Below are 144,179 nucleotides of genomic sequence, written 5' to 3'. Positions count from 1 at the left end.
AAAGACGAGAGTCGGAGAAGGCTCTGGTACAAGCTCATTGTGCCGCCCAATCTCCTCTATCACTTTGGCCTTATGATTAAGCCTGTCTTATGGTACTCAGGAGCAAATAAGGCTGCTGCATGGAGACCCTGGCAAGAACCACAGGGGAAAACCACAGTGCGTATTTCTAAGATACTGGAATATCTATATCTTCATCTATATACTTCTATACATCTATATATACTTATAGCTATATCTAATAGAGATGACTACTCTTTTCTTCAAAAACAGATTCTTGTTCTGATTTTCTACTGAGCCTTGGTAGAGACTAAACACCTCAGAGTGGGACATCAGGTGACTGTGTGGGTGGAGTATACCTTCATGAACTAGGTTGTTTGAGCCACACAGCCCTAAGGTGGGAAACCAGCAGCCACGACAATCTATCATCAAATGGAGATGGTATAAAAATTGTGCATAAGAGACTATGCTTGGGCAGGCCTAGAAGGTATGGGTAAGTTGCAGGAGGCGGTGGCATGGACTCCTTCAACATCAAGTAATGTTGCGTTGCCTCTCAAATTCATACCTGTGGCCTCCTGGGATATTTCCTATGACCGGTTGTCTGAAGGGGGGAAAAAAAAACACCTCAAGTCTGGTTTCCAAATGGGTCTTTACAAGATGATAGTTCTAATTTAAAGGGGATAAATACAACATTTGAATCCCACAGGACATCCCACTAGAATCCCTGAACGACATTAGTGACATTAGTGAAAGAAATCTTTGCAATGGGCAGGACCTTGAGCAGTTCATCTGGTGTTCACTCTGTCTGGAGTGAGAGGGCCAGAAGTACAAATCTATGTGATTCCTGAGAAGCTGCTAATGATTTGGCTGAAGGGTCAGGAACTTGGAAAGAATATAATTAGAACATTAATGACAAGTATTCTGGGGAAGAAGTTATGGATGGGGAGCAAGGGCTGTTGCAAGAAAGGCATGACATCCTACCCAGGTCCTTCTCTCCCCATCTCCCCTACTGAACCAAAGTGTTAAATGAGGCTGGATGGGGATAAGTCAATGTGGACAGCCTTAGAACACTAGACAGAAACTTTCGTATCTGGGGAAGGAAATGAAAGTTACCTTTCCTCTTGGCAGTTGGGCAGTGCTGGGCCCAGAATTACACCTTAAAGGAAGACAGGTGCCCTGGGAAGGCCACCCTCATGCCACCCAAGGACAGTGTCTGCCTAACTGAGACACTGAGACTGAGGCATAACAAGAGCCATTCCTGCAGGCATTTTTTTTTCTTCATATCTATCAATAAACTAGTTCTAAAATTTAAACACAAAGCCAAAGGAGCTAGAGTAGCTGAAACAATTCTGGAAGGGCAGGCAGGGATTGGAGGCATTTTGTTGGCTTTTTTCTTTAGCCTACTTTTAAGATTTTTCTCTATATCACTGGCTTTTCAGCAGTTTAACTAGGATGTGCCTGGATGTGGTTTTCTTTGTATTTATCCTGAATATGGGAGTTGTTATTTTCTTTTTAAATCAAATCTGGTCATTTTTACCCTATATTTGTTCAAATATTCTTTTCCCTTTCATTCTTTCTCTTGTTTTTTTCTCCTATTCCAATTACATGAATATTAACCTGCTTGATATTAGCCTATTGGGGTTCTGTTCTCACGGTTTTAATTTTTTTCTCTTTGCTTCCATTGGATGATTTCTGTTGGCCTGTTTTCAGTTTCAATGGTCCTTATTTCTGTTTAGTCTGGTGTTAGCCCCCCTGCCCACCCCACCCCAGTAGATATTGTTATTCCAAATATATATTCATCAGTTCTCGGTTCTCCATTTGGTCTTTTTATAGGGCTTCAAATTATATCCTGAAATTCTCTGTCTCTTCATTCACTGTATCTATGCTTTTCTAAGGATTTTTTAACATTTATTACAGCTATTTGAAAGTTTTGTTTGATCATTTCTATATCTTAATTATCTATATGTCTGTATTTTATGACCAATTTTTCTCATTAACTGAGTTTTCCTGCTTTTTTGCATGTCTTTTTTATTCTTTTTTATTGTATGTTGGGCAGTCCACCTAAAGACTGTGTGTGTATATTATTTGTTCCTTTTTTTGTATTAAAAAAGACCACTTTTTTTTTCTGTGAATGTTACATACCTAGGGTGATATAGGGTAAAAAGCTGTTCAACTTGATTTGGTCAAAGGCTGAGTTGGTTTGGAATGAGGTGGCTTTAATTCCTTTAGCAGAGCTTTGGAATTAGAACACCAGGAATTTAATAGATCTATCTCTCTCTGCTTGTCAGCCCCATTTCAAACAGCACTGATATATTTGATCTCATCATAATTTGACTTGGGTAGTAGTTGGTTATGACTTTGATTAGACTGCCTTCATCTCCGGCTTCAACTGGCTTGACACTGAGTTAGTTACAGTAGGATCCAAAACGCACAATGCTGGAAGACCTAAAGACTTCGTATCTGTGAAACCATGAGATTATGAGACCAGGAGGCTTCAAGACTATAGGAATGTGGATCATAAAGCTGCAGAGATTTTCCTCTTTTCAGCCCCACTCCCAGCTTCCCCTGACTCATCAGAATTCCTATGTAATAGCAATACTTGGTAGAAAGAATTGTCTCTGCTTTTGAAGCTCTGGCAGTTTCAAATCCAGCATGCTAGTACATGGGCATGTTAAAAGGTAGCTGGTTTCTTCTTTTTCCAAGCAAACACTGTGCAGGCTTGATCGTCTCCCCGTCCTACTGCCTCCCTCAGCAACTGTCCTAACTACAAACACATGAGCTGTCTCTTTCTCACGTAGAAAGGGCTTGCTTCTCTGGAGTTTAGTTCTTTTAGGTTTATTGGTATCCAAAGATCTTTACTAGCTTTAAAGAAATATATGATCTTAAAAAAAAAGGGGGGGGTGGTGGGGGAAAGGGAGTGCCGGGGTGGCTCAGTTGGTTAAGTGTCCGACTTCGGCTCAGCTCATGATCTCACGGTTTGTGGGTTCGAGCCCTGCATTGGGCTTTGTGCTGCCGGCTCAGGGCCTGGAGCCTGCTTTGGATTCTGTGTCTCCCTCTCTCTCTGCCCCTCCCTCGCTCATGCTCTGTCTCTCTCTTCCTCTCAAAAAATAAATAAACATTGAAAAAAAATTTGTTGCTGTTGTTGCCTAGCGATTTCTTATTGTTTCAGTGAGAGTAAGGATTATCAAAAAAGACTATAGATATAGAGTGGCCATGCCTAAGCACAGAAAAATACCTTTATTAAGGTAAAGGTCAGATACTGAAACTAATAAAAGTTAATTTTTAAAAACAAAAAGCTATAAATCCCCCTACTTCCTTTTTAAGTATTTATGCTGAGAAGTAAAATTATCACTGATTTCAGACCCCAAAGGTAATCATTATTAACATTTTGGTGAACATAAGTTAAAATATTTCCCCCTGGAATTTTTTGCTACTTCTTATATGGATATAGCCGTATGTTCATATAATCATATCTATATATTTATTAAAAAAATAGAATAATACAACACATATTGCTTTTTAACTTGCTTTGCTCGCTATTACCTTCCAAATCAAAACATACAGATTTTTTTTTCTTAATTGCTATGGAGAGAGCCATTGCACTGGTAAGCCATAATTTATAACAGTCCTCTACTGAGAACCTTTTATGTTGCCTCCATTTTTCACTGCCTTTAATATTCTTATAATTATATATTTAAACATTCCTAAAAGAAGGATTTCTAAGACATAAAATGTGGGTTTTAATAGATAAAAGGGCAGTTTTTTTTGTTTTTTTTTTTTTTAAATTTTTAATGTTTATTTATTTTTGAGACAGAGAGAGACAGATCATGAATGGGGGAGGGTCAGAGAGAGAGGGAGACACAGAATCTGAAACAGGCTCCAGGCTCTGAGCAGTCAGCACAGAGCCCGACGCGGGGCTCGAACTCACGGACCGTGAGATCATGACCTGAGCCGAAGTCGGACCCTCAACCGACTGAGCCACCCAGGTGCCCCAAAAGGGCAGTTTTGTAAGTTCAAGGAATAAGGTGAAGCTATTGCATCTGATTTAATGTTCAAGCTATTTTTTTTTAAATTTTCTTAACATTTTTTTAATGTTTATTTTTAAGAGAGACAGAGACAGAGACAGAGCATGAGTGCGGGAGGGGCAGAGAGAAAGAGGGAGACACAGAATCTAAAGCAGGCTCCAGGCTCTGAGCTGTCAGCACAGAGCCCGCCGTGGGACTCAAACTCAAGGACTGTGAGATCATGACCTGAGCGGAAGTCTGATGCCCAACTGACTGAGCCACCGAGGCACCCCTTAATGTTCTAGCTTTCATGTCTTCTACCTAGTGGTTATTCATATAAATGCCTTAATCATTGTTTACAATAGCCTGTGGTTAAGCTTTCTTTTGGGCCAATTTTTTTGGTTTCTAAAATATTTAATACATAATCATAAATGCTTGAAATATTACAGTCAAGTGCAGTAGAAAGAACAGGGGCTTTATGAGGCATATGTAGCCATGAATCCCCAGTGGGTGATGCACCTGCTGTGTGTAAAGTGAACATAGTGACAACTCTGTGTTTCACAGTTGTTGCGAGGAATAAAGGAGTATATTTGCAAGGCACTTAGACACTGCATAGGCATATACTCAGTAATTTGTAGCAACCATCACTATCTTTCTGGAACTGTTGATCCCAATGGAAAGAGGGTAAGGGCCAGAAAAAATTAAATTGAAAAAATTAATTATTAACAACTAACATATGGCTAGAGATAAAAATCAGTGCAATAATACATAAGAATGATAAATCAGGGTAATGAAATGCCAATTTTGCTTTTACATTTCTGAAGTGGTTAAAATCAATACCAAGGAAATTGGATTGAAATAATGGGTAATCAATTCCTTTCTTGAAAGGTAAGACCATCTTGAAAGGACTTGGATACAGAAAAGAAGTTTTAGGAAAAATATACTTTCAAAAGCGCAGAGTAAAGCTTTTGATCTCAGAGATAGAAAAAGCTGATGGCTGGGAAAATAGTAGACAATTTAAAAACAAATGATGTCCTTATATACGGGGTAGATTTGTTTACTAAATATGCAAATAAACAAACAAACAACCCCCGTTTCATACTGTACTGCTCAACTACAGAAAGCCAAACCAAACAAACAAGTTGCATTCTTTTCCCTTTTTATGACATGGAATCAATCCAAATTTAAGTCCAATTTATAGGCGTTTTCTGCCAAAATTACCAGGGCTCAGTGACTGCACTACACCCGTCTTCCTGTAGAGAGTGGAGTCACAATGGCTAGAGAAATGGATCCTCCTAAAATGAGGCCATGAGGGGAACACTCCCCTGGGACACCATATGACATGGTGAGATGAGAAGGAGCCTGACCTACCGGCCATCCCCTCTTAAGTAACAAAAACACCTGAGATACTCAATTCTCTGCTTCTGCCCATCGGAGCCTTTGCTCAGCTGTTCCTGCCAAGCCCAAGAGAGAGAGGCCTTCTAAGCAAGGACTGACAGTCCCTGTCCACTGTCCTCTCTGACGCATTCAGAATGTCAGCTATGATTTCCATTTCACCAACAGAGTAATTAATTGCAAATGGAGGGAACAAACTGAACTATGGGGAGAGATATGGGTAGCAACTCCACCCAGATCCCTTTAGTGGGAACAGGAGAAGGGTATCAGAATCTAGCTGTCTACTTTCACCAAATTTCCCCTTGCAAGTCCAGATACAGTGAAGTAGAGAATGGCGAGTGTTGCAAGGATCCACTCATGAGCCGGCAGTGCAGACAAGGCCTCTGCAAGCAAATGTTGTGCTCCCTCCCACTCAACCTCATTCTGTGCATGGAAAACACAGCAACCACCACTCAGTGACCGTGCTGTTACTGAATTTCTCTGTACATGAAGAATAAATAATAAATTAGCTGTAACCATGGAAATATGGCCTGATACTTAAAAAAAAAAAAAAAAAGGTATTTTCTCTGCAAGGGTTAGCATGCACACTCTCTGTATTGCAAACTCTCCCCTCACTCAGTTTTTGATAACTCAGGAACAGGAGCTTTTAACCGAGCTAGATTTTATTCAGATTTCCTTGGGAGCCCTGTCTTACAGTGTTTGGGAAAGTTCTTCTTCTTTTTTTTTAATGTTTATTTTTGAGAGAGAGAGAGCGTGCACACGAGCAGGGGAGGGGCAGAGAGAGGGAGACACAGAATCTGAAGCAAGCTCGAGGCTCTGAACTGTCAGCATAGAACCCGACATGGGGCTCGAACTCATGAATCGTGAGATCATGACCTGAGCTGAAGTTGGACACTTATTTGACTGAGCCACTCAGGCGCCCGTGTTTGGGAAAGTTTTAACACAAAGCAGGGAGCATCATATTATCTCAATAAGTATTGTTTTTAGGTCTCACCAGTAGGCTAGAGAAGAAACCCCATAATGAGAAAAATTGCACGGAAAACAGATCCACATATAGTCCACTGTTATTTGTTATTCAGGGATATACTTACACAGTGTATGTGCTGTGCTTTTCTTCTTCACCTTACACTATCCATTAGCTGTCCTACCAGAGAATATACCAAAATTAAAAAGAAATGGATAGAGTTATATTTCATTAGGTGTCAAAGGTGTGGTTAGCACAAAGTTACCATCTTGAAACAAAGTTACTGCATACCATTGTGCTAGGCAGGGAGGAAAGGTCAGGAACCTGAAAAGCCTCTACTTTTGTTCAAAACAAATCGGTGTATTGTTCTCATTAAGATTTTCTTTTTAATTATAAAATACTAATAGTTGTAGAACATCCTTAATTCATTTATTTGTTCATTCAACCAATCAACCACCATTCACTGTGTGTGTGTGTGTGTGTGTGTGTGTGTGTGTGTGTGTGTATACCCTGGATTATGCTAAGAGCTGAGAACTAGGACTAGGACACTCCCTGCCCTTCATGGTTCACAGCCTGGGAAAGGAACTGAGACTGACACCCCTAGTGAGTTTCAAGCCCTGGACAATATTCAGGGATTGTGTCTTGCAGCAAACATGCAGGAGGTTTCTGAACTGTATTTTATAAATGAGGACACCAAGGCTCCGAGACGTGAAGCCATTTACTTGGGGACGTTTGGCTACTAAATAGAAAGGGTGAGATGCAACCCAGTCCTTGTGACTCACGCTCTTTCCACTGTGCCACACTGCCTCTAAAGGGAGACATGAAGGCGGGCAGAGGACAGCCCAGGGGGAGATGGACAGCTTGGCAACACAATGCACTGTGTCTTCTGCCCTCTAAAACGGTACATGCAGGTTAATCAGAAGGAAAGTCAGTATTAGGCCTGCGTGTTTTTATATTTCTGCCTGACATTCCAGATAAAAGTCTTTAATTCTGAGCATCTTTGAGAACACAAAGCCTTGGAGCTCTGAAGCATTGATTCACTAAGTGCTTCTAATTAAACGGTTTAATAGGCAGTCCTTACCTAGTAACAGTCATGAAAAATTTACATATGCTGTCAATGCCCCACCCCCTCACTCTCCGCAGATTCTGTCTTTTCCAAGAGCGAGTGGACTGTGCTCTCCCCTGCCCCCCAGACTTCTGTATTTGTGCTCTCCTAGCTTCTTTTCTTCTAATCGAAATCCCTCTAAAGGCCAACATTAACAACCCACTTCTACTCCACTTTTCCCAGTTCTTTGTTCCTCTAGTATCTCCTCACTTCCCTCTATCTTCAACATCTGCCTCCCACCAACAACCCCCCCACCCCCCTCCCCCTCCCCGGAGGAAATTCAGTTCAATAAACATGTGAAAGTCTCTTCCATTTAAAAATAAAAAAGAAAGCAAAACAGAAACAGAACCAAAAACCCTCTTAACTTTCCATGAGCCCTTTTCTATTGTTGTCTTCCTTTTTTTTCTCAGTTCTGGGAAGTTTTGTCCATATATATGCTGTGTTCAATTTCTCACATTTAACTCACTCCTCACCACTGGTGTTGTTGCCTCTGGCCATTCAAAACAACCCAAACAAATAACAAACAAACAAAAAACACCTCTGAATTGTTGTAGAACTGTTTGTGTGTGTGTGTGTGTGTGTGTGTGTGTGTGTGTGTATAAAATGTATCACAAAATGCTTTGGAAAATCTCATCCCCATGATTCCAAATGTTCTGGACATCTTTAGATCCTGACTTCTACTGGTGCTTTTAGCTGCGTATGATACTGCTGATAACTTGCCTTCTATGACATGTCTTTTTGCTCCTTTTTTACTCAAACCATCACTTCTTAGTCATATTTTGGAGTGCTTATGCATCCTGTCCCATTTGTGTAGGGGTTCCCCGAGTTCGGTCCTCAGACCGTCAGTTTCTTCTCTCTACACGCTATCCAAGAACATTCTCATTGATTCTAATGTTATGAATAATTATAAGTTGATGACACTCTAATATTTAGGTTTTACAAAGCTTCAGAATCATTTGTTCATTTGCATACTACAATTACAGTTTTCATGTCTCACGAGCACATCAAAGACAATATGTATCAAGTTGAATTTTACACCATCTCCCTACATGGGTTCTCCCCCTTTGTTTGATAACCCAGCTCTTGATGCTATTCTACGGTCAACGCTGAAAGCCAAGGGTTCCTGTGGTCTCATCCTTCCCTGTCCTTTATCCACCCCTTTTCCATAACACTCATCCTCTAAAGGGGTTCCCAAATCTGACTTAGTCTAGTTCTCAAATCTCCCCAATCCATCTCTTATTAATTCTGCTACCATCTCTTTCCTGAACTACCGCAAGGTTCTCTATGAGCACCTCGTCCTTACTCTCCTTGTTCTCTGCAGTGACAAGAGAGTAGTTTATCCAAAACATAAAACCAACCATGTCTCAGCATTGCTGAAAATCCCTCACCAGCTTACACCCACCTCTGGGATAAAGCCCAAACTCCTAAGTGAGGCACAGGAGGCCCTCCGGTCCCCGCCTCCCGTATCCCTCTCCAGCCTCCACCCCATCACCAACCTTACTTGTACTTTATGCTCCAGCAACAATAAATTGCTTAAAATTTCCTGTCTATGCCATACTCTCATCTATCTTTATACTCTTCCTTTGCTTGGAATATTTATCTCCATTTTCTTTGCCTGGATAAGCTCTACTCAATATTCAAGTTTCAGATTCAGTATTGCTTCTCCAAAAGCGATTTTCACCCCCAAATCTAACCTAAGTGATAATTTTCTGTGCTCCAATTGCTACCCCTCTATCATAGTATGTATCACATTATTTTGAAATTTCTGTTTCAATGCCATCTCCCCATCTAAACTAAAACATCTTGAGTACACTGACCATTTGTAATTAGTTGCTTATTTTTGTAGCCTACCCCAAGAGCTTGCCTATAATAGGAACTTTATGCTGAAATATCCATTAAAGCTTTGCTGAAATGTCCATGGCAGCTCTGCTCCTGAGGAATTTGTTCTTCTATGTTTTAGTTATTAAAAAATGAGTCTAGTTCTGTGGTCTAACTGAACCAGATGGAAGATTCACAACATTCCCAAAACAGCATACTGTTTCTTTGATTACTTTTAGAATAATCAAAAACATCGTGGCTCGTTTGCTATGAGTTTCCTTTTTGGAACCTCTATTATTTCTTCTCAGGATTATTTTGAGATGTCCCCAAAGATACCTAAGGCATAGTTCTCCAAGGGAGAAAACAACCACCACCACAGAACTTTATCCATTATTAATTCTTTGAGGGAAAACAAAAAACTTTACAATGAGTAATAGGCTAAAACATTATTGAGATAGCTCTCTAATATTTGCTACTATCCTTTTACTGCATAATTAAAGTATCCAATTTAATAATATCTAGAAATCTAGATGTTAGCTACTTCTTGGCTGAAAGTTTTCCATTCAGTGCCCCAAACACATGTAATATATATTCTTGAATTATAGGATTAGTATTATTTTATGTGACAGTGATTAGTGATTATTTTTAGAGTCTCAAATAATAAAACCTCATTTTTGTGATGATTAGAATTTTGCAAATGGTTTGCAGAGACATTATCCCATCTTTAAGAGAACGCTTTAATAGATATTGATATACCTATTTTATAGCTGTAAAGCTGAGAGGCCACTGAGAATATTAAGCCAATGTATTTTATTCCCTCCATTGAGTCATATTTCTATGTGGTGTTCTGCCACTATAATTTCTAAAAAAGAAAAGGGATGAATGACCCACTGGGAAGAAAGAGGCCATCCTGTAGGGTAAAGCCACAGCAAAATGACTGAACAAGAGAAGAGTCCAGACTTCTTGGACCTGGGCAATTCCTGGGATGAAGAAGGATATACAGTGTTACAGCTGATGAAGACACAAGATTCTCATGGCCTCCCTCCTTTTGAGATAAAAGTCCACAAACAAAATTGTTAGAAATGTTGGGGGGAAAGTCAGGGACAGAGGGGTTTTGGCCAATTGACGAAGATTCTGAGAAAGACTTGTCTCCCAGATGAGCCTCTGCCTTGACTGGAGTTACGGGAAGGATGGTCAGATGCATCCCTAAAGAGGCTGTGCAGGTCTGAAGTTTCATCAAGGTTAACGTGGGGCTGGGTCAGCAGAGAGGACTACCAAAGGTCATGGACCCACCAGCCACAGACCTCAGCTGCCGACATTTGTTAACCAGGTATGCAAGTGACACCTCTGGGAAAACATGATAAGAAACAGAGCACAACAAAAAGACATATATAAGGACTCCATTATATCTCTCTACTATAGAATCACATATACCCCTTCTCCCAGATGCCCAGAAGCTATCTTAGAAACGAGCAGGGGAAGAAGAAAGGAATTCTTTGGTTTGCAGATGGGTTTTCATGCACAATATTGAAGTATGATTCATAGAAGACGAAAAAGTTGGATTTATGAAAAATTCCTACTCCGCAAAAGACATTATAGGATAATTAAAACACAAGCCATGGTTTTGGAGAAAATATTTCTGAACACAATTTGACAATGTACATGTATTGACACTATATAAACAACTCTTAAACCTCAACAATAAACAAATAACTCAGTCAAAAAATGGACAAAAAAATCTGAACAGAGGAATTACCAAAGACCATATGGAGATGGCAAATAACCATATGAAAATACAAACATCAAATGCCATTAGGGCATTGTGAATTAAAACCACAAAATGCCATTATACATGTATTAGAATGGTTAAACTTCAAACCTGACAACACTAAACACTGGTGAGAATGCAGGGCAACAGCAATTCTCATTCATTACTGGTGGGAATGCAAAATGGTACTAGATTTTGGAAGATAGTTTGGCAAATTCTCATAAAGTTAAATGTAGCTTGACTATGTAATCTACCAATTATGCTCTTATTTACCCAACTGATATTTAAAATTTAGGTTCACACAAAAACCTGCATGCAAATGTTTAGAGCAGCTTTATTCATAATCATCCAAACTGGAAGCAATGAAGATGTTATTTAATAGATGAATGGATAAACTATGGTACATCCATTCAATGCAATATTATTTGGTGATAAAAGGAGATGAGCTATCAAGCCAAGATGCCTTTCAATTATATGACATCCTAGAAAATATATAACTATAGAGGCAGTACAAACATCAGTGGTTGCTAGGGGTTTGAGAGAGGAGAAAAAAGGTGAATAGGTGAAGTACAGGGTATATTTAGAGGAGTATAATTATTCTGTATTATACCATAATGATGGATATATAACATGCATTTATCAAAATGCATAGAACAAAGAGTGACACTAATGTAAGCAAACTACAAAATAATAATTTATGAGGCCAGGGGATTTCAGGATAGTGTAATGTATGAAATAGGATATATATATATATATATATATATATATATATATATATATATATATATATAATGTATATATGTAATATATGCAGGATATTACAAATGTGTAAAACAACTTCACTAATAAGGGTTGTAGGAAAAGGTGCTGACCTAAGTGACTTTGGAAATGAATGGTTTGTTAGACTAAAGGTAAGATGAACTTGCCTTGTACTCTAGTTGATAAAATTGCTTCCTATTTTGGTACAGGAATTCACTTCTGATACTGCTATACGTGTATACTGGAGCTGGCTATTAAATAAATGGATGGCAGATGGAGGGAGCCAGCTTTCTCACTGTAGAGTGAGAATTTAGAGATAAGCAAGGAGAAGAGACTAGGATGATCCATGGAATAATGGATTCGAATTGGAGATACTACAACGAAGTTACATTTAACTTAATATAGAAATGGATACTTACCCATAAAAAATATTTTATATAGGTGCACATAAGTTAGAATACCCCCTTTTTTACATGCTCTAGAAGCAATGACAACCCAACAGCAATGAGCACACCTACTGACTAGATCTTGGTTTCCAATACTATTCTCCAATAAAAGGAATAAAGGTTCCTTGGAGAAATGGCTGATTCTAGGACTGGAGCAAAAAATATACAAGATGAGCCTTCAGCAGCTTTTAGTACCAAAAAGTAAGCAAATGCCCCCCATCCTCCCTGCCAAAAAAAACAAAAACAAAATTCTACATTAATGTAAATATTCCAAAGGAATACAAGAGACAGCTAAAGGAGCTCTGCAAGGCCAAAGCTGAAACAATTTGTGTAATAAAATACATACAGTAGTACTGGATTATAATTTAAAATATAAAAATAAGTATCAATGAGTCCATACTGATATAAATAAATGATTGAATAAATACATAAATGGAGAGAAGAGACAAATCTCTCTTGAAATAATTTATATAGATACTCCAACTTCAAGAAGGATATAGTGAATTGACTTCACAGATGACATGACACTTTACATGGAAAACTCAAAAGACTCCACCAAAAAGCTGCTAAAACTGATACATGAATTCAGCAAAGTCACAGGATACTAAATCAATGTTGCATTCCTATACACCAATAATGAAGCAACAGAAAGAGAAATCAAGAAATCAGTCCCATTTACAATTGCACCAAGAACCGTAAAATACCTAGCAATAAACTTAACCAAAGATGGAAAAGATCTGTATGCTGAAAACTATAGAAAACTTATGAAAGAAATTGAAGAAAACACAAAGAAATGGAAAACTTTCCATGCTCACTGATTGGAAGAACAAATATTGTTAAAATGTCAATACTACCCAAAACAATGTAAACAGTCAATGCAATCCCAATCAAAATTGCACCGACATTCTTCTCAAAGCTAGGATAAAGAATCCTAAAATTTGTATGGGACCACAAAAGATCCCAAATAGCCAAAGTAATGTTGAAAAAGAAAACCAAAGCGGGAGGCATCACAATCCCAGACTTTAGCCTCTACTACAAAGCTGTAATCATCAAGACAGTATGGTACTGGCACAAAAACAGACACATAGACCGATGGAATAGAACAGAAACCCCAGAATTGGACCCACAAATGTATGGCCAACTAATCTCTGACAAAGCAGGAAAGAGTATCCAGTGGAAAGAAGAGTCTCTTTAGCAAATGGTGCTGGGAGAACTGGACAGCAACATGCAGAAGAATGAAACTGGACACTTTCTTATACCATACACAAAAATAACCTCAAAATGGATGAAAGACCTAAATGTGAGACAGGAAACCACCAAAACTCTAGAAAACAGGCAACAACCTCTTTGACCTCAGCCACAGCAATTTCTTGCTTGACACGTCTCTGAAGGCAAGGGAAATAAAAGCTAAAATGAACTATTGGGACCTCATCAAGATAAAAACAAAACAAAACAAAACAAAAACAACAACAACAACAACAAAAACTTATGCATTGCAAAGGAAACAATAAAAAAAACTAAAAGGCAACTGACAGAATGGGAGAAGATATTTGCAAATGACATATCAGATAATAGGGTTAGTATCCAAAAATCTATAAAGAACTTAACAAACTTAATACCCAAAAAACAAACAATCCAATGAAGAAATGGGAAGAAGACATGAATAGGCACGTTTCCAAAGAAGACTTCCAGATAGCCAACAGACTCATGAAAAGATGCTCAACATCACTCATCATCAAGGAGCTACAAATCAAAATCACATTGAGATACCACCTCACACCAGTCAGAGTGGCTAAAATTAACAACTCAGGAAACAACATATGCTAGTGAGGATGTGGAGAAACAGGAACCCTCTTGCACTGTTGGTGGGGATGCAAACTGGTGCAGCCTCTCTGGAAAAGAGAGTGGAGTTTCCTCAAAAAATTTAAAAAATAGAACTACACTATGACCCAGCAATAGCACTACTAGGAACTTATCCAAAGGATACAGGAGTGCCGAATCATAGGGGCACATGCACCCCAATGTATAGCAGTGCTTTCAACAATAGCCAAATTATGGAAAGAGCCCAAGTGTCCATCAACTGATGAATGGATAAAGAAGACGTAGTTTATATACACAATGGAATACTACTTGTCAATGAGAAAGAATGAAACCCTGCCATTTGCAGCAACGTGGATGAAACTGGAGGGTATTACGTTAAGTGAAATAAGTCAGTCAGAGAAAGACAGGTATCATATGCTTTCACTCATATGTGGAGCTTGAGAAACTTAACAGAAGACCATGGGGGAAGAGAAAGGGAAAAACAGTTTCAGACAGGGAGGCAAACCATAAGAGACTCTTAAATACAGAGAAAAAACTGAGAGGTGATGGGGGTGGGGGGACAGGGAAAAATGGGTGATGGGCATTGAAGAGGGCACTTGATGGGATGAGCACTGGGTGTTGTATGTAAGCAACGAATCACAGGAATCTACCCCCAGGACCAAGAGCACACTGTATATACACTATATGTTAACCAACTTGACAATACATTACATTAAAAAAAAAAGAAGAAGAAAAAAAGAAGAAGGATGTAGTGAATTGAATGCTGGCTTGACAAAAGACATATCTGCCTGGAATTTGTTAGTGTGATCTTATTTTGAAAAAAGGTCTTTGCAGATGTAATTATGTTAAGGATCTTAAGATGAAATCATCCTAGATTATCCAGGTGGGCCCTAAATCCAATAATAAATGTCTTTATAAGAAGAGGAGAAGACAGAAGACAGAGGAGAGGGCTCTGTGAGGATCACAGCAGAGATTGGCATTATGCTATTACAAGCCAAAGAATGCCTGGAGCTTGAAGATGCAGAAAAGGATTCTCCCCTAGAACCTTCTGAGGGACCCTGCTAACACCTTGATATCAGACTTCTGGCCTCTAACACTGTGAGAAAATAAATTTCTATTGTTTTAAGCCACCAACCTTGTCATAATTTGTTATGGAAAGAAACTAGCATTGGAAACTAACACAGATGGAGGCTCCTTTAGTGTTGTATTTGCAAAGTGACCACTTTTCAAAGAGTATAGTATAGAAAGGAAAAAAAAATTGACTAACTTTGTAGTAAAGAAACCCAACAAACACTACCTCAGCCACATGATCAAGGTCAGCATCAACAGTGATAAATCATGTTGATAGTGTTAACTCTTAATATTGTGTCATGAGAATGGCATTTTACCCCTGTTCTTTCTCCTCAAAACCCATATCACCAGTCTAATCATGAAAAAGACATAAGACAAATTATTGCAGTGGGGATTTCTATAGAATACCTTACCAATTCTCTTCAATACTCTTACAGTCATCAAAAATTAGGAAAGTTCCAGGGAACTGTCACAGCCAACAGGAGCCTAAGAAGACATGATGACTAAGTGTAATGTGATATCCTAGATGGGATCCTGGAACAGAAAAAGACATTAGGTAAAATTAAAGAAATACTAGGAACTTTAGTTAATACTAATGCATATAGTTTCATTATAATGAATATACCATATAAAATAAGATGTTAATAATAGGGTAAAACTGAACACAAGGTATATGCAAATTCTATTGTCTACTTAATGTTTATATAAATCTAAAACTGTTCTAAAAAATAAAATCAATTACTGGGACGCCTGGCTGGCTCAGTCAGTAGAGTGTGCAACTCTTGATCTCAGGGTCATGAGTTTGAGCCCTATACTGGGTATAGTGATCACTTAAAAATAAATAAATAAACAATTATTTTTAAAAAATAAAATCCATTCCAAAAAAAAAAAAAAAACCCTTCAAATAATTAGATCAGACTAAGATACCATGTTTGACTAAATTTAATTTCTGAACTTCCCTCAGCTACAACATAAAGACAATACATTTTAACCAAAAATAACACACTCTTCTTTCAAGCAAGCTACATTATGCTTATAGAAAATCCTGTTGAATATGTGAGGTAGTAAATTTCAGATAATCTGAGAAAGGCAGGCTGTATATTTCAGGAGGACAGTGCAGAGAGAAACAGTGTGGACACAGAACATGCAAGATATATAGTGAAGACAATGAGTCAATTTCATTTCTGTAATGGTTCAAAGAACCATACTCAGGAATGAAATGAGAACAAAGTGAACTCAATTATTCACATCAAGAGAGTCTTTATTGCTGTGACTTTTATGAGCTTTGCCCAGTGTCTTCTGGTCATTGTGGATCAAAAGCTTAAAGGTCTCACCTGTAATTTAAATTGTTATGGTTTGTTACTGTTTTATAATCTAAAGGCTAAGAAAAGTGTAATTAGTTCACTTTACCACAGTAAATTTTTAACATTGCAGTAAGTATCCAATATCTGAAATATCCTCTTGCTTTCAAATTCTAACCATCAGTACTTATTTCAAAGCATGAATAGTAAAAGTAGAGAAGACAAAACTTAAAATTGTTTAAATTGCCTATTAGTAGTTACAAAGGCAAATGTTATACAATTAGCCAAAATCATGTTTAGTGATTAGCTGTGCAAATTCAAAAGTTAGTTGGAGGATATTATGACTATAATAATATTAACCCTATGAATGAAGTGCAATAAAATTAACTCCATATTAAATGTATAGTATATGATTTCACACATATGTAAACAAAAATGGTACAAGATATTTAGAATAATACATATTTATTAAATGATGGCAATTTCCTTTCACTAAATATACACTTTTAGTTTTTACAAAAATAAACAATTACTTAACTCTAGTTGATTTAGCATAAGAGCTGATTACAAGCTAGAAAATAAATGAAAGCTAATAAACTTCACTTTTATTTTTTTTTTTAATTTTTTTTTCAACGTTTATTTATTTTTGGGACAGAGAGAGACAGAGCATGAACGGGGGAGGGGCAGAGAGAGAGGGAGACACAGAATCAGAAACAGGCTCCAGGCTCTGAGCCATCAGCCCAGAGCCTGACGCGGGGCTCAAACTCACGGACCGCGAGATCGTGACCTGGCTGAAGTCGGACGCTTAACCGACTGCGCCACCCAGGCGCCCCAATAAACTTCACTTTTAACCAGTAGAACACATTTGCTTTTCAAGTAAGATGCTCTTCAGTTAAAAGGCTAATAGAAAATAATATTAACTACATGAAAACTCATTCAGTGGATTTAATTTGTCAAAAACTTACCTTTATCCCTTGACTCAAATAGCCTATGGGGTGAACAGTCAGATAAATTATAAAGGCAAAATGAAAACACAGAAACCCAGGATCTGAAACTAAATTTAAAAAGCAAGGAAAAGGAAAAATATCATTTGTCAATGTGTGCCACTGTGAAATGAACTCATTTCATATATTTGGAAATTCCCAGCCCATATGCTTTTCCCACAAGTTCAACAAATTATCCTCCTCAATGTAAGCTTACCTGTCAGAGGTATCCATATTATGGCTTTCACTGTCCATTTTTTCCAGGAATTATTAACTTCTAAAAGAGATTATTAGAGTTACACTACCAGCCAGAATATAGTAAAAGCAGATGACAATCACATACTTCAAATTTCTAGACTATGTATATCAGAATCACCTGGGTTGCCCGTTGCATATATGGATTCTTGAGTTCCATTCCTGATATACCAATTATGATGGCAGAGACCCAGAATCTACCTTATCAATGAGCATCCAAGTTGATTCTTGGCACACTAATACTTAAGACCTTTGCTTCATGCTAATATAATTGATTATAATGTAAGATAGTTGAATCACTGTATTATACACCTGAAACTAATGTTACACTATATGTTAACTAACTGGAATTTAAATAAAAACTTTTTTAAAAGGACATAAAACTAGTGAATAGGAACTAAAAGTGATAACAAATAAAATATAAAGGTTTAATCAACTAACACCTGTATTTGTTCACAAAGTTAAGTGAGAATATGTCTAAGAACAGCACAATACAAATTAAGTAATAGTGATAGGGATCAAATCTCAAATATTTTCAGACTGGTTGAAGACAGTTTGTATTTAAAAATATGCTTCTTTCCTTCTTTTTTTCATTCTTAAGAAAAAGCAAAACAGTCTCATATTTGAACTGATTTTGAGATCAGAAAAATAAACAGTGCCATATTTATGGTATATAACTGATTGCTTTGTTTTTATTGTTATCCCAAACCATTCTTTAAGCTTTGTCTTTGGTAATGATGGTTATTCAGAGGAAAATAAAGCATGGTGAGGAGAAGAGAAGGAGGTGAGTGGGGAAGCCTATTTTATACAGGTGGTCAGCAAGCATTTAACCTTATAAACACATAGAAACAAAAATTTTAATTGGTCTTAACACATTTCCTGTGATTTTTACTCAGTGTTAGTAGTTTCATCAGTGATATAAATAAATGTATATCAACCGTTACACTAATAAATTTTTACACTAAAAAAAGTCTTACACTAATAACTTTTGATTAATTGTTTTTCAAACAGCTCAGAAATGTAATTTAAACAAATATGTGCTAAGTTATTTTACATGTTCTTAATTTAAAAACATAAATCGCCTCTGTTTCTAAAGTGGTCAATAGAAGTCAATCAAAAGTTTACCTCTTTTCAGTATGAAAGGAGTTAATTCTCCAAGAAGAAAGAAGGAAAAAAAAGATCTCAATATATCTTTGCAGTTACAGTCTTTCAAAATCAATATCTGACAGCAACAAGCCAAACAAAAAGGGTGTCATCAAGACAAGAGTCCTAGGATATACACATACAAATTAAGTGAAAATCATGCATATCCCTCTAAACTTAAATGACAGCTTTGTTCAGAAAATATCTTTACAGGAATAAAAGATTCCGAGACCCAAATCTCTACAACTGACCAATCCTTGCCCTACTCTCCAAATCCTCCAAAGTCCACTTCCCTGCTTCAGAATGAATAGCCCGTAGGCACCAGTTATCTGTAGGATTTTCACAATTCCTGAAGGGTTTTCCATTTTGTCCTGTTCGGAGCAACCGTTGTAGGTCACCGTGGCTCAATCAGAATTTGAAATATGCCATTTTTCCCTATGAGTACTTTTTTTTATTCATTTCCCTTTAGTTCCTAAATTACTTTTTGACATTGCCCTTTCAAAAACTTGATTTAATATTGGCTTCAACTGTGTGAGTTACTTTTCAATCAAAAGATATTTCCATTTTATATTTGTTTGACCTGGTTCTACTGGGGCTCCAAATTGCCTTGCTTTGTGTTGAGGCATCTCAACCTCTATCCTTTCCTGCATTCATGTCTTCTTTGGGAAAAACAACCCTGTTACAGCCCTGAAGACAATTCAAGTTTGCTTTACCCTCCTACCCAAATACAAGAAGGAGCCACCAGACCAGTTCTTATTGTATTTTCCTTCATTTTACAATAAATATTTTATAAGCTCTTCCAAAAAAAATTATTGTTATGTCTATTCACTCTAACAATTAAAAAAATAGAGAGGGAAGAAAGATCATTTTCCTTTCTTATTCCAGCCACATCATGTATCCAGTGATAATATTTTGATGTGTATCTCTCCATTCTTACCTCAAGGTTTTGGCAAACCTCTGCAAATACTGATTTATATATTTGACCTTTACTCGTATTTGGTTTTCTAGTTGTGGCTTGATTTCTAAAATTTATTTGCACCGGGATTGGGACTGTTCCGATATTGTTTTTTCTTTTTTTTTTTTTTTTTTTTTTTCATTAGCTGACCTGCCAGTACCTTTTTGTCTAGCTATGCCCTATTGAACTGCAGCTGTCTGCCTTCTGGGGATGTCCAAATGTAATTTGGCCTCATCCTTAGCTTTTCTTTTCTCTGAGGGTTAAAAGTGACTGGATCCAACTCAGTGTACAGGTGTTAACGATTGCCACTGTGTGGCAACTGTCTCTTGCATAGGACTCCTGAAACATTAGCTTTAAGAGGCACTCTTATATAGCAAGAAAGAGGTTCCAGAATTTGTGGAACAAACCGGGTATATGGGGAAATTACTCATGTGGACCCAAAATATCTTAGTGACGATCTATTGAAACTTTTTTCTATTATTTGATATAGTTTAGCTGGTCATTTTTAGAGCTAAATAATCACTCTTTCTTCAAGATAGGCTGATTTTTGCCCACGAATGTGTTCCTCAAGAGCAACTTTTGCTGCTCAATTAGCTAGGTGAATGATATATGTAAAACAGATTGGGTAGCCACTGGGTGGCAGCAGAAATTTGAAAAATACACAGCATGAATGTATTTTCTTATTGTTTTATTCTATCTCTTACTGTTGTGCATACTAAAAGACAACATTAGCTTCCACAAAATGTCTTGTGATACATAAAATTCACTCACTTATTTCTCTAATGTAAACTAGCATATTCAACTATGAGAAAAAATATAAAACATTAAACCTTATGACCCAATATTCTGACTATAATATACATTTTTAATATTACTCAGGATGACTTTAGATGGACATGTTATTTTCCAAATAACTAAAAATTGGCATTACTTCTAAGAGCTTTATAAAACTGCTAACAGAACTCTTACATACTCAAAGAAGAAAACTTGAAGAATTTACAAAAGACAAAGAAAAAAATTACTAAAAACTCCCAAATCTAAATTAATCATTGACAGTCACTATATATATATATAATATATAATATAGTATAATATATATAACATAACATAATATAATATAACATAAAATAATATATATAATATAACATAATATAATATAATATATATAATATATACATGTATATATTATATATGTATATGTTATATATAGTATATACATATATATCATATATACATATATATACACACATATAGTACTTTTTGACGTGTACTTTTTTTTTCAACAATAAAGTCTTTCTTTTTACATAATACTTTAAACTGCTGGGTGTTTTCATTTCATACAGTGTGAATTATTTCCCCATGTCATTAAATATCTTTTACAATGTTGTATGTAGCAAATTAATAATATTCCCTCATATGGTTAGACTAGTTTATAAGCAATTTCTTCTGGTTAAGCATTTACCAATTATTTACCAATTTTTCTAACATTTACTCTTACAGACAACTGTCGCTAATTGAAAAGTCAAGATAGCTGATGTTTTTCAGGTTTCCGATGTTAAGTGGTAAATTAATATTTTATATAGGGAGAGGTCCTGAACTGAGAGCGAATCAGAACCTTCTGATCAGCATTACTTGGACTGATCCTAAGTCAGAATGTCAAGTTTGAAGCCCAGACTTCTGGGATATTTATGTGAGCTATTTAAAAGCATACTAAAGTTTAGAACCACTGGCACTCTGAATCAAACTATATAGTCAGAGGATCTCAAGAATAACATTAATAAGGAAGTGCACAAACTTGGGAGAAACATTTAAATTTCACTCGTCTCCATTTCTTCCCTTATTAAGGGGAAACAATGACATGTCCTAAGGTTAGAGTGATGTCAAGGGAATACTGGTGTTTACTGAGCCCATTTTCAATTTTAAAATGCAGGCTTTGGAGACACTATGGGCAAGAAAACACTTCTTTAAATACTAGAGATCATTTATTGTGACTGTTACAAGCAACAAACATTATGCTAAGCAGTTTACACGTATTGCTATCCCTCATAGCAATATGGCCAGGTCGCTTTAATATGGTGCAATTCTTAACTACAGGTCCTAAAGTGGTATATGTGTTGCTTAGAGGTTTTGGAAGAAAATGTAATAAAATGCTCCACCAGACAAAAACATCCCTGCTGACAGTGTCTTTAAAATGTATAGCTACTCACAACTAGAAGGGGGCTGTGGCAGAGAAGCTCATTCTGATGTAGTTCACCCAAACTGACGTGGAGCTAGAACTGTGTGGTGTAAAAAGAGGGTGGGTTTGGGAGACAGGGAACCCTTTCCAGGTGACTTAATCTATCTGACTTTACTTTCCTTCTCTGAAAATGGGCATCACACTACTTTCTTAGCTCTCAGAGGTGGCTTTCGTCCTGGCAAGGCACCAGATGATACAACACATGAGGCCCTTTTAATATCTTGCTTGGTGGACAAGTAATCCAACGTTTTATGAGAAGCCTAATGACATGGGCAAAAGGAAAAATAACTTATTTTAATCATTTACTAGGAAACTTACACTTTCTTCTCACGGCGGGCCTTTGGAAACAGCTGATCCCATCAGTCATGCAAAAATCTTGGTAAGCGCAAGGCGTAGGAAGTTGACTATTTGCCTTTAGTAAGAACCTCTCCTACTTAGAGGGCCATTTTGAGAATGAGAGAGACGTTAGTGTGAATTATCTACCAGAGCACAGTGAGACCTAGTGCCTTACATTTGCTCTTACCGATAACCCAAAGGCCTCTCCATCAGATATCCACTTGGCATGCTCCTCTACCCTCATACCTTCTTCAATTCTATACTTAAAAATAACCTTCTATATTAGTCACCTTGCGTGGCCACAACAAAAGATCATGGACTGGGTGGCCTAAACACAGAAGTTAATTTTCTTATGGTTTTGGAGGCTTAGAAGTTCAAGATGAAGGTTCTGGATGATTTGGTCACTGGTGAGATTTCTTTTCCTGGATCGTACATGTCACTTCCTGCTATGTCTTTACATGGTGGGGAGTGGGATGGAGAGAAAAAAACACTGATACCTTTTCTTGTATGAACACTAAACCTATGGTATCAGGCCCCACCTTTATGACCTCATTTAATTGTAATTACCTCTTTATAATTCCTATCTCTATGACAGTTACATACGGGGTCAGGCCTTCAACATACGAATTTTGAGGGGAGACACAGTCCATACCATTTTCTCAGTGAGGAAATCTTCCCTGGGAACCCCGTATACATTTACAACTTCCACACCACAATACTCCATGCCCTTACCATGATATACTGTCCTTTGTAACACATGCCATTTTCAAACCTACTATATATGTCATATATTTATCTCATTGCTACCTGTCTCCCGACACAAGAATAAAAACTTAGGAATTTTGACTGTTCATTTCAGGATTATAGCACCCATGATACAGCCTGGTACAGAGGAAGTCAACAATATAAATACTGCTGTGCACATGAATGGACTATCCTCCGTTATGCATGATGGAACCAGATAGACCAAAATAGATGAGATACTATACCTGCTGTTCAGTAGGTCTCAGTTGTGTTACATAGACAAGGCTCACTATGAGTGAATGGTAGCTCTCTATAAACTATAACTCAGGCAATGATTGCAAAAGAATGCAGAAATCTGTATTGTGCACAGTCAAGGGAGATATTTGTTTCTCATGCAGGAGCGAGCCTCTTCAGATTTGCATAAATCTATTTGCTGAACCATGGGTCAGGAAATCACATTTCCCATTATTAAAGTTATCATTCTTTCTTGGTCATATTTATATGAGCCAACTGCAAACCTTAAGAATAAGTCCAATCTATGTGCTGAAGTATGTTTTGAATATCCATCCTCACAGGCAAATTAGACAAAGAAATATCCCATGACAATAGTTTAATAAATGACCATGTGTAAGAATAGCCAATTGTAAAGCCCAGGTTTTCCTTTCTGATAAATTAGTTTGATATTCACTTAAAAAAAAAAAAGACATGATTTACTAGGTCTCGGCCAGAGAGCTTTCTAAGTCATCCAAAATTTTATTAAGCTTGCAAAGGTTTTTTTAAGCATCCCCTCATTAATTTGGATGTAAAATTATAGGAAAAATAACCTCAAGTTTAACTAGAAGATAACGTTCATTTTCCTGCTAAGGTCTAGTGACAAAACACTGTTAATGTACATTGCAACCTATTTCTGCGACAGTGGAATCCAAAATGAAATGAGGAGATGCTGACTTACCTTGTCTGGTGAATCAAGCAGGGCACGAAACCACAATCCTGAAGCAAACCATACCATCTGTGTTGTTTTCTCCAGATGAGCCAAATTTGGTGACAGACCATTCTCCATACAAAGGAGATTTCCCTCTTTTTAGTTTTCTATTTTGTAAGAAAGCATAATTCCCCCAGTAAAAGATGCAGAAGAGTACTTTGCTTCCTGTATTGCCTAAATATCTTGACTCTGAACCTAAAGTAGTTAAGTTAAATTATGACTTCAGAGGAGATTTTTCTCTCCAAAACTTCCATTTGCTCAATTATTCTCCCATTCCACACCCAAGCTGTTCTGGAAAATAGGATGTTTCCTGGAAAAAATATATTTAAATGGCATTTTGTACTGGAATTAAAGTTACGTTTTTTTAAATGGCATTTTCTGAGAAAATTCCTTTTATTTTATGACAGTGTTTTTTGATGCAACTCTGAAGCACTCAAGTAATGCTTGGTAACTATTTTTCTTGAAGAATCAAGTCACCAGTAAAATCTTTTGTCCCTTATAATGCAGCACCTAGATGGGGTGATCAAACAAAACAAGTTTGCTCATTGTAGGTTGGGTAAATCTTGGCACCAAAAATGACCCAGTTGTTGGAATCCTCTTACAAGTACTGAGGGTCAAGGAGTACACTCTGCTTGTATTCAGTGAACCGACATACTCTCCGTAGGTAGAAAAGAAAGTTAAAGCATCTCTTTGGGGAAATAACAAATTTCTCATACAATATACACTTATTAATGTATTACTTTGATATTTCATCAAATAATCACTTATTAACATACTTAAAATATTCGCTTGCCAGGTGGCTTTCAGAAAAATAGTATAAGAGTTGATCAAAGATGATTTTGTCCTCTGGGGAAGATGGGGAGTCAGACACTGAATAGGAATGTGAACAGCCCAAAGTCATGCTCCTACCCTAGTGGTGTGAAAACACGCAGAGGGCAGAGGCCACTGGGAACTACTGAACAGGCTTCTCTGTATGGTAACAGCTACCACTATTTTCCCAGTTACAGGCTAGAAAGAAATGAAGCAGTAGGATTCACTTATCCAGTCAATGTTTGCTTGGAAAAATATTGATATAGGTGAAGTTGATCTGCGGCACCATATATCCTCGTGTTATCTGTCGGCCGTCTCATCTATGCTCTTTCATTTTCCCCCGTAACCAAAACATTTCCCTCTTGTGATCACCAGCAATGTGGGAAGCTTTGATTTCTTACAAGTAGTAGATGAGGCACTGTGAATTTCCTGACTTCAATCCAAACCTGCAACTTACATGTGCAAAACCCGCTCTTTGTTTTCTTATCTGAACTCCATTGAATAACATAAGTAGTCAAAAGCAATGTCTTCTCCCTTAAAAAAAGAATAGCCCACATTGCATCTCATATCAGGACACGGCAATTTTTTGCTGTAGTCCCTGTAATACAATTTGATTCTTTAATGTAGAAATGTGTGTCACATTGATCTAATAAAAGTATTAAAATGTCAATGACCACCAAGGACATCTGGTGCCACAAACTTGTTTCCATATGTCGTTAACTTTTACAAATCAACATTACCAACATCTAAACAAAATCCTAGATCCATGTAAGAAGGGCCTGGGGACAGAGCTCTAAAATGTGTAAAAGACTATACACGTTGCAGAAATCATTATCAGGCAGGAATGTATCTTTAGTGATGAGCCCCATTCAGCAGAAATGATGGGGAAGCTGACAGGGAGGAGCATCCCCCACGCCCCATACTATGTCAGGTGTGGGCAAGGGATGTTCCTCTGGAGGTTTTGTTCTCATCCAGCGGCAGCCCTGATTGGTTTCACCCACTTGGTTCTCTCTTCCCCACTGCACCTTGTACATGTCTTGATTATACTCTTGTCATATTAAAATTATTTTATCATCCTTCCCACCAGCCAGTACTTTTTTTAAGTTTGGGACCCTCTTATTTCTCTCAGAATCCCCAGTATATAGAAGTCTGCACAGTGGCCATCGCATCTTGTAGCAAATAAGAGGATAGGCTTTGATCTCTGAGCAATGCTGTTATACTTCAGATTTTTGCTGTGTATTCTTTTCTTTAAACTCTTTAAGCCTCGGGTTTATTTGTTATATGGTTATAATAACAGTGCCTACCTTAAAAGAATTTTTCTAAGGATAAAGGTGATAATGTGCTGTGCAGCACTCCGTACTAGCATTTCACAAGTATTATCTACTATGTTTTTAAGTACAATCTGCCTTTCGGGAACAACTCTGGGAAATTGCTGTATTTGCTTAGTATACTGTTAAAACTCTAAAAGTTTATTTATATGAAGATAATTTGTGATATCTCTTTCATATTCAGACAATGAAGGCTAAAGACTTGGGAATGATTTATTGAAACATTAAGTCTAGGCAACCTATAATTAAAGTCTTCGAATACATTTTCTAGGATGTCTGTTCAATTGCCTTCTGCACGAGAAAAAAAAAAAAGCCCAAATTGTTGTATCAACTTCTCTTCTGGCTAAGTTCTTTCAAAATAAAATACTTATCTTTGATGACAATGAAGCGTCTATGTGAAACTTGATGAATCACTGGGTAAATTACTTGTTCTCAGATAAGGCCTATGATGGATACAAATAAGTACTTCAGATGCTAAGAGCAATTTTTACTCAAACCAGGCCACACTAATATATTAGGAATAATAGAATATTTATATAAAAACTGTATAACCGTACCAATTTTATGAGAATAAATGAGTCAAAACTAAGCATTCAGATCAGTTTCAATAAACATCGGCTTAAAGAATTCTGGACTGTTCAACTTTCTCTAATGAATTTTGAAGTAAAGGATGCCTGCGGAGTAATGCAATGAAAATAAAAAACTTCCACGTTAAATAAAATTAAGAAGGCACTTTGTAAATATTTTAAGGGAAAAAATAGGACAAAAAAAGGACTGCCATCTTTGTAGGGAAAATATCAGTTAGAATTATCCATTTTCCATTGATTTACTTGGATAAATTGGACTTTCATTTTTATAAATGGAGGAAGCAGCCTATTTTGTTCTTTTCTTCCCCCCTCCAAAAGTAAACATACTCTTTCGCCATCTGGTGGCCAAAGACAGCATTTTCCATGTAGATGAAAACAGCTGAACTCAAATTTAGCCAATCATGTTTAAAGCTTTCTGATTCATCTTACTGTAAAGATATGCGTATTTTTTTTAACCAGTATAACTGACGCAATTTTGTTTGAATGATTCACAGCATTTTCTGCAAATAACTGTAGCTGTTAATATTCAATGCAAGATGAAAAAAATTAACCCAACTGTTTTAAAAAACAATTTGGAAAGTTAATTCATTTGGAAAGTTAAAATTAAATACAGTAGTTAACAATTTGACCTGAATGTCTTTCAGTATAAAGAATTAGCAAGATCTTTAATGAAAACAAAGATATATTTTTAAATGATAAGCACAACAGATACTGTGAATTTCAAATAGGTTTCAGTTTTTGACAGTTTTAACAGTAGTTGGAACTGTATGTTGACAATTCACCAAACCAGAAAGGGTAGATAACTTAACACTATGTGTTTTTCTTCCTCCCTATAATCTTAAGTGAAATTTCCAATGTATTTAACACATTTTATGTAACTACATTTCGTTAAAAAATTAAAAATGACAATGATTTACTGTTGAATTTCTTTATTTTCTCCAGAATATTTTAATATTGAAACCCAAATTGTTACTTTGAGAAAGGGATAAACAGAGAAACATGGAAGAGACAAACATTTCATTTAACTTATGGTATTGTGAGCAGTCACTTTTGTAGGCAACACTTTTTTCTTTGTAGAAAAGAAATAAAAAACCAAACAGCACCATTAAAGAATGCATGATCCCTGAATTCTAAACAAAACACTGTCTAAAAATTGTTTAAATGCTCGTTGCACTCAGTCACATTTAGTCAGGTATCAAAGCAAGCATAACAGTATTAAATTGTAGCAGTCTTACTGAACCAACTGCTCTCCCTTCTGAGGGTTTTACACACCTTTTCTGAGTTTTTCCTGTGGGAACAATATATTCTTTGGTAGAGGATTGAAGGAGGGTTTCTCTTTTCTGTATGCTGATAGAAAATGTCTGTATGTTCAGGGCCTTCGCCCCCAATCTGTGTTTGTCATGCATGTTATGTTTGGGTTGATTTCACATTCTGCTGTTACACTGTAGGAGTAATACCGCCTTTTTTTAATTTTTTTTTTTAAAAAGGCATTAAATGGCTAATGTCAAACAGATGTAAACATTCAGAATACTGACCAAAAAAAAAAAAAAACAAACAAAAAACAAAAAACAAAAAAAAAAAAAACCCCACACACACAAACACACATTTAAAAAAAAACAAAAAATTGTACTGTACTGAAAATATGAATCAGATTAGGTTTCCAGGAAGCAGGGGGGAAAATACAGCAGTACAAGAAAATTATGGCAACCAAGTAAAGCACTTTTCTTTGAAACATTCATGAACAGTACAAATACAACAAAGTTTTTCTACAGTCTAAATTATTCTGCAACTATCAAATATAGTACAAAGCGAAATAGTATGTGCTATAAAAAAGCAGCTCCTTTAAATTATAGTAAAAATGCTTTTTGTTCGCTTTACAGTGACAAAGCATGAGGACTGAAGATTTTTATATTCAGTGACATTTTGGCTACATAGGCCCCTGACAGTCTGATGAGTTCCTTTTCTAGGACTCTTCACATTGTTCTCTAGAAACACAGAAAGACAGTGACTCTGGGCTCTGCACGCTCAGCGGGCGTTGGCGTCCACACTGGAGAGACGACGCAACCCTAAGCCTGGCTTCGGCTTCTCTACCCTGGCACCTCAACAGACCGAGAAGGAACTGGGAAACCAAGACCACAGTAACTTCCTCTTTTGACATTGGGCGAGGGTTTAAAAATGGGGCTGCGGCGTCACGTATTCGGACTCTTGACTGCGTTACGAGCACCATATGCACGAGCTTCTTGGGCTTTGAATGCTTATTTTGAGCGACTAAGAACATCTGAGGTCTAGAAGTCATCTAAACCTGCTATAATAGCTCATCCCAGAAACACATACCACCATAAAGTCTTTGTAGCAACCAGGCTCAACCTCAGAGGTTTGTTTTCAAGTTTTTCTCCTTCAAACTAGACCTTAGCAGAGAAATATTATATATAACTGTGGTGCTCTGGGTTCACCAACATTTCTGCTATTCTCACTTTGGAAAAGGAAAAATATTTTCATTTTGAAAATGAATTTGCATCAGAACGTTCTTATTAACATGCCCATTATCTACCTAAATGTTTTTATACACTTCAGGCATATGCATATCATAGAAGAGGGGGATTAGGGAATAGCCATTTTCTTCCTTCCCCTGCTCCAAAAGTGCTACTTAGGGAAATACATCCTTTGTGATAAAAAAAAAAAAAAATTACATGTTACATGTGCAAGTTCTATTCCTGATAGGGATATCATAGTGTCCAATAATCAGGATAATGCACACACTAACATTTGCACATTACATAATAACCATGTAGTAAATAACATACTACCTTTGCACATAGGCAGACACCTGTGGAAATCAGGAAACTAGTAACCTATTTACCTAATCCAAATATACTGGCTTGTGTGTGTGTGTGTGTGTGTGTGTGTGTGTGTGTGTGTGTATATATATATATATATATATATATGTAAAGTGGACACTTGTAAAATATCTGACCCACATTTTACTTCTGAATTTTTCTTTCCATCATTATTTTAGCCCAAAGATATCAACTTTTCAGTTATATAAACCGTATGTGAACAGAGCAAAGATAAACTGGGGCAAAAAAGAGAAAGGGCACAGAAAAAATACCCTCTTTGGACCTGGGTGACTGAATCCATGCCCGATCAATGATCAATTCTCCCAAACTATGTGAAAAATCACCTACTGTGTGGAAAATCAAAACATACAGAAGGACACTTTATTCCCAGTAACTTGCAGGCAGTATTCCACAAAGATGGAACTGATAATGAGCTCAGCATCACTTCAGGCTCAACTGTATGTCATATACAGAGTGCAAAGCTTTATAGAATGAAGTGTCTTTCAACACCGTGCCAGTTACTGATGTAGTGATTTTTAATCTGCTGGTGTGGACAGTACCTGACCAAAAGAGCGGCAACTGGATCTGGAAGGAGTTGGCATACAAGTGTCTCCGTTTTAGGGGGGCCCTTCTGTGAGACTAGAGCACGCTTTTCTGAACCAAGATACTACTGCAGGCCAAGCAGCCCACAGAGAGGACGCCACCCAAACACAACCTGGTGCAGAGTGGACTAAGTAAGGATCCACTGGAACTTACCCTGCCTTCCCTGGACCGGCTGGTTAAGTGCACCTGCTAATTTCTCAGTCATAAAACTTTGTTCCTTTCAGTGTGGAAAAACAGAAGCACAAGTACTGAAGCACCAAATCTCAGCCACGGAGGCAGACCCTTCTTTGCTTTTCTTTCTTTTTAAGTATCTTTCACTATTAGCAATTTCTTAATAAATGTGACGTCTGCATCACCTAACAAAATTTGGCAACATCACAATAAATATGGAGGAAAAAAATACATGTACCATAGTGGAATACTATTAAAAAAAATCACAAGTGTTCTTTCTTCCCCCACCCCCCACCCCCCCAGGAATGTAATCTCTGCTCATTCCAGGTAATTTTTAAGACACGTTTTTAAGGGAATGTCAGAAGTTTACATTGATGCGAAAATGTCTGTCGTTCTTACCCTGGATACAGATGATCCCTCCCACCCCCATGTTTTGTTTCTTTTTTTTTAATTCTACGGCCACAGTCAATCAGTGGGTTAATGGCACTCCGCCTTTTGTGCTCTGTAATCTGAAGTTAAACGGGCGTGGTTTTTGCTGCCTTTCATCTTTCCACAATGTGCATGTGCTTTTGAACTTGCTTTAAGGAACAGAGCCTGCTGACCTACAGCTGTTCTCTGGCATGAGGGTGGCCAAAGCATGTGGAATGTAGCTCCCATCCTCAACATTCAGACTTCACTGGATAAACACGGACCATAATTGTAAGATGCAGTATCCCGTTTTCAAAAGCAGTTCCACTCCCCCAAATATGAAGAATGTACTGAATTCACCTGAGGGGGTTAAAAACCCCAAAACATGCGATACCTAGAACGGGTTTTTAAAATAAGGGCTATTTTCGAGTCAAATATATAGATTGTGAATCATGAGAAAAACATTATTCAGAAATCTATCAACACTTCACCCTTCGGTAGTTCCTTTTTGTCATCAATGACACTTTAAAAGAGAGGTGGCCAACCTCTGCAGAGTCGGAAGCCAGAATGTACTGGTGTCATCCATAAAGGGCTACAATTATTTCTGCCCCCCTCCCTTTTAGTGTTTAGTAATTGTCTTTAGAGTGAACAGAATGGACCAGTATTAACATTACAACCCATTTGTATGTGTTTGCATACACAGCGTTTTATTTGCTTACTTTTAATTTTAGGGCATTTTTTTTTTTCCATACTTGCTCTTTAAAGCTACACATGACGCTCTGAAATTCTACGGGCCTATGGCCCTCTGCTGGTCAACTCATCTGACGGTATCAGGTGTCAAAGGGCTCGAACCAGATTACTGGGCATGAGGCCCACACTGCAACTTCAGGTAGAAGACACATTTCACTACAATGTGTGCACAAGGTCCAAGGCAGAGCCAGACGTTCTGCCAGGCTCTGAAAAGAGTGACAAGGGAGGGAAGAGAATAAGGACAGTGGAGTTCATGAATGGCATACCTCCTTTAATGTATCTTTTGAGATAGGAGCAAATACAAGGAATCGTACATTTAAATAAGATTCCCCTTTCCAAATACGGTTGCATCACTGTGGTAAAGGTAGGTCCAGAAGAGTCAACTGTGAAAGCCTTTGTTGCAATGGTTAATCTACAAGAGAATGAATCACCAACCACCTTATATCACTTTTCCCGTTCTCTTTCTACATCTGCATTTCTGGTTAGCAGTAAGTAATTAAAAATGTCCTTTTCCTATCTACACCTGGATTAAAAAATAATAATAATAATAATAATAATAACGAATGGGGTAGTGACCTGTATACACGTGGACAGAAATTTTCCAAAGCTGGGAATGGCAACTTAATCTGTAAAAGACATGCTGATGAGCCACTCTGCTGGGACGTGACCTCCCCTTTCTGGGAAATGCAAGTAAATAATCCCAGAGAGAAAAGATAATCTGTTCCAAAGTAAAATAAATTATCACGATATAAACCACTGAGTTACTCAATTTGTTGCTGCTGACGCCGTTTGGCTTTTCCGTGTTGAAAAGGGATACTGCATCTTTCACCAGCTCTTACCGCACAACCAGGCAAGCCACACAGAGTTTGGAGGGACCTATGCAGTCGTCGTGGCAGAAGGCCCCACAGCCTTTGCACACGATCATGGCTTTCAGCCGGCAAGAGCATTTCAGTTCCAACTCATCCGCGTTGCTGCTGTCGGCAAAGTTCTGCACGGGCATCTGAGCGTTCTGACCAGGCAGGCCCGTGGCAGGACTGGAGCCGCTTCCCAAAATCCCAATGGACTTTTCAATTGCAGATGCCGCCCTTTTGAAGCTCGTGCTACCAAAGTGTATTGTTGGATAATTTCCACAGAGCTGCTGTTGTTGCTGCACCTGCATTTTCTGAGCAGCTAATTGGGTAAAAGGCTTTTGTGGCTCAGAAAGCAAATAGGAAGAGAAATCTGCATTTTTTAGCGCAAATGCTTTTAACTGTTCTTTCATTTCATTCTGGTCATAGGAAACTTGTTTCATGCCCAGTTCACAGCTGCTGCTTAAACCTTCCTCAAAAGAAAGAGGTTCCGATTTTATATTGCTACATATGCCCGTGGACTGTGGCCAACTAAGTCGCTTAGTGGTTTCCATGGCAACCGGCGGTTGCTTCGGATCGGAGGGGACTTCTGCATTCGGAAGAGGTGGAGGTAGCGGAGGTGGCGGTGGGGGAGGCGGGGGCAAAGCCAAGGGTGGGGGGGGCGGCGGGGGCGGGGGATGCACCAGTGCTTTGTTCGGCATGGAGTGTGCGGCCCCTCCCACGTCATCGCCTTCTTTAATGGGCACGTTGGGGGATATCATGTTGGCTAACCTCAGCTGATGAGGTGCTGAAGAAAGGCCAACCTCTCCCAACCCCTTTTGTTCGAGATGCCTATTGAAGGCGAACGCGTTACAGCCCACTGGGGTCTTGGCAGAGGCCTGTAATAGCGCGGCGCTGGGGACGGGGCCCCGGGCAGCCATGGGCATTTGGTAAAACTGCTGCCGGTGTGCGATGCCAGCCTCGGGGTGGAAGCTGCCATTCTTATCGATGTGAAATAGGTTCTGCTGGAAGCTACACGAGGGGAGCAGCCGCTTTTGCTGTTTGACCTCAGGGCTGTGAACAATTCTGTTCTGCATGGAGTGTTTGTTCAGCCACTCTTGCTTAAAAGGCTGGCCGTGTCCTAGCTGGTTCATGCCTGAATTGATGACACAAGGCACCCCTTTAACATCTGGCTCCACCAACAACTTCCCTGGCTCACATTTAACTTGCGTATGTTCCCCCACAGTCCTGGCGACTCTCTTTTTGGGGTGATTTTCTCGCTTTCTCATTTGCAGCGGTGCAAGGGTCCCTGCCAGGTAGCCCTTCCCGTCTGGATTTGGAGAGCTGGACGGCATTTCTACAATGTTCCTCTCTGGTGCCGTTTTACCCGCTGAGGTAGTTTGAAGAGGCAGAGGAAGTCTGTTGATTTCGAGCTTGGCTCCCAATCGGGGCTGAGGCAACACTTTTTCCAAAGGCAGGTTGCCCTGGAGCAACTGTGTCACCAGTGGATTGTTAGCCTCCACGGATGAGAGACGGCAGCCGGAGCTCCCTGCGCTGGGGACTCTTTTCAGGGGGTCCACAGCCAAGGAGATCACCTCTTCCATGGGGCCGGAAGTGGAGGCCTTCACGTTTTGTGCCTGCGGCACACCAGGGGCGACCTCTGCGGCCGGAGGAGGCAGCTCGGGGCCGGGGAAGTCTTCGGTGTCCATTCTAAAGCCCTTGTCCACTTCATGAGGTTCAGACTTCACTGGGAGAGGGACATTTGTCATGAGATTCCTGGGGTGAAGTTCTGACATGTGTGAGTAGCCAGCGTGTTCGCTTTTGATAGGCTTTGGACAGCTCTGCTCCAGGTAGTCTTTCTGTTTACTTGAACCAGAGTGACTAACCAGAGGCTGCCCTGGGCCCCTCATCCCCTCCTCAGTCCAGCAAATCCGGTTGCCTGGGTTGTACTGATTGCTACAGGTGGTGTCTGTTTCACTCTGGAAAGTGGCTGGGCCCCGTGCCTGCTCAGCAAAGCTATTACTAGGAGCAGTCGCCTCATTTAACTTATCTGGAACGACAAGGGGTCCTTCTCGGAGACCTGAACAGGCTGCCTGCATCGGTTTACAGTCTTGCTTTGCCGCGGGAGCAGCAAGGAAACTGGAAGTGTGATCTACGCCTTCGTTTGCAACTGGCTCAGGCCTGCTGATGACAGATACCTGAGGACACGCCACGGGCTGGACGGAGGCTTCTGTCCTCACTGACCTGCCCTGGAGGTCCAAGCTGGCTTCCGCGCTGTCGACGGAGACGGTCAGAGACAACGTGGAGGTCAGCGTGGTGCTGTGGTCAACGATGACTTTACATGGAATCGATCTGTTTATGGCTGCTGGTGCAAAGCCCCCCGGAGGCTGCTGAGGTTTCCCAGAACTGTCTGCCCTGTTTCGAAGCCCTGAATTTTTGTCCAAGCTTTCGGCGCTCAACTTGGGAGGACTCTCGTAAGAGTTTATTGTTAGCATGCTTCCAGTAAACATTGCGACATGTGGCCGTGCAGCCAGAGCGTCTGTGACTGCTACCGACTCCCTGCAGCCGAGGGTGGCTCTCACAGTGGTACCCAAGGGTCCGGGGGCCTGTTCTTCACTCCCAGGCATGGCTATCTTCTCAGAAGGGTATCTGCTATTAACTCCCGCTGGGGGAATCAAGACAGAGCTAGTGGAGAGATGGCTGGGCAAGTTATTCCCGATGGAGGGAGTTGGCACAGAGGTGTACTGACTGGAGACTAAGTTACTAGCACTGCTGCTGGACAGTGGCGCCGGCTTGTCATCCATGGGGCTCGATCCACGGCAGCCCTCTGTCGTGAGGGGGATAGGAGTGCTTTCGATGCATTTTGGTATGATGGCTATGCACGGAGTGTCGGTTCCCTGGATGGTTTTTAACATGCTTCTATTACAAGCAGAAATCGTAGTGTTTGCACTGTCCACAGACATTAGAACGGAGGATTTATCAACAGAACTCACAAAGGGATGTTCTTTAACTGCTCCCGACATAGCAGTGCTGCAAACAGACACGGGGACAGAATTTTTATTAAAAAGCATGGGCATACTGCTATTTTCAGAAGAGGTAGATGAAACAATTTTCTCAGATAAATGCGACAAAGGTACATTTTCGTCAGAGCTATGCACAGATAAGTCAGTGGCAGTTTCTGGAAGTTTAGCTGGGTTAAGAGACTGCTGCAATACAGTGCTGGTCTCCCGGAGGTGCGCGGACTTGTTGCTAGGAGATCTGCAGTTTGGATTGACAATAATCACGCCAGTAGACCCTTCGATTTTTGTTTCAGGGGCAGAAGAGACTTCTAAGCTGGGAGGCCCATCCTTTGAGCCGAGCACAGGCAACCGGGACTCTTTAGTGTTCTGGAAGAGGTGGGCTCGGGCTTGATGCTTTGCAAAGAGCTTCGCCTTTGTCTGCTCTTTGATGTGTGCCAGGGTTCTCGCCTTTCCACCCTCTCCTGGGCTCCCCATGGCTCCGGAGACGATGCTGGCCGCGGCGGCCACAGCAGCGGCTGCCGCGGCCTCTCGCTGGGCCCTTGCCTGCTGGGCCCGGGCCTTGATATCTGCAAGGGTCCTGGCTCCTGTGTTCCTCCCACCGCCGACCGACGTGCTAGGGGATGCGCGAGACTCTGGTTTGGAGACTGGCTGGCTCTTGATAATAAAAGGTGGCCCAATTTTGGAAAGCTGGATCTACGGGAAGGGGAGAATGGAAAGATAAAGCGCTTGGTACAGGATCACAGAGGAGGCATGAGGAATGTGATAACGCAAGAGGAAAGAGGAGCTGCATTCTCTCTTAATGTGGCACCAACTACACCTAAATCCCCGAATGGGCCTTCAGGGTATAAAGCAACAATAAATGTAGCATGAACGTGAAATTAAAATTTCTAATCTCTGTTTTTCATCTACAGAAACATCAACCGGTGACTTCATTTGGTATGGAAATGAAACATCTTCTTAATGCCTCATATAAATGGAAACAAAATCCATGCTTCTTAAAATGAGGTTAGCTAAAAAAGACAGAGATATTTAGCTTTTAAATTATCTTCCTTGCTGCCATAGCAAACTGGGACCTTAACTCTACATGAGTTGTCCTCTTAATGTGACACAGAGAAAAAAGCCCTTAGCCAAGAGGTCAGCAGACTAGAATTTTCATCCTGGCTTCACTCAAAGGAAATCCGTGATCTTAGGCAACTCACCGTGTACCTCAGTTTCTCCAAGGACCTCCCTGAACCAGAGACCCTGTGGTTTTTAGGTACTCCCACTCCACCTAGCATGCCGCCTCATACATGTGTAATAAGCACACAATAAGAGTTTGCAAACTCACTTGTAAAATGAGACTAGTTATTTCTGGTCTATTTCCTTCACAGGGCTCTTAGAAAGATGGAATGAGACTATCTGTGTGAGTGCTCTGCTTTCCAGAGGGATTTGAAAGCATTATGTTTTCATGAAAGCAAGGGTGACTCTGGTTTTCTGCCTCTAAAAGGAACTATGGGTTGGGCAGTTTCTTCTGATACTGGTAATCCTCAATTTGCTGAATTCCATAAATATCCCAACCCACAGTGACCACCTCCTCATGCTAATGAAAGAGACTCAGTCATCACCAAATTCACGAGGCACAAGGCCCAACACCCAACATCCCATAGTAATGGCTGGGATGCCCCAGTCACTAAAAACATCCTTAGAGTCACAGATTTGTAGAGCTAGAAGGGTTCTGGTTAAGGCACCTCATTGTACAGTTGAAAAAACTGAGCCCGTGGAGGCTGCCCTGGGGTCATATAACTAGTGAGTGACAGTGAGAGTCTTCGGGCTCCCCATTCAGGGCTGTTGACAGTACTGTGCTTCCCTTGGTTTTGTCTCTCTGGACAAAGCTTTTCCTAGAACACTTATCTCTCTTCTTAACACATGTGTATTTACACTATAAACCCCTGACACTTACTAGAGGATCCTTTCAGTCTCCAATTATGCTTTGGAACTTTGGTAGAAGAAATTATCTTACTGAGCTACTTATTTCTCATTTTCCAGCTCGCGAGGTCTCTCTTCTAATCCAAAGGCTCCAAAGGTGGGGGGGGGGGGGGGGGGGGAGAATGAATTTAGACAGTAGATTTTGTTTTTTACTTTTAAATATTTCCTTCATTTAAACAAAACAAAACAAAACAAAAGAAACCTAAAAACATTAAAAAACAATTAAGCCTGGATATACTGAAGAGCTCAAGGTTGAACAAACATCAAATACGGTATCTATCTTTACATAAAGTGTATATTACATTGAAAACAAGCTTTTCACAAGAAAAATTAGCCTGCTATGTTTAAAAATATTTCCTATGAAAAGTTTGCTTATATTTTTTCCCACTGCTTCAGAAATTAAAATGCACAGTAGAGTTTTAATTGCAGCTTAATGTTCATCTTTCACATCTCTAGAACCTTATTTAATAGGTGTTACTTTATTAAATAGAATAACTACAGCTACTCTCTTCGAAGTCAGCCTTATGGATATCATGAGTCACATACAAAAAATAGATGTCAGGTTAGAGCAAAATAAAGACAAAGAGATTAAAAGAAACAAAGCTAGAATAGGTTTATAATTCTAGACCAAACCTATGGTGCAATAATCCATTTTATTGTAAGACAATATAAATGGGCTGAGATGAAAGCACCAAATAAATATAGATTATATTGGGTAAGATTTTTTTTTATTATTATTAAACAGAGTGTTTCTTTTGAATTAACCTCAATTTTCAGTTTACTTAGGCAGAGTCAATTTATATAAAAGGCTTGTTTTCTCACCTTTAATTCCTACCTGGGATCAAAAGAAAATATATAAATAGGAATGCCTGATTACAGGCTTTATTATTTGTAAAGTTAAATACTTCTTTACTCTCTTGAAAATATAAATAAATAAATAAATAAATAAATAAATAAATAAATAGGATCTGTATACCTCTACATCTACAGCATTTTCTCTCAGGGTGTGTTAAGCAATTTCACTGAGTTATTGAAGAAATATTTAATGAGGTTCTTCCATATGTCAGGTCCTTTCTGCTAGGCAATGGTGGTGGTCAATGTTTGCTGGAAAATAAACCGATTACCTATACCTTCACCTCCTTAGTGCACGCCTCTGACTTTTGACTACTTTCCCTAGTCCTACTGGACTTTTCTAGGACACTGAAGTATCTTTCAACTTGCCCCAACTGTATGTAGGTCTCTGTCCTATGCCTTGGAGTCTCCGAAAGACCCTGTATCTCATGGCCTATAGGTTCCTCCAGGCCCTGTTCTCCCTCCTCATTTCTTTTTCCTTAAATGCTGAGGTCTAAGTACATATATGTGTGTATCTAAAATTATCATATGAGCTCAGCGCACAGCCTTAAAAAAGATCATTTAATATTAGACTGGTGTTGGAGTATTAGACTGTAAACTGCTACAGAAAACCTGGAGGGAAGAAAACCTTATTTAAAATTAGAAAACTAAGCATCTAAATAGGAAAAGCCTATCTATGGAATTGTCTTCATTGTTATTATTATTATTCCATACCTTGAGAGGTGGAACCCTGGGCTCCTCTCTGGGGGGCTGCTCTTTCTCAGGGGGGCTGCTGGACGATATGTTCCGCACTGACTGATCATCTTCTATCCTAGCCCTCTTTTCCTTACAGATTCCAAAACTGTGCTGCTCTGCTGTTTTCCTCTTTGATATCTCGGATTCTCTACTTTCATTTCTTATCCCATCGGGTGACTTGGAAGGCTCGGACAACTTGGAAGAATGCAAGGTCTCCAATCGGTTCTGTGAGCTTCCTTGCTTATGGGTTTTATTTCTAGAGCCTTCTGAAAAGGAAGCCTTATCCACTGATGAGACATACTGTTTGTCCTGTAATTTAGCTGATGGAAGCTCGTTTCCCTTACTCTCTGTCTCTTCAGAAAAGACCGGTAACTCCAATGGTGAAGATGCCCCTTTCTTCTCTGTTCTTTGCAGGACATTATGATTTTTAACTTTTATCATTTCTATAGAAGGAAGTTCTGGAATCGAAGCAGGATAGGGCTTCTCAGTTTCAACGTGTGATTTACAAGGCTGCTGACTCAGAGTCTTACTGTGCAATTCTTCAGATGGAAATGCTTCAGGAGAAACGGAAGAACCCATATTGACGGGTTCAGGAGTATTTGATAGAGTCCTCTGTTGAGAGAGAAGGCTCTCGCCCAGGGGCTTGGCAGGGGCAGAGCCTTCATCTTTTTGTGGGGAGAGTGGTTCTTCAGAGATGGAAGGGGACTTTCTTTGCTGATGCAGCATTCTGTCATTCATGGAAGAATTAGAAATTGGAGATGTTTCTGAAGGAAGAGGCAAACTGGATATAAAAGTGGTCTCAGATGTGAGAAGCATGGAAGACACTGAAGACGTTTCTGAGGTCAAAGGTAAATCCGACATGGGTGACGTTTCTGATGTTAAAGGTAAATTTGATACCGGGGATGTTTCGGATGTTAACGGTAAATTGGACATGAGAGATGCCTCTGATATCTCAGGTGAAGTGGATACTGGAGATATTTCTGACATCAAAGATGCATGAAGGTTTTCATCAGGGGGGTTTCTCTGGTTATATTTGTCTGCATTTTCAGTGCTGGACACCTCAGAACAAAATGTTGTCTCAAGGGAGGCTGGAGTACATGATTCTTCTGAAGTGGATTGGGTTTCCCCTCCTGGGGATGTCAGGCTGGTACAGGCTCCCTCTGGGCTCTCGGAAGAGAAGGAAGTTTCAGAGATGCAAGCATTTTCAGAAAGCTGTTCATCGGGCTCACTCTGTAACTCCATATCTATGGCAATTCCTTCACTGGGAAATTGGCCTTCTAAAGAAGACGACCCTGTCTTTATTTTTGGAGTATTGGTCTCTACTGCAGCTTCTGGCTCCTTATGTTCTGTGTCACTGACATGAGTCACAGATGAAGTGGAAGGAACGAGAGAATCACAGACCTCTAGTTGATCAATAACAACCGACATTTCTTCCTGGGGAGATTCTGATTTCTCTTCCACTTTAACTTCAATATGAGGCAAAGTTTCTAAAACATCATTCATCATAACACAGGATTCCAAGTTATCTTCAGGAGGTGCTACCTGGGGCTCTTCGTGAGAGTTGGCTGGACTTTCAGACCCCTCAGAAAATTCAGGTATCGTCTTATGATTTTCATCCTGACATTCGCAGATACTAGTCTCTACCTCTTCAGCAATTTCCTCCTGAATCACAGATTCTTCAGGGATTAAGATATCTTCTGATTCCGATTCTGCCATTATGTCTTTACCTACATCTACCATAGCACAGAATTCCGGCTCTGGTGAAGTTGGACTTTTCATGCTTTTTGGCTGTTGCTCTTCCAAGGGAGTCTGTGCAGAAAGACCTGGGAGGCCAGTGGGTCCACATGAAGAACTACTTTCAGCACCATCATTGTTTGGTCCAGAAGTAAGCTTTATTGAGTCCTCTCTTGACATGCCCAACCTGAACAGAAATTAGAAATATTAAATTACTGCCCAACCACAAAACACGAAAGGGACAACTTGGAGATATGTATAGAGTATTCAATGGAAGTAAATGAATCAAATTGATTTTATAATCACTAAATGATACGCTTCATTTATGTAAACTGGTTTATGATGACTTAGTTTTTCTACTGCTTTTATAATCGTAACTAAAATAAACTCTCCTTCTGGTTAAGAAATGTATTATGCATTTTTATATTTATTTACCTATTTATCTACCAACTTATTTATTTTTGGTATAGATTTTTATTCTGTAAGTAAGGAGATATGAACTTTGCCAAGTGTTGGTAAAAGGAATAAAAAAAAAATAATGTACTACAAAAGATTAGAAAATATTGGACAGAAAAGCAAAAAAATGTATAAGATCTAAAATTTAAAAAAAAATTTTAACATTTATTTATTATTGAGAAACAGAGAGAGACAGAACATGAGCATGGGAGGGGCAGAGAGAAGGGGAGAAAGAATCCAAAGCAGGCTCCAGGCTCTGAGCTGTCTGCACAGAGCCCGATGAAGGGCTCAAACTCACAAACTGTGAGATCATGACCTGAGCCGAAGTTGGACACTTGACCAATGAGCCACCCAGGCACTCCAGATCTAATTTTTTCTTATCAGAAAGTAGCAATTCTAATCGAAAGCAGCACAGTCTTCAAAGGATGCAACATAAGCAAATAAGATCAATGGAAGATGGGTATGGTGTAAAATCTTGAAATTGAAATGATTTCCAAAGATTAACTTCTCTTAAACCAATGTAAGAGGTGTTACCTTATTTTAGCCTCTAAGTGTCTAACTTAAAAATAATATGGGGGGGGGGGTACACCTGGGTGGCTCAGTCGGTTGAGTGTCCGACTTCGGCTCAGGTCATGATCTCACAATCTGTGAGTTCGAGCCCCACGTCAGGCTCTGTGCTAACAGCTCAGAGCCTGGAGCCTGATTTGGATTCTGTGTCTCCCTCTCTCTCTGCCCCTCCCAGGCTCGTGCCCTGTCTCTCTCTCTCTGTCAAAAATAAACAAACATTAAAAAAAAATATGGAGGGGCGCCTGGGTGGCGCAGTCGGTTAAGCGTCCGACTTCAGCCAGGTCACGATCTCGCGGTCCGTGAGTTCGAGCCCCGCGTCAGGCTCTGGGCTGATGGCTCAGAGCCTGGAGCTTGTTTCCGATTCTGTGTCTCCCTCTCTCTCTGCCCCTCCCCGTTCATGCTCTGTCTCTCTCTGTCCCAAAAAAAAATAAATAAAAAAAAAAGTTGAAAAAAAAATTAAAAAAAAAATTGTTTAAAAAAAAATATGGAAATTTCACTAAAATATAACAAACATATCTGGGGCCGACAAAGTTGATTCTACTAGGTTACATTTGTATGAGGCAATTTTGTATGATGCAAAATTCTTTCATGTGATCACTTTCTGTAAAGATATTCCAGAGAAGATAGCAAAGAGTATCAAGAAAAAATCCAATCTGATACTCATGTCATAAGGAAAGTTCATCAGAGTTACAAAGATATTGTAAATCACTATTTCCTGTCATACTAAGTCATACTAAGTATACCATACTCAGTTATACTAAGTTAATGCACTAAGTTACGATGTCAGCCTCACATGGTAGAGAAATATGCTGTTCTAAATGAAGTTAAATTAGAGTACAGAAAATTATAAAGATAAGCAGAAGACAGAACACTTCTCTCTTCTGGGGAAAACATATTTGAGCGAAGAAATACAGCTATAATGGTATCGAGACAGGAATATACCTCAGTGAAATCTTCTTCAACTGCTTACCAAAATCCTCAAAATGAAAGGGAAATAAAGTTGAATACATTTTTTGGGGTGTCACTGCCTTCTTTACTAAAATTCAGAAGGTCTTAAAAGAAGACAGAAGATAGTACCCTCAAAGTTAGTCTCTTTTCTTTCAACTTTCCCTGAGATGGGTTCAAAGTAAGCTATAATTTATAACTATCCTACACTGAGAGGAACAGAACAACTACATTACAGATAAATGTAAAGCAGAATAATCAACTAGAAATAAGGTCCCTTGGGGCTAGGCCAAGCATCGATAGTAGGTTAGGTGTAGAATATACAGTATCCATCCACTGGCAGCCAAATTTCTGCTAGTTGGTTGATAAGGATATAATACATGTATTAACTTGTATTAAATATAGTTAATATTAGTAAATATCATATATGTATATAATATATGCATACGTATATATGGAAAACAGCACCGTACAAAATATGCCTATGTCAACATTTTATTATTTTCTCGAAAAAAATAGATTTAAGATGGTACAAGGCATAGCAGGTTGATCTTCACAGTACAGCACATAACACCACAAAGGAAAACACTGAAGTCCAGAAATATAGACTGCAAATCAACAGACCGATGCCCGTAATTCTGACTTAGCATATATATGGCTGATCTCTAACTAAAGAAATTACAGAACAGTACTCTGTTATAAGGAGAGTAAGTCAGTAAGAAACAAAATAAACAGCTCAAAGAGCTGAAAACCAAAGTAGACAAATCTTAACCAGAGGGGAGTTTGGACGGCAACGTTCCTGGGAACACTTAAAGCAGGGAAAAGGCACAGGTCAACCGAAAATTATCTGACACTAGGAGAAATAATCCCTCACATACTGGGGGAGTGTAGGTAATCTAGAAGTGACCAAATTACAAGGGCAGTCAATGAAATGTCCAAAATACACCTGTTAATCCAATGCATAATCAAAGATAGAAAAAGACAAGGAAGAAGTTCAGTGACGTAAGCGGACAGAAACTCTATGGATGAACGACAGCAAGAAAAGGGTCAAATAAAAGAGCTGTTTGCATTCAGAACTCCGGGATGATGACAGGGACCCACGCTTACTTACAGTATTGTAGCTGTCACTCCCCAGGGCACATGCATGAGAGTCTGAAAGCCCCCCAAATTTTATGAAAAAAATATATATGTGTGTGAATTTTTCTGAGAAGGAATTGCAGCATTAAGACACTGAGCAAATTACTGAACCACACTGTGTAAACCTGGGAAAATTAGTTTCATTGCATCTCAATTTCCTAAACCCATTTTTAACGTAAGAATAATAATGGTATCCACCTTATAGGACTGTTGGGCGGGTTAAGCGACATATTCCCTGAAGAGCTGTTAGAAATGTATCAGAGCCCAGCATGCTCAATGACGACCCGGATGAAGGAGAGCTCTCTGTAACACATGGTGCCTCGGGTACAGGCTGCCTGAGGGCAGAGCCTAGGCAGCCCTACAAACGTCCGCACCTCAGTGTCTGGCACAGATGAGATGTTGGAACAATTTTTGCTGCTTTCAAAAAAAGAAAAAAAAAAGAGGGCCCGACACTCAGCAACAACTAAGGACCAGTGCTTTGGAGGTAACTGGCTCGGTTATCTTTTGCCAGCACTGGAAAGGGTGCTTTCAACATTTCCTTTGTCGACAAAAGGTGAGGAAGCCTCCTGAGTGGTCTTCAGAGTCATCCTCCAGGGTGCTTAATCCCGCTCGGCACCAGCATGACCCGGAGAGCGCCTAAAGATGCATATTCCTGGGCTCAACTCCTGGAGACTCCCAATCGTTATGTCTGGCATGGGTCCTGGAAAACTGTATCTATTTTTAAAAGCCCCAACGAGAGGGTGCCTGGGTGGTTCAGTCAGTTACGCGTCCAACTCTTGATTCTGGCTCAGGTCACGATCTCACGGTGTGAGATCCAAACCCACTCCACGCTGACGGCAGGGAGCCTGCTTGAGATGCTCCCCTTCTCGCCCCTCCTATGTGCTCTCTCTGTCCCCCTCTCAAAATAAACATAACATGACACAACACGGCACAGCACAGGACAACACAACACAACACAACGTAACATCTCCAATGAGGACTTTGATGCAGCCAAGCTTGAGCAACATGCTGGTGACAAAATATGAAGGCATAGAAGTAGTCTGCTGCATTTTTAATTTTTGAGAAAACACATGAATTATCTCCTGTTAGTTCTGTTTAAATATGTATATGCGTCCATGGTTCTAGGAGAGCAAGTGAACACAAGCCTTCCTCCTTGAGGGTACTGCTAGTTAGGACACTCCACCAATGCTAGCCTCCTCTGAGTAAGCAGGCTGTTAATCATGGGATTCCTTTTCTTTTTTTTTTAGATGTTTTTTTTTTTTTTTAACGTTTATTTATTTTTGAGACAGAGAGAGAGACAGAGCATGAACGGGGGAGGAGCCTAGAGAGGGGGAGACACAGAATCGGAAGCAGGCTCCAGGCTCTGAGGCATCAGCCCAGAGCCCAACGCGGGGCTCGAACTCACGGACCGCGAGATCGCGAGATCGCGAGATCGCGAGATCGCGACCTGAGCTGAAGTTCGACGCTTAACCGACTGAACCACCCAGGCGCCCCATGGGATTCCTTTTCAAGAAGAGCACTCAGACGAGCCTCTTGACATCGTTCTCCCTGTTTACAGGGGGAAGTTTATGAAATTAGATCAAATGGTATGGATTTTGTTACTTGCCACCACCTCAGTATCATTTACACAAAACGACAACTCTTAAGCATTAATTGTGCATATGGGAGTTCAAGCACAAATTCCTTTCTAAGGAGGATTTAAGGTCACTGTCCACTGTCAGCTCCTAAATCCTTCCTCCTCCCTTAGGGACCCTCTGGTCTCGGAGGCTCTAATTCTGCTCCAGTAAGGTATGTCCCTTCTAAATGTGAGGCAGAGGTGAAGCTACTTTCAGTTTAATTCAGTCACTACCACACTTCCATGTGGCTTATTTTAAAAAGAAATGCACACACAGAAAAATAATAAACTAAAAGCTGATTACACTGAAAAAGGAAGATGGACAGAGTGAAGAGTAATACCTCAGGCTGTCCCCCAGAACAAGGACTAAACACGTGCATATGCACAGTCAACATTTTAGGAAAAAATGTGAGAATCGAATGTGTCTAAAACTATTTATGTCTGAAGTATCTGTTAATGAATATGCTTGGATTAAAAACAGGAGATTTTTACTAAAATCTAGTTAAGAAAGCCATAACGGACTTCTATCAGATTTCATGTGCAATTTTCAGTCCGAAATGAATTTTCATGGACAGGTTATAAACCCTTGAAAATGCATTTTTTAAAACTTTAAGTGCTGATACGCTGCTATAATTTTACCTGCGATTTCTTACACTGAGGGACTATTGCCTTTTATGGCAGCCTTATTAAGCTTTACAGCTTTTCGTGTGCCATGTGAAGCAGAGAATTACACTTTCATTTCCTTCAGAGAGAAATGAGAAAAAAATGCTCTCGTACTTACTTTTCTCCATAAAACCTTTCAAAGAATTTTTCTTTCCAAGGTTCTGTTTTCTTTTCCTTCTCAATTTCTTGCCTTATCCGCAACTGCATTTCTGGAGTAAACTCTCCTAGAAAGAAAATGTTTATGTATGGAGTAAGAGTGGCCATAGCTTCTGCCAATTAATAAAGAAAACACGTAATTAATTTGAGTAAACTTTTATGGATGTTGAAAAGTAAAAGGCTGAGTACTGATAATATTTCTACAGCTTCTCTTTTTATGAACATCGCTCAAATAGTCATTTAGCCCTAGATGAACTTTAAAACCCTCAGCAAATATACTGTATGGTAGGGGCTGCGGATGAAATAGCGTATATTCAGTGCCCTTAATGAAATCAGTCTGGTGGGAGAAAAGGCACACAAATTGACTGTAATATAATGTCGAAAGCCCTGTATGGGCCATAAGGATAAAGGTAGAAGAAAAGGCACTTAATTCTGCCTGAATCGATTAGGGAAGACCACATACAGGAAATGGCTCTTGAGTTAGCTTCTGAAGGATGACCAAGCTTTTATAAAGTAATTAACTCGCAAGGCACAGAGATATGAACATGTGTATTTACGTTCTTTTGAGTGGCCAATTGTAAGCAGAATGTAGGAGTAGGAGGAAATGAAATGGGAAAGGTAGGCTGAGGCCAATTAGCAAATACATGGTTTAAAGAGAGTTCCAGGGGTGCCTGGGTGGCTCAGACAGTCGAGCATCTGACTTGGCTCAGGTCATGATCTCACAGCTTGTGAGTTTGAGCCCCGCATTAGGCTCTGTGCTGACAGCTCAGAGCCTGGAGCCTGCTTCAGATTCTGTGTCTCCCTCTCTGCCCTTCCCCTGCTCATACTCTGTGTCTCTCTAAACATCAAAAAAGTTGAAAATAAATAAATCGAGTTCTACATTTTCCCTACAAGTGACAGAGGGAGGCCCTGATGGCATTCACTCGGGGAGAAATATGGCCAAATAAGTGGCTTAGAGACAAGATGAAGACACAAGAGAACTCCAGCCAGGAGGCTGTCGAACAGCACAGAGGAGAGGCAGAGAGGACAGTCAGGCCAGCGGCTGTGGGAATGCTCAAGGGGATTCAGATTCACAACACAATTAACAGTTCATGACCAAGTCAGCCTGGGGAGAAGAAGAGGACCAAAGAGATCATCAAGTTTCAAAGTGAGGAGCTCTGAGGACAGTGGTGACATTAGTAGAGATGGGGAACAAAAGGGACAGCAGATGGTAAAGGGAGGATGGTGAGGTTAATGTTGGCATTTTGGTTTTAAGGTGCATGCTATCCGCTAGGGTGATCCAGCAGGCATGTGGAATAGAAGGCAGGATTAGGAAAGAGGAGCCAAAGCCAGAAGGTTTTTGGCATATATGGGCCATACACCATGGTGGGGAAGGAGGCTGGTTAGCAGATGTGCACAGCCCCAAGAGAAAACACCAGAGAAGAAAATGGCAGAGACATCAACATGCACCATCAGACGGAAGAGCACAGCTCCCGTAGGAGGCTGAGGGATGGCTTTCGGCCATGTGGCCGCAGGAAACAATTTAAAATATATTATGAACATCTCAGGTACATGGTTTCAACTTGGATGAGGTTTAAAAAAAAGAGAGAGAGAGATTGCAGAAGGAACGTGAAATGTCAAGACTGAGAAGAGGACACTGCCTTTGCCATTATAAAGCCCTTAGTATTCTCCAGGAGGGATTATTTCGGTTGCCACACCCACCTAGAACAATGTGAGCAGTTTAGGGAGTAGAAATGTGGAAGCACTGGTTATTTTGAGTCTTTCAAGAAGCTTAATGACTAACAGAAGAATAAGGTGAAGCGGTGGTTTTAGGGGAAGAGAGTATTAAACGAAGATTCTTTAGGTTCTAGGACATTAAGAGAATACATAATGCCTCAAACAAGCGATTAAAATTCCCATTCCAAAGAGAGTCGAGCTACATCAAAAATTGTTGTTCTGTTCCAGATAACCTCACGTTTCCTTCAAAAACATCAGACATCAAAAATGCCAAGTATAACAAAGAATTGGTGAAGCCATTTGGAACAGATCAGGAGTTTTTACTAAATTCAAGTTTACTTCAGGGGGAGAAAAAGGCTCGGAAATCAGAGAAAGGCGTGAAGCTCGGTACAGTGTGTGTACTCAAACATGTCAAATAATAATGGAAAAGAGAAATTTACCTTCTGCCAGTCGCTGTTTCCATCCTTGTGCTGCATATGCAAAGAATTCATTATTCAGAGCTGAAGAACTGAGGCGTAAAATTCCATCACTTCCCATCTAGGAAATAAGCCGAAGAAAACAAGACGCCATCAAGAATAAGTCAAAACAAAAGTACACAGGAAAGAAGAGAAAACTGAGGGTGGGGCATGAGAGAAATAGCGCGGAGTAGAAGGGAGGACAGGAACCTTGCAGAAGGTGAATCTCCTGGTAGGAGAGGTGCACTCTACATCGACTATTATATTGACAAAAATACATGAAGTTAAAGGAACTCTTTATAAGGCATTTCCATCACAGGTGGTGAGTATAACCACCGATCCCGATGTGTGGGATTTCATCAAAAACAGTTTTATGCCTTTTATCATTTCAATATGCCTTAAATGGTACCACATTAAAAATCAACATGTTTATACCTTTAGACTGTGTTTATAAATTAAGTTTTCTAAAATCTGTGGAGGCTAAAGAAATCCAATCTGGTCACTTGGACTCTTTGGCCGGCTGAGGTTTAGACAACAAAAAGTTCTAAAACATTAAAACAAATACACCCACACTGTCAGATATACCCCGCACCTCTCTTCTCTCCAACTGGGAAGCACACAAAAAAAAACAGGTAAATAGTAAAGTGTAAAACAGGGGCGACTTTATGCTACTAACCTTTTTCCTCAAACATACTCCTTCTTTTAAAATTCACATGTAGAAGGGATTCAGATAAGCATCATCAAACTGGATGCTTTTACCTTTCCAATTATTTACTGCACCTTCCGTGTGCATGTAGTCTGCTTGCTGACACAGAGAATGAAAGAATCGGCCATTGCCCTTGGCTGGCCGCCCAAGTGGTTGAGGAGTAAAGATGGAACAGTGTTAACCATTAGGTGGGTGGGAATTAAGAAGGGCAGACAATAAAAGCTGAGGGATGACATCTAGGTGGACAAGAATGGTTAGGAAGAATGTGATGCCAGAGGCAAAACCGGTGCAGAGTCTTGCAAGATAGGATCTGAACAGAATGGTTTCAGAAACAAAGCACGTAGTGTTACTGTCACCTTGACCAACAGCTAGCTCTACTGCAGAGGCAGGACATCACGGACAACCGTAACGGGACCACGTAAGAAGGTGCGAGGTGCTTCAGCCTGCTGGTCAAAGGCCTGGCAAACTGTAGCTCCAATTCGATTTTCAAAGATTTCCTCTTATGGCCATAGACACACTTCACGTGTAGTAAGCCCCAATTGTCACTGCCACCTGAAAGCGTGCCCAGAGATTTCTCATCCCCATGTTTGTTTGTTCGTGGCCTTTTCCACACTCCATGTTCACCCCTGAAATACCACCCCTTTTTAAAAATTTCACTCAAATGACACCTTCATGAATGTGTCAGCTGAAGCATCATTCAGGAGCAAAGCAGAACACTGAATCTCAAAGTAAATATTATATAACTACTCTAAATTGGATAACAGTAGATCGAATTCAGAAGAGAGACACTGTGAATAAACATGAGGGATGTTGAATGCTGCCATCACGACATCCACAGGGAACTGCAGAGCTGACATTCTGAGTTTCTTCATCTAAGAAGATACTGATAACCATGCTAAAATATTCAATACACTTCACAAATCTCAGGGAAGACTCCATTCATTCATTGAACTATTGTTTACTCACTCACAGCTCCTTCAGCCTTTGTCAACAGACGCTTATTAAGCCACTCACGTGAACCCATGTACCTGGCTCTTGTATACAGTGGCAGCAGAGAAAAAGCCCCCGCCCGTGTGTCGAATATGTTCTACATATAGCAGATACTTCGGGTCCCCGTGTATCTCTTCCACCTGCCTGAGTTCAGCGTGGCTGTAATACAGTTATATCACCAAGCCAGCATCCCACCTCAGTGTCCTCCCACAGCCCCAAGATCCGAATGGGTAAGTTACCCAGCCTCCCCATCTTCTGACTGGACAATTCTAGGACTCCGGCTTCTGGAATGCTGTATATATGCACTGAACTGATGGATACCGTTTGGTCATGTGCTCTCAGCAGCTGGACTACATGGGCCTGGGAACCAGGCACAAGACTGTGCCAAACCCTGTAAAATTAAAAGTCCGTGCCCCCGGGGGAGAATCATTTCTACTATGTCAGGGTTTCTCAGCCTTAGGCACTACCATCACTTAGGTCTGGAGCCTCCTTTATTGTGGTAGCTGCCCTGCATGTTATAGGCTGGTGAACAGCATCCCTGGCCTCTACCCACCAGATACCAGTAGCAATTGTGACAAGTTTAAGTGTCTTCCAACATTACCAAACGTCCCTCAGAGGCAAACTCATCCCCAGGTAAGAATCATCGCACTATTGGACACGGGCTCCACTTGAGCCAAAACTCTGCCTGGTTACTTTGTGTCTCTCAGGTGTCAGCGGTCAAGGGGAGGACTTACTGGACAGGTGGGATAATCAGCCCTAACCATCACGAGGGAGGGGGACTGCTGCCATAGTGTGGGGGCAGAGAGAAGGATGTGGGGGGGAATGCTGGAGATTCCCTGGGACATATGTTGGCACTTCTGTGTCTGGTGGTAACAGTGAATGTGGATTATAGCAAGGACAGTCAGAATAGGAAAGGCAGCCAAGGGCTCAGACTCCTCAAGGATGGCAGTTGGGGCCACTGAGCCAGGCAAACTAGCAGAATTACTGGCTGAGTGTAAGGAAATTCAGAAATGGGTGTCAGAGAAGGGAAATGATAAGCTTCAATTACAGCCTTAAGACCAGCTTGAGACCAGTGGAGCCTGCAGCCGGTCCACTAACCCCCTGGTCAAAAGTCTTGGTCTGCCCCCGCTCCCCGCCCCCACGCCAAAGTATGAGCAGCCACTAATTAAAGTGACAGAGTGAACTTAACATGAACCACAACAAGGTCTGAGTGGTGCAGAGGTAAACCAGACGGGACATTTGTGATTCCACATCTAGCCTACAGGAATACAGAATATCTGGGGCAACAAAGTGCACTTGCCCGGCTCATGCCTACAAAACTCTAGGACTTTCTCGGATGCAGATACAACCTGGAAATGCAAATCCTGGTCCTTGGGGCAACTCCCAATCTATGAGAGACGAGGGTTTGTCATGGTGAAAGGTCCTGCTTTCCTGCAGTGCTGGGACAGTTTTGGGACTCGTTCTACACATTTTCCTAGAAAGTCCTCCATAGAACCGAGACCTGGTTATCTGGAGGGTTTTTCCTCTCCTTGTCTTCGCATCATCTAATCCCTGGCTTCTGCTTCCAAACTGACTATACTTAAGTTCTTATTCCAGGCTCCACTTTTGGAGGGAAGGGGCAGGGGAGGATCCTAAGTAAGACTGAATCCGAGGGGTTTGGGCTTTATCCTCTATGTGGAAATGGTCCAGTGAATGTACCATATAAGGTAAGCCTGAGCCTTGAGGCAGGGGTTGAATCAGCATGGTGCCTCAGGCTAGTGGCCTCCAGATCCAAGTTAGCCCCTTGACATACCCCTGTATATTAATTGCCTTTTTGGTGTGTGCCACAACGGGAGAAAGGTCTAAAGCACTGTTCTAGGTAACGAGAACTACCATTAAAAAGGTCTAAGCCTAGGAAAAGCCCCCAAAGATTTGTGCTTAAAATGATAATTCTGTTACCTTTAAAAAGGATGAAATGGAGAGGAATGTAGAGATGCAAAGGCATCGCTAGAAGGTAATGGAATCCTTGCATAAAAGATAATAAAAGAAAGGCAAATGTGAGATATTCAGGACTGGTTGTAGGGCTTCAGGACTGAGCAGGTAAAGGCAGCAGATGCCAAACGGGGTCAGTATGCTTCCTGGAAATGGGGTGGATGAAACGGCAGCTAAGCTTCAGAACAAGTCTTCAGGCAGCGCTATGAAAGAGGTCTGGCAAAGCCCAAAGGATGAAGAGAAAGTCCATCAGAATGATACCTCTAAGAATCCTGAAATGTTCTGTGAATATTGACTCTGAATGTCTGTGCATGGTTTGGGAGCCTTGAGAAAAAACTTCACTTAGGAAGACTAAAAGGGAAGAGGTTTTCTTATTGTGCAGATTTTAAATAGGACTAGTAGGTGGAAGGCAAGTCCCCTGAAGAGGTAAAGAAATTTACTTGCTATGAAGTGCATTTATAGAAGGTACAATGAATAGGTTCGAATTTTTCTAAATTTGAAGACATGCATGGTGCCTCATCACCTTCTATAGTCCATGCAATGCCTAGGTTGCCTAGATGGAAGGTAATCAAATAAATGTTTATTGCTCCCCTTGCTTTGTGTAATGAAAGATTTAAAATTTAACTCTGGTAGCTGATATGCAGGATTTTAGTTGTGTGTATTTCCCAGGCCAAGGGCATGATTAGTTATTAATTGAAATTTCGGCATAATTTTAAGACACAAAGAAATACCAGATCCAGATTAGCTCTGACAGAGTCTCAAGATTTCAGCGCATGACGATGTGAGGCAGTGTGAAATAAACACATTCAAAAATATGGAAGCCAGCCCTGAAGGAAAATGTTTTTCTTTTAAAACAGAAAAATAATATTAACTGCCAGACTTCCAGCCTGTATGAGACAGCGCAATTAAACACTAGGGCTAAATTGGACCCAGGAAATACAAGCCAATAAAACTTTTAAAATACACTATTAATTTTATGGCCTTTAAGAAATACTGTCCAAAAGACATAACATTTTAATGAGCTGGAACAATAAACATTTCTGAAAGGTTTACTTATTTATTTATTGCTGAGCTATAAATTCTTGTTTTTCGGAATACCCACACTAGAAATGCTCATTCTAAAATCTCCCTCAACCCTCTCATAATGAAGTGTCTAACTAAGCTGTTGATAAATTATGCTTCCTTTTTAATTAGGAGGGGACAAAAAAACTTTGAACATTTTAGTTGTTACAGAGGAAAATAAATATTAGTAAAGGGAAATGCATTCATGCAGAGATCGTTTCACAAAGGTTTAAACTTCTTATTGGTGAGTGTATCATTTGCCTTTGATATTGATTTTAACAACACCCATTTTATGGGGTGGATGTCAGTGGAATTCAGAGGGTTAAAATGCCAATGCTACTTGCACACTATCCAGTTTTTGAAGTTTGACAAATTTTAATTCTGTACATGGATACATCTATGTTTAATGATAATCCTTTAAATGTCTAATACATTCTTCATCACTTTTTTCTTATTTTAGGTTTCTTGTAAGTGATTCAGAATGCATGATATGTGGGCTGCAAAGTGGAACAGTGAGAGATGTGTCGGGAGAGTTAGAAAATAGCCAGACAATAATGGGACACCGAGATATACTAAGCAATGTGGATTTCATTCTACAGACAATGGGTGGCCATTCAAAGTGAAGCCACATCATGCTGAGTGCACCCAGGTAAGCAGGCTGCTGATTGAGATGGGGTGTTCAGGATGGGCCTCTCAAATGCTCACGATTGGTACGGGATGTTCACAGAGGCACCTGGAAGCAGCAAGGAAGCAGTCACGCAGCCAGGTGGGGAAAAGTGTGCTAAGTGAACGGGCCCAGAGACCTGGAAACATGCTGGGAAGTAGAGGGACAGGAGCTGCGTGGACAGAAACACGCTGGGCATCAGACCCAGCGTACTGACTGGCGTTTCCCCAACGTGAGCTGGAAAGCCTTGGAGGGATTTTGGTCTGAGGAATGGGAAGTTCTGGCATTTCAAAAGGATAGCTCTACTGCTCTGTTTAAAAAAGACTTTAGAGTAGTGCCATCCAACAGCAATAAAAATGTCAGCCACATGTGTGATTTCAATTTTCTAGTAACCACACTGAAACAATAAAAAGAAACGTGAAATTAATTCTCATACCACCTTTTATTCAACCCAAATTATCCAAAATGTTACTGTTTCAATTTATAATCAGTATGAATTCTGATATTTTCCATTGTTTTTGTATAATAATTCTTCAATATCAAGTGTATATTTTAAAACACCTCAGTCCAGGGGCGCCTGGGTGGCTCAGTCGGTTAAGCGGCCGACTTCGGCTCAGGTCATGATCTCGCGGTCCGTGAGTTCGAGCCCCACGTTGGGCTCTGTGCTGACAGCTCAGAGCCTGGAGCCTGTTTCAGATTCTGTGTCTCCCTCTCTCTGACCCTCCCCCGTTCATGCTCTGCCTCTCTCTGTCTCAAAAATAAATAAATGTTAAAAAAAAATAAAAAATAATAAAATAAAACACCTCAGTCCAGATCGGCCATATTTCTGTTGCTCATCAGCCACTGGTGGCTGCTGGCAGCTACTGTATGGGACAACACAGTTTTAGACGATAGAGGCTTCTCAAGACACACGTATGTAGTTACTGTGATAATCCAGAAAAAGATGACAGTAGCTTGCACTAGGGGCAACAGGAGAAATGATGAGAAATGCTTGAGTATGATTATATCCTGACTCAGGATCAACTCAGTTTCAACTCAGGTTGAACCCACAGAAGTTGATGATGGATTGGATGTGTGGTAGGAGGGAAAGAGAACAGGCAAGGATGCCAACAAAGACTTTTTCTTTGACTTTGTCAACTACGATTATGCAATTTTCTATTCACTGAAAGGAAGAAGACAGGGGAGCCTGGGTTGCTCAGTCGGTTGAGCTTCCGACTTCGGCTCAGGTCACGACCTCACGGTCTGTGAGTTCAAGCCCCGCGTTGGGCTCCGTGCTGACACCTCAGAGCATGGAGCCTGCTCCGGATTCTGTGTGTCCCTCCCTCACTCACATTGTCTCTTTCTCAAAAATAAATATTAAAAAAAGAGAGAGAGAGAAGAAAATGGGAGGAAGTTTGGTTTTAAACCAATTAAGGCTGAGATGCTGATTACAATTCCAAGCAGATACCTCCGATCTATCATTCTGCATACAGTGTAGGGGATGCCCTGAACATAGGCAAGTTTAGGGACAGGGACTCCTCTGTCAAGAATCATCAAGAGAATGCCAAGGTATAAATGATGAACTCTTAAGACTGTCAGGGAATGGGGGTGCCTGGGTGGCTCAGTCGGTTGAGCTTCCGACTTCGGCTCAGGTCATGACCTCACGGTCTGTGAGTTCAAGCCCCGTGTCGGGCTCTGTGCTGACAGCTCAGAGCCTGGAGCCTGCTTCAGACTCTGTGTCTCCCTCTCTCTCTGACCCTCCCCCATCCATGTTCTGTATCTCTCTGTCTCAAAAATAAAATAAAACATTTTAAAAAAATTAAAAAAAAAAAAAGACTGTCAGGGAATGGAAGTAAAGAGAAGGGACCTGTTCAAGAAAAAGGTATAGGGACCAGACTAATGGAGCTGAGTGCATATGCAGTGGGTGGTAAATGAGACAAAGGTGTAAATGAGGATACATAAGGCCTGGATAATCTCGTGGATGGTGGTAGCAGAAATCAGGACAGGAAAAGGCACATGGAAGAGCAGTATTCTGGACAAAGAAATGACGGTTTTTGCTCTGGATATGCTGATATAAGGATATCTTGAAGGCATCCGAGTAAAGGTATCTAATCAATAACCAAGACTTAGAGAAAGAAGCTCAATGGCAAGGGATGAATCAAACAAAGAAAACTAAGAATTCTTAGCAAAGAACGTGCATTTGAAAACATGGATATGGATGAGACCATGCAAGAAGAATTTACCAAAAGAAAGAAAAAAAAGAAAAAAAAGATGACTTTAAAGCAGAGACCTAGGAACACTAATCTAGAAGAAATGGGCAGAAAACATAGATCTTGCTACGAAAGCTGAGCAAAAGCTGTCGGGGGAGGAGGAAAATCAGAACAAGGGGCAGAGAGGCAAGGGAAGAAAGTGATCTGTACTGTGCGTGTGCTAGTATTTACCAAGCCGTGTAGAATTATTTAGGTCAACAGTATGTGCAGCAGACTATAGAAGTTGCTGTGTCCAATAAAAAATTCCACAGAGTCTTTAGAGCAAAGACAAGCCAGGTAGAGGGAGACCAAACAGAAGACAAACGCCAACAGCCAAAGAATGATGAGCAGACGAAGTATATAAGTTGTCATCACTGATCCTCTTATACCTGAGTAAGCACCCAGGGCTCTTGTACTATGTATCCAGTAAGAATTAAAGTCAGTGTATTCATGGTCTCTAAAGGGTAATTTTTCATTTTTTACCTTATCATCTAATAGGATTCAGGTGGCTCAGGAGACTCCAAATGCTCAAGGTTTATCCATAAGGGAAGATGTAATTCTTATGCATGAAGTTAGACATAAAAATGAAAGAAGGTTGCCGAGAGAGAGTGTAAGTAAGGGGAAGAGGACCAACGACAGACTAAGGACAATTTGGCCAGTAACTTTGGAATGCTATTTCCAAAACTGCATTAAGATAATATTCCCCAAACTGTATTTTGCAAAATAGGAATTTTAATAGGTAATTTTAATTCTAATGGGTAATCCATCTAAAAGGAAATGGATTCTGCCATCCAACAAATATGGCTTGTATTTACTAAATGTGATTAGTTTTCTTTACCAAAAGTATTTTCTAATATACTATAATTTATTTTAAACACCCAAGAATATATCTATCATGCAGTCTTTCCCCAGTTTTTTAACCCTGTAATCCTCTGACAGAACGATGATCAATATCTCATGGAACAAGTATTCTCCAGAACATAATTTGGGAAATGATGCATTAAGAGTTGTAAGTCAGTCAGGAGCAATCAAATGAAATAAACCTAAGCACAATGAATTTACACAGAATAGATACTAAATCCCTGTTGAATAAACGAACAAAAATTTCTCTCAGATTTGGACACAGGATAATTTTTGTTACATTGCAGAAATCAAATGTCCAAAGTAAATAAATAAAATAGTGAAGATAAAACTGGAGAATATTATGCTAAGTGAAATAAGTCAGGCAAAGACAAATATCTGATTTCACTTACATGTGGAATTAAAAACAAAACAAAAGAATAACAACAACAACAAACAAAACCCAGGCTCTTAAATCCAAACTGGTGGTTGCCAGAAGAGAGGTGGGTGGGGGATGGGTGAAATAGGTAAAGGGGAGTAAGAGGTACAAACTTGCAGTTATAAAAGAAATAAATCACCCCGATGAAATGCAAAGCATAGGGAACATAGTTAATATTGTAACAATGCTGTATGGTAACAGAGAGTGACTATACACATTGTGGTGACACTGAGTAATGTATAGAATTGTTGAATCACTATGTTGTAGACCTGAAACAAATATAGCACTGTATGTCAACTGTACTTCAATCATAAAACAGAGGAGCAGCTAAGCAATGTTTTTTAAAGTAGTGAACACTTACAAAGAATGTAACGGATGATGTAATAAGCTTTAGACTATAGGCCTAAACAACTTCAAGTTCAAAGCCCACTTCAGGAAAACAACCATTTGGCATTTCGTTATAAAAAACACATCAGAATTTAAGTAAATACAACAACTTTTCTTTAAAAAAATAGAGATTGTGATTTTAAAGTTGTAACCAAGACGTTTGGAATTACATGGAGGTTAAAGAAGAAAGAATATCATACCAGGTCCATCCTCTTTCCACCTAATTCAATTTCCACATAGAATTAAGCTTAAACAAAAAGGAAATCTAGAGAGAATAGATTACCTCAAAAAAATCAACATTTAGACAGAAAAGTAGGAGGCTTTTGTGTCATCACTGTTATGACAGGGCTTTAAAGGTGATTTTATCATAAAAGCCTCTCTTCTAAACTAAACTGATGCCTTTTCTATTACTTGCTACTCAGGGGATCACTGCTGAGCACTAGGGCAAAAAGGACAAGGGAAGAAGTTCAGCATGGAAGGGCTTGGGGGATGGAAGCTCCCCCCTACTCTGAACGAGGCCAGGAGTAAGGCTTAACTAGAATGAAGTTCTTCAAGCAGAGGAATACAAAGGGAGTACATAGCACCAGTTAATTATTCAATGAGATTTTTGTGTACATAAATTGCAAAGGGCTTTGAAACTAAAGAAGATTATAGGATGGGGTAATGGTAACTAATCCTGTGGGAACTGCTTACTGCCTTCTCATTAACAAATGCACAGAAACATATATGCATATGAATCTGTGTATCTCTACGGGTATATATGTGTATCCATGCATATACATATATGCATATAAGTGTGTGTTTGTTGGGTGTATACCATACACACCCAACAAACACAAAATTTTCTCCTTCCTCTGGAAACACAATTTGTAAGCATTCCAACCACTTGGCTAAGATAATGGTCCTCCTTTAAATTCTAAGAGAAAGGTTGTCTCTCCCAGCAGATGACCTCCCAAGCCTCTAAGTCCACGGAGGAAATGTTCAATCAGAGGTTGTAAGGCCATCCCCTAGAGTACGACATGTTTGCAAGCAGTTTCTCGAGACCCAAGCAATGGGAAAAAGGAATTCCAAAATAAAAATTTTCTCATAATTACTGCATATACAACCAGGAAAACCACATTTTTTGAGGGGAAATATATGAAAAAAGAAAGAATCTTTATATTGATTCTTAAAAGTTTTCCATCATTGAGTTTTAATTACTATACTTACATGGGAAATGTCTTAATCTTCCATACAATATTATTAACAACAATAATCATTTTCTAATGACTTTATTCTACGTTTTTACATACTGCCACCTTTTCTAAGAATCATCCCATTTTCAGATTTTAAAGGGAGGAACCTCTTTTCAAAATGCTATACTGTCTTTAATGTTTTAGCAGTTTGCTCAGAAGAAACAGAGCCTGTGATGAAACAGGTGAGAATAAATGAAATAAAGATGTCTGATGGCAAAAATAAAGTCACTGACAGATTAAGCTTTGTTCAACTTCTCAAAACTAGAGAAGTATGTTTTCATGTTTATATGGTTCATCTCTTTTATTTAACTTTGTGGATAATTGGGACAATTTGACAGGGCTTGATGAGAAATTATTTCTTTATACAGATGCAGATAAATAAAATTGGAACAAGTTTTAGCATACGTGAGAATGTGTACATGTCTTAAAGGAGGATCTCTCTTACAACTGTATTTTCATCAACGTTCCTTCTGTGGGCAGGAAATAAAGAAAACTTCCAAGGTATCCAACCATGAAACAGAATACTAATGCTTTATTTAGTGAAAATCAAGCTCATGTTCTTGTATAGATAAAATAAGCTTATGTCATAATGTAGTGGGAAGCAATGACTCACTGTTTCTACTTGTAATACACTGAACAGCTGTGTTTAAGTGACTATCTATTAGTCACTCATTTCTTTAACAAACATTTCATAAGCATCTACTACGTGCCAGGAACCATGAAGTGGACAGCTTCTGCTGCCACAAAAGCCTAGCTCCTAGAGTGAGACAAGAAAGGCTAAAGTCCCTTTCAATAGTATAGGACCCAGAGAAGAAAAAAACGCTATGAGAACCCCTAGGCCTGGGTATCTGGGATGTTTTTAATTCCCCCTTTGTAATCTGTTAATATTCATGCCTGAAGGTACCTCTTTCCTCCTCTGTATAGTTTAACAATGGCTCTCAATCCACTTTTGGTCAATAATAATAACTAAAATCAATAATTACAATAACTGTCACTAATTTCATACCTACAACAAATCCTGAGGGTAGGTAAGTGGTGAAGCAGGACTTAACCCCCCAAAATGATACCTCTTTATATCATATGGCTTCCTTTAATTAACATGCAGGCATTCATTCTTCCACTCAAAATCTTCATATGCTAGGTGCTAGAAATACACCAATAAAAAATATATGGCCCCTGTCCTATAAAGTTATAACAACAAACTGTGTTAAGATTCCTGAAGGAAAAATAATAAATACTCTAAAAGAATGTTCTAGGTGCAATTGTATGCACGTAGGATTCTTTGAAGTATTGATATCTAAGCAGAGATGTTTAAATGAAGGATGGAGAGGCATGAGCTCTGAGGTGAGTAAAGTATAAGTCCAACAAAATATTAGCAAACTGAATTTAAAAATACACTAAAAGGATCATAAACCGCAATCAAGCGGGCTTTATTCCTGGGATGCAATGATGGTTCAATATCTGCAAAGCAATCAATGTGAGAGACCACATTAACAAACAAAGAACGAAAACTATAGGATCATTTTATTTTTTTTTAAGTTTATTCATTCATTTTTGAGAAACACAGAGATAGTGTGAATGGGGAAAGGGCAGAGAAAGAGGGAGAGAGAGAAAATCCCAAGCAGTTCCTCGCTGTCAGCGCAGCGCCCAAAGTGGGGCTCGAATTCACGAAACTATGAGATCATGACCTGAGCTGAAACCAAGAGTCAGGTGCTTAACCAACTGAGCCATCCAGGTGCCCCTGATCATTTTAATAAACGCATAAAAATCATATGACAAAATTCAACATCCATTTATGACGAAAACTCTCAACAAAGTGGGTGTAAAGGGAAAGTACTTCAATGTAATAAATACCATATATGACAAACCCACAGCTGACATACTCAATGGTGAAAAGGTAAAAGCCTTTCCTCTAAGATCAAGACAAGAATGCCCACACTCATCATTTTTATTTAACACAGTACTGGAAATCCTAGTCACAACAATTAGGCAAAATTAAAAAAAAAAAAAAAAAAGGTAAGAAAAGTCATCCACATTGGAAAGAAAGAAAAACTGTCATTATTTGTAGATGACATGATTCCACAGATAGAAAACCAAAAACTCCACCAAAAAAGACGAGAAGAGGTACTAAATGAATTAAATAAAGTAGCAGGATACAAAATCTATATACAGAAATCTGTGACATTTTAATACACTAATAATGAATTATCAGAAAGAAAAATTAAGGAAACAATCTCATTTACACCTGAATCGAAAAGAATAAAATACCTGGGAATAAATTTAACCCAGGAGGTAAAAGACCTGTACACTGTAAACTGTAACACTGATAAAGGAAACTGAAGGAGACACAAATAAATGGAGAGATATTCCATGCTCATAGATTGGAAGAATTAATACTATTTAAATGTCCGTACTACCCAAAGCAATATAGATTTAATGTAGTCCCTATCAACATTGCAGTGGCATTTTTAATAGGACTGGGACAAATAATTTTAACATTTGTATGAAACCAAAAAAGATCCCAAATAACCAAAGCAATCTTGAGAAAGAAGAATTAAGCAGGATGTACTCATGCTCCCAGATTTCAAAACACACTACAGAGCTACAGTAATCAAAACAGTATGGTATTAGTATAAACAGACATACAGATCAATGGAATACAATTGAGAGCCCAAAATTAAACCAACACATATATGGACAATTAATTTACAATAAAGGAACCAAGAACATACAACGGCAAAAGGACAATCTATTCAATAAATGGTGTTGGGAAAACTAGACAGCCATGTGTAAAAGAATGAAACTAGACCACTATATTATACCATACACAAAAAATTAACTTAAAATGAATTAAAGGTATGAATGTAAGATCCCAAACCATAAAATTCCTAGAAAAAAACATAGGAGGTAAGCTGCTTGACACCAGCCTTATCAATAGTTTTGTGGATCTGACTCCAATGGCAAGGAAAAGAAAAGTAAAAAAAAACAAAACAAAATACGACAAAAACAAATAAAACCCTTACAAACAATGGTTTGTGTTAACATCAAACAAAAGTTTCCGCATGGTGAAAAAAAACATCATCACAACAAAAAGGCAACCTACTAAATGGGAGATTTTGCAAGTGATATCTCTCACAGGGCTTTAATATCCAACATATATGACGAATTCATACAAGTCAACAATAACAAAATAACAACAACCTGATGAAAAAATCGGCAAAGGACCTGAATAGACATTTTTCTAAGAAAGACGTACAAACGGCCAACAGGCACATGAATAGGTACTCAACATCACTCATCATAAGGGAAATACAAATCAAAACCATGATGAGATATCATCTCACACCTGTTACAATGGCTATTATTAAAAAGAGAAGAAATAACAAATGTCCACAAGGATGTAGAGAAAAGAAAACCCGCATGCACTGTTGGTGGGAATGTAAGTTGTTACAGCCACTAGGGAAAACAATATGAAGGTTCCTCAAAAACTTAAGAATAGAACTACACTATGATCCAGATGTTCCACTTCTGAATGTCTATCAGAGGAATACAAAAACACTATTTGAAAAGAGATATAGACCCCTATTGTTTACTGAAGCATTGTTTACAATAGCCAAGACATGGAAACAACAGAAGTGTTCATCAATGCATGATAAAGATATGGTGTGTGTGTGTGTGTGTGTGTGTGTGTGTGTGTGTGTGTGTGTATACAGACATTAAAATATTACTCAGCCATTAAAAAAAGGTTAAATCTTGTCATTTGCAACAATACGGATGGACCTTAAAGGTATTATGCAAAGAGAAAGAAGTCAGACGGTAAAAGAAATACCAAATGATTTCACTCATGTGGAATCTAACAAAACAAAACAAATGAACAAACAAAACAAAAACAAACTCATAGACACAGAGAACAAATTGGTAGTTACCATAGGCAAATGAGGTGGAGGTGGGTGAAATGCATGAAGGGGGTCAACTGTGTGATGATGGCTGGTAACTGGACTTTGTGACCATCATTTTGTAGTACACATGAAAATATCAAGTTATAATGCTGTATGCCTGAAACTTATATAAAGTACCAATTTTATGTCAAGAGAGAGAGAGTGAGAGAGAGAAGCCACCAAACTCTGAAAAGGGAGGTAAAGAACCATGTTATAAAGGAAAATGGAGTGAATGGTGGTAGCCGAAGGAGTATGTGACACCAAGATTTGTCGCTATTGTTTTTGCCCGTTTACCTCCCCCCCCCCTTTTTTTGATGGATAGTCTTAGCTGACAAGGTCTACCTCTCTACAGTTTAGTTTCATCACATGTAAACTAAGAATTACCAACTCTTTACTGCAAAGAGCTTTTGTGATTATTAGCTCAATAAATATATGCATAACGCTTTGAACAGTCCTGGTTTAGGGAAAGAGGTCAAGAAGTGGAGCTCTAATACTAATCATTATTATTTAGTAGAAGGTATGGCAGACACACCCTAGGGTACCCTAGTGAGTCACACCTTTGTATAATCCCCTTCCCTTGAGTATGGTAAGAACCTGCAATTTGCTTCTCGCCAATTGAAAACAGAAAAGATGATGGGCTGTCACCCTCTTGATTATGTTACATACAACTCCATCTTAACCAACAGAGGCAGAAACACTCTCCTGCTGGCCTCGAAGAAGCAAACAACCATGTTGTGAATTGCCTATGGAGAGAGGTGACCTCAAGAGCTGGGGGCTTCAACCCTACAGCTGTAAGGAAGTGAATTCTGCCAGCAACCTAAATGAGCGGGGAAGAGGATTTCAAGCTGCAAATGGGAATGCAGCTAGCCAAGACCCTGGTTTCAGGCTGAACAGGGAAATCAGCTAAGCTGTGCACAGACTCCTGACCCATGGAAACTGCTGGGTAATAAATATGCACTATTTCAAGCTGCTGAATTTGTGGTATTCTGTTACACAGCACAGAGAACTAATACAGGGGAGGTGAGGAAAATTGTTTTGATTGCTTCTTCTTTATCAGTTGAGAGAAAATTATCTATTGGTGTGTGTGTGCGCGTGTGTGTGTGTCTGTGTCTTGGGGATAGGAGGAGAGAACACAGGAATAAAAGGATTATCAAAGATAATGGAATATAAGAGCAGACTGATCTCCATGAGGGCAGTGATTTGCATGCCATGACGGAGTACGTGCCTAGTAAATATTATTGAATGAACTACTTTGTTGCAGTTTAATTCTATTTATTACTTGATGCATCTATGTGAAACCCTATCCAGGCTTTGGATGAGGCAGTGCCCACAAGACACTTTTGTTAGGATGTATAGACAACTGATTTTGTAAGGAACATACAGGTAGCAGAAGATACTTTGTTACTCTTTAATATAAAGTAACAAGGAGGAAAAAAGGCGGACAAAGGATTTCAGTTTTTGCCTAGGGATCATCAACACTACCATTATGTTAATGTAACATAACATTCCAAAGTGTGAACAATTTATCTCTTCAAATTAAATCAATCTGTTGTATGCAAACCAGAAAATGGAAGCCAAGTAGGCTTTAAACTGTGTGTATAACCTGGCTCCTCTCATATCGCCCTAGAAATTAAAAAAAAAAAAAAATCTGATATATGGAGACCTTTTTGCTGGTATTCTCCTTAGGTAAGTAACCCAGCATGCCACAGTGGAAAGAGGGCAGGCTGGGTTTAAAGTTAGAAAATTGAGCTGCTGATCCCAGCTCTGCTTTTTTATAGCCACCTGAAGATGCTCCAGTTTTGTAATAGCTTTGAGTCTCTGTTTGCCTCATTATTCAAATGGGAAAATCAAACACACTTGCAAAGCTGTTATATGAATTCCAAGTAATAATTTTAAAGAACCCAATATACTACCTAGTGAGTGGTGAAAGTGTAAGACACTACATATGAAACATGAGAATTTAAAAGATTTTGTAATTTATAATAATGCCAACCATGGTTTATACGGTGCTTAGTTTGTGATCTTTCAAATCGTGGAATTCTCAAGTATGTCCTCTTAAGTTTACATCACCTGAACACAGATACCGTGATATCTAAGAAACAACATTTGGAGGGGACTATCTACTCTGAAACTAGGCATCACAGCTGGAGAGGCACAGGCTTTGCTGCCTTACTGCTAGTTGGTCACATGACTTCTACTACCTCCCTGAAAACTCAGCAACTTAGCCAGGAGCAAAATCAGTTCTACTACCCACGCCATAGCTGATTGGCCATGAGACCAGTACACGGCCAGACAAAGTTGTCACAGAGGAACACAGTATGACTTCAGATAATCACCTTCTCCTTGTTTAAGGGAAAGAGATAAGGTCGGAAATACCAGAAGATATCCTTAAGAAGAATAAAGATACCGCAAAATGATAGAGCAAAAGAGATGAGAGGTTTAACTCCCTCTTCCTCCCCTGCAATTAAAGTTCCCCTTGCCCCCCATGGATCTCTATTTCTTGCAACCTGAGAAAGGCCAAACTAACATAACTAGAAAGTATTACACTGAGTAATCTATTAAACATTTTCCACTTTGAAGAGAGTGTGCAGTTCATTGGAGAAGGAAATTCCATTTGCAAAAACAGCCAAAGACCATGAAAAAAGTTGGACTGCAATGCAAATTAATAATGAGCCAGCAGCTCAACTTAAAGCACACTGTAAGAGTACAGTTTCATACAGATAAGGCTCTAATTCTACTTTTAAATTTTCCTAACAACCAAACATGCCACCTAAATCACATGGACACCAAGCACCTAGATGAAAATCCTAAGACACACAACTCTCCTGTTGTTAGTAATAGAGAATGTCTGCCCGTCACCTAAAATCTGACATACTTATGTCACGGATTAGTGACATACATGCTAAATCTTCATTCCTTTATTTCTTCACTTCCCAAAAGACATTCTATGATAGTAATCCATGAGATGTTCCTAGGGAAATAAGAGATTTTATCACCAATTAAGTTTGAGAAGCATTGTTTAACACCAAGTTCAACAATTTTATCCACTACCGAGCTTTGGAGCCTTTACTATGCAAATGAGTAAAGCATTTCTCAGACTCCTGTAAAGCCAGAGCTACAGCTCTCTACTGGATAATTCTGTGGAACTGAAGTTCTACTGATTGTGTTCACTACAGGAAATGTTGCCTTACAGTAACAAGGCAACCACTGTGGCAACTACAGCAAGTTAGAGCACTGGAGAATCACAAAGCTAGACTCTACTTTATTACTCTATTCCTGAACTGACACATCTTTATAAATTCCAATTTAACGAACTCTCAATCTGTGTCAAAGGCCAGAATACGAAATGACCGTTGTGAACTACGTCCTCGCCATTTTTACAAAATTGCCATTGAAACATTATTCAAATGCTGTTTGGCACTTGCTCCATGTAAACCAATGACTCCTTTTTCAAACAAAGAGGTCTGTCTATATGACTTTCTGTGCTTGTCTTTTGCCTTTGATCTCAGAAATCTTTAAAATAAGCTGTGTGCTCAAATTCACGGACTTCACTCAAGACATGCTCAGTAATGACCACACTGTATTCCCTTTATGCTCAATAACGACCCTACCGTACCCCCTCTCATTATTAGCTGCCATGCATCTCTTTGCCTGTATCTTAAACATTTCACTTTTTAATCCTATGTATCCCGATACTTTTTAAATGTAAAGAGATCATAAAAAGTGAAACCAGTTTTAACATTCTTTATTTTCCTGTAAACATTTCATAAATACCAAGAAATATATTAACCTTCCTAAAACTACACATGAAAACAGAAACGTCATTGCTAATGACAACAATATTACTCACACAAAGATAATGTTTCAGGAATTAATCACATGTATTTTTGATAACTGTTAAGTCCACAGTGGGTCTACTCCCCGCAGAAAAATCATCTTTCCTCCAATTACTACGGCTTGAGAGATAATAGAAAGCAGAGCTGAATGCGATCAAATGTCTACATGATATGTATGTAAAAGGTTGATGTGACAAGCAGAGAGATAATATTCCAGCTGATGCACAGGCCTCCTGTGAGGTTTTTTAATACATTAATGCACAAGGCAGACCCGTATGTGCCAGATTGGTCTCACAATGTCAGGAATGAATTTGCAGGGTTTTTAGAGAATTTTCTGGTTCAAAAGTGGGAAACAGGACAAAAATCTGGACAGAAGAGACAGCTTAAGAAGTCCTGGTAAGTTCATGCAAATTTAATTTTTTAAATGTACACATGTGCACAAGCTAGTTAGCTCCGTGAACTCACACAGGTCTGTAACATGGTACTTAGCACCAGCATATGGACACCATGAAGAGCTTCACTGGGAAGCAGGAATAAGTAAAAAAGTGTTGTACTCAACTTCTTCCCGGTTAAGTAACTTTGCCAATTATAAATCTTAACTAGACCAGTCATCAAAATGGACAAGGATCTTGAAAAGGTCCCTACCAAGAAATGGATTCAACACTAATGAGAAAATTAAAGCAAACCAAAATACAGTAGAGCTAACACAGGTCCTTCTGGTATCTACCTACTAACTCAGGAAACAAGTTGTGGTCTAAAGCCAAGTTGGGTAAAACCTGGAAAGAATAAAAAGGATGCCTGCTTCTCAAGGGAAATATGTAAGCAATAAGAAATACCCTTGACCCACTTTAGAGTCAGAACTAACCATATGTCCTTGGGCAAGTTGCTGTAACCATTTGGAACTCATATAAAAGGTCTGTAAAATGAAGTGATTAAAATAAAAGATCGCTAATGTTTTTTCCAGACCCAATGCTCTACGGCACAGGTAGAGCAAAGGGGGAAAAAAATGACAGTAATCCCAAAGATCAAGCCCAAAGAAGCAACAGTTAAAACAGGGTAAAATGGGGTTGGAAGAAAGTAGGTGCCTACAAGTGCAATGAGTGTTGTGATGCTCTGAGCTGGTGGCCACATGTACCGAAGGTAATCTGAACCCTTGAAGGTGGCTGTACTAAAACATGTGAACCGACCCTGCTGAGATGCAAAAGATTACAGTGCGCATGTGTGTCAAGGACTGAAAGAGCAAAAGGCAGGATGAGTTTCTGGGGGAGAAACCTTATAAAAACAAGACATGCCACTTGAAGCGTATGTGTTGTGGGGGGAGGAGTATTTTTAACAATTATGGGGGGCGTTGCTGGTCTTTAGCGGTCAGAGAGGAAAGATACAGAGGCCGCGTTGTGCGCGCACGGTCACACACACAATGGGGAATTTCCCTGTGCTCCACAGGCCTTACAAATGACTTAAGAGAGCATGTAAGTGTGGAAAACTTCCTATACAACTGCTAGGATGATCCAAGATTAGACTATCATTGCATCTTGCTGCATGGATTTTAATATATACTGTATTTTCTTTCTAGGAATGTACCTAACATGTATGTTGAGGGAATACAGAAATCGTTGTGTTCAAAGCTTTTATAGAAGTTGTTCATGGAAAAATGCGCTGCTAGAGTTAACTCCGATTTTCTAGACGACCTATCAGTCTCCACCCACAGCTACAGCCACCACAGCCATCCCACATGTGTGTGTAGTAATCCTACTCCCCACCATGGCTGCACGGACCCTTGTGTCTGACCCCTGATGTACTGGAACATAGAAGGTTTAGTAATCATAATGTCTTTTTTTTTATTTCTCTCATCTATATGTTACTGTATGTTATTTACATGTTTAAAATGCGTGTGTAGGAAAATTACATATTCTGTGACTTTAAAGGCTGTCAATGGACTTTACAAAATATGTATTTTAGAATAGGGTCACTACCTTCAGAGCTTTCATTCTAAAATTTTTTTTTCTTTTTTTTTCAATTTTTTTTTTTTTTTTTTTTTTGGGACAGAGAGAGACAGAGCATGAACGGGGGAGGGGCAGAGAGAGAGGGAGACACAGAATCGGAAACAGGCTCCAGGCTCCGAGCCATCAGCCCAGAGCCTGACGCGGGGCTCGAACTCCCGGACCGCGAGATCGTGACCTGGCTGAAGTCGGACGCTTAACCGACTGCGCCACCCAGGCGCCCCTCATTCTAAAATTTTTTTAAATGTTTGTTTATCTTTGAGAGAGAGACAGAGACAGAGTGTGAGCAGGGGAGGGGCAGAGTGAGAGGGAGACACAGAAGCAGAAGCAGGCTCCAGGCTCTGAGCTGTCAGCACAAAGCCCGACGCGGGGCTCAAGCTCAGGAATGGTGAGATCGTGATCTAGGCTGAAGTCAGGTCACTTAACCAACTGAGCCACGCAGGCACCCCCAGAGCTTTCATTCTTTAATCACAGGTTTTACACGTTTTGGGTCTATAGTGGCTTTTCTGTATTTGGTAAAAACTACAGATGAAAACGGTAGTTTGTGTGTGACACGCTACTGTCTCCTAAGTATCCGTTCTGTGCTTCATTCTCGTTTGTAACAAACACCTCCCACAAGTTTGAGCAGCATTAGCCAAAATATTTTGAGATTCTTCTACAGTTCACTGTGACCACAGGATAGAGTTCTCATGCAAAGATGTAAGCAAACGTGATGTGTGCATCTTGTGGGTCACTTCTGTAAGCTCACCTTCCACAATCCTCGAGCTGGAACACACATGTGTGAGCTTCAACTACGGAATGAGCCACTGTGAGGGCAGAACTGTTTAATCACCAGAGGCTAACGAACTGTCTACTCGTACACTGTTATGTAAGGGGAGAACTGTTACCCTGTTTAAGCTGCCCTTTTTTGGGACTCTTTGTTACAGCAACATAGCTTCTACCTTGACTGATGCATCCCAAAAACAAACAACAGAAAGACAAATTCACATGCACGTGCATGCACGTGCGCACACACACACACACACATACTCACAGGGTAAAATGCGACACAAAACTTCAGAATTTCATAGAACTTAAAGCCTTTCTTGATGCTCTGAGCTAAAAACATGGCAGTGGTTGGGCACAGCTAAAGAGTCTCTTAGGAAAACTAGCTTAAAAAATATCAGAGGAGTTTTTGTTTTGGAGCAGACATAGAGAAACTCATTTCATCAGCCAGTATCACAATCTATAGGTGAAACATGAGAGCATTCTGAAATATAAAAGTATGATTCAATGATTGGCTCCTTCCCCAATAACCTAAATTCTTTCAAATCTCTTACCTCTATTTTCAGGCCTGCAAGCAAGAAATCTTAATGAATGCCACAGTGCATTTAGCTGTGTTAATGCAAATACCAAGTAATAATCATCTCGACTCTAAAACTGTAATATAATTCTTCTTTAAATGAAGGAAATTACTCAAATGCCATCATCCATATTCTTTTTCAGTCATTTATAAAGGGTGAGTTTCAAAAGCAAACATCTTACAGCAGACATATGAACTAGAAAACAAAGAGCCAAAGACAAACTTTATGATTAACCACTACAAACGGGCTTTAAAAAGAATACGACAAGAATTTTATCAAAATAATAGCAACTGTAAGATCAACATTAGTTCTCAAATTTTTGCCAAAACAATACTATGTTTTCTCTTTCTATATCTTTCTTCTATTATCTCATCATAGCAAGTCATAATACCTACAAAATAGTCTATTGTCCATAAACTAGAAATTGCAACAGTATGTGGAACTAATGAATTAATTTCATATAGTATGAAAATGGATTGCATATTCTATGACTGTATCACCAGTTTTTCCAGCAACTGCAGGAACGGATAGAATTTTAATCTTTTTGACAGAAGTTTTGCATTGCTGAATGATACTCAAGTGACTAGACCACAAACGCGAGAACGTGGGAGCCCTGAAAAGAATTCTTAGGGAAGCAACACTGTAAAAATGCAGCACTATCTCTGCAAGAGATTCCTACCCCCCTGCCCCCAACACAGAGTGATCCAATCATACCATATGCTCTCACCCACAGGACACATATGACCTATGTGCAAACAATCAAGTCAACCACCAAATTTTATTCAAATGATAAAGGGGAGAAATTGCTTTTAAAATTCCGAGCTGTTTAAAAATCAGTGACACAATTCATTATCATAATAACTGAAAAGTGTTTCCATCTAATTAAATAATAACTGTACACTGACAAGGTAGCAATTAGTCATTTGGGAATTCAGAGAGTCCATGGTATGGCTTCTACTTCATAAACAGGAATACAATGGAGTTATGAAAATACTGCATACAATTCAGGAAAGGGAGCCAAACTAAACTTTAGAAGAAAATCATGTATATTTTGAAAGCCTGTTTAAGGCATATGGCACAATATCAAATTAAAAATTAGATGGGAAGAATAGTCACCCAATTATAAAGACAAAAAAAGCAAATGCGAATGCTGAGATTAGAAATTAAAAAATGATGTATTTCGCCAAAAGGAATACAGAAATTATGGCAATAAAATAAATGCTAACATCTGTTTACAAAATAAGACGTAATTTAGTTAATTTAGAAATCAATTCAAGAAAACCATGATATCAACACATTCATCTCAAATGACAAAATTGCTCTGTTGGGCTAAAATACAGGAAACTAAATTGAAAATCTAAATGAAATAATAAATCTGAAAAAATGAAAAACATAACATTTTAAAACAACATTGTGGAAAACAACACAACGATACACATGAAATTTAACTGTGTTTTATATATAAATTTATTTTACCATAACATTTTAAAAATTTTTATAAAAGAAAGGGTTGGTAAAATATTTTTTTCAAAAAAAAAATCAAACAAAATTTCCCAAGTATTCAGTAAAAGAAATAGAATCAAAAGTTCAATGTGGTCAGAACAAAGTGAAATTTCATTTATTTCATTATATAGTTAAAGGCAATAACTTGAGGTACAAACCTCTTATGGCTGAAAGAAAAAAAAGGATAAAATGAACTTTGTTAATCTTCACCAAGAGACCCATATTTAAATGAGCAGGGAATTTTAAATTAGATAAATCAAGGACAAAAATTCAAGGAAATTTTACATTGGTTGGAATCAATACTATTTAAAAAGCCAACTGTAGAGATATATACCTTTAAAGGGACTAAGAGGGAGAATCTACTTTTTGTGTCTTTGAACATATATTCCAAAGCTCATAGGCATCTCTTTCAAAGTGAACTATGATCAGATGAAAGAGAAAAGACTCATTAAACAAAAAATGCTAATTTTGAGAAACATTTTTTTGGTCAAGACATTCCAATGGCAGACACAATTTTTTAAACTGAAACTATTGCTAATTACACTTTCCTGGCTGGCCTTAATGAAGTACCCATGAAACAAGGTACAGCAAGGAGAAAAATAACACATTTCAACCAGAACAAAAGCCATGACTCAGCTTTTGAGTCAGGCCGACCAACCTCAGGACATGGCAGGTGAGGGGCAGTGGTGGGTGTGGAGGTGACTGGGAAGTAATGGAGGGAAGGACAAGCAAGGTGACTTTAGCTGCATGTGTGACAGAACGGATAGGCTTACTGCACAGCCAAATTACGGGAAGAACAGTGGTTTTGTTTGAATTTTTGCAACTTTTTATTGAAGTGTAACATAAATAGAAAGTGAACAAATCACAACTACATAGATTGATTCATTTTCACAAACTCAACACTGTCATGCCACCAGCACCCAGACTGAGAAGCAGAACAGAACACCACTCAGAAGTGCCACCTCCCAGGTCCTCATCCCCAAGGATAATATAACACCATAGATGTGCTCTGCTTGCCTTTGACCTGTGTAGTGATGGAATTAAACAGCACATGCACTTTTCTACGTCAAGGACTCTTGTTCTACGTGTTTCTGCGATTCCTTCATACTCCTACGTGTAGCATTAGACTGTTCATTCTCACTGTGGTAAATTCAAACACTGAAGTACTCTACAGAAATGTACCCATTCTGCTGATCGTGGGTATTTCCGTCATTTCCAGGTTTTGACTCTTGTGAACAGTATGGCTGCAATAAACATTTTTGCTCGTGTCTTTTGGTAAATTGTGTGTATACACACACACACACACACACACACACACACACAGACACACAATTCCACTGGCTATAAATGTGGGAATTTAAATGTTCAACCAACTTTAATAAATACTGTTAAATCATTTTTCAAAGTGGTTGCGTACTCCCACCCAAGTGACAGTGCTGTGTGCTTCACTTCTTCATCGATATTTGTCATGACCCAGGAAGGGTGCTTTGTCTGTAATATTAGCCATCTTCCTGGGTGTGTCTTTGTACTGTGTCATGGCTCATTTGTGTTCGCTTGATGACTAATGAAGCTGAGCCCCCTTTTTAAATGCTTATGGGCCTTTCTCATAACATACTTTCTGAAGTGCCAACTCATGTTTTTTGCCCAAAGTGATAAAAATTATGAGGACTAACAAGAAAATGTAATGAAATTTTTAGATCACAATCCACCAAATTCAATGTCACCAATGGATGGCAGCCCCAAAGACAAAACAGAAATTTATCAAGATACTAGTATACACAATAGCATGAAAAATATTTTGGGATAAATAAATCCAAATGAAAGATGTATGAGACCTCTCTGCCAGTGGTTCTCAACCTCTCAGCCTTGGGAAACTTGCCCCTAACAAGACATTGGCAATATCTAGAGAAAACTTTTGATTATTAGCACAGGAAGTGGGGGACCTGACTGACATCTGGTAAAGGCCAGGTAGGCTGACAAACATCTTACAATGCAGAAGCCAGTCCTCTCCAAGCCTTGCCCTCATCCCCTCCCAACAAAAGATGATCCAGCGCAAAGTATCCTTAGTGCTGAGGTTTTAAAACCCTGCAGTATACTGAAAGCTACAAAAAATTTTCAAAAATTAACAATCTAAGTAAGTGGGGGCAAGAAAGTATACAATGCTTACAGACTGGAAAACTTAACTATTATTCAAATGTCAGAAGGGTATGAGGAAATTCTTGGGAGGTAGTGAATATGTTCATTATCATCACTGTAGTAATTGTTTCATGGATATATACGTTTGCCAAATTTATCGCCTTGGACACTTTCCATGTGTGCAGGTTATGTTATGTTAATTATACTTCAAGGAACTTAAATTTTTAATTCTCACCAAGTCATAATTTACAAAAAGTGACTGAATTTAAGAGAAGCTGTATATCTGCTAAAGAAATTGAATCTGTAATTTCAAGTTTTCCACAAAGAGATACCCAGACCTACATAGCTTACAAATTAATTATTCCAAACATTTAAAAAAAGTAACAATAACCTTATACAAACTGTGAATCAAACAGAATACTTATTAAGTGATTTTAAGAGGTCGGCATTACTTTTACCAGCAAAACCTGACAAGGACATTAGCAGAAAGGACTATGGAAGACCAAATGCTCCCTTGATCATAAATGTAAATATCCTCTACAAAATATCAGCCAATTGCGTTTATACATGTGTATTGTTTATTCTAGGAATACAAAGTTTGTTTGATATCTGAAAAGAAATCGGTCATTTACTACATTAACATGATAAAGGAGAAAACAATCATCATCTCAATGCAAAAATATATCCTTTGTGATTAAAACTCAGAAAACTAGGAAAAGAATGAAACCTCCTTAGTATGATAAAAAGCTTCTTTTAAAAACCATTAAGCATTTAAACCCATTAGGCTTCCGGCATAAAGCTGAAACAGTAAAATCTTTGTCCCTGAAGCTGAAAACAAGAAACAGACAGCAGCCAGCACCACTTCTCCTCAAAACCCGTACTTAAGATATTATTCAGTGCAACAGTGTAATAAGGACAAGTATTTTAAAAGAATAAATAAATCATGATTATTATAGACAATTGTATACTCAGAATCCGAAAGAAACTACACTTTACAGTTAATGACTTAGCACATTCATTGGGAAAAATCAATATACAAAAGTTTAGGCCCATATTATCGACAAGAAGTAGAATCAATTTAGAACAGTAGCAAAAAATCAGCAGGCATGTAGGAACAAATCTATGGAAAGGTGCACAGGACCTTTCCTAAGGAAACTATCAATGATAATTGAGAGAAATTAGAGAAAACCTAAATAATTAGGACAAAGTACATACATGGGTGAGAGGACAGCATGTGGTAAAAGTTTCACTTCTTCCCTAAATCGTTCTCTGCATTCCCTGATCAAAATCCATGCACTTTTATGGAAACTTACACTATTATTCCAAAACTTCTGTGAAAATACAAAGGGCCACTGAGAGCCAATGGAAAAAAAAAAGCTGGTCAACTGCCTCTACCCGATATTAACCTACCAATAATCAAAATAAGATGATTTGGTGCAAGAAAGGACAAAAGACCAATGTAAAAGAAGTGTCCATAATAGATGCACAGGTATCCGGTCATTGACTTTTTTTTTTTTTTTTTTAACGTTTATTCATTTTTGAGAGATGGAGAGAAACAGAGGATGACTGGGGGAGGGGCAGAGAGAGAGGGAGACACAGAATCCCAAGCAGGCTCCAGGTTCTGAGCTGTCAGCACAGAGCCCGACACAGGGCTTGAACTCCCAAACCCTGAGGTCATGACCTGAGCTGAAGTCTGATGCTTAACTGACTGGGCCACCCAGGTGCCCCTGGTCACTTATTTCTTTTAAATACAGGTGACATTCCATTGCAGTGGCAGAAAGGATTTTTTTTTTCATGATAAAACATGTTTGGCAAATTGAATATCATAGAAAATAAATCAAACAATCTGTACATCATCTTCACAGTTATATTCAACTGCAGGCGATCTGTAGATCTAAATCTAAAGGTATCATAAGGACATTTTTCATCATGACACAAAAAGGCTTATTAACAAAAATCAAAAAATTAGGGTACATTAAAATTAAGAACTTCTCTTCATTAAAGGACATCATCTGGAGAATCAAAAGACAAACCAAAATGTGAGATACTGCCAAGAACAGCCAGAAATCCGTAAGAAAAAGGTGACCCAACAAAAAAGGTGGACTAAAGACTTGAACTGGTAGTTCATGAAAAGGGATACCCAAATACCCAAAACCATTAGTAATCAGAGAAATGGAAATTAAAACCACAAACAAAATTATAAAGACTGACAATATCCCATCATGGTAAAGATGTGAAAGAGCCTGAATGCTTACCTACTCCTGATGGAATTAAGGTAAGCACTTTGAGAAGTTGTTGATTACTATTTTAAAAAGTTGAATACATTTAAACTCTGTAATCCAGTAGTTAGACCTACAGGCATCTACCCCAAAGACTTTTGTACTTCGGTAAACCAAAAACATAGATAAAAAAGTGTGCAGAGCAGTACTACTCAAAGCCTCAAACTAAAAATATCCAAATGTCCACCAAGAGAATCAATAAGGAAATTATAATTACCCAGTGACATACTATACAGCAATAAGAATAAATTAATTACTGCTATACATTACAAAAGGTATGAACCTTGCTAACATACTATTGAGCTGAATAAAACAGACGACATACTGAATGACTTCATACAGACACAGTTCAAAATTAGGGGCGCCTGGGTGGCTCAGTCGGTTGGGCATCTGATTTTGGCTCAGGTCACGATCTCACGGTTTTTGAGTTCGAGCTCCTTGTCAGGCTCTATGCTGACAGCTCAGAGCTTGGAACCTGCTTCGGGTTCTGTGCAGCCCTCCCCCCCCCCCCCCCATGCTCTGTCTCTGTCTCTCTCTCAAAAATGAATAAACATTTTGAAAAAATTAAAAAAAAATAGACAAAACTGATGGTGACAAAAGTCAAGATAGTGGGCTTCTCGGAGTATTAATGGAAGGGGGCAAAAAACAAAACAAAAAGTGGGGTTTCTCGGAGTATTAATGGAAGGGGGCAAAAAACAAAACAAAACAAAACAACAACAACAAAAAAGAGTTCTGAAGTACCAGAATAGGTTCACTCTTTTTTTAAAGGTCTGTTTGCCAATTCAAGGGTGTGCTCATTTTTTTAAAAAATCACAAAATGACACAATTAACACACACACATTTGTGTGCATGCTACACTTCAGCAAAATGTTTACATAAATATAAAAGAATAATTATGTTTTCCTTCCATTACTCCCTCAATTTCAGAAATAGCTGACATACAGAACAGCCAGGATTCCATAAAGAGGGTAACCAAGGAAGACCTGATAAAATGAGAAATGACCAAAAGTACGTTGGGGCTTGTTTAGTGTAACGTAGGCTTAACATTTTCTATAATTATCTGTAGTTTGGCCTATGTTCAAAAAAATCTAGAGTTCAAACAGTTTTGGTGCTGAAGATGGATCCTTTTATATAAAAGTAAAAGCTTAGAGTAGTTAACTGACCACATTTTAAAATCTAAATAAAGTTGCCAATCACATGTGGCATAAGAAGCATATAGTTTCAGTTATATATATATAAAAAAATTGCAGTGTTATCTTCACGTTTTGGAAGTGGATCTCAGCGGTGGGATGGTATCCCAATACTTTTTTATTTCCCAATGAAACACACTCTTAATGGATGTTAAAAAACACAAAGCGGGGGGCACCTAGGTGGTTCAGTCAGTTACACCTTGGGCTCTCAGTTGCAGCTCAGGTCATAATCATAGTTTCTTGGGTTCAAGCCCCACGTGGGGCTCTGGGCTGATGGTGTAGAGCCTGTTTGGGATTCCCTCTCTCTTCTGCTATCTCAACCCCTCCCCTGCTCACACTGTCTCTGTCGCTCTCAAAATAAATAAATAAACTTAATTTTTTTTTTAAACCACAATGGGGGTACCTAGTGGCTCAGTCGCTTAAGCATTTGACTCTGGATTTTGGGTCAGGTCATGATCTCATCGTTCATGGACTCCGAGTTGACGGCATGGAGCCTGCTTGGGATTCTCTTTCTCCCTCTCCCTCTGTCCTCTCTCTCTCTCTCAAAACAAATAAATAAACTTAAAATAAAAAATAAATGGTCGCTTCATATTGTTGCAAAGTAATCTTTAGTAAAATAAAATGTAGGCATATATATTGTAAGATATCCAGAGAGCAAACATATTCCTCATTTCTTAAGAAACACATGCATATAATGTATTGAAATATATTAATATATCTAAGCTACTAAACATATCAAACAATATCTGAACATTAGTAAGAGTTTATTCAATTCTGTTTCATAGAGTGTTTTTTTTTTTTTTTTCCTAGCATCCTTCCTTTCCTTTCAATGGAATCTCTGAATAGATAAAACATTAGATGAATAATTTAAATGAGAACACAGAGTACAAAAAGTAACATTCTGGAAACTATCCCAAGAGAAGATTAAAGAAAATGGGGAAATTGAACCACTTGAAGCATTTTCTCAACCGTCCATTAATGCATTCTTTCTTTCTTCCTTTCACTCACCATTTATTTAATGATCTTTGTGTACAAAACACCAGATTGAAATAACCAAAGTTTTGGCACTAAAACACCAATTAATAATAACATATCTATAAAGGCTTGATTACTCTAGGAAGAAAAATAAATGAAACATATATTCTAAGTGTCACTGTCATGTCTGAACTCCCACATTTCAATGGCATACTTCTGTTTTAGAACTTATCATACTATTTTCAAAGATTGTAAATCCTTGAGTACAGGCATCTATTCAATAATTTTATCCTCACTGTCTACCAAAGAAACAGGATACTTAGAAATAGGCTTTATGGGCTGCAAAATGCAAATTTACTGTGACCACTGAAAACCTAATATAAACTAATTACACCATTCTCCAAAGCAAATATAAACTCCCCAAAATCATGAAAAATGATGACAGATTAAAGGTACAATCAAAAGAAATATCCCCCTTCTTTGAGGAAAAAGTACTTTAAACAATTACTACAGGTAATTAATATAGGTATTAATAATGGTAACTGCCAACCTCTCTGCACTGTTTGCAGATAATCTATGCTTTAATACAACTCTCTCTTTATAAACTTCTGTAATACAAAAAAAAAAAAGCTTAGCAAAACTGCAACTTCTCACTGAAATATAAGTGTGAAATATAATCTAAGATGATAGGAAATTATAAAACAGGGTTTTTTTGAGGCATCTTTACTCTTAGAAATAAGATGTTAATATGAATTTCATTGAAAAATATTTATTACCTACTACCTAATAGCATATATCAAAATACCCATCCATTATTAATATGTCACTTTTGGAAAATAAAAAGGTGGTTTATTTAATGAACAACTTTGGCATACTTGGTAATCCAGCAGAAAAAAGCAATTTGAACCCAGTATTTATTACCGTATATAAATATTACATTAAAAATCTAGTTAGTAAATTTCCACTTCCAGAATGGTGTTGTGAGTAGCTGTATGAACATGTTTCCCTAGTGAAACAACCATAATAGTGAAAACTATTTTTTAAAAAACTACTTAGGGGCTCCACAGTGACCCATTTGGTTGAGCATCTGACTTCAGCTCAGATCATGATCTCTCATCCATGGGTTTGAGCCCTGCAATGGGCTCTGTGCTGACAGCTCAGAGCCTGGAGCCTGCTTGGGATTCTGTGTCTCCCCCTCTCTCTGGCCCTCCCCTGCTTGTGCTCTCTCTCTCAAAAAATAAAATGTTAAAAAAATTGTTTTTAATATTTAAAGTTTCTGAAATTTGTCCTAAGAACATATAGCAGATGAAGAAACAGTTACTCAAAACCTCTACCAAATCTTTGTAAACACAGCAAAAGTCTATGCCACTTAAGCCCCAGCACACTCCCTCTTACTCAATAGGTTTCTGTAAGGAAATTCCTTTGCAGGTAGTTGTAGCCAAAAAGAGAAATCTCAGCTTCCAGTCAAGGAATGTAGTCTCTCAGAGGAAGGGGCAAGCCAATTTCATTTCTCATGCCCTCTAGCCCTGAGTTGCAGAGGCTAAATTCTTGAGAAGTATAGCCAAGGATTCATGGGGTCTTTTTCATCACCTTTTCTAGGGTGGTGGCTCTACCACTGGCGTAACAGGCCAATTATAGTGGGGAGCCAAATGCCCTCACTTGGGCTCACCTAGAGGCTGAAGGTTCTATCCCAGCAGAGGCAATGTGACCACAGGCTGCCACACCTACCCAATGCTCTGCTATGCAGGCAGAAAGGCCACACCTGTTCCCAGCTCTGGACCAGTGGCTCTATGACCAGGCAGAGAGGGAGTTCATAAGAACAGAGTCTCCAAGTTGTCCCAAAAGGAACTGATTTTATTTAAAACAGAATGTAGCGGGGATAAAAAGAGAAAGTAGGGAAGTTCAAGACAAAGGGTGCTCCTGAAACCAATGGAGGTTTTGCTGGTGAGCAATTAAAGGAGACTGATAGCTCTCTGAGAGCAACAAGCTAAACCAAGGCCAACTAATTTACCAGACAGAACCAGGGACAGAAGTAGCTAAGAAGAGCCCTCCTGGGGGGCCAAACAAACCTCAAACACTGGTCTAAAAATTATCCCTGCAAAAAGGCTCTAATTTAATTGGATCAGACTCTGGAGAAATTTATGCTCCAGGGCATTGTTGAAAACAATAAAGCAATTAGGCAGCAATTAATGGAACCCAAGGGTTGGGTGTGATACCAAAAGAGACTGTAAAATTTTTGAGCACAGTCTGTATTTACCCATTAATTTTATCCCCCTTGCTTTCCAAGGAAACAGAACTCTTAGAACAGGCTCACAATGTTTATGAATGGCAAACGTAATTTCATTGTGACCATTGAAAACTTAATATAATTATCTCATTCCCCAAAGCAAATACAAACAAACCCCTCAAAATTATGATAAATAATGGTACAATAAAGGTATAAACAAAAGAAATACTCTCCTTCCTTAAGGAAAAACATACCTTAACATAGGTATTTATAATGGTTTAACAGAGAGATCGGGGAACAGGGAACAAGACAAAGAGAACTCCAGCATAACTGAGATCTCCGCCAAGGCTGTGCTCTTTGAGAAGCAATGTCAGAGGCTTCACACTGCAGGGAAAATCAATTTAAATAAAATAATCCAGCCAAGACTCTAAACAAATAAGTAATAAAACAACAACAAAAACATTCCCAGAGATGGGAGTGAGGGATCACTATACAGATTGTACAAGATATAGCTTAAAATGTTCAGAGAGAGAGAAGGGCAGGGAGAGGGAAAGGTAGGAGGGGGAGGGAGAGAAGTGCAAAGAAACAGGAATGACCCCCGGAATGGAAAACAACCAAGAAGAAACATTGTGGTGAGAGACCCTGACTTTGGATTCAACAAAAAAAGGCTTCAAAAGCTTCAAATATTAAAGATAGATATCTTTAAATAACTAAATGAAACTTTAAGTAAATTGAGGAAGGTATGATGAAAATGTCTCATCAAATAGAAACACATCTGGGGGCGCCTGGGTGGCTCAGTTGGTTAAGTGGTTAAGCATCTGACCTCAGCTGGGGTCATGATCTCACAGTTCCTGACATTGAGCCCGAGTCAGGCTCTGTGCTGACAGCTTGGAGCCTGGAGCCTGGGTTGGATTCTGTTTCTCCCTCTCTCTCTGCACCTATCTTGCTCATGCTCTGTCTCTCTGTCTCTCAAAAAATGAATAAACATTTAAAAAAATTAAAACAAAAAAAAAAAAAAAAGAAAAACATCTGTGAGATAATAATTATGAAACAGAACCAGTGAAAAATTCTGGATTGAAAAGTGAAAAAACTACAATGAAGATTTCACTAGAGGGGCTCAACAGGAAATTTGAACAGGCAGAAGAATCAGCAAACTTGAAGACACAGCAATAGAGATTATGTATTCTAAAGAACAGAGTGGAAAAAAACCAAAACACAAAAACAAACCAGAGCCTCAAAGAAATGGATAAATACAGTAGGATAAGTACAGAGTCACAGCCAGACACTTCATAGTAACAATGCTGAAAGTCAGAGAAAATTTTGAAAGCAGCAGAAAAATGACTTATGTCCAAAAGGACTACAATGACATTATCAGGTGACTTCTCATCAATCCAAAAATGAAGGAAAAAAACAAACACAACAACATTCGCAATAACATTAAAAAGAATAAAATAGGAAGGGATAAAATGAACAAAAGAAATGTAAAACTTACTCTTTAAATAAAACAAAACAAAGAGTTAAAGAAATTAAAGATCTAAGTAAATGGAAAGACATCCTATGTTGATAGATCAGAAGACTTCATATTAGGATTCCAATACTTTCCAAAGTGAACTACAGATTTAAGACAACTCCTACCAAAATTCTAGTTTCTTTACAGAAAATGACAAGCTCATCCTAAAATTCATATGGAAATTCAGGGTCCCAGAATAGAGAAAACAATATTGAGAAAGAAAAACACAGTTGCAGGAGTCACAATTCTAAAAATACAAAGGGAAAAGTTTCAAAAAAAAAAAAAAAGATTAAAATACTTTGGAGAATGTTTGTTCTTTTCATATTGATGTAAAGAATATATTCTTGGGGCACCTGGGTGGCTCAGTCGGTTAAGTGTCCGACTTCAGCTCAGGTCACGATCTCGCGGTCCGTGGGTTCGAGCCCCGCGTCGGGCTCTGGGCTGATGGCTCAGAGCCTGGAGCCTGTTTCCGATTCTGTGTCTCCCTCTCTCTCTGCCCCTCCCCCGTTCATGCTCTGTCTCTCTGTCTCAAAAATAAATAAAAAACGTTAAAAAAAAATTTAAAGAGAAAACCTCTTAAAAAAAAAAAAGAATATATTCTTAAGCTAGACACCAAACTCCATAATTACAAATGAAAATGTAAATGTTTTGCAGAGATACTAATAACTAAAAAAAAAATTAAAAAGACTACAGACGTTTGTGGGAAAATAGGAAAATCTTTCAAACTGCTCTGTCATTATAGCATTTAATTATATGAATACTATGCAGACCCACCTCCCTCCTTCTGGCTTGCTTGTTCATACAGCCCTACTTGGACCATTCTTGACTCCTTATGACCTGCTATCCACTCATCCCTTTGCTTCCAACTCAGTCTATTTTTCCTCTTCTTGCATCATTCCCTTCCTTTTCCAGTTGAGATTTTCTGATCACTTGTGTTAAGATTCTTACTCTTATCATTTGGATACACATATGACAAAGGTCCAATCCTTGGCGGACCTTACCATTCTACATCTACTTGTGGTAAAAATTCACTCTTCTAAGAAAACAGGTTTGAAACTTAGGTCTTCAACTCTCGGTCACTTATCACTCTCCAGCTAGCCTACAGTGCTTTTTCAGTGAACTCACTTTCTCACTCTTCAGTGACTTTTCCAAACTCCATTCTCCTCAAGCTTTTTACCTTCCTCCCTGTCCTCATCCTACCCATCATTACCTGTCCATGCTTTTGATTTCTACTTTTGTAGAGGAAAAAAAGAACCCATACTGATCATATAGGAAACACCCATCTTCTTCACCCACTTTCTTCGTCTCTTCCAGTTTTCCGTGAAATGGTGCACTGCCTCCTTTCTAAGGAAAATCTCTCCACTGGTACTTTAATCACTACCTTCTCTTCCCCTGCCTTTTAAGGGATCACTATAGTAAGTAACCAACTTCCATTTTCATCTTGATTATTTAACAGCTCCCTCTCAACAGGACCTCTATTCCTTTGATAACTAAACATGCTAACTCCTCTCCCAACTGAACAAATAAATCAAATAAACAAAACTCCACCTTTATCTTTAAATTACGCTGTTTCCATTATCCTCATGATTATTCTACTTCATAACCACATTTTTTAAAAGGCATGTGTCTATATTTTCTCCTTTGCTTCTTTTTTTTTTTTTTTAAATTCTTTTTTTTCAACGTTTATTTATTTTTGGGACAGAGAGAGACAGAGCATGAACGGGGGAGGGGCAGAGAGAGGGGGAGACACAGAATCGGAAACAGGCTCCAGGCTCCGAGCCATCAGCCCAGAGCCTGACGCGGGGCTCGAACTCCCGGACCGCGAGATCGTGACCTGGCTGAAGTCGGACGCTTAACCGACTGCGCCACCCAGGCGCCCCTCTCCTTTGCTTCTTTAACTCAATCCTTATTGAACACTGAACTGGCCTTCTTACTATCAAATAAATGAAACTGGTTCTAAAAGGTATACTAATTAGAATGGAGATATAATCCCCATTCTTAGTAAGTGATATGATTAGCTGGGAAACTCATGAGCATAAAACAAAAAACAATTGAAAGTTATCAAATACTGAGTAATAAGATGGCTAAGAAAAATACAGCTTTCTTATATACCAAACTAAACAACTGTATTATGGAAGAAAAGACCTTGTTTTCAATAGCAATCTTTTAGAAACACATTGGCCTCAATGTACTCAACAAGCAATTCTAAGATCTACTGCTCCACTTCTCTATTCACTTTACGTATAAGGGGAAGATGGGTGTTCTATCCAAATTCTCTCCTTCCATTCTCTTTGGAAGCCCCTCCAAACTGGTATATCGTCCCTACCATGCCTCCAAAATTGCTCCTGTCAAGATTATCAGTGAACTTCATTGATGAAATAAGTTAACTTTCAATCCTCATCATATTCAATACTTAAGTATTAATAAATCCCATCCTCCTTCTTAAATACTCACTCCCTTGACTTCAGTGATACACACTTGGTATTCAGGTCCCTTACTTCACTGGCTATTACTTTTCAGTCTCCTTTGCTACCTTAATCTCTTTTATTCAGCCATTAAGATGTGGAAATCACAAGCCTTAATCTTGGGCTCTCTTCTCATTCTATTCTATAGTATGTATCACTTATATCCATGGTTTTAATTAACGTCTAGATGTTGGTGGCTCTCAATTTTTTTTTAACTCCAACTTTGAACTCTATTTTAACCTTCACCCTTATACAACCAACTTCTTATTCGAAATTTCCACATAGATCTTTCAAATGCACCTGATACAACATGCTCCACAACTGAAAACATGCTCCTCCAGCCTTACCTACTTCAGTAAAACTCACCATCCAACTGATGGGCTAACAAGACACTGAAAGCTGAGATGAGAAACCAAGGCAGTTATTGTTCACAGGAAGTGAACCAGAGCACAACAGAGACAAAATTCTGGCGTTCTTCCGCGGAGTGTTTATCGGTGTGAAAATGTGAGGAAACTACCAGAGGCTAGGCAAGAACTACTTGAAATGAATAGAGGTGACAGGGCCCAGTGCTCACAGTGTCTGTTCCCACCTGTCAGTCTGGAAAAACACATGCCTCAGCTATGAGAGGAATTTGCCAAAGATTGAACACTGTTCTGGTTCCACCGAAGGTATCTTAAGGTTTTAAGGCATCAAACTGTTTCCATGTAACCCAACAGATGAGGCTCCCTCAGATGCCTCCTCAGAAGCTTTGTCTACAAAATTATATTCCCAGGGGATCCGTGAATGTGCACTACTTCCAATGCTAGACGCTAAGCTTGATGAAGGCAGATACACAGCAGTCTCATGTAATATGATAGCCCAAATGGCCATCACATTGCATGGCCCACTGTAAATCTTCAATTAATACTTGTAAAAATTACTGGATTCTCATAAATCTCCTTGAGTTTAATAACAGATGTTGTCAAAATCATTTTTACCCTCTTTTAGTAACACTTATTCTTGTTCTCTGAATTGTCACACTGGGGCTCTTTTTTGAACGGCCGAATCTTTCCTGTGCCGCATTACTGATCCCTATCTTTCCATCCTGACCTCTCGGTCAGCAGGTGTCGGATCAGTATTAGCTGCTGAGATGGTTTCTAGAAGAAACTTTGTTGGACTTGGTACAAATCCTTCAGGCTCAGATAAGGGATCAGGGAAAAGGACATGTTTACCCGATTGATGCTTGCTCAAGTAGAGGTTTGGCAGATGTGAGGAGTAGGGATTGATTCTTTAATAAAGAACATCTTAACCATATATTTAAGGATACATCAATGAAGCTAGGCCTCCCTTTAGCTAGCAAAACATCTATTGGACAGAGAACACAAGGCAACCCCCCAGCAAGTACAGACCGGAAACATCATCTGCAGTGGTAGGCTGCTGTTCAGAGACTAAATGCTAGCAAACATACTCAGAGAGCAGGCGTGAGTATAGAGATCTTTGCCTCTGGAAGGCTCCACCCACCCTTTCCTCTTGCCTGACCACTCATTGCTGGTTGTGTCTGAGAGAAATCTACAGCCCCTTTCAGTGAGACCCCACAGAGTGTTCTTCCCCAGGCAACCACTTTCATTTTAGTAATCTCTTAGCCCAATCTTGTCTCACCTTCCTTACCTCCTGCAGACCTTACTCCCGGGTTTTGGCATCTGGATGGCATTCTTCCTCTAGGTTTTGGACTGATAAAGAAATATACTGGGAAAAGCCAGTGTCATTTTAGTGAGAATTTAGAAGCAGCTGAGGGAATTATATGATGTTGCCACCTTAATCTAGAGCCTCAAACATTACTACACTGTTCACTTCCTGCTTATAATTGATTCTTTACTTCGTTACAATGATCTTTAATAAGTTTTCCAGAGGGCACCAATATCTCAGGCAACTACATTTTTTGAATAGGGTTTAATAACTACCAGGAGTTCTAAAGGTGATTTAATGAGTGAAATCCGTTTTCTCCTTTCTACCCTTGAGCCTAATTTAGGGGTGAGTCACTGTAGGACAACCATTGATCACAGTGTGTGGTGATCCAGGTATTAGGATGTCCCTTATTACAAAGACAGGCACTAATGTGTAATCTGCCATCTGCATGACTCCCTTTCTCAAACTCTATTCCCTTGTATGATAAAACAAAGGTAAACTTTTTTACTCTTTGTTCTCATATAAACTGAATTAAGTGTTACACGTACACATATTACTTTAAATTTTACATAACAAAAAAGTAATTTTGTAACATTAGATTACAGAATCTAATACTTGATCATCCAGTATGCCAGCGGTAATTGATCACACGTGGCCAAAGATACCCTCGCAGGCCATGAGGGTGCCACTCAGTATCTTATACAAAGGAGGAAGAAAGTGGTTTAATGCATAGAGTAGGATGTTCTCCTGGTTAAATGAGTGTGTTCCTCAACTTCCTTATGCACAGGATTGAAAGAAACTCCATTTGTCAAATTTCCTATTGCATGCAATTGCTTGTACATATGTACTTCAATCCAGTTTGCACATTATTTGACATACTTTGAAGCCGACACTGATAAACAGGATTTGATGTTAACTCTCCAGTTAGCTAAGAAATGGATAATATCCAGGTGGAATTACTTCCCTCCATAAGCATAAAGCTCAAATGGCGAGCATGGAAATATCAGGAGTGGCCTGCAAGGATATCTTTGGCCATGTATGATTTACTATTACCAGTAAGTGACTTGGACTAGAAGGAATATTGGATTTCCTAAGTACTTTAAGATATGCTTTCAGAAGCAGGGAAAAAGCCAGTGTCAGTTCCATTAAAATAATTACATCTCAAGTACACACTTACTTTAACCTAAAGGCTAAAGATACTAGTATTTTTTCATATCTTTAATACTTCTGAATTTTTATAATCTGTTAGGTAAATTGACATTTCATTATAAACGCTATTTGTAGAATAAAATAACGGTATAATTTTTAAATCAATATATACAGTACATAGAGCAATCTCTAAGAGGAGCCTGAGTTATTGCAAATGTATGAGCTATTTCCATGGAGGAAAAAGATGGAAAGCCCTTTCCCATTTGCATTTATAAAGGCTGCGTGACTTCTTTAAATATATACACTGATGCCAACAGAGCCATCAGAAATCAATAAATCACATTCTCATGTGCTGTAAAATGTCTGACACACACATTCATTTTCCTAGTCCAAAATTCTCTGCAAAAGGAACTGTGTAAATGTTCCATTTTAGTTTAATGACATTCTCCACAGTTAAAATTACGTGCATTATTGCCAGTGAGTGCAAAAACCTGAAGAGCACAAAGCTAGATAGGATTTTAAAGAGCCTACACAGTACATATCCTTCAGTGGCTAGTCATTTAACAGACCATAGAGACACAGATATGAATGCAGAACAAAACTGGGAGATTAGTAAGGATGGATTGAAATGCTGCAATTACCATTTGGAGAAAAATAATAGGCATAATTTATTTAGAAGCAGTTGGGGAATGGTCTTGTAAGTATTTGGAGAGACAGCCCTAATAGCCCCAAAACCACCAAATGGAGGCAGAGATGAACACCACTTACAAATGATACAGATGACAGAAATGACAACAACCTATTCATCAGTGATGTTCAATTTGAAAGTGTAATAAAAACCTAAATATGACTCCACTTTAGTTGACATTTATTCCGCCAGCTGCTATATATTTTTAAAAGGTCACAGAATGGTTCTATGTAGGTATAGTTTAGGAAGTACAAATTCTTAAAGAAAGGAGGGATCTGCTATGTGTGGTCGAGGAGGTTCTAAAAATTCCCCAACCATATTTTGCAGAGAACTATGCACAAAGCCATGTCTGGCTGCAAACACAATCACTGAACTTATTCAGGTAATATTCCTACATGGGAACTGAATAAAGAACTAGCTACAATTCTACCTGTTTACTAGCACTAACTAATGCTGCCCTCGCCTCTTGGTTTCTCTGCAGTTGATCTCTGACCAAAATGCTATGGCCAAAAAAACAGCTTTCGACCTATGTGTTTGCCAAAACCTGATCATACTGGAAATGTGTTATTTTGAGATCCTACACCACTTCATTCAACAATATATCTTTCTTCCTTTAAAGCCTTATTTTCCTCTCCCTGAGACCTCGCGACTGGCTCCAGCTCCTCTGACCTTAGCTTCTCTCCATACAGCCTGGACCCCATCATCACCACTCCAACAAGCATATCATATGTCTTCTAAAATCTCTCAGCTCTTTCCATGTGAGCCTTTGAAAATCTCTAATCTCGGCAAAACCCAACTCCCGGCACATCTATTACCAAACTAAATGCATAAATATTTAGCATTGCTGGAATGAACATCCTGAGTAGACCACTTGGATTTCCACTGCCATCTAACCTAAAATGGGGTCTCAATGCTGTTCAGCAAACACTTTTACCCCAGGACGGATCCACAGTACAACCCTTCAGGCTGCTTGCCAAAAGCTCTCCCAAGGCCCCTAACCCTCTAGTGTCTGAGCAGGCAAACATACCACCACCCGGCTGAAAACCCCTCACTTCCCACTGTACCCTTCACATTTAGCTATTTCTCCTCTCCTTTCTTCCTGCTTCTCTTCTCTCTGATCTCAGAAATCAGTACTTTTTCCCCCCTTAAACCAGCCTCTTCCCCAATATAGTCCATCCCATCCCATCTATTCTAAAACTTGGTCAATAAATCAAATCCACTTTATTCTATCTTCAATTTCTATCAACTGCCTCAATTTTTAGGACAAAAACATGTTTAAACCTACCCTGGCTTTTAAGACATAACAATCTTTTGCTATTCTCCAATGCACAATAAATACTTACTGCCTAAAATATATATATATATATTCAATTCCGCCTTCTCATCCAAATCCAATTACCAAGTCATGATGATTTTATTTCTAAAATGTCTGTGTTGGATTGACTTGTGCACCCCACCCCACCCCCCAATTCCTGTGTCGAAGCGCTAACCTCCAATGTGTCTGTACTTGGAGACAAGGCCTGTAAAGATGAAATTAAGCATAAATGAGGTCATAGGGCAAGGCCCTAATCCAATGTGGCTAATGTCTTTATAAAAAGAGGAAGGGACGCTAGGGATGTGGGCACATAGAGAAAAGGCCATGTGAGGACACAGCAAAAAGGAGACTCTCTGCAAGCTAAGGCCTCAGGGAAAACCAACCATGTCAGCACCTTGATCTTGGACTTACAGCCTCCAGAACTGTGAGAAAATAAATTTCGTTTTTTCAGCCACCCAGTCTGTGGTATTTTGTTATGGTAACAATAGCAAACTAATACAGTGTCTCAGGAATTAGGCCTTTCTTTTTCATTCTTTAATGGCTTTGGCTAAAGCCATTGTTATCAGCCATGTTACACCAGCTTACAAGTGGATTCCCAGCCTATTTTCATTCATTCATTCAAAAAACATTTACTGAACACTTACTATATGCCAGGCACAGTGAATAGAAGAAAGCCACTGTCCTGGGGCTTTTATTCTCATAAGGGAAGACATATGAACAACTACATAAGCAAGTAATTATTGACTATGGTTAAGTTCTGGGAGGGAAATAATCAGGAAAATAAGTCAGAGAACAACTGAAGAGGACACTTTGGATGGGAGGGAGGACAAAAAAAGCCTCTATGAAGAGAGGACACCAACTGGGTGGATAAGAATTAGCTGGCCTTGCCGAAAGATGCTGTAAAGCATTCCTAGCAGAGCTCTTAGGAAGTACAGGGGTTAGGAACAGGAGGTTTAGGTGTGAGGGTCAGGAAGGAAGACAGAATGGCTAAAGCACAGTCAGGTGGGGAGTGCCAGATCTCTCTCCTCTACTTCATGCTTTATTCCTTCAATGGAGTCCTCTTTTACAGTATACATCTAATAATGTCATGCTCCAAACATAAACCTTGGTATGTCCTACATTGCTTACTAACACAGGAGGCCTTTTTTTTTTTAATTTTTTTTTTTTTAACGTTTATTTATTTTTGAGACAGAGAGCGAGCGAGCATGAACGGGGGAGGGTCAGAGAGAGAGGGAGACACAGAATCCGAAACAGGCTCCAGGCTCTGAGCGGTCAGCACAGAGCCTGATGCGGGGCTCGAACTCACGGACCGCGAGATCATGACCTGAGCCGAAGTCGGCTGCATAACTGACTGAGCCACCCAGGCACCCCACAGGAGGCCTTTTTTAAAGATTTGTTCCAACCTTCCCTTCTAACCTCAACTTACCCACCCCGTACCCACCATCTCAAAACACATGTTAACAGATAGCATATACTTTTCTGCCTGTGTCTGGGTGGGGGGCAAGGAACACCAGGTAGAAGAAAGAGCATGAACTTGGGACAGTCAGACAAATCTGTGTTCAGAATTTGGCTCTCATGATTTTACTTGGAAGAAGTTGGGTAAATCTTTTTTTTTTCCCCCCTCCCTGATCCTTATTTTCACATAGATAAAATGGGGTTAAAAATACGAATTATTTGGAGAGCTATAGTAAGGATTACTGATAATTTATGTAGGAGGCTTAGCACTATAAGTAATCAATATTACTACTGGCACATACCGTTTCCTCTATTTGGAAGGCCCACCACACTTCTTTTCCTGGTAAACTTCCTCCATCTTTCCAGATGCAGTTTAGAGGACACATTCTCTTTGAAGCATTCTGCAACGCCCATAAAATTATCTCTTCATTGTTCCCATAACACAATGCATATATTACCACCATGGCACAGTTCTGTAACAACACAGGCTTTTACATCTCTCTCTCACTTCTATAACCATCACTTCTCTCAGGGTTGGAACTGTGACTTATTGTACGTTTGTATTATCAGTGCTTACCTGGCACATGATAGGTGTTAAGTAAACATTGGTTGGATGAATGAATGCATAAACTATATATTCCATTCCTTCCCCAAACCACTAGGATTTGCCTATATACATAATATTCTACTTCTTCAATAAATCTGTCAGTGAGGAGTCCCAGCAGGCACAGATGGCTAATTCAAGTTAGCATCATTTGAAGACAGTAGATTAAAGAGACTACTTACAAAGAAAGATATGGTCAAGGTGCAAACCACCAAGGATAGTGCAGTAAACGAAACCTAATAATAGGGAGCTGTGTTTGACCTGAAGGGTAATAGGAGAAAGAGTTTATCAGAACTTGGACAGACAGAAGGTTGTATGGAGAAGACCTTCTGACAGGAGCTGGTTGATGTTTGCAGACTGTGCTGACCACACAGAGCAGGTACAGGGCTCGATCTCACTCTTCTTCCTTCACCCAAACTCCTGTTGAGGCTCCCTAATAGCTGAACCCAATTAGAATCCATGGGACCTTCTCCTCCCCCCTTACAAGTCATTTAGGCCTGAAACTTAAAACAATATAGGCCTCTGTGCCAGAAAAGCAGAGGGACCCATGATGCTCCAAAGTGGGATCACAGAGCCTATTTGGTGAGGGAGGTATCCACGGAGGGAAGCCTGGAGATGAGGTGCAGAGGCACTGCACAGTGAGGAACACCTGCATGGAGGAGGGGCCCAATATGCAATGTCAGAGGTCAAGCAGGAAGGGGAAGGTGCCCAAGCTGGATGAGTGGATAGGTGGCCTGTCATGGAGTCTGAGCTTGAGTATAGTGAAGGAGACCAACCACATGGAGCTGTATAGAAGCATGGCTACTACCTATAAAGGGATTAGTCAAATATTTAGATATATTAAGGGTAATAAAAACTGGGTTTCTCACTGTGTCAGCTACGGAAAGGGAGAACACTAGAATAAACCATGGGGTATTAGATTAGGACTGGAGGTATTAGTGTAAACTCATGGTTTACAAGATGTACACATACATATAGAAATAAGTGTCGATGGAAATTATGCTATGTTTATATATTCCAAAAGACTCAACCTCTTTCTTCTGTATGATGATCCTTGTCTCCAAGACACAGGAGTAAGGAGGTATTCACACACACACACGTACACACACACATGCACAAACTGTACATGTGCTGTGAGATCCTGATTCCTAAATACCATCGTCCACTAAAGGGAAACATGGCTCCTTGAAGAAAGGGTTATTCCAGTGTCTGGGCAAGAAAAGTATAAGACTGGAACAATGTGATGTGCTTCAAAGTAATGGAGTGATCAGAGGGAATGGAGACATGTCAGAAGACACAGGACTCAGCTTGAACAGGCTCCCAGTGACCAAGTGTGGGACAATTCAAGCGTAGTCATCTACTGAAAAAATAGAAAAGGCTGAACTCATACATATACAAATAAATGAATAAATTGAGAGTCTGAGGAGAAAGGATAGTTACATAATTTAAAAGAGCCTCTTCACAAAATATTATTTAATTACAAAGAAAGAAGAAGTAATTTTGGACTGGAGAAGATTGCAGATAAATTTTAATCAAATGATCAAATGAGCATCATCAATATTGGGACAAATCAAAAATATGTGCCAACTAAGAAGTTCAAGGAGAAGAATACATCATCATTTATCCTATTCCAGAGGTATTCTGAATGTAATCACAAGGAAATAGCACACAAACTCAAATTGGCTTATAATCTCCAAAAGTGTCAAAATCATGAAAGTCAAAGGAAGACTGAATAACTATTCTAGAAATGAGACTAAAGAAACATGACAACTAAATGCACTGACAGATTCTGTACTGGATCTTGCTGCTAAAAACGACATTATTGGGGCAACTGGCTAAAATTGAATACAGCCTAAGAATCAATCACATGGTAAAAATGATCACTGTTAATCTGATCTTGATTGTGTGGATTTTGCTTATGTAAGAGAAATGTCCCTGTTTGTAGAAAATAGAACCTTACCATTATAAAATATTCAAGTAAGGGGATCCTGGATGGATCATCAGATGCAAACTAATTCTCTAATGTATCTTCCAATTTTCTAAAAAGTTTATGATTGTTTAAAACTAAAAAACAATATGGGAGGCATAGGTCCTCCTGATGCAGTAGTTCATCCATGGTTTAGCTTCCTGGAACAAAGCAGGTGAAGAAGGCTGAAAGGTGGATCTAGGTGGACAAAGGAAAGATACCCGAGTTACTCCCCAGTGACCTCCTAATGTCCATTTGACACTGTTGCCTGTATACAGCCTGCATGTGATGATCTCTTAAGAATTTGCTATTTTCTGTCCATTCCCTGGTTCTTTCCCACACTCTTTCTTATCCACATCCTTTCATGAATATGTCTTTTATATAAGACTATATCTCGCAGTCTTATCAAATCCCATAGTTGACACCATAATCTACGTAGATGTTCTATGTAGCTATAATCTAACTCCAACTTCTTCAGTTTTAAAACTTGAATATGTAATTGCCTCTCGACATTTCTTATGTAGAAGCATCTCAACCTAACATGTTAAAACCAAACTCAATACCTATCCCACTACAGTGGGCATTGTTAATGGACTACCAAGATTCTCCCTCACCCCCAACTGCATATCCTCTAACACAACTTCCTAAAAACTAGATTTCTAAAGTGTCCTTAACCTCTCTCACAGTACACCATTTTACTTGAGGAGACAGTGAGCACACGAGGTTCAAGAATAGATCTAGCTGCTTTAAACCAATTTGCATATTACATTTCCTTAGCTAGAAGTGTTAAGAAGTGTTCATGTTATCTAAGTAGTACCATTAGAGTGAATCTTAGATCTTTTCCTTTAAACACTGGGACAGAAGTATTTTCCCCATGAATATGAACCAAGAGGCAAGTACCCATTTTTTGATTCAGGTAACCATCCTACCACAAAGGGATTAGAATAGTACCAACAACAAACAAAGACTATTTTTAAAATTAATTCATTAATAATGAAATGGGTTCTGGACAATAAGTGGATCCCAGGACCAACAACCAGAAACCCACTCTAACTTTTATCTTCCAATTACCTCAGTCAATAAATCCCTTTATATTTAAGTCAGTTTGAGTTTGATTTTGTTACTTGCAGTCTAATGTGTGAAGGAGAGTAAAATTAAATATAAAACTAGATGTGAAAATGGTATACAACAACTAGAAGTTAAAAAATATACATGTGTAATTTAGATATGATATAATGTGTGTATATATATGTATATATGTGTGTGTGTGTGTGTGTGTGTGTGTGTGTGTGTGTGTGTGTTCTAGGATAAGCAGGCCTCTGTAAAAGAAAAAAAAAAAAAAAACTAGAAATATGGAAAAATACCAGACACATTGGCATAATGACAGTAGGCACTGGCAAGCAAGATAAATGGGAAACCTAGCGTCCATATTTTGGAGACATAATAACTGAATGATCCTCAGCTCTCTACAGTCCAGAGTCAGAGGCTGGTAGGGGCTGCTTCAGGGGAGAAATCTGGTAGAAATCTGGCAAAGGAAGGAAACGAGAAACCTGGGGCTTTCAAATTCTGTAAAAATATGTAAAGACAAGCTTTCGTACAAGCAAAATTGTGAGGTATTTCACGTAATTATAGTACTTTCTACTGAGTTCAAATAAATCTATGTAATCAGATTCTATTCACATTCCTTTCTACTCATTCTGGCCCAGAAAATGGTGGGATTCATCCCCATTCGGATATTTCTAAGCTGTCGTGAAACAGCACTTTTGGGAGCTTGCTGCATCAGGTCGCCTGCCCCTTTCTGATAGGAGAGAGGGCTCAGCTCACCTCCAACAAGGCACACAGACACAGAACTCTAAATTTCTCAGTATCAAATGTTGATAGGTCCACAGAGCCTTTCTGTCCTCCCAAGTCGCCCTAGATAAAATCTCCAGTTGCCTTCTGGACCTTTTACAACCTTATCCCTCAGGCAATCTGTCATATATTCCTACTTTTGTAGGTTGAAACTATGTCTGGAATTCAGTCCTTTCTTTTCATTTCCAAGGCCAATGCCCAAGGCCAGACCCTTATCTCACATCTCAACTACTGCAATTGTTTCTTACCCAGTCTCTCTTGTCTTATCTTTCTGCCTGTCCTATCCATCATTTACAGGGCTACTAGCTCCTAAGAGAAAATATGGAATGCATTTTATTTACCCCTTTTTTCTCCCCTATGTCCAGGCACAGAAATATTTGCTTAAATTATTCTATGCATCCCATTTCTCATTTGAAAAAAATCTCTGACAGTACCCAGTTTTCAAGAAAAGTTCAAAGAACTTAATATGCAACCACATCATGAGACGTTGTAAACCATACTCCCCTTTAGAGGAATATCTCACCCCTCTGCCCCCACAGGGCGGTCCAATCACACTGAACTACTAAATCTCCTCGAACACAAAAACAGCAAATCTTTATAAATGATAGGCTCTTCCTCTACAAAATTCACTTTCCTTTGGCTATACTTACAAAACACCTATTAGTTTTTCAAGGCTCAACTTAAGTATCCTATCCACCGTAAACTCTTCTCCAATACTAGTTTCAGATTAAATGTCATCATCCTCTGTGCCTTCAGAAGACTTTCTTTATACTACTATCTTGATGTTTAAGTTGTTCTGCTACATCATCTGGGCCAGGTTTACCCAGTTACGAGACTTCTTACCTAGTAATGAGCTAAGTCAACTGTATTTCAGCATGAAGTTAGCTGTTATTTCCCCACAAGATTTATTCTAATATCCTCTGTATTTAGCAAAGTGTATATAGTACATAATACATGCTCGGTCAGGACTGCTTGAATAATTTACCAGTGGACTACATGTGGTATGAGGACAGGTATTGTGCCTTATTCATTGACACTTCTTTTTTTTTTTTTCAACGTTTATTTATTTTTGGGACAGAGAGAGACAGAGCATGAACGGGGGAGGGGCAGAGAGAGAGGGAGACACAGAATCGGAAACAGGCTCCAGGCTCTGAGCCATCAGCCCAGAGACTGACGCGGGGCTCAAACTCCCGGACCGCGAGATCGTGACCTGGCTGAAGTCGGACGCTTAACCGACTGCGCCACGCAGGCGCCCCCATTGACACTTCTTATAGTGACTAGAAAAAAATGAGGAACAGCAACTGCTGTTACAAGCTGAATAAAATACTGGGCTTAGAATGGCCTTCCGGGTTACCAAAATATTCAGCTAAGTCGAGGACAATTTGTCATTTCTTCATTCAAAAAGATTTACTGAGTATCTTTTACACGCTAAATCTTATTCCAGGAGCTGGGGATAGAATGGTAAGCACGAGAAACCACATGCACATTGAGGCAGAGGGAACAGTTCTGCAGCTTAGAGATCAGGCTCTCCCACCTCCCCAAAATGAAGTTTTCCTTATCTCCTGAGCTCAGTTCTCAGCCACACAAATTTGAAACCCGTGAGTCATTAGTGCCTCCTCCCTATTTTATCAAGTGTCATTTGACAAAATGTAAAACTGCTACCACTGGATGATGGTGGTGATGGTGATGATCACATGATCTTCCTCTTTAATTTCAGTGCTATTCTCCAAATCCAAGCCCTCATTTTGCCTTTTTGGAACAACTAAAATTGCTTCCTAACAACTCTTTCCACTTTTATGCTTCCCATCTCTAAATTTCCTTTCAATACTACCAGAACAATTTTCTTAAAAAGCAACAATCTTACTATATTATAGCTGTGCTCAAAAGCCCTCAATGGCTTTGCAAACACAGGGAGAACACTGTTCAGACTCTTTAGCCTCATACTCAAGGAATCTTCCAAAATTGACTTCCAGTTTGTCTGTCCAGATTCTTTCGCACTGTTCCTCCAACAATTTAGACTCCCACAAAATTAGCTTCTGATTTTATATCTTTGAACCTTTCACTTGGTACATTTCCATCCACCTTATTCAAATTCTGCCTACATCTCAAGGCCCAATTCAAGGACCTTAAATTTGTCTCTGATTTTTCCCTTCCACATAGGAAAGCTCAATATACTTTGTGCTTTCCCCTCTAAGCACACCTGCTTCTACCTCATATTTTGATTATTCACAAATACAGCCTATGTATCCAACCAAAGCATATTTAATCATTAATAAATACTTCACAGGCACTTACTCACTTTCCATTACTCCAAAGCACCTAAAACATACCATATTGATAGTAAATATTAAACAAATTTCCATGGAACGAAAGCAAACTCTCAAACAGAAATGTACCCAAAATCAAAATAATCTTTTCCTAAATATGAACAATAATCTCCACCAAAAAGATACATTCGAGTGGTAGAAAACCATAGCTCATCACATTTTAAATATATATGAAAGGAGACAGCTAAGTTAGAAGAAAATAGAATCAAATAAAAAGCTAAGAAAATTTATTCAAAGTAATATGGAAATATTGAATCAATCTCACCCATTTCAGTATACGGATGTATCTCTCATTTTGCAATGCAAATACATAACACACACACACACACACACACACACACACACACACACACACACACACACACTATGTCCATCAACTGGAAACTACACATGGTGTCAAAATTTATTGAAATAAGAATCACAAAGAAATTTTTCCTAGTTGCCATTTAATAACTTTTGTGAAATTTAATAAAAGTTTATGTGATGAAATATTTTTTCCTTTTCTTCTCTAAGGAAACAGCTTTAGATGATTGATGCCTGCTATTATGGGTCTATATTTGTATTTCCTTATTTTAGAGGCTTTTCAAAATACAAAAATAAACTTAAAGCATTTCCAGTTATACTAAAAAGAAAAAAGATAAAAGGTGATTATTTATAGGCAATCATATTCATGATGATAGACTCTCAGAAGGCAACTGCAAACATAAATTTTAAATGCTTTTTGGAAAGAGTTGAGAATAAAAACATTTACATAATTTCTTAGAAACCCTGGCTTTTTATTGCTGCACTTCAATATTCCCTCCAGGCAAAGGAGCAGCTACTTCAAAGATTTATTTGATAATGGAATGTTTGATTTCTTTGTTTCCCCCTTCCGATGTGGAAAGGTCTGTTGTTTTCTCTCTACAGCAATGTGCTGTATTTTAAAATTTGAACTGGCTCTCTACTGATAATAAAAATGGCTCTGTTTTGGTAAATTAAAGAAACACACCAATGCTAGCAATGAATATATATATTATAAAATGGTCCATCCATGTATCAGTCATCTTTGATAACAGAACTGCCATTTCACAATAATATATCTAGTGACTAATAGCAAATGTCTAAAACTCCTACTTACCTGCCTATCCACTTCTGGGAGCAAAAGCAGGAGGTATTGTTGAAAATGCTGAGGTAAGGAAGCAAACGTATGTTTATTTATTAATGCCCTCAAGTTAGTGTTGACAAGAATAGATCCTGGGGTTTCTATGTCAATGTCCTCAGCTTTGGTCCATTTCAAGTGTCCTGTGATAAACAAGCAAGAGCATTAATTCCCTGTAGATTGGGAAAGACATGCACATGTACATACACATATATGTACATATCAACCATATTCGATAGTATGTTTAATTCTGTCACTTTTAAAAGTGGCATTTCAGAAAAACTCTCCAAAGCTTCTTTGGGTTCCTGTCTTGTCTTAGTTGTCTTTTATTTTCACAATGTATACTTCACTCCATACCGTCCACAGAGTTTTTATAGATGCTACTCAAAGTAGCACCAGGTCTAGATAAGGAAGTATTTTAATTATGGTCTTCCAATTAACCAGAAGTGTAAAATACTGTGGGAGCATAAATGGTAACAACTACAATTTTTATAAATTCTATAAGACCCAGGATTAAGAACGGATCTATTAATTTTAACAGAGATACTGATACCTAGCTGACAGCTGTGTGATTCCCCATGTATCAGGTGGAACACTAAGCACTGGGTTGTTTCAAAAGATTCCTATTCAGGGTAGTTGGAGGGTAACAATTTAAAAAGTGATTCTTTATAAAAAATACTAGCTTCGAGGTCTAAAACACCAATGCATTTTGAAGGATAATTTTACAACTCAAGGTACACTGACCTCCAACAGAAGGCTGTGTGTAGAGTTCACAACTCAAAATTATAACATAGAAGAAAATAATCCACTGTAAGGAATAGTCAGTTGATGCATCAAACAGAAGAATTGCCACTTTCAGTTACGTGAGTTAAAAGAACACCTTGAATGTGAGTTGTTTTATCAGGGTATGTTTTAAATCAAGGGTCAGCAAATTATGGTCCATGAGCTATATCCAGTCCAATTTTTGTTTTGGTAAATAAAGTTTTACTGGAACACGGTAAATGCCCAATTGTTTAGCTACTGTCGAGGTCTGCCTTTGCACTACAATGCAGAATTGAAGAGCTGTGCCACAAATAGCATGACCTGTATTTACTCTCTAGCCCTTAACAGAAAAAAAAACTGTCAACTCTGGTTTTAAATAATTAGAGACAAAAGACAGAATAAAGCCATTATTAATAAACAGGCAACCATGATAAAAGAACAGGCAGCTTTGAAACAGAATCAGACAGAACGTCTAGAAATGAAAATTTAGTTCTTCAGTTAAAAAATGTAATGGACACAATAAAGAATTACTAAATAATTAAAATACAGAGTTAATGAAAATAGCTAGAATGGAGCATAAAAAAATGATGAGTCAAAAAACAGGATAGTGAAGAAATACGGGGATAGCATAAACAGTCAGAATGAACATCTATAGGAGTTTCAGAACAGTGGACAGAAGACCGGCAATATTTGAAGAGCTAATGACCAAAATTTTTAGAACTGAAAAAATGGCAAGAGTTCTCAGGTAAAGTCATACATCAAATCTCAAGAAGGACAAATACCCACTTTCGTCTGATGTGTTGACATTATAAAACATCGACAATAAAAAGGATATTATAAAACAATTTTAACAAAAATAAATTATGTCCAAAGAGATGACAATAAGAACACAGAAATCTTATGACTAAATAACAGATGGCAGTGGAATATCTTCAAAGGGCCAAGAGAATGTGAGCTACAATCTAGAATTTCATTAATAAGAAAGTCTCTCAAAAATGGCAATAATGGCAATGAGAAAAGAACATTTTTGTATCCAAAATGGAAACTATCCTTTAGAGAATCTCACTAAATAATCAGTAGTGGATATTCTCAACAAACGAAAAATTAAATCGAAGAAGGAATGAACGGGTTGCAGAAACAATGGTAAACTAAAAGACTAATAGATCAGAGCAACTCCAAGTAAATATTAATAGTGAAAAATAATACTAATAATTAGTAAGAGTTAAGTAAAGAAAATAAATAAGTTAAAGAGGAAATAAATTGGAAGATGTGAATTGATGTGAAGATGTGATTGAAATAAGAGCGCTATCAAACCCTGGCATTATTTGAGAAGGAAGAGGACAATAGCCTAGTTCTTTACTTGGTTAAAATTGTATAGATCTCACAGTTCACAAGTATGAGCCCCGCATCGGGCTCTGTGCTGACAGGTCAGAACCTGGAGCTAGTTTCAGATTCTGTGTCTCCTTCCCCCTCTCACGCTCTGTCCCTCTCTTTCAAAAATAAATAAACCGTAAAAAAAAAAAAAAAAAAAAAAGAAAAGAAAAGAAAAGGAAAAAAAAAAAAAAAACCTCTATAGGTAACCACCAGAGGCAATTAAAAAGAATGATAACTTCCAAATAAATGCATGGAAGGAAATCTCAATGAATCAAATGGAAGGCATAAAAGTAGAAAAACAATAACAATTAAGTCCAACAAAATCAAAATAATATAAATGGATTTTCATACTTGATTTACAAAGTAACGCAATCCACCTATGTGATGCTTACAAGAAATATACTTAATGATCATGAGGAATGGATGAAAATGAAATAAAGACATACTAGCCAGAGACTCAAAACAACAAAATAATACAACAATATTAACATCAGACAAGATACACAAAGGTAGAAAACCTTATTGGGGATGAGAAAGATCACTCCTTAAGTATAAAAGGAATAATTCACTGAGAAGATATAATGACCTTAAATCTGCATCCATTTAAGCAGCACATCATTCAAAAATTAAAACTGAGAGAATTAAAAAGAGAAAGTGCCATTACACAATGCTAGTGAGAAGTCTTAACATCTCCTACCAGAAACTGAGACATCAGACAAAAAAACTTGTCTTAATACAGAGAACTTTAACAACTCAATAATCAATGTTGAACTAATGAATTTAACATAGGTCACTGCACTGAGCTGTTAGAGAAAGCAATGTTTTGTCAGCACTCAAGGAACAGTAAAACAAACAAACCTGACCTATGAGTCTCCACAAATACTGATGAACAATATAAAACTTCACCTAATTAGGTAGCAATAACAGAAACACAGCAACTCTCCAATCCTCCCATACCCATTATTTGGACATTCAAAAGCATACTTTTAAGTATTTCATAAGTAAAAGAAAAACAATTCAATGGAAATTAGAAAAAATTTGGATTCTAAATGACAATGCCAAAATTTGTGAAACACAGCTCGATTTAAAGGTAAATTTTACCAATTATAGAATAGAAAAAGAATTGAAAATTCAAAGTTAAGTGTACAAATGAACTATGCAAAAACTTGAAAAAAAAGGATTACAAAAATAAGAGTATACATTCATGAAACAGAAGGACAATGAAGACCATAAACAACCAAAAAAGGGTTTTATGTCTCATTTTTTTTTTATTAGGCTAATAAAATAGATATACTTCTGGTGAGAGATCAAATAAATAAAGAGGAATGAAAGGTAGGGCCATAAATCTAGATATAGCATACAAGGCAGATATAATGAAAAAGAGGTGTTAAGTGGTATAATACTATGAATTTATCCAATATCTTTGAACACTATTTTTAAGTTTATAAATACTCAAATTCAAAATAGAAATCCTGAATAAATTTGCAAAACCCTTTAAAAAAATGGATAATTAGGCAACCTCCCCTACCCCACATACACACAAAACACATAAACAGCTCTAAAGATGACTTTTACCAAAACATTAAGGAGCTCTCTTAGCACTTCATTTTGTACATATTCCAGGGAATAGGTAAAGAAACAAAGATTTCCAATTCACTTCATGAAGTTAATATAACCCTTTATTCCAAAATTAAGGACAGGGGTGCCTAGATGGCTCAGTCAGTTAAGCATCTGACTCTTGGTTTCAGCTCAGGTCATGATCTCACGGTTCGTGAGTCTGAGCCCTGTGTCAGACTCCATGCTGACAGTATGGAATCTGCTTGGGATTCTCTCTCTCCCTCTCTGTGCCCCTCCCCTGCTTGCTCGCTCTCTCGCTCTCGCGTTCTCTCTCTCTCTCAAAATAATAAACTTAAAAAAATAACTGGGCGCGGGGGTGGCTCAGTCGGTCGAGTGTCCGACTTTGGCTCAAGTCATGATCTCACAGGTCATGAGTTCGAGCCCCGCATCGGGCTCTGTGCTGACAGCTCAGAGCCTGGAGCCTGCCTCAGATTCTGTGTCTCCCTCTCTCTCTGCCTCTAACCCACTCGAATTCTGTCTCTGTCTCTCTCAAAAATAAACAAACATTAAAAAAAAAAAAAAAAAGAACAGGGCCAGTATAAGAGAATATTCAGCCAACCCCACTTACAAAGACACAAAAAGGGTACAAAAGTTGTATCATTTAAAAAAAACCTAAAGCAAATCTGACATTTATTTAGTCAAGGAGATAGGTATACAGGTGTCTGCTTTATTCGTACTGTATCTGTATTTTTCTGTATGTTTGGTCTTTCACAATTAAAACAAAAAAAAGTCCACAAGGAGAAAAGAATTAGGGAGAAGTTTCTGTTCTCAGCAACGGAGGCAAAAGCAAAACCTAGAGACGAAAAGGGTAACAAATGTAGGAAAGGAGTCTACTTAATTCTCATTTATGGCCTACATATTCTCATATGAAGGAGTTGGGGTCATTTACCAAGAGTGATTCTGACTGGGAGGAAGGTTGGGGAAATGAGAGAATTATAAGACTTTGAACCATGTTATAAGCAATATGAGAAGCAGGACCTTTGTGGTTGGTTACTATTTAGTATGGTTCAAAATCTTTAAGAATATCATTGACAAAAGAAGATTCAGAGAGGTATATAATCTTTTATGACAAACCCAAAAGATCTATTTCAAAGATGTCCAACTAAGCAAGAATATGTTCTATAATTTTGGAACAAAGACAGAGCAGAGAAACTTCTTGCTAAATTTGTAGCCATACAGGATGTTTAATTCCATTTTAATTATCCTCACACACTTACTCTTAATTGGCTTAAGAACAATCCAATTATATCTGATTGTCTTATCTCATTAAAGCTGGTACCTCATCTCCCTACAGCATTCAGAGGAAGAAAAAGATGTCATTTTAGTGTCTAATTCCTGGACACTAGAGACTATAAAGTAGCTGCAGTCTGGAGAAGGAGGGATGAGAAGCATCAGTCGCCAAACTGCCAAAGTGAGAGTCTATGACATACACAAAGACACTAGGCTGGTCGCATGATAAAAATCATGGGGAAATACATCCAATCGGGTCAGGGAAATTCTCTATTATTTTGCCTAAGGGGAGTTCAAAGACCACCAATCTGAGTAAAGGCTGCTGACTGGAGCAGTTGATCAATGGGTAGTCTGTTGGCTTAAAGACTCCTATTTCGAAGAAGGGAACCCACAGAGAACTTATGCATAAAATGCACAGAGACACAGACATAACACTAACCCAGAGGGAAGAGGCACATGCAAGAAGCAGACCAGGGTCTTCCATTAGAAGAGGCACTGCCCAAAGAAATACAAAAAGTTCAAAATGAAAGAGTTCTTTATTGTCGCAAAGAAGTAAGAGAGGAATGATTCTAAAAGAGCACAGAGAATAAAAACAGCCGTTCAAAGAGTCAGTGTAAGGTAGAGGGGATGGAGAGAAATTATCAGAGGACAAAAGCTAATCATCTACAATGTGATTCAATGTAAACTTCACAAATGAGGCAACTGTATAAAAAAGTCTATCGAGTAGCGCTGAATCTATTAAAATGTAGTACTGACATTAAGAAACTATGGGGATTATTGTTAAAAAACAGAATATAAATGTTAACAATGTTGATGTTTAAAAATAATAAAACTAACAAAAATATGGAGTAGGAGGGACTATAATTATTCCCCTGTCCTTTATACTATATTGTCTGAAATTATAACGAGTAATCAAAAAAATCAGTTTTTCATGGTTTAATATCTTTGGAGACAACTTGTAGCAATGAACGTATCTTGTGGCGATGTTTAGCAATTTTGTTTTTTTGGTTTTATTTCTGTTCTTTTTATTATTCAGCTAAAATTAATTAAATTTAACACTTTTAATTAAAATGGTTAATACAGTTTTTCTAAGATGATCTCTGGCTGTAGATACACATTAAGCAATGTAAAATCACCTTCTTCCACCAGGTGAGGATAAGAGAAATCTGAGTTAGAAGAGGTCCTTCACCCGACTCTGCTGGCACCCTGATCTCAGACTTTCAGCCTCTAGAACTCGAGTTAAGAGGCCAGAGTAGCAGGAGGACTCTATGCTTGCCTCATAACTTGAACACTGCTAGATAAATAACTGGATCATTCTGAACACCCAGGAAATCTGTCTAAGGACCTACAGAACAAGCTGCATGACCAGGAGGAGAGAAGAGGCCGCATGGTGGAGGGTAGGTGGTGAGGAGACGTGATTTGGGGGAGAAAAGGATCATGGGTACTGCGGAGAGGAGGGAGCCCTGATCACGGAGAGAAGAGACAGAGAAAAAGACAGAGGGAGCATCGCACAGGGGCTCACACAAGGAAAACTCTTCTCCAATGCCACTGACTGGAAAATGAGAGGGGCTGATTATCTTCAGTGTTTACAACCAGCAGAGCTCCAAGACTGGAGTTTCAGAGTTCTGCACCATGGATGATACGGAGCCAGCAGGCACTGCAGTGCTTCTGTGGAGAAGGCAGGCAGAAGCCCAGGAGTAGATGATGCAGTCTGAAGATCCCCTGGGACACACTGGGCGAGATGTTTCCCCTTCTTGGAGTGCATCTGGGAGAGGTGGCATTGCCACACAGGGGACAAAAGAACTGGCAGGCACCATCGTGCTGCCCCATTCATTGGCACAGGCATAGTGATACCTGCTGAGGATGGCTAAGCTGGACTCGGGCTTTTTGCTGTGCTTTCCTCTGAACTCCAAGCTCCTGCGTGTTGGTGTGACTGCCCTTCTAGGATAAACCAGCATCAGCTCTGCAGTGGCATGACCTTCCCCCAGAGGACCAGCATGGTCTGAGCCACACTGGATCCCTAAAGTTTGGAGTTTTGAAACTCACCAGCAGGTCTGATAAAACATGGGTTTACTGTGCTGCTAAGCGAGCAGACGGCCCTGACACAAATGTCTCAGGTCGCTGGGACTCACGAGGGGAGACCGTCTGCTCTCCTGTGAGGACTTTTCAGACAGTGGCGGGTGTGAACTCACCGGGGACAATGGAGAGGGCTGGTGCCATTCTTCTCCCCTGCCCATCGGCATGACCGAACGATAGCGACCAGCCCAGCACCCACAGTGGAGGCCAGAGCCACTTAAATAAACCAAGCCCTGTCCCCCTGCACTCTGCAGGTGCTTCTTTACTAGGGCAAATGAGTGTGAGACTAGAGCAGCAGGTTCCTCCCCCAGAAGACCAGCACAAACTCCTACCAAGCCTGCTCACCACAGTCTGCTGTAAAGCTTCAGCTCTAGTGGCAACAGATTAGGCCTCTTAACAAGCAGACCAGAACACACCTAGTTAAGATCTGGCACATTCTGGACAAGGTCCAAACACTGCCCACTGCAGGCAAGGAGACGTTCTCCAAAGGACTGACCTCAGAGAAAGAGCAGCCCAACCACGGAACATAGCATACACCAGAAACATCTCCTAAAGCACCAGGCCCTGAGAAGTATATGACCTCTTCTTAATGAAGCCATTACTCCCGGGAGCAGGAAACACAGGCTCTCCCAACACAGCGAAGAAGACAAAGGCCTAGACAAAGTGCCAATATTTTTTCCACCTGTGCCAACTCACCATGTTATCGTATCTACTCCATCAGAGAGATACTCAGGGAAATATTCTCAAAATTTTCATACATAACCACGGTCAAGAACAAAAAATAACCAAGAGAAGACAAAAAAAAAAAAAACCCCTAAGTCGCAAGTAATGGCCTCCCATTCTGAGTGATGCATTTCTTTTAAGTTTACTTATTTATTCTGAGAGAGAGTGCATGAGAGAAACAGAAAGAGGTGGGGGTGGGGGGAGGGAAAGAGAGAGAGAGAGAGAGAGAGAGAGAGAGAGAGAATGAATCCCCATGAAGTGGGGATTGATCTCACAACTGTGAGGTCATGACCTGAGCCCAAATCAAGAGTCAGACACTTAACTGACTGAGCCACTGGGTGCCCTATGATAAATTTCTCATAAAAGTTTCAACACTGGGGTGCCTGGGTGGCTCAGTCGGTTTGAGCATCTGACTTCAGTTCAGGTCATGATGTCACCGTTCATGAGTTCACGCCCTGCCATTGGGCGCTGTGCTGACAGCCTGGAGCCTGCTCCGGATTCTCTGTCTCCCTCCCTCTCTGCCCTTTCCCTGCTTGCTTATGCATGCTCTCCCTCAAAAACAAACACTAAAAAAAAAAAAAAAAAAAACATTTAAAACAAAAAAGCTTCAACCTCACCATCAGAAGAACTAGAATGACTGAGGGATACTAAAGCTCAATTATTTTTTATTGTGGGCTCCTAACCCTCTCCAGGGAAACTGGCATATGAAGGGACCTGACAGAGGTCTATGGTGCTTTCTTACTGCCGTGTCCTCAGGGAAGCACACCAGAATCCCTTGTGCCCCGGGCTACATGCATGAGCTTCCAAGACCCAGGAGACATCTATACCGGAATAGGGTGACTATCTTGTAGTTTGACTAGTTAAGTAATTGCTAGACAGCAAAAGGAAGCACCTAGGGGACAATCAGAAGAACTGTATATCCTGCTAAGGAAATCTCACGATAAGGATGACAATTGAGACTGGATTTGGACTGGATTTACTTTAAGTTAGAACAGACTTACACCATTTCTTTTAATTCAGAATGATAGCAACAGGAGTTTTATACATTTACTGCCACCTAGAGAAGGCAAAGATAGTTAAAACTAAATGTCTAAAACTGTATGAATTAGAGGTGTAGCTCTGATGGGGAAAACGCTCTTCCTGTCTGGCTGGCTCCTGGGTGTTGGCTGGGTTCATCTTTCCTTGCACTGGTTCTGCAACTCTACAAGAATGACCGGAACCCCACGAGCACAGGACCATTTTTATTGAAGGATATGTAAGTATGCTGAAGCCTGTAGGACGCCTCATTCATCCAAACTTACAAACCCATTCAGCTACTTATAAATAATCCACTCAAACCTTATCCAGCACCTGCTAAACCAGAGGCATATAATGGGTGTGTGAGGACCTCAAAGACAGACATGAAGGTCCCTATTCCCAAGGAATTAACAACTTAGTGGCAAAGAGGGAAGAGCAAAATACAAATAAATATGCCTGAAGAACTATTCAATACCATCCTGATTCTAAAATGCTTCACAGCATGGAGAATCTTTTACTCTGTAAGATTCCTAAAGTCACAGAACATCAAAAATATTTTGTAAAGTTTTTATTTATCTTGAGGGAGAGCCAGCATGCATGAGAGCTGGGAAGGGGCAGAGAGAGAAGGAGAGGAAGAGTCCCAAGCAGGCTCCATGGTGTCAGGGCAGAGCCCGATGCCAGGCTTGAACTCATGAACTGTGAGATCATGACCTGAGCCAAAGCCAGACACTTAATCGACAACTGACTGAGCCACCTAGGCGCCCCCAAAACATTACTTTCTTAAAAAGACGTGGGTCATTGTCTAGAAATGGTTACATTAAGGCTCTTTCTTTTATTTCATTTACATTTTTTCACTGTTTATTTTACAGGAGGCTTCATAGCACTGCTGACTTCACTTGCACAGGATAAGCTATTTCACCCTGTTTGCTGGTTAGTCATCAGTCACCTTTCTTTCCCTGTAATCAGCTTATTTTTGACAGTTTTTTACCTTAATTGACTTAATTTTAAGTGCTATCTTCTTCCTCCATCTGCTTGATTTTACAGGATCAGCCAGGATGTCTTAAGAGTGGCTAGCTTTCGCTTCATGTGTAACTAGTGTAGCTGCATTTGAACACTGACAGCAGACTCATCCTGTCACAGAGTGTCCTGCTGCTCCTCAGTGGGGCCTACAGGTCCAGGGCAAGGGCTAGATGATTTGACATAGATAGCCAACATAATGGTCAAGTCCAGAGCACGGGCTAGATGATTTGACATTCAGATACCCAACATAATGGTCAAGTCCAGGGCATGGGCTAGATGATTTGACATTCAGATACCCAACATAATGGTCAAGTCCAGGGCATGGGCTAGATGATTTGACATAGATAGCCAACATAATGGTCAAGTCCAGAGTACGGGCTAGATGATTTGATATTCAGATACCCAACATAATGGTCAAGTCCAGAGTACGGGCTAGATGATTTGATATTCAGATACCCAACATAATGGTCAAGTCCAGAGTACGGGCTAGATGATTTGACATTCAGATACCCAACATAACGGTTTAGACTCCGGGTGTTAGCTATGTCTTGGCTTTTATCTTAGCCATGTCATTTTTGGGAAGCCTCCTTAACCCTTGGGGCCTCAGCTTCTTCAGCTGAAAAATGAACATAATTCCACTGTACATAACTGAAGGCAGTAGTGAATGAGATAACTTCTGTCAAAATACCTAGACCATGGCATTAAATATGGGCAGTGAATATTATTTCACTTCTACATTCTTTCAATGATGTAGCTTCATTATTCTACTACTTTGCAGTCTTAAAAAAAAAGGTTAAAAAGAACTCGGTGGTCTTCTTTATCACCTTTTTAATTTGCTAACAAGCCAGCTGAAATATTCTGACAACACAATTTTTAACATGTAAGATGTTTACTGCCATGCAGGGCTTCTAGGTAACAATAGCCGGAATACAAGAGATCCTGACTAAAGACCTGAACACCTGACAGGATCCTGATCACCTAATAGACACTCCACTTGACTTCCAGTACTGAAGTTAGCTAAGTAATTAAATAGGGGGCCCCTGTGCCTTGAATTTTCTTAAACTCATGATATGGCATTGGCTTTACTGAGGTTGGTAGCAGGCCATTTTTAACTGAAGGTCACTGACTTTTAAATTACTTAGGATACAATAACATGACTTTTTTTTTTTTTTAGTACATTCTTTACATGTCACTCTCCCAGTATAGTTTCCTATTTAAGAAACTACTTCTATTAAATTACAAACTTTACAACACCCAAAAGACTAGAAAAAAAACAAACAAAAAAAAACCCATCAGTATATATGTAACTGAGGTTATACACAAACACATATTCATGCATTGGGGCTACACAAAAATTATAAAATTATTTAGCCTTGGAAATAATGCAAAAGAGGTAATTATACTACATGCCAAGAATGTAAAACAAAAATAAATTCTGCTTCCCCAAAGAGATCTTATCTAAAGATATATAAATCCTATTCAAAGACTTTTTATTGAAAGCAACAGGGTGCCAGCCTGGCTCAGTTGGTAGATCATGAGACTCTTGATCTTGGGGTCATGAGTTTGAGCCCCATGTTGGGTGGAGAGATTACTTTAAAAAGTTAAAAAGAAAGAAAAAAGAAAGAAAGCAAGCAAGCTCCCAGGATTTAGCAAAATTCCTGGTATATATGATTGATAGGCAATCAATAAACCCAGATCAATAAACCTTTCCTACAAAGTTACTAACCTGAACTTTATTCTATATGTAAATATAGAATCAAGTTATAAAGTTAAACACTTGCTTGAATTCTATAAACACATGAACTGCAAATAAGAATTACCCTAAGTTGCCAAGAAAGTAAGTGGCAGAACCAATAAAAAAGTTCAGGTCAGTAACTTTGTAGTTTCTACCAACCATTTTACAAAACATTACAATGATCTAGGTCATTATCGTTACCCTTGCTCAGAGGTGAAATAACTGAAAGAAAGAAGCCATTAGGTCCAGACATCCAACAAGGCAGATTCGGTAGAGAATTACAATGTTCAGCCCCAGATGTGTTTTTTTTTTCATCTTTTTCATTCTCATATTACGTTTTCCCTGAATGCTGCTGTTGAATTCCTGGTGAAAGTTATCAGGAAGGAAATCTGCAGAGGAAAACCCGGTGCTGAGTCTCAGGACCCAGGGACTGTGTCTCCCACACTTGTCGGCAGTTTTACACTGTTTTTCCGACAGGCACTGCTGAATATTTCAAGCAGCACAGATGACAAGCGAGGCAGAGCAGTTTTACTGCAGCAGGACCCCACTGACAACGTCCTCTATGGTTCAATGAACTCTTTACAAAAAGTTGTCTTTTTCCCCCAATACAGTATATTCCAATAAACGGAAACCCCGCTGCAGGAACAAAACATGGCATAGGAGATAAAATCATGACTTGGCAGATAATTTCTTGAATACACAGATCGTTTTAAATCTCCAACCTTTAGCCTCTGCTTCACCCAATGATATCGTGTACAGATTCAGCAATACACTTAAGACCAGTCTGTTGGAACTGTATTTTCTTATTTAGTATCTTTTTTGGTTTAAATAAACTAGAAAGAATTTTAAGTTTCCTTGTTTATCCACTAAAAAAATGTCCTAAGAATTTTCTGTAATTTCACTGAAAAAGATACAAATCTCTAAAACGTGAAATGTCATAGGCTATTGAACACTCACCCAAACCAGACTTTTTTAATCGTTTTAAGTGCTGACTTGTTTGTTTTCCAGTGGGAGATTTTTGCCCATGTTTCATTTCTTTATCTGAACTGTCTGCTTCACCATTTTTAGATTCGGAGCCTAAAAAAGGAAATAGTTATTATGTCATTATCTTCCTCTTGCTGTCCTTGAAAAGAAAAATCTAAAATTGTTTCAAAAACCATAGATATAATCTCCTTTTCTATAAGTTAATTCACTACCTTTGGCCACAATCTGATTCCTCTACTGGATATAAAGAGAAAAGCCCAATAAATCAATCAAACAGAACAAAAAGCAGGAACAGATGGCCTAATAGTGGAGTCAAAAACACGTTCTCTGATCTGATAGCTTTTAAAAGAAACACTCAGATCTTTTGTAAAAACACACGAATAAGCTTCAACAATACTATACCATTTAGAGACCATGCAAGACAGAGACGGAAACATGAAGGCAGAAGAGAGGCTTGAAGAGAAGGAGAGAGCAAACCTCTAGAAATAACTTAATGCTGAAACAGGAACAGAAAATACACACATCAATCTATAATAAATAGAATGGTACATAGCTGATAAAGTGACAGAAGGTAAATTAGAAGAAAAGGTCAGGGCTGCGCTGAGGTGAGAAGAATGTTCCCAGAACACAGAAACTAATAAAGGATGCCCGATTTTGCAGAAGACTGAAAAACAAATTCACACTCACGGAAGAACCGCTTTTGATGGCATTACACACCAGCATGGGGTCCACCATTAAAGTTCAACATTCAAACAAAAGCCAAAGCCACAACAAAAAAATCCACCTAGCAGTCCCACACATTTTCTTACACCTATTGACATCAGCAAATGAAGTCCTTTGATGATGAACGAGCTGGTGCCTTTTATTTTCTTAAGAACAAAATGCCCTGTTAGTTTTGAATCACTGAAAGAGTCAAAAGTATAAAAAAATTAAAATGAAACCTCAAGTAGAAATATTATTCAGTTGCAGAGCAAATCTGTGACATCTCTCGCAGTGAGGAAGTCTCCTTCGGGCAGAAACTGGCCAAGCATACAATATTTGAGCTCTTTACCTGAAGGCGAATCCGACTGCTCATCAGACACCTTTAATGGTGTCAAAACAACACGAGGAACAGTCTTGTTTACCATCATTGAGACTCCATTTCTTCTTTTCTGCTGCTGCCTCAAAGCCTACAAAACATGATAATAGAATATAACATAAAAATATAGCCAAAATGATTTCTCATGATTGAATTAAACGGTCCATTTGCCCACCATTAGATACCACCTCTTAAGAGACTTAAATTCCACAGAGTCACTAATTTATCCTGATCCTTAATGTCATTTTCATGTCATTTTCCCTCAAAAGCATAAAATCAGGCTTTGGCAAAGGGTATCAACCTGAGAGCGTTTTGGGGTATAATTCTGAAAACAAAGCAGCACTTAAAGGTTTGTTCTACCTCGGCAGCGTGGCTTGGGAGCCCATGGAACTTGAGGCCATGGCTCCCAAGTAAAATAAATGTAAAATAAATGTTTCAAGACCAGGATAAAAATATATGTGTCTGCACTTCTCTTGCAGGTGCGTCCTCTCCAGTGCACTGCTCAGTCAATCAAGTTAACACCGAGTGTCATCAGTATGTACAGCAGGTAAGGACTACAGTATTGATGCACTCACTCAGCCGTGGGGAGCGCTGCACAAAATCACTGAACATGGCAGGAATCATTTATTTCTGTGAAGGGAATCAGTCCTAATCTTGGAAACCTTGCAGCACTCGGCTTCTGTCTGCTTGACTTTGGGCATTAACCTTCAGAACACGAACATGACGGCGTTCTGGCAAATCCAGGAAAAAAAAAAATTGATACGAGAATAAATCTCTCCAAATGGGAGTGCTTTGTGTTTCGTAAATGAATCAACCACAGCGATGATAATGTAATAAAAGACATTTAAAAGTTCTGAAATACAGCTTATCCAGTGGATCGCTTTACACAGAAAATTACCTGTAATAAAAAGGGTATTCAGCACACGAAACTGAAGAGACATTAAATTCCCAGTTACAGGGAGGCTAAAATTCCTCAAAAGGTTAAAAGGCTGACCACAGACAGTCTCAAACATTTTTATTCCTGGCTTCCGTGTCATTTCTACCAATTTTATAACAACTCAGTTACTTGATTAATGTTCTTCGACCAGAAGTTGTCACAACCTCCTAAAATACTGCACCGACTATATATCCCCTGCTGTCAGAAACAATGTCACTGTATTTGCAAAGGGTATTAGTTGAATGTCCAACTTGTAGACCATAAGATTTAGCAATCAAATAATTACAGAAGTGAAAAATTAAACACCACTTAAATGAGAGAAAGCAGATTCAGATGAGATTTAGAACCAGATGGCAAAGCGAGTGGCTGGGGGAGTCTATTACAAACGATACTGTTGGCTATTAGTAACACAAGCAACTTCCCTTCAATTCCTACATCTCCTGAGCTTTTGTCAAATACCAGGCACCATGTGGGGACAAGAGATCAAACCCGAATAAAATGCCCTCCTCCTCACCTTTTGCTTGCTGTCAATAATATATTTAATGAGAACATGTGTGCCATAAAATATTTAGGACATTTACTACTCTTTTTTTCATCAAGGTGTACATAACCGCATAAATGTCTATAGCCTGGTGTAAAAGCTCAAAGCCATTTATAGACATTAACCTATCAATCCAATAACAAAACAGAATGAGGCAACACAGTGCCTCGAATTACAATTAAGACCATTTTTGCCTACTACGTAAGACTTCACAAAACAATACCTGTGTACAAAGAATGATTAATTTTTAGGAGTCTGTACATCATAGATTTCGACTATTTCCCTTTGCAATCCAAGTGAGTATTTTAAAAAATATTCATTTTATGTTAGGGTGGATAGGTATATATTTGAAAATACTGCTTAAGAGAAAAAAATTAAACACAGGTGCTACCTAGAAACTGGAATCATAAAGTTAAAGATGCCATGTCTTTTCATAGCACTTTTGGTAGATAATAACTAAAGTAATAAATATTTTGTCCTGAGAGGACTCTACTATAGAAAAATTAGCAGCTGGACAGATAGCACACATGACAGAGATGGAGGAGGAGGAGGAGGAGGAGGAGGAGGGAGAGGGGGAGGGGGAGGGGGAGGCAGGAGGAAGAGAACCACCACCACCGGCCACGCCAGCACCACCCAGAGCGTCAAGGTGCAGCCACGGTAGGGATAAAGGAATACTAATCAGTATTGAGACCATTTCAATGATTTTTTAAAATAAATACGTACACAGAAATTTGAATGAATATTTCTTAACACAGTATTTTTAAATACTGAAATGAAACAACGTCTCTCGGTGACCAAAACTAAATGTCCCCCAATTAAAAAAATTATTTTAAGTGTATTTAAAATATGCACACTTTCCTGTTTTACTTCTGAAAAACATGCATTATATTTGACCCCAAGTAACATTTCTACGGGCAGATAAACAAAAATTGGGGAGTCTTTGTTTACTGCGAGGCCAGTCACAGCAGTGAAGCAGCAGGCTATGAGGCAAACTCCAGGAGTACCACAGTTCAGTTATTAGAAGGAGCATCTTGATCACATTTACTAGATTCATAGTCACTTTAGGCTAACTTGCAGATGCCAATTCACTTCCCAGAAAGCAGGATTTATTTGACTCTGGACACTAAGGACACCTTCCAAGCAGATCAAAATGTGGATGGAGGTAGAGGCAAACCGTGCTAAGTGAGGGATTTGGGATCGTGTGGGCTCCAAACAAGAAAACTCTGGCACTGGTCATGTCCATGAGGCTGGCTGTAGTACAATGGTTCCTGTATTAATAGTGATTCCTGTTTTCTTGTTGTAGGGTGTTCGTCCTGCAAGTAACGAAGCTAGTCGTTCATGGGTTGTTTGGTTACATAACTCTATTTCCACAACGGTGGGCACATCCACCACTCACACATATGCTGCGTGTCTCCTCACAATCCCTTGAAAAATGTGCAGTACTTTTTTGGAGCACATCGGCTGGGGTGAGACAATGACAGTGGGACGCGGAAGTGAGTGGGAAAGCACATATCCCATCGGAAGAGGCAGTAAGTACTCAACAGATGCGACACAACTAGATTTTTAGGTGAGTCTTCCTGTTTTTAAACAATGTACCAGACAAAACAAAGATGACTGAGCTAAACTCGGGCTGAGGGCACCAACCTTCGAGACCTACTACGCACCGATCCCAATGTTCCTCACCTCACCAGATAAATGAGTCTAACCATTGCCCAGCAGAGGGCTTATAATGTGAGGATCTGTAGAGGAACAGGGACTGGCGCGGAGCCATCTTACTGACTGTGTGGTGCACTGGGTAAGGGCAAGGTTGCAGAGGCAGAGAAAGAATTAACTAACCAGCTGAGTTAGGCTGGGTAAATTACTTGGGCAAAATGTCCCTAGAAAACAGAGACGATAGTGTTGGTAAGATGTTTTAAATACGAAATCACAGAACAATACTTAACACTATTCGTAGTACATAGTAAATATTCAATAAATGTTAATGATATCTATCTAATTTACTCATTCTGTAATGAATGCATTTTTTGAGGACTTACCGTTGTAGTCCAGTATACGCACTGCTGATCCATAGCAATGAATAAGACAAAAAACATTTTTGTCTTCATTATTTCACATTTTAGCAAAAGACTGACAAGGAATCACAGAAAATAAACATCATAGTTTTACACACACACACAAGTACTTAGAAAATTATGCCAGGATGATGAGGGAGAATAACTGGGGTGGGAAGGAAAACCTCTTGGGGGGTGACAGTTGAGAGGAAATCCAAATGACAAGAAGAACCAGCCACGTGAAGATGGCAGAATCTCCAATCAGTTTAAAAAACAGTATTGAGACCCCTATCAGGAAAATTCTTTGGCGGTTCAAGGAATAAATAGCCAGGGTAGCTGGAAAAAAAGACTAGGAAGATTACAGAAATGGAAAAGAATTCCCCGAAATGATTGCCAAGGGTTTATTAGGAACAGGGGATTTATGGCCAAAGCGAAGGCAGCTGTACAACCCCAGTCTCTTCCCACAGCCTACAGTGACCACACTGGTACTTGTGCACTGGAGATGTGAAAGAGGCCTCGCAAAGAGAAAGCACTGGGTGTCTTCCAAGAAATAAGTACACTCTGCCTTTACGCACTTCTTCGGCATACAACTATAAGGCTCCACTGCATGCAGTACATTGCACCCCACACCTTGGACAAGCTTCCCAGCAGTTCTGAGCATTTTGAGCCCTTTAGGGAAGGGTCCTTTAACACTCCAGTAACACTTCTGCCTCACAGCCTCTGCATGAATTCTTTTCTGTGCATGTACGCTCTTCCCTCAGGCATCTGAATGGTTCATTTCCTCATATACTTGAGTCTACTCATTGCCTTTGCCCATCTAGGCTGCTAGAACAAGATAACACAGACTGGGTAACCTGTAAACAACAGAAATTCATTCTACACAGTCTGGAGGCTAGAGGCCTGAGATCACAGTGCCAGTGTGAACCTGTGAGGGCCCCTCCTTTAGACTATGGGCTTCTCTTTGTATCCTCTCGAGGCAGACAGGGGCTAGGGAACCGTGGTAGGGTCTCTTTTGTAAGAACACTAACCGCGTTTAGGAGGGCACGGCCCTATTGGCCTAAACACTTCCAAAGACCTCATCTTCAAATACCATCAAATAGAAGATTTCAATTTATGAAATGTGGGGGACACAAACATTCAGGTCACAAACTCTTACACTGCATTTCCCACCATATCCTCCATCCCCAACATCCACTATGCCTTATTCTCCTCCCATGGAAAGTATATTATACTGTGTAATGTCATTTTCTCTTCTCTTCCCCAACCTAGAATACAGACTCTACGAAAGACAAGGATTTTCATCTTTTTTTTTGTTCACTAACATATTCCCAGTTACTGGAAGATGATATGGGCTATACTAGGTGCTCAGTAAATATTTACTAAGTATAAATAAAAAACTCATAAAAATAATTTTAATAAAAATAGAAAAGCTCTCATCTATTTCTCCGTAAATTATATTACTGGTTTATTCAAAAGGCAGAGATTGGCATGGAACAATCAAGAAATAACTTTATTTTCCTAATGTTGCCTTCACATGTGTTCTGACCAATTTCCCTTTTCCATTTCTGGACAATACGTATAACATACAGCTTTTCGGGTCATCTTCAAGTATTTACACAGTCTCATTTTTCAGGCTTAAAAACATGAGTTTGACTATAAAGCCTTCTTTCTGCTCTCCCAGATCACACCAATGCTTCGGGTCAAAAACGACCTTAGTTAACAGATTCCTGATTTTACTCTTCCTCCATTTTCTTCCTCTATTTCTGGGCTCCCCAGGATTGGGAGTTGAAAAGGAGGTGAATAATAGGTCAAAGTTGTCTCATCCAGCATTACCACAGTCACAGAATTACAATCTTTGGGGAGGCAGGAGGCCAACTGCTAGATTTGGATGGCATACATTATCTAGTTATATAGATAACGTTACCTATGTACTTATCATCTAGTTATAACTATATATGTATACACACACACACACACACACACACACACACACATATAAAAGTGTGTATGTACATATGTATATATGTAGGTGTGTGAATACAAATAAAAATAAACATAAAATATAAATGAGAAATATATATATGTATACATATATACATATATACGTATATACACATACATACATACATACACATACATATATACATACATACATACATATAAAATCCCATCCTTCATGAATGTTTCTGTCTGAGTCTTTCTCTCACTTAGACTGTGCCTCCTTTCACCAAGAGAGAGGATGTAGCAGAGCTCTATACACTTTAATAAAATCTCCTTGGTTAATACTCCTCCAAATAAATCTTGAGCTATTTTTTTATATCAACTATTGATCCATGATCAAGGACCGTCTAGGCTTCTTTCACTAAGTCCTTTGAGGTTGTGTCTGGCACCTCTCTTTACAACAGGTATACGTGTATCCCATTGTCCTCAGTTTTGAGCTTTAGCTAAAATTCCAGAAGAACAAGAAAATTCCTGTTTTGTACTCTGCTACAAATAAAACAGAAGTTAAATGTAACTTAGTTTATCATTATCTAAATTTGGATATCCCAAAGCCTGGACAATAGAAAGCCACATAATAGATTAAGAAAATGAGACTAGGAGAGTCACTTTAGATGGTGGTGGGAGGTTTGTTCTTCACAAGGGTACCCTAAAAGGGAGATTTTATTTTGTTGTGATAAATTACAAAAGGTGGCTTTTTCTACTTCACACCAAAGGTCTCAATTAGCCAGAGGCAGCCCTGTTGACCAATCTATAACATTGCATTATTTTGACACTGACATTATGTAATGTCTTAACGTATTAGTCTTGATTCATTTTAGGGGGATGATATCATTGAGGTACTTCCAACTTATCAAGTCTTAGCTATACTTTGAAATGCTAATGGAATATCTCATTCAACAAGTTTAAACCCTGTAATTTCAAAGCCAGGAACACACGTTATCAAAACGTTAAGAAGATGGCAAGTGTAAATGAGTCTACTATGAAGGAATATACCTCTCAGCTGTCCACGTATATAATGTCCAACACACCCAAGCTACACAGAGTACATGGCACCAACCAAGTTTAATACTTCCCGGTACTATTCAGTATGGAAAAAAACAAAAAACAAAAAACAGGCTTCAACTTGGAAATGAACTCACTTTCTAAAGTAAGTTCTAAAGGAAAACACAACAGGAAACAAACATAACAGAGCTAAACCAGTCAGGGAAAAGTAAAGATCCTATCATACATCAATTACAATTCTGGCTTTAAGCAAAAGGAAAGAAATCAAAAGATGCTGACTGAGCATCCTTTTCTCTAGAGATGTATTGTGATATTCTCTTGTAAAAAGAGACCCAAAAAAAGCCTTTAAATAAACATTTCATTTTGTAAACAGAAAGGCTTGTCAGATAACTCTAAAAAAAATGGAATGGTTCTCGTTTTTACTCTAATGAAAAATAAAATAAAACCTAAAATCACAGGCTCTGCGCTCACTTGGAATTTGCATAAACCAGGAATGCCTGCTTTATTTTAATAGAGAAACAACACTAACAATGTAACTTAAGAATGCACTGAATGCAATAAGCCCTTTACTGAAAAATGTGAAAATACCACATGCTGTGAATGCTAAAATAATTAGAAATACACACATACAAAACAGCTGGCTGTGTCAGGCACCACCAACTTGCATTGTTGCTAGTATGATAAATGTCAACGCCCATGTTCAGAAACTGCCATCACGCAACATAACCTTTGGAATTTCACAGTAGTGGTCAAACATATAAAGCTAAAGCAAAATACCAAGACCATATCTGCTTTGTGATATGAAGAGGGAAAAACTGCCTAAAACTGCCACTTTATGAAAAAATTCTACCACCCTAAATAAATAATGAAGGAACTCAAATAAAACAACAGCAACAGCATAGAAAGGTTCTACTCTCCACCATGTTACATCCCATAACAGACTCATCCTTCCTTAATGTTACATTTGATTCTGCTGTTTAAAAACTTCCAAAATTTAATCTCTCTTAATTATCCTTCTTTAAAATTCAAAATCTAATCATTTCATACTTTTTAAGATCATTACAACTAAAAAAAAAACAAGGTGGAAAGAAGACAGGGAACAAGGTAATAATCAGCAATCTGCTACTCTCCAGAGGCTTCTGACTATGTTTTATTTGGAATATGCTTATTCAGAAAAAAATAATCTACTGAGATGACAATATATTATTCAGGTAATTGTATCTAACATATGATGCTAACTAACATTTTGATGATTAGAGAGTAAAAGGGACCCAAATATTTAGGAGCAATGACAATATTCTGTATCAACAGGCAAGGGACATTCTAGCCTCCCTATCGTCCAGCCTATAATTACACTGCAATCCGGAGTGCTGCGAAGTACCAGAGCCACTCTCTATGGCAACATGCTTCAGGTGGGGGTGGTGGTGGGGGCGGAGACAGGGCCTCAGATCTGAGAAATCATGTCTGGCTTAGTTTGCATGAAGGCTTATTTTAAATTATTATTATTTTTTTTGCTACATTTAGTCTTACAAAGCTACTGGGTTTTGTTTATTTTCTTTTTTTCCACCTACTTCTTTCTAAGATTCCACATGGGCCAATATACACTTATATTACTAGAGTCCTACTGACTCAGAATATACTTCTAGTAAAAAAAGAGCTATATATTTGATATAGTTGAGTGTCTACCATTATAAGTGTTGACGCTGAGCATAAGCAGTCTGTGTTCGAAAATAAGATTATGGACTTTGCTGTCTTGCTTTCCTTACATTATACAAATACTGAAGAATGTAAATGTCCTTGGATATCATACTACATACTACATACCATATGCTAAAAGGCAGTATTCGTTAAGAGGGAAGAATCTAAAACTATGATTCTGGGTTCAAATATCATCTCCCAAACTCACTAGCTGGACAATTGTGGGCAAGTTAGCTAAAGTCTCTGGGCCTTATTTTCCTCATCTGAAAAATGGGAATACTAGTACACACATTAAAGGATTTCTATAAGGATTCAATGACATAGTATATATAAAATGCAGAGCATAATGTCTAGAATTCAGAGAAGTAAATATCAGCTAATGTAATTATTATTAGGGTCATTCAGCTGGCCCTGCATTCATGAGATTATGACTTATACATGCATTTATACACACAAGAACATATTCACAAGTAGAGAAAACACACACACATATATATATATATATATATATATATATATATATATACATACACATACATACACTTAGAGCGAATTCTATTTGGTCATAGCCATCCAACTATCCAAAAGAAAAGAAAGCTGCAAATTTGCTGAGGCTGCTACAATTTAAAATGCTTCATGTTCAGTCAATTTTTGAAATGCTGTCTTAAGAAATTCAGCAATTACAGGGAATCTGGGCAAAATTCTGCAAGAACAGCTTTTTTCTAAATGTATTTCCAATATGAATTTGATTATTAATCTAACATTAGCATATCTTTTACATATTGTGCTATATTCTCACTGTAGCTAATTTGCTATTTGGTTATATAATACGAAATCTTAAGAAAGTAATACTCTTCTAGGACATGAAGAAGCTTACAGGACAGGTTTCTTAAAACAAGGCTTAAATCCTAAGCAAGCAAGTGGCAGTTCCCATGAGCACATGCTCTACAGCAAAACAAAAACACTAACTCAAAGTTAAAAAATGTTTTAGTAATGGCAAAACATGTTCCAGTAATATGAAACATGTTCCAGTAATATGAAGCCTAAATGAAGAAAGTAAAAAATAATGGGACATAACAATACATGGATTTGAATCTCTATCTTTACATTCATATACAGGGGTGTTTCCTAGTGTACATAGTTTTTAAATCGCTGCCCTTCAAAAGTATGACTTTCATTTATGATTGTATCTATGTTTCTTAAGTGCTACAAGTACCAGTATCCAGCTTTGCATCCTTTGTTCTAACCTGGTTAGTATTTTATTATCTGCATCCTATTTGCCGCCTGAATGAGCCTTTTCCCAGACTTCCCTGTCATCCATCCTTTATTTCGTCAATTAAAAAGGGATCTCAACACTGAATTCAATTTTGTTCTTTGATTTAAAACATTTCACAAGACAGAAATGGCAAGCTCACCAAAGATTATTTGATGCAACACTAATTACCTTAAATACAATACCAATGAAAGGAAATACTGCAATTTCGATAATTAGTAGAGAATAGAAAAGTAATTTTAAGTCAGTACAAAAATGTTGAGTTTCTTTCCTAAGTGTCCTTGTTTGAAGTAGAGGAGAAGGTACATGGAGACATTCTACGTCTAGGAGATTGGATATGACTATTAAGAACTTTACTGGTTAGTGAGACTTAAAAAAAATTAACTTTATTTAAAAAACATGATTTCTCGGGGCGCCTGGGTGGCTCAGTCAGTTGGGCGTCCGACTTCAGCTCAGGTCATGATCTCACGGTCCGTGAGTTTTAGCCCCGCGTCAGGATCTGTGCTGACAGCTCAGAGCCTGGAGCCTGCTTCGGATTCTGTGTCTCCCTCTCTCTTTGACCCTCCCCCATTCATGCTCTGTCTCTCTCTGTCTCAAAAATAAATAAACATTAAAAAAAATTTAAAAAAACAAACATGATTTCTCTTCCCTTGTTATAAATTTATCACTAGAATGATACTTCTCTTCCTAGACTTGGTAAGGGCCTGAAGGAGGTGAGATTGAGGGGACTGTCACAGAAGGATCAAAACAGGAGTGCCTGGGTGACTCAGTCAGTTAAGCGTCCAACTCTTGATTTCAGCTAAGGTCATGATCCAAGGGTCATGGGATCGAACCTCGTGTAGGGATCCACAAGGAACATGGAGTCTGCTTAAGATTCTCTCTCTCCCCTCTCTCCCTCTCCCTCCCTCTCTCTCTCTCTCTCTCTCTCTCTCTCTCTCTCTCTCCCTCTGCCCTGCTCAGGCTCTCTCTCCCTCTCAAAAAAAAAAAAAAGGATCAAAATAAAATATGTAAGAGGAAAGCAGTTAAACAAGGGAAAGCCATGAATTTTCACATGAACAGCCACATACATAAGCTTTCCATTTACTGACAGTATTACCATCCTGCAATGTCCCCATCTAACCACAGCATCTCCTCTCCTCTTGCACACACAATTCAGAATCTGCCAGTGTGGCAGCAATAGCTAACATTTACTGAGTGACTATAACGGGTCACTCATTGTACCATGTGCTTTCAACTTCTCACCTCACTTGATCCTCAGGTCATTCCCATGTGAAAGGTACTACTATTTTCCACATTTTCTAGAGAAGAAAGTCGAGATTCAGGGAAGAAAAGTGTCTTGCCGAGAGTTGCAAGCCTGGAGGCCAATCTTACAACCATTCCCTCCCATCACCATCTCAGGGCAAGGATGCAGAATTCAAGACTGCTTATGTAATATCAAGATGATACTGCAAAATTAACCAAACACTCACTGATGGACATTCTTGCTCAAAGTAAGCCACAATTACTGTTTTTCTTATTTGTAACTTAATGCATCTCAGTAACAAGAAAGAAATTATCTATTTATTTTTTTACATCAGCTATCAGTTAGACATGAGACCACAGAGGCATTATTCTCAACATATGCAATGCATTTATGAACCCAGTATGTTTACTATAAACCTTACTCAAGAAAATCTTAATATAAGTTTTTATGATTCCAAGGACATTTTCCCTCTTCTTTTTTACATCAAAGTTCTCAGCCAAGCCTCTCCTAGTTTTCAGCACCGAGTAAAATTAGTGTTAGAATATTATGGAAGTGGTTGAACGTAGGACACGTCTGTTGCTTTCTGATTGCTGTGTTCTTATCTACTTTGCTTTCTCCACATAACACCTTAAGAAGGTAGAACAAAGAACAAATGCCAGCTCTCTTACCTGTTTAAGAGCCTTTTTGGTGTGTTGTTGAAAGGAAGACACTAACTTGCTCTGCACTGCTGTGTTAGCAAGACTTGAATCTCGAGTGGAAGATGCTTCATCAGTTACCTGCTTTGCACAAACTAGAGACACAGAGAGATAATGATATTACTAATTTGAATTCCTTTTTTTATACCCACTGTAATTAACTCACTTGGAGCTTCTCTCCAATTGAGAATGGATACCTAAAATAAAGCCAAATAGCACAGTAAAAAGAAGAGCATCTAGATTTGAGAGAAGAGATCGGTTAATAACTGTGTGGCCACAGTTTCATGTAACCTCTCTACACCTCCGTTTCCTTACCCACTAATTGATGATAATTTCTATGTCATGGGGCTGTTGTGTGGACATACAAAAGAAAAACATAACATGTGCCTCAAGACTTGGGCAATGCATAGTATTTTTGAAGAAACAATGTAAATTAACGAAACTGTTTCAAATCTACCAACCTCCATGTTGTTTGTTCTTCAATTTACCAGCCCTCCTTCTACAGACTCTACGGTCTACTGTGACACGTTTACCTTCTCCTATGGGCCAAGACATCTACCATGGAGAAGGAAAAATAAAATCCGAGATTCTGGATGTCAATTTGAGACAACTGTGTTCAGGGAAACCGTGCCCTCTTTAGATTACCACGTAATCTGCCCACTTGTACCAGAGTCAAGCTTTCCTGTCACCTATTCTACAGAGGACATTTTCTTCAAAAAGGCTGCAGAAGAGCCAATGTCTTGCTGTCATGGGTGACAAAGGCCCACATTCACTTTCTTCTCTATGATGCCTGGATTATAGCTAGAACTCTTCTTCAGTCCTCAAACCTTCCACCCGAGAGAAAAGGTCAACCACCGAGTAACTTCGGCAGCAGCACGGACACTGGCCCTTTTCTATGCACAACAGAGGGGAAAGAGTTATTTGGAAAATCAAAGTAAGGAAGCACTGTAATTAGTGGCAGAATGGAGGCATATGTCAAAGGCAGGAGGCAAGAGGAAGTTAGATGGAAAAAAATAACTTGAGAACATATTGGAAAAGCTCAAAATATGACTTTTTAAGGGCACCAGGGTTAACATTAATCCAAGAAAATTTCCAAGGAACAGTAACTTGAGAGGATTCTGACCTGAGCTCTAGAGGCAGGTGGAGGAGTAAAAATTGTTCTAGTCAAAAATGGAAGCATATGCACGTGCATAGTGTTGAGAACACTAAAGCTGCTTTAGATAGACTCAAGCACATGCTGCCTAGAAATTAAAAATGTGGTTCATGAAAGAGAATGTTAGGAAAAAAAAGAATTAGTCAAGTTTTTTTTAATACAGAAATTAATCAAGGTACTGATTACTAAACAAAATGAACAAGTTTTGGACCATGAAATAATTGTTAGTTATTAATGCCAAGCACTTTACATATGTGATCTCATTTCACCCTTGCCACTTCCTTGCTGCTTCCTTGCAAGATGGAAAGGCATTGTCTCTGTTTTTGAGAGAGAAAACTAGAGCTCAGAGAGGCTCAACTACTTGTCAATAGTATCACAGCCAACAAAATAGCAGAGATGGGAGCCTGGGCCAGACCCATAGTTTCCCACTTAAAATATTCGGCCTCAAAGCCCCACAACTGATGCAAAAACTTAGTGTCTAAAGAAGTTTCATTTAGTTGCATCCTGTTGAAAGTGCTGTAACAGGAAGTTAATAAGGGCAGGGAGATCAAGTCATTTAGTCACCGACATGAAAAAACATGAGAGCGAACGGCTCAGAGAGTACTAGGGTTGAAGACGCAAAAGGATTTGCCCATGGATGGAGTCAGAGAAGCCCCTGAATTAAAGATCAGGTGATACCATACGACATTTTTCCTTAAAACACTCTAAACGTTGTAGTTAAGAAACATTTTATAACACTGCTTGCATGAACTATGGCTCCTAGGTTTTTCTCCCTGAAATGATCACTTAAATCTTAACACACTGCCAAATCTTACTCAAGAAAGATTAGAAATCAATCATCGGTTTACATTCCAAAGATAAATTGACTTTTAAAGTGATTATACACATGGTCTTTTCGATGTTCTGAGGTCTCTATGAAGTGTAACAAACCGGGAACTGAGAGGAATGTGGCCAACAGGCCAAATGATGCCAACTGCACGGGCCTCAAAGCCGAGCCACAAGCAAAGTGGGCATTAACAAATGCGTCTTATTACTTCACGTTCTTAGAGTAGTATTTCCACCTAGACAAACGGAAACTTACTGATTAGTTAAAAAGGAGAACAAAACGCAGTCCGTGGATTTTAGGGAATTTATGGAAAACAGGAGAATGCTTCTGCATATTGAACATCTACACAAATTTACCAATTTGCTTATTAGGAAGTACTTTTATTCCTAAGTCTTTCAAAGGTAAACTCCAGTGAAGCAGGATCAAAAAATGACAAATGCTGGGGCACCTGGGTGGCTCAGTTGATTAAGTGTCCAACTCTTGATTTCAGCTCAGGTCATGATCTCTCAGTCACAGGATCGAGCCCCACATGCCGCTCTACACTGAGCATGCAGCCTGCTTGGAATTCTCTCTCTGCCTCTCTGTCCCTCCCAATAAAAATTTTTAGTTTTTTTTAAATGGCAAATACCGAATCAGTACGTATGTAACTGAAGCCTGCTGTTCCCCTCATATTCTTCTGACTGCAGCAATAAGCAGTACACAGCTCTCCTTCCTGAGGATGACGGGTACCTTACAACTCACTCTATTTCTCTCTGACCTAGGAAGTCACTGAATATCATGATACCTATTTCGGCATCAGAAGACATATTGCATTGTCGGATTTAAATTCACTACTGCGCTATGTCAATAGTGATTCACATGTATTTTGTGCTTCCAAAAGGAAGATTCTGCTCAACTTAGAGCCCAGAATTTCAGATGGAGGGCAGGGCGATAAAACGAAACAGCATCAAGGAATCCTATGAAGTTTTTTTTCTCAAAATGACTCATTTTCCTTCCACTAAATTCTATTTTGCTCTATCTTCCAGTCCATCCTACACTCGAGAGAAGCATCATGAGGACTCCTTCCTATATAGTTTATTTCCTCCCTGATCCCCTCTTTTGGAACTTGCTCCTATCTCCTGGGACAAAACCATTTTTCCCCTAATCATTTATTTCTAGTAACATAATTATAGAATCTTTAAAAAAGTAAATACAAGGGGGCACCTGGGTGGCTCAGTCGGTTAAGCATCAGCTCAGGTCATGATCTCACGGTCCGTGAGTTTGAGCCCCACTTTGGGCCCTATGCTGACAGCTCAGAGCCTGGAGCCTGCTCCAGATTCTGTGTCTCCCTCTCTCTTTCTGACCCTCCCCTGCTCACGCTTTGTCTCTGAAAAAATGAATAAACATTAAAAAAAAATGTTTTTAAGTAAATAAAATAGAAAATAAAATCTCTAAGTGAGTGTTCCTTTGGGTTAAAAAAACCAAATACCTTATTTTTAAGGAAAAACATCAAGAATAAAATGAACAAAGACAGGAAAGACTAAAATGCCCAATGCAGTGCATCCATAAGCTCCAAACAATGCACCTGCATGTGTGGTGTGTACGTGCCTGTGTGTGCTGTGTGTGTATATGTGTGCACTGACAAAAATAGACCCTTAGCACGCGCATATGAGGATTTTATTCATTCTTCTGCCATGTATCTGGTGAGGGTGGCTGAATCGAAAAACACTCACTAAGTAGCTGGACTGTGGAGGTTCACGCAGATTCATATTCTGACAAAACACACGGTTTTCACTTTTATTTAATTCTTGCAGCTTTCTTAATAACAGATGTGATAAATAAATAATACAGGGCTCATTTTAAACAGTTGCCTGAATATTTATATAAGGGACTGAGTCTGGCCTATGAAATACAAGCCAAAGAAAAACTAATGTTAAAGGAAGGACCAGGGGAAATCCCTTGTATGTGAAATTATAACAGAAACCAGGAAACTGAAGAATTAGGGCAGATGTTTTATCCAATAAATATCAAACACTGACATGCAGCTTAGAAAGTGATATGTTCTTGGTATTCAAAAACGAATGCAGATTTTTTTCCCCCTAACTTCACTGGCATGATCACAAAATGAATGTCAGGATTTATACCTCAAAACCCTCCAAGACTGCCTGCCCTTCCCATAGGTGCAAAAACCAAAGACAAGAAGACATTTTTTTAAAAGGTACAGAAGTATTATTTCTGTCTACGATTTGCTTGGCTGCCAAAACTAGGCAAAGCCAAAGACATACTTAAGTGCTCATCTGCTGGCTTTAAATTCAAACAGGTAATGAGATTATCAGTATTTGTTTGTCAACCACTTCCAATCTCACTAACACACACATTCCCAAAGCCCTCATTCAAAATATTCTACTTAGAAGGCTCAGGAGCAAAGAGAAAGGGAGGATTACAGGTCGTCATGAAACAGTCCTGAAGGCTGGAGAAACTGGTGACTGGCCAGCAAGACTGGATTTCTGACTCTAGAGTCTCCATGCTGTCCTCCTCTCTCCCCTTTGTCATTCACCATTCAACTTGAAAATGAAATTGAATAGAAAATACGGGTTAGAGCTCCTATTTAAAGCTGCGTGACAGAGAGAAGGTATAGGACATTCTCCCCACAATGTAATTACTAACCCACTGAAAAGGGTACAGGAGGGCTTTGACCTTTAAACCGAGACCTAAAGAAGGGAGAAAACAGAATGCCACCTTGACTTTGTCTCTCTTTCTAGTTTCACATCTTGTCTGCCTCCCCAACTCCCATCGTCTCGGATGCAGCCAACTGAGACCCTGTGGTATTTCCTGAACACAGTGACTTGCTGTATTTATTGTGCTTGTTCTAATCATTCCTCATTCGAATCCCCTTCTCCCTCTCTTTGCCTAGCAAATTCACCTTGGCAGACCAAACTCAAACAGCTTCCCCCAAAGCCTTCCTGACTGTGCCAGTCTCCGAGGTAGGCTTACTCCTCCTTCCTCCATGTTTCCTTGGAACTTAGCGTATGAATTCATGGCATTCACGCAACTGGTGCTTCTGCCTGCCTCACCACCCACAGCTTCAGCGACTCAGGACTTACTTATGTGCGAAGATAGGCACAGAGCAGCTGATCTATAAAAGTTTATTAAACTAAACTGTGAAATTTGATTTTCATTAGATTTATCTAAAGTATCTATTTTTAATGTTAACTTTCAATTACGGCTTTTGAAATTTTTAATGTTCGTTTATTTTTGACAGAGAGACAGACAGAGCATGAGCGGGGGAGGGGCAGAGAGAGAGGGAGACACAGAATGTGAAGCAGGCTCCAGGCTCCGAGCCGTCAGCACAGAGCCCGACGCGGGGCTCGAACTCACAGACCGTGAGATCGTGACCTGAGCCGAAGTCGGACGTTCAACCGACTGAGCCACCCAGGCACCCCCAATTATGGCTTTTAATAAGAATTCGTGAATGGGGATGTCAGCAAAGCACAGTTTATTGTTATGGAAAAGCATATACAAGAAGTGAATTTTTTTTTTTTTTATCTTAGGAAATTGTAATTATCCTAAAGTCAATTAGGGAAAATATGAAAACCAAACCACAAAACATCCTATGAAGGTCAGTGGAAAGTCACATGACCTGCCATTCAATGCAGATAAACTCCCTTCTGCCATCCTTACTTGTTGCCTTATTTTATTTTATTTTATTTTATTTTATTTTATTTATTTTTTTTTTCAACGTTTATTTATTTTTGGGACAGAGAGAGACAGAGCATGTACGGGGGAGGGGCAGAGAGAGAGAGGGAGACACAGAATCGGAAACAGGCTCCAGGCTCTGAGCCATCAGCCCAGAGCCCGACGCGGGGCTCGAACTCACGGACCGCGAGATCGTGACCTGGCTAAAGTCGGACGCTTAACCGACTGCGCCACCCAGGCGCCCCACTTGTTGCCTTATTTTAAAAGGAAAGTCACAGTTTGGAGGTTTTGCATAGTGGAATAAAAATAAAGATAATTTAAAAGTCAAAATTAGAAATCACAATGCTTACTTAAAATGGCAGGAGCTATAGGAGGGCAGAACTACAACACAGACCAGGATCTGTGCACAATATAGTCACTGCAACAAAGATAAGATATTAATTGCTGTATCCCACTAAACTACACAGTAAGTAATAGGCTATCAGAGGTAACTGGTGTTTGAAGGTCTAACTCAGGCAGGAAGAAGAGCAGCCTTTGATCCATTCCATTTCTATCAGTTCTCCCTCCAGTTACTCCCTTTCAATTTTCTGATCAAACTAGATGCTCTCAAATCAAAACAGTTTTCTGTAGAAATAATCCTGCTATACACTATAAGCTTAATACAGGTTTTATAAATAAACAATTTAAATTGAAGAGCACAGAGTATGTTAGGGATAACACAGTGACACATGGTTAGAATTCAATCACATTTCAAAAGAGAACGAAGTCTTAGAGGAAGCTTATTTATGAATCATTCATTTGGTCGCAAAACTTTTACTGAACACCTTTATGCCAAGCGCTGTTTAAAATGCAGGGGGGAAAGCAGTGAATAAAACCCAACACCTGACTTTGAGATGATAAAGCTTTTTAAAAATGTATTTTTTCTAAGAACAAGGATATAAAGATATTAATTCTATGTGAGGAAAACCAAGTGTACGAAAACCTACCAGTGATAACTAAAATTTGTTCTGAAAGATCGGTAAGTAAATAATTCAAAAGTATCCCCACATGACAAATAATAAAAAAAGCTTATGTTTGGATTATGTATGTTTTATGTATCATACTTACATTTGAAATTGTTCGTATCAGACGTTCCAGATATACATGGCAACAAAATACATGCCAAAAACTTTTAAATGACTTAATGAGGACCAGGCAAATCCATTTGACCCCCAAATCACATCCATTTGACTCCATTTCTTTCAGAGAAAAGGTAATTCCTTAATTATTTTTGGATCCAGACTAAGGAGAACTCCCCTCTCTAAAAGCATTCCTTATTGCAAGATGGGTATAGATATCTGGATTTAAACAACTTCCCTCATTGCAATAAAAGACAAAACTCAAAGTGGATGAGTTGCCAAGAAAGGCCAGCAATTAAATAGAGAAACACTAGCAATAAAATAAAGAAAACAGCAATTTTTCCCTAAGAAAATTTCAAGGGAGAAATTGTCTACTAAACACTGTAGGTATTGATACTTGATAATATTTGCACTATCATCTATGAGTAAGATATAGCTAATATAACTGAAATTTTTACTGTACCATTAGCTCAAAAATGCCCTCTTTAGTCAGAAGAGGTTTGCAGAAAAGGGAGCAAAATAAAACAAAGGGAACGGTGAATCATATGATAATTACACTAGCAATGTCTGTCAGTGACAACACGCTCCAACAAGACGTAATCAGGCTGATATCATAGGCTGCAAGTGATGCTCCTCTGATATTATGGAACTGGACAGACTGCAGTTTCATTGCAATGTCTGTAAATGGTTCACAGATATTTCGGTTTGCCCTGGACACGACACTGAAGCTCCACAGGTAACTAGGAGGAACATTTGCGCACTGAAGGTACAACCATGGGAATCCCTTCTATGGGCACTCAATTTATCACCAGAGCCTTTCAGTTACACTAATATCTCTGGATATCCATAAAAAAATATCCCTTTATAGTCAAAAGAGAAACTCAAACCAGAAGTAAGGATTTAATAGGAAAAGCACTTCCTATAGGTACTAGCCTTTCACCACCTAATCCATTCCTACCACAGAACCAATATAAATTCCTTTCTCAGAATTAGGGAGAGTAATAACACAATGAGCTGCCTGAATGGGGGGTGGGGGGGAACAGTAGAAGCTATTTCTTTTACACTACACAACACCTGTGATCTTCTACACTGTATAAGGTTCTTGAAACATCTACACAGAAATACAGCAAAATCCACTTAGGAAATGAGAAATATCAAGAAGCAGGCAGGGAAAATATCATTAAAATGTTGGTACAGGTCAAGGGTAAATGTTTCCTTCACTCGTGGGCATCACGACTAAGTACTTTATATTTTGACACATAAAAGATAACTCCAGTACACAATAAAAAGGGAGCTAGATAAGGCACCAAGGTGGTTTGCTGAGAAATGGTTATACACTGTTAAAAAGGAGAGAATGGATAATCTGGCATCAATGAAAAAAAGTACTTTACTCTTTAAAGAATAGGTGCTTTGTTCCTATATACTAATTATAAACTAATAAATCAGATAGAAGCTTCGCTAGATAATATGAGTAACTGAGGGAATACATTTAATTCTGGTTTTATTTGAGAGGGAGTTTGCTTTTATTATGAGATCACACTCTCTTTCCAATCTTTATATTATGAAATACTTTTCTCATAGGATGAGAAAAGAAGGGAAAAGTACACTTAAATGGGTCATTTTATCTGCACTTAGAAAACTTACTTTTCTTCCATGACTCTAGGCTATTAAAAGTGACCAAAATCCATTTATACAGGAACAAAGTCCACAGTTCAAGGGGAAGTATGTAACAAAAAGAAGTCCCTAATGGGTAAAAGAAATGAAAAATAGTATCCATAAGTAATGTTTAAAAGAGCTGGGATAAGTTATTTGGAGGAGATGAAGGGGGTGGGGTCTAGATGATGCTCAGCTGTTCTCCATCACCAGAGAGTTAAAAAAAAAACAGAAAATGAGTTTAATTAAAAGCAAAAAAAAAAAAAAAAATCAGCATAAGGAAAAAATTCTTGACTCTAAAGCTTATCAACACAGAGACAAATATAAAGGACACTGTGAGATTCCTATCCCTCTGGACACTTACTATTAGAATAATGTCTAATTGAATTGACTGGTTTAAGTCAAATGCTGGCTTGAGAGCCAGGCTGCATGAACTCGAAGTCATGAATGCTGTGGGCTGGGATGAAAGAAGGAAGAATAAGAAAGAGGAGGCAGAGGAGGCTTGATATCCTGCCAATGGTCATTTCTGACTGTGAAGAGTATTCTCTTTCCCCCGTATTTCCTTCCATATGTAACTAAAACAATATAATTTTCACATACTTAAGTTTCTCTAGGCCACCAATGTAGAACAGGTGTCTCCAAGAGCTAACAAAGCTGCTGAGGAAAAAGAAATGTGAAAGAGAAGACCAATTAGCTTAACCTAAGAAAAGGAGGAGAACTGGTCCAGTCATTGAAAGCGTCATCTGCAAGATTCCCTCATCTGCCAGATTCATTCTAGGAATGGCTGTCAGGTAGAAATTAATCATGAACACAGAGGCTATCCTATGTAAAACCACACAGGAGCAATCACAGACTAGCTACTGACAAATCTCCAGCAAGACCAGACCAATACCACCACAAGGAAAAAGACACCACCTACATTAGCAAAATCTTCCAAAGTTGCTCAAGACACTGCCTTCACAGCTCCACCGTCCCCTCATTTTCTTCTCCCCAACCCCTTATATAAAATTGCCACTGATAAACTGTCAGTGTGACTGCTCCCTGAGGGCACCTACAGCTTCATTAGTACACTTCTCACTTCCTCCAGGAAGCTCCTCATCTGTATGTAATTGATGTCTCAACAGAGATCCTATCCACACACTTCAGGCCATCTTAAAGCACTTTTCACTTCTGAAAAAAGACCCCTTAAACTGTGGCCTCTGAGCCAACGAAAACAAAGAGTGAGCTGAATAATGTTTCATTAAGTTAACACAACTCTGCCAAGAATCATACAATCAGAAACCCACTTATAAAGCTGGCCATAAAGAATAATGAAAAAAGACCATATAAAATTCTTCAAATGTTGGAATCATTATTTACCCTGGGATCTAAGGGCTAAAACATAGGATATATGTTCTCTATAATTTTTCCCCTAAATAGAGACTTTTAAAATACTAATTCCCCTGCTAGAGTGCTGCTTCCTCCCTGAAAGCCATTAGGGTTAATAACAAGCAGAACCTTTTTTGATCTCTGTGGATGAAAATTGTACATTCTCCAGTTTTTTCCTTTTAAATAGTAGGATGGTTGCTTTTGATTTTAAACATGCAATATAAATTAGGGCCACGAAAAGAGAAATTCATTTTTTTCTTGTTCATAACAAGTTATAAATAGAAGGTGAAGAGAGTGAAGGCTCTGTAGTGATACGATCATTTCATATAAAATATGTATGGGTTCTGCAGCCAGCAATGCACTGTAAGTCAACTTAATATGTGTGAGCAAACTCATGATATACCAATGTATTATCCTCAGAAAACAACTCAGACACAAATATACCCATAAATCTCTGACTAAAATAGCCCATAAAATTCAAAATATTTTCTTTGGGTGACATAGATCTATACTTATATTGGCATAAATGGTCATGGGTTGTCAACAAAGATATATCAAGTGATTCACCTAAATCACTCTTCAATCTCTATCGCTAAAGCCTGTAAAATCTGAAGAGTTTACCTTCTTGAGTCTGCATGTCTAATTCTTATTAACTTGACAAACTGTTTAGTAGGAGTCAAAGAAACGTAACTATAGTTCTGTGTCTTGTAAATTCTATAATCAATAATATACCACTTTCTCCACTCTGTAAAATTTTCAACAGAACTTTAAAACAAAATACCTTGGCAAGAGATCACCCATTTAATAAGAATGTTTCTCTGGCCAACTGACTGTAAGAGGAGGACTAAAGCATTACTGTTATTATCTCAAATCTAAAGATTCAAATATTACTGACTGGAATTAAGCTGCTAAGATTTCTTATTACCACTTTTTGTAAGGGCTTTTTAAAACAAATACAAATTTAAAATATATTAAAAATACTTAAAAAATATTTCTCTGCTTACCCTCTTTAATGGTGCAGCGGATGTCAGTTGATCTTTATTAATTTGAAATAACTCTATAATAGCTTACTCTCTGGATTGCCACAAGGCGATGTTACCGATTGATAGTTATTATTCACATCAGCACTTCCGGCTCTTTCATCCCAAAGGAGGAATGAGAGAGGAGAAGAAAAAAACCAGATGGTGGGACCCTCCCCTTTCCCTCCCCCTCTCCCCTCTGCCCTGGCTCCCAGGTCCACACATCCCCACCTTCACTCTCTGATTATATTTTCAAAGTATATTTGTACAGCTGTAAGAAGTGCAGAACTTGCATCCATTCTAACTTCTGGTTCAAATATGTATTAGAAACAGATTCAGCAAGGAAACCACCTGAACTGGCTCAGGACTTTACTATCAATTTGTAAGAAATCATGTGATACCCTACTCCTTAATTTGGATAAGCCAGGGGTTCCTCTTTGTCAAGTTCTCAAGTCTATAATCAGAATAGATTTAAACAAATGTTGGAAAAGCAAACTGTAGCAATGACTCCTGGCCATTAGTGTTCCTTGTGATTCCAAGAGAGTTCACAGTGGTTAGAGCCTGGCTTTTGGTGTCACATACATGTACCTGGCTTACCACTTGGATGAGATATTTAACATACCTAAGTTTGTCTTCTCACAGGTGAGAGAAAGAAAGAAAGAAAGAGAGAGAGAGAGAGAGAGAGAGAGAGAGAGAGAGAAAGAAAGAAAGAAAGATTCCTTCCAAGCAAGGAAGGAAGAAAGAGAAAAATAAAAGTAACAGAGCCTAGAAAGATTAATTATCTCATAAGAATGTTGTGAGGATTAAACCATATACATGTAAACAACTTACAGAGGCTGGGTCTTAGAGGCATTCATATTTTCAATATCTAAGTCTGATAAGGTTCATGGGCTATAAACAGAAGAATATGGTATTTACGTGGATAGGAAATATAGTTATCCTAAAAGAAGCATTTGTGGTTTGCCATAAGATGCAAAAGTGTAAAAGTCAAGGAATATTCAAGGAAATAAGCTGTTTACTGTCCGTTCAGTGATTCCCCAAAGCAATTTCTCTAATGCAACTTCAAAGGAGAAACCAGAAAATCTAGTCTTGGTCACATTAGCTGGAGATGTGTGGGTATGTGTTATTGTGTGAAGTACCTATCCACATTTCAAATTAGGGGAATTTACTCATCCTGCTTTGTTTTGGTTATTGGCTGAGTGCTCTCACCCTGTCTCCACCCCTTTCCAGCCACTAAAACCCTCCCACTGTTTCTTCTGAAATTCCGAATTAGTCATTTAGCAAAATCTCCCATTAACCTCCATCTCTTCTCAGAATATTCCACTCACATCTTGCATCTACAAAAAAACCTGACTCTCTCCAGTGAACACTGCCACTTTCCCTGGAAGCCTCTCAGGCAGAAGTCCCTCTCTTTTCCATCCATCTTGTACTACTGGGACTGGAAATGGGATAGGTGGTCTCTGTTTCCCCTTGCTGCTTATTAGACGCCTCCAGCATGCTATCTCACTCCATCAGGCCATAGTAACAACTACCGCTCCTTCCTGCACTCATCTACCAACTCCTGGGTTACCCCTCTTCATGTTTTGAAGATTTTAACTCCTAAATGTCACACCCTTTCAACGCTAGTTCTAACATAATTGCCTGTTTCAAAATCCACACAGATGATTCTCTAATACTTTACACCTGGGCTACCACCAGCCTCTACGTCTTTGTGCAAATAAGAAAAAGCAACGTTTCCTCCAAGGAGACCCAGCTCCATCCCATAGTACTAGGCTGAGCAAACAGAGGGCTGCTGAATTTCAGCCACTGATAAGGGTCCCTTCAGTCAGGCCACTCTGAAGGGGGCACACACTGCCTAACCATTCATGACAGCCTTAAACCTAGCCCCCTTCCTCCTTTCCTCTCATCTCAGACATAAATTCCATAATATCGTCCTAACCTCAATTTCGTGCATTCCACTCACATCACCTATCCTTCTAACTCATTTTCTCTAGAACACCAAATCAAACGATCTTATAAAGGCCAATCTCTTCATCCAGTTAATAGATCCCACTTCCTCTCATCTAATCAAGCACACGGCCACAGGTCACCTTCCTCATTATCAAATTCTCCTCCTCAACTGGATTCTCCTCATCCTCATCCAGTTGAGGATATCAACTCAATATCCTCATTATCTAGAATAATTAGAATTATTCTAGTATTTATCTCTCATATTAAAAAAAAACTTTATTTTTTTAAAAAATGTATTTATTTATTTTGAGAGAAGGGGGAAAGGGCAGAGAGAAAGGGAGAGAAAGTCCCAGCAGGCTCTGTGCTGCGGGGCTCAAATTCGCAAACTGTGGGATCATGACCCGAGCCAAAACCAAGAGCTGGACACTCAACTGACTGAGTCACCCAGGTGCCCCAAAACAACTTTCTTTTGATTCCACTTTCCCTTCTGGCCATTTTCCCATCTCACACCTTCCCTTTATCTCAAAAATCCTTGAAAGAATTATCTTTTGGGGACTCCAATTTCTGTCCTCCTATTCTCTGGAACCCACTCCACTCAGGCTTGCAGTCTCAGCAGTGGACAGAAATTGTCATTGCCAAGTTCATCACCAACCTCACAAAGCTAAATCCAATGGTTATTCTCAGTCTTCACTATAAGCTGATCCATCAAAAGCATTTGGCACATTTAAGGTGCTTCCTCCCCAGAAACACTTTCTTCACTTGGTTTCCAGGACAGACATGTTCTTCTATCCATTTATCTTTAGTCGCACTTGTTGTAATTATTTCCTATAATTTCTCCAAGTTCTTAAAATTCAAGTGCCCGTGAGCTCAGTCTTTAGGCTTCTTCTCTTTTCTATCTGCCTTCAGTTCTTTGGTGATCTCATCTGTTTCTTATCTTTAAATATCATCTATAAACTGACCACTTTTACATGTGTATCTCCAGCAAGATCTTCCCCATGAATTCACGACTGATAAATCCAATTATTTAACACATCCACCTGGGTGTTGAAAATGAAGGTCATACTTAGTATGTCCCAAACTGAGCTCCCTATCAACAGTTCTGTCTCCTAAACTAATTCTCTTGCAGATTTTCCATCTAAGTTAAAGATAATGCTAATTCGTCTACCTGCTCACACTCAAATTTGGGGGTTATCTCCAGCTCCTTTCTTTATTTCATAGCCATACTAATTTTAGCAGCTCCTGTTAGATCTAGCTTCGTATATATCCAGAATCCAATCACTTTCCAGCATATCCACTGCTACTCTTTTTATTCAAACTCTTATCTGATTATGGCAAAAGCTTTCTAACTGGTCTCTGGTTTTTGTCCTTGTTCCCCTCTATGTATGTTTTTGTAATTAGTACTCCTGCTTTACTTTAGCTTCTGCTAAAATCTATGTGAGCTCATTGTCTCTCTAGCTCAAAACCCTACAAGAGTTGAACATCTAATTCAAAGCAAAAGGCAAGATCAAGGCACCATAATATCTGGCCCCATAACTTCTCTAACTTTGTATCTTACCATCCTCTCCTTTGCTCACCCTGGCCTCCAACCACACTAGGCTCTTGATGTTTTTGGAATATTCCAGGAACTCTCCTGCTTCAAGGCCTCTATAATTGCTGCTTCTTCACCTAGAACTCTTCATCCTTAGATACCTGCTGCCTTCCTTATTCCCCTCAGATCTTTCTCAAATGTACCCCTTTCTTTGACTCTTATCTCATTTATTTTGCCCCATATCACTTTTTTGGAACTGAAGAAGCTATACATTTTACATATTTATTTTGCTTAATGTCTGTATCTCTACCCATCTAAGACCCAGGGGAGGTCTCTTTTTGTTCTTGTTTTTACTGCTGTAACTGCAGTGTTGAAAATAGTACAGGACACATAGAAGCTCAATAGTTTGAGAGAGAGAGAGAGAAACACAAGTGCCCATTGAAGCCAGTAGTGCAACAAGAGGGATAATCCAGTAAGATTCCCCTTCATCTTTCTGAAGGAGAACAGTTTGCTCCATTTAGCAGCCCTTCCAGAAGGCCAGAAGTTGCTGTGCATCTCTGCCTTGTTCTCTCTGTAACCACAAGGCCCCGTCAAAATTCACCGTACTACCACAACGATAGCATGGGGGTGAGGTGAGTTTTCAAAAGGTGTAAGAATAGGGACCTCAAATTCAGTGAGAGTTGGTTCTCAAAAAAAAAAAAAAAAAAAAAAACAAACAAAAGTCCACAAAGCTAACTTCAGCCCTTTTATTAAGAATCTGTGTTTCCTACTTTAATTCACAACCTCTATTGCAGATCAGATAGGCACTGAAGCAAAATCAGTCTCCTGGGGACTATCAGAAATCATACCAACTTACAGGGCAGGAGTATCCAGTCAGAATACAAAGGGACTATGTGTGGCCGTTAATAAAATGAATGGCTTTGGGCTATTACTGAAATACGATATTTCTGCAAGGATCCTTTAAGATTTGTTTGTGTAAAGATAATTTACTGATTTCTATGAGTCCACCAACAGAGGCTTTAATGACACAGTCTTCCTCCTGAATCATGATCTGGGTCCACTTTGTGGGACTAGTGGGTAGGGTAGGAAAAAGTACAGCAGCATTTGTGGAACAAAGATTCGCTAAAACTGCAGTACAGGAATTATATACACTAATGCAATCATAATGCACATCTTGAGAAAGATAAAAATGAATTAACATGGGCAGAATTCAGAGGCAGAAAATGCCCCCTTAGAATTCTGGAAGGGTTGCTCACTTTTCAAAAGGGTTTCACAAGAACATAACTTATTTGGCCCTTGTTTCATTGTTAGGAATACTAACATCATCAAACTACTTGTGATCACAGGAAAAAAGAAACACAATCAGAGACAAAACAGCATTCTTTGTCTCACATAAGAATAAAACCACTGGATACCCCCAGTAACACCCTCATCTTACAGGAGAAATATACTGAGAGCACTTGAGAATATTACCCAGAAAAGTCCATACTTTAAAAAATAACTAAAACAAAAAGCAAATAAATGCATATTTTTCTTAGGTGATAATCTTTTGAATAAAAATTACTCGATGCTGAATCTAAGCAGGTGGTAAAAACGTAGAGAAGAAATTATATCTATAACGGTCAGGAATTCAATCTGTGAATTACTGGACTTCTATGTAATTTCTAAGAGTAAGGTTTATATCTTAAAGTTCATCACACTTACCTCCATTTCCTTCTCCACTGGCATTGGCCTCTGCCATTTCTGCGCCATCCAGTTCAGACTCACAGCCTAAATCCAATGTTCCATCAGCTGGGCATGACGACTCCTCTTTCTATATTATTTTTAAAAAATGATGATTTATGGAGATGTACTGGCAACTGAAAACATTTAAAATACTTTCAGAGTCCTAAAGTATTACTACTGTTACTTATAACTTGGAATTTCAACAGATTTACTTAATGTAAAATCAGTCCTTCAAGAAAAAAAAAAACTAGGAAAAGCACGCTGCCACAGATGATTTTTTGTAGATAACCTTTTAAAATCTATACAAAAGTGACATATGCTGCTTCCATTTTTTTTTCAATTCTACATTCCTCCTTATATTAGGAAATGGTTTAACAACTCAGAATTTTACCAGTACATTAAATACCCAGGTACCTACAAAAAGCAACTGAAATAATACAAGTCTTTTTGATTAACCTGGGTTATTTTGTGAAACGCACACAGTGATGAGGGCCTAATGCTTAATGGCTGAGAAAGAACCTTTGCTTCTTTGCCAGGTATAACGTTTAGCATTAAAAACAGCCTTCTCAAAGGAAATTAATGACCTTTAAAGGTAATCCATCATTTACTAAAAACAGTGACTTATTTTTAAAATATAAGAAAAATACGTTGACTTATTATTGTTCCAAGTTACACAACCATTTGGAGACCATCGGCTTTTATCCTCTGGAACTTTGCATCTTAGATAACACTTCTCATTCTAGTTGGGAAGGGGATTACACTAAAATAATTAAGACTCAATTATCTGAGTCTTTTTATGTCATTTCTCTATTCTTCTCACACAACAAGAATGCATTATTTAAAATTCCCTTGATATCACTGTTGTTTTAAAACTGAACGATTAATTTAAATCAGCAACTTTTCAAGAAGGATGGATAAACTTATTTTTATAAAAGACAGAAAGGCTCACAGGTGTGAAGTCTGTATATCAACTGATGGTCATTAAGTCAAATAGTTTACGGCAACTGTGATCATCTTAAGCTCTTGGCTGATGCCTCATGGCACTCCTCCATGTAAATTTTTAAGAATCAAGAATTTTAAGGAAGCCACAACTATTTTCCGTTACCATATGTTAGACTGAAACCACAGATATGCTTTCCTTGAAGAAAAATGTCATTGTTTATTCTTAATATGAAGTCACTTTTAAGACATCTGAAAACATTTAAAAGGCATAGGGGTCACTTTTCTACCCTTCACCCAAATCTAATTTTGTTTACCTTCACATGTCTGAGAAAACGCATGATACGCAGTAATAACAGACATAATACGCAGAACAATCCAACTTACTTTGAGAGCATAGAGGCCTGACTTTCCAGGGATTTTGAAGAATGTTCCATCCCCTATTCGAGTGTTAGTGTGAAGCATTGCATTCAGACAGGCTAATGGAGAAGTTCCACTAGAAAATAAAAGTGTGCAAAAATGAAGAGTCTGAGATGCAGTTTCTGTGGCAAAACTGTTCTCAGTCTCTCTCTCAAAAAAAAGACCTTCTCACATGCCTTTTTAAAATATCCTTCCAACCCTGAAAACATCTACATTACAATAACAGGCCAGTCCAGTTTTGCCAAAGTTAATCAGATGCATCTGTCTTATAGGCTTCAGGCAAAAAGTCTCCTGAATTGAAATTATGCTTTTATTCATAAAGCAACCAACACTCTATTTCCAAGAACCCAAAGCCCAAAAGTTAATGTGCTGTTATTTTACAAATAATACCACGAAGCCTCAGTTTTTAAATATTACGGGCAACTTGATGGTTGCACTTGAATGATCAAATAAACCAAGTTCAAGGACAGCTCCATCCTATAGGTTGAAAAGCAACAAAAGAATAATAAGAAACCAGGGAAGAACTGATTTGAAATTACAAGTATTTAAGTTACTCACAGGACTGCATTTCTCACACGGCCAAATAAAAACATCTATCTGTGTTTATACCTCTGATACAGCTTCTACAATGACATCAGTTGCTCAGATTCGTCAATAAAAATGTATGTGTTTGGGAATTCTACCCAGTTAATAATTATGTTCTGTAGCAAAACTGCAAGTGACTGAATTATGAAAACAGATTTTTTAAAGAAATCAAACAGAATTAAACTAATAATTAAAAATATCAATGCACATATGTACAAACATTGAAATGTATTCATTATACTTAGAAAGATGTTTAAGAAATGTATATGTATGTATTTTCTGGAGTAGACTTTAGAACTTTTTTTTTGTTTGCAAACTAGTATTTTTGCAAACCAGAAGTTAGAGCTAGTATTATTACTTTCATTTGCTAATGTTTCCATTTACATTTTACTTCCTAATATGCTAAAAGATTGATATTTGGTTGAACCAATATTGATTAGAAGCCCTACTCCAACCCATTTGTGTCATATGGGTTCTGGGTATTTAATCCAAAATATTCTCAGAGAAGAGAACCTCTAGGATATTAGGGTTTTGAAATTTGAATTTCTATGACAGAAACATAGTTTTACATTACTAAAAGTTTCTAAAAACGAAGACTATTAAATCTCTTACCTACTATGAAAACTCACAATAAAATTAAAAGGCTAAATTTGCCAAGTTGCAACAGCATGTGTGTGTCTGTGTATACATACACACACACACATATATGTGTGTGTGTGTGTGTGTGTATTGCATATATTGTATATATTGCATATATATACATCATAGTCATAAAGGTTTATGAGAATTACAATAAGAAGAACACTCTCATTTTAGGAAGAGGCTTCTCTTTGCCAACATGTCAGTATGATCCCATTGGATGTGACAGGGAGCAAGAGCCCTAACATATATTTGGTCATAGAACAATGCCGTGATAACACTAAAGTATAGGTGGTAATTCTACTGTGTGCATTTATGTAATATATTTCCTTGGGAAGCTTCTCCAAGTTTACAGACCTCATTTCATTATTTTTCCTCACAAAAGATTTTTTGCTCATATTTCAAGTGGGCCAGGCATACCTTATACAGTAAAATATATTCATCTCTCCCAGAAATATCTCTGTTCATGAACAAATTCCAGATAAATAATGCTGTACATGTTATACTGAACACTCCAAAATACCTATTTTTGTCATTTTCTCTTTAGATAAAAGCACAGACAAATTGAAGCTGGGAAACTATTACGCCAGATTTGTGGAGTTTTAATTTAGTGAAACTGTCAGAAACACAGACTTTCTGTAGGGACTTGGCAAGAAAATGTTAACACTATAAGTAAAATAGAATCCAATACATAGAAATGAAAAAAAATGCAGACTTTTAAAAATGTAACAATAAAATTGCCCACCTAACAGCAAACCTCACACACATTCTTCTTGCTTTTTCCTAAAGTCCTAACACAGATTTAGAATATGAAAGAATACTACAAATTTCAAGACAAAAAGTGCTAACCAAATGCAATTTAACATCACTATAATTTACATTTTCTTTCTAAGGTGCAGTAAATGAAGATAATTGTAGAAGATAAGTTGACTACTAAGTAGCAGTTTAATGCTATGCTTGCTGCAAATCTAAGTGATAAGCACCCAGTTTCATATAAATAATAAGCTCTGTGGAGCATGAATATATTATTAAATTATACTGTTTATTAATTCCATAAAGTAAAGATTTACTATGGAAATATTTAAAAATATGTACTTCACAATCACATGACAGTGTATCTCCAAGTCTCAATGACTACCGTCATTCTCCCAAATCATTCCCAAAATAAACATATGAAATCTGTTTTATTTCAAAACTAAACAACATTTGCATTTTAGAAGAATTAGAAAATATTTTGCAATGAAATGCAAATTTTACAACTCAAATCACTGGCTGATTAGTCACTTAGTTTTAAGTTTACAACCCGCATTTCTTTACAGAAAAAAAAACCCCTATATTAGGTCTATTTTTTTAAAAAACAATAAAACATTAGCATCAACTGTTTCATCCAATGCAGAAGAGACATAGGAAAATGCATTTTTAAAAAATCCTTCATACTATTTATTTATTGCTATTAGCCTCAACAACTCCATACAGTCTAGAAATTTGGATTGCTTTTCCTGAAGAAATGAATGTCTTAATGAACTATTACTGAACAGTAGTAAATAAAAGTCTTATTTATATGTTTTTATTAATTTCATATTAAAAAAATAAATCTAGCAGGCATGCCTTGGTCTGCTTTGAAGAAAATATATTTATATCCATACATATTTAAATATATTTATATATGTTTATGTATTAATATATATTACAATGACTTACTGTGGGGATGAAAGAAGATAAGGCAAATATATGTTAAAAATGTATTCTTAGCGTGAACAACTTCTACATAGCATTTCATATTTGTAATTAACAAAAAAACACATTTCGTTCACAGTTAAGGCAAGCGTTAACTACCTCAGTTGGAACTTTAAAAGTTAAAAACTCTATAATAAAATATGCATGTATGTATATGATCTGAAATAACAAAACAATATTTTAACAACAAAAAAACTCTGAACTTTCAAAAGTTACTTACTTTCTAAAAAGATGAGTTGGAAGAATCGTGATATCCCGAATTATAAAAGGAAAACCAAGAAAAAA

At 38.7% G+C, this 144,179-nt stretch overlaps 1 protein-coding gene across 1 annotated transcript; it reads right to left on the bottom strand.

Annotated features, from left to right (window-relative positions):
- Positions 1-31,827: 31,827 nt before the first annotated feature.
- Positions 31,828-141,009, bottom strand: ASXL3 (ASXL transcriptional regulator 3). Its single transcript, XM_086682706.1, has 10 exons — positions 140,901-141,009; positions 139,554-139,662; positions 123,533-123,654; positions 112,092-112,209; positions 111,014-111,133; positions 98,482-98,645; positions 48,406-48,502; positions 46,212-46,317; positions 38,956-40,897; positions 31,828-36,117 (listed from the first exon to the last, which is right to left on the bottom strand). Exons 1-10 carry the CDS (start codon positions 140,976-140,978, stop codon positions 32,413-32,415), a joined length of 6,561 nt encoding a protein of 2,186 aa, XP_086538832.1. The 5' UTR covers positions 140,979-141,009; the 3' UTR covers positions 31,828-32,412.
- Positions 141,010-144,179: the final 3,170 nt, after the last annotated feature.

This window comes from Puma concolor, chromosome D3 (assembly GCF_028749965.1).
Source record: "Puma concolor isolate L17-30 chromosome D3, mPumCon1.1.hap2, whole genome shotgun sequence".
NCBI lineage: Eukaryota > Metazoa > Chordata > Mammalia > Carnivora > Felidae > Puma > Puma concolor.
This window is presented reverse-complemented; position numbering and strand designations above follow the sequence as displayed.

Coding starts and splice junctions, on each gene's coding strand:
- ASXL3 (XM_086682706.1), bottom strand. CDS start 140,978: ATGCTTCACACTAACACTCGAATAGGGGATGGAACATTCTTCAAAATC. Junction 112,210..123,532: donor CCAAAAAGGCTCTTAAACAG/GTAAGAGAGCTG, acceptor CATGTTTTGTAG/GCTTTGAGGCAGCAGCAGAA. Junction 111,134..112,091: donor GCAGTCGGATTCGCCTTCAG/GTAAAGAGCTCA, acceptor TTCCTTTTTTAG/GCTCCGAATCTAAAAATGGT.